Raw genomic sequence first — 136,505 nt, 5'->3', positions numbered from 1 at the left:
CCTGTTGATGGACACCTGGCTGCTTGCTTCCTTCCTCCCTCCGGCTGTGGTGAATATTCTGGTACAATTTTTTTTTGGTGAGCACAAGCTCTCATTTCTCTGGGGTAAATATCTATGAGCAGACTTGCTGGTCATGGGGTGAGCATATGTTACTTCTGTTAGAAGCTGTCAAGCAGTTATTCAAGTGACATTCTATGTTGCACCCCTTCTGGATTGTTTTAAAAAATGAATACAGGCCCAAACAGGACTATCAAAATGATGTATGTTATCAATGTTCCTTCTGAGCAGAGTGTCCCTGCTCAGAAGATTTTGGAGATAACATTAAAAATCTATCTGTATGAACTTCTTTGATTTTTTATCCCACTGCACAATAGATGATAATCTATGAGCTTATTTGATGCCAGCACTCACCTGTCATCATGAGACTTTTCAATATGGCAAAGTCTTAATAATTCTAGAATGTGATGATACCTATGCAATCTCTGCTGTGACATGTCTCAGGTGATTCTGACGCACACTCAAATTTGGGAGCCACTGTCATTGCCACAGTCCACTAGATTTGAGACATCTGGGGATTCATTATGCTATTTTTTCTACTTTTATGTACACTTGACAATTCTCACGACCAAAAAATTTTGCCTTCAATATGTGTCTTCTCTTTAGACAACAGTCACTGCTGTCTGGTACCTCCATTTGTTTCCCTGTAAATCAGGAATCCTTCCACCTAGGGGCTGCTGTGACAATGTGATAGACATGCAGGCATAATGTGATATTTCTGACTCTATACCCACAGGCATGAAGTTAGTATTGCATATTATTCCTCATGGAGATTTACATTTTCAGTCTCATAGTTGTCCAAGGCTTCAGAGCCCAGAATGGAGATGACAGGGATCTTTGTTGAAGTGAGGGTTTCAGGAAAGCAGAAAAACCAAGTGCTAGACAATTTCTCCTCTGAGGGGTCTTTATCCAATTCTCCAGCTTCTTATAACTCAGTGATTTTCAGTGTATGGTCCCCAGACCAGCAGCACCAGCAACACCTGAGAACTTGGAAGAAATGCACATTCTAGGGCCCCATGCTGACTTGCTGCATCAGAAACTCTGGAGGTGGGGCTCAGCGGTCTGTGTTTTGACAAGTCCTCCCAAACAAACCCTCACCCCTTCCCCCTAACCCTATCCTGTGATTCTGTGCATGTTCGAGTTTGAGAACCACTGTCAGTTTCTGAATCCACTCAGGAAATACTGCTGAGATCTTGCTGGGTTTTTCTGCCTGGTGTTGACTAATGTGCCACCCAACTCTGATAGGAAATAATCACTGGTGCTGGCTACTCTGTGTTGATCACTTTATCATGATCAATTAAGTGCTGAGAAAGGTGCTTAGCAGTGTAAGGGCCATTGCTGGCTTGAGGTACAAGAAAAGACTCCAGAGATCAGGCCTTGCTAAGTACCCTGAGATGTCTACACTGGTGTGCTGCCTGCTGGGTATGGATGGCTGCCCCTTAGAGGAACAAGGCCTAGGCAAAGGGCTTCATAGCTCACTTAAAAAATGTCACACTCTAAGAGGGAGCCAGACAGATGGGTGGCCTCTGAATAGCTGGTGAGAAGTTAAGAATTTCTAAGTTCTTCTTTCCACTACACTGAGGGGGTGCAGGTGACTATTGACAGTTCCAAGGCTTCAGTTAGAGTGTCACTGTCTGTCCACAACTCTTTTATACCAATGTGATTATGATGATACATCTGACCAGATAAAATGAAAAAAAGCAATAAAATGAGAGTTGATTCTGCATTAGTCACCGTGCTGTTGGTTGCAATGACAGAAACTAAACTCGAGCAAAAAGAATTCATTGGCTTGTGTAACTCTGCAGAGGTGTAGCCTGGGCAACAGAGTGAGACCCTGTCTCCAAAAACAAACAAAACAGAGACCAATTAGATCCTCTGTCTTAGGGAGTTTGAATGTGAAGCCTTGGGAATGGGTTAGCAGTGGGGAAGCGGAGGCAACAAAAGCCACAGGAGTTGGGACGTAGAGAGAAGGTAGAAGCTGTAGGGTTGGATGGGCCATGAGAGGATATAAGAAGGGACTGAACAGTATAGAGTGGCCGAGGCCCAGCAGATGGAGAGCAGTAGGTGCTCACCACTGAGGGGCCAACCAGGAAACCTGGTCTTTAGCAACAGGTGGGACTCTAAAACCTTTGTCTCTATGCTGCCTGGCAAGACTCTGGAACCAAACTGTCTGGGTTTGGCTCTTGGTTCCATCACTTGCTAGATGTGCAACCTTGGGCAAGTTATTACCCCTTTCTGAGGCTGTTATTACCCCATTTCTTCATCTGTAGAGAGTAACAGTAAAATTCACCCCTCAGTTAACTGTGAGGCATACATGGGAAAATACACATGGAAACTGCCTAGGAGAGTGTCTGGCTCATAGTAATAAATATTACCTATGTTATCATTATTCCTTAAGTCCTTATGTGTATTGAGCAATAAAGCTCCACTATCTGGGAGCTGAGGGATTCCAGTAGGTTGCTGTTTCCATAATCATAAGCACCAAAGACCATCTTTATGGGTGAAATAAAAAACTGTTTGGATTCAGGCAATCCAAGGAATTGAGAGCGCTTCCGGGGGAAAGTTTTACTGGGAGAGGAAGGAAGGAGAAGGAGGATTCACCTAGTTATTTGTCTGCTCACAATCCACATTCAGCAAACCTTTTTGAGAGCCTTCCACATGCCAAACTAAACACTTCCCAGGAGAGGAACTCCCTCCCCCAGGGAGAGGGTAACCTATAGCAATACAGGGAAATAAAATCAGGTAACAGAGGAAGCTGTGGTTGTCATCTCCATGGGGCAGAGTTGAGGTCTGGACTAGAAGGTTCCCTGTTTGTGTCCAGTGTTTAGCAGAGTGCTTGGCCCAAAGTAGTACTCAATACTTACTTGTGGGACTAATGCAGAGATACCGGGATGGCCAAGAACAGGGAGTAACCGGCTTGTCTTGAACAAGGAGGGAGTCTCACAGAAGAATTGGTGCTTGGGACTGGGTCTTGGATAGTGATTAAAAACTAATGGGGGAAACACTAGGACACTGGCCTAGGCAAAGATTTTATGGCTCAGAACTCAAAAGCACAGGCAACAAAAACAAAAATAGATAAATGAGACTATACTGAACTAAAAAGCTTCTGCATAGCAAGGGAAACCATCAACAGTAAAGAGACAACCTGTTGAATGGGAAAAAATATTTGCAAACTATTCATCAGACAAGGGACTAATACCCAGAATATATGAGGAATTCAAACAACTCAACAGTTAAAAACCAAATAATCCCATTAAAAAGTGAGCAAAGGATCTGAATAGATATTTCTCCAAAGAAGATATACAAGTGGCCAACAGGTATGTAAAAAAATCCTCAACATCATTTATCGTCAAGGAAATGCAAATCAAAACCACAATGAGATATCATCTTACCCCATTTAGAATGGCTATTATCAGAAAGGCAGAAAATAATAGATGCTGGCAAGGATATGGAGAAAAGAGAACTCTTATGTGCTGTTGGTGTGAATGTAAGTTAGTACAGCCATTATGGAAAACTATGGCGATTTCTCAAAAAACTAAAAATGGAACTACCATATGATCTAGCATCCCACTACTGGATATTTATCCAAGGGAAAGGAAATTGCTGTATCAAAGGGATACATGCACCCCTATCTTTATTGCAGCACTAATCACAACAGCAAAGATATGAAATCAGCCTACGTGTCCATCAGCTGATGAATGGATAAAGAAAATGTGGCTCACGCCTGTAATCCTAGCACTCTGGGAGGCCGAGGCGGGTGGATCGCTCAAGGTCAGGAGTTCGAGACCAGCTTGAGCAAGAGCGAGACCCCGTCTCTACTAAAAATAGAAAGAAATTATCTGGCCAACTAAAATATATATAGAAAAAATTAGCCGGGCATGGTGGTGCATGCCTGTAGTCCCAGCTACTCGGGAGGCTGAGGCAGGATGATGGCTTGAGCCCAGGAGTTTGAGGTTGCTGTGAGCTAGGCTGATGCCACGGCACTCACTCTAGCCTGGGCAACAAAGCGAGACTCTGTCTCAAAAAAAAAAAAAAAAAGAAAAAAGAAAATGTGGAATACACAATAGAATACTATTGAGCCATAAAAAGAATAAAATCACGTCATTTGCAGCAATACAGATGGAACTGGAGGTCATTATGTTAGGTGAAATAAGCCAGGCACAGAAAGACAAATATCACATGTTCTTGGCCGGGCGCGGTGGCTCACGCCTGTAATCCTAGCACTCTGGGAGGCTGAGGTGGGCGGATCGTTTGAGCTCAGGAGTTCGAGACCAGCCTGAGCAAGAGCGAGACCCCACCTCTACTAAAAATAGAAAGAAATTGTATGGACAGCTAAAAATATATATAGAAAAAATTAGCCGGGCATGGTGGCGCATGCCTGTAGTCCCAGCTACTCGGGAGGCTGAGACAGGAGGATCGCTTGAGCTCAGGAGTTTGAGGTTGCTGTGAGCTAGGCTGACGCCACGGCACTCACTCTAGCCTGGGCAACAGAGTGAGACTCTGTCTCAAAAAAATAAATAAATAAATAAACAAATATCACATGTTCTCACCCGTGTGTGGGAGCTAAAAATTGCTTAGCTGATGGAGGTAGAGAGTCGAATGATAGTTACCAGAGGCCAGGAAGGGTATGGGTGTTTTAGAGAGGATGAAGAGAGATTGGCTAATGGGTACAAACATACAGTTAGATAGAAGGAATAAGTTCTAATGTTCGATAGTAGAGTAGGGCGACTACAGTCAGCAATGTATTGTATATTTCCTTTTTCTTTTCTTTTCTTTCTTTTTTTTTTTTTTTTAAGGCTGGTCAAGTGGAGCAGTGGGAGTGGAGAAGGAACAAAGGAATCTGTAACAGGTTGTGATCAATTAGTTGTAAACACCACTGCACTCAGACCAACCTGTATATTCCAAATAGCTAGGAGAGAGGACTTGAAATATTCCCAGCACACAGAAATGATAAATGTTCAAGGTGACGGATATTCTAAATACCACGATGTGATTATTACATATTATTTTGCATGCAATGAAATATCACATGTACCCCATAAATATGTACATATATTATGTAACAATAAAAAACAAAAATTATTATTTTTGAAAAAACTCACAGGGTTGGCAAGAGAGGGAATGGTACATGTCAAAAAAGGAGGCATGAAACAGCACTGTGGATTCCAGGAATTGCCAGTGGTTTGGTGTGGCTGGAGTGGGGGACATAGGGAAGAGGGCTAGGGGTTTGGCTGGAGAGGGGGGCCTGTGGCACCTACTGCAGGACCAACCACGAATGCCAGCTTTAGGATCTGTGCTTTAGGTAGGCAATGGAAGCTGTGAGCATTGAAGGAGTTAAAATTTGTTGAATGCTGATGACTGTTGCTGAAGATGATGATGATGATAATGAGATATCTATGATCATGATGATGTCACCCTGGTTATAACTCCTTCCTTGACACATTCTTGTCTTGGTGTCTGTTATTCTTTGCACTGATTATTTTTCTTATCTTTCTCTACTCCATGCTGTGATATGCAAGTTAGAATCAAATGTCAAACATGGACCTGCTCGGGCTTAGCCTTGGGGATTCTGATTCAGGTGCTTGTGTAGGGCCTGGACATCCATGTTTGGAAAAAGTGCCGCAGGTGATTTTGATGCATTTATGACCTGGTTGAAAACTGCTGACCTAGCAAATGTCCACCAATTCAACAAAGTCCAGCTGAAATGTCACTGCCTCTAAAAAGCCTTCTTTGAGCAATGAGCAATCTCCCATGGCATCCATTCAACGAGTAGTTATTGAGCATGTACAAAGTGCCAGGCTCTGTGTCAAGCATGTTCTTTGCCCTCGGGAGCTTCCAGATAAGAAGGAAGCAGACTGATAAAACTGGCAATTTTAATACAGTATGGTGAAAACTAATGATAGGGTGAAGTGGGGTGCTGTGGGAGCCCATGGAGGACACATTACCCTGTCAGGGGAGTGGTGGGGAAGTCAGGGAAGGCTTCCTGAAGGAGAAGCCATCTTAATGATACACTGAACAACAAAGAGCTGTTAGCCAGCCACAGGCGGGTGGAAAAGAGAGTTCCAGATAAGTGCTCAGAGGCAGGACATATCAGAGGGCATGAGGTTCATCGGGTTTGAGCGTGGGGTCTAAAGGGGTGGGAGGAGCTAGACGAGGCTGGAGAGATGTCAAGACGCCATGGCAAACGTGGATGAGTCCCCTCACTCCAGTACGTACACCCCGCCCTGCATCCACACTGGAAGTGTACGACACATCTCGCTTTAGCCTTGGCTGTTTCTCTTCTCAGACTGGGAGTTCATAGAGCGAAGAACTTACATGTGAAAAGGCTGCGGTCAGGGTCATGCTGCTTTGGGTTTAAATCCTAAATCTGGGAGTTGGAGGGGGAGAGGAGAAGAGGAAAAAAAGTCCTAAATCTGCCACCTACCAGCTCTATGGAGTCAGAACATTTCTCATCCCATCTGGGACTCACTTTCCCATCTCTCAAATGGGGATGAAAACTCATACCTATGTTTCCTAATCCAATTACCTTCTACTGCATATTAAACCAACCCAAAGGTTTGTGGCTTAAAATGATTTAGTATCTCTCATGGCTCTTGTGATTTGACTGGGCTCAGCTGGGCAGGTCTCATGCTGTGGTAGTGAGATGGCAGCTGGGGCTAGAGTCATCCGGAGGCTCGGTTGGGTTGGACATCCAAGATGGGTCCTCGCATGGCTGGCTGTGGATGCTGGCGACTGGCTGGGAGCTCAGCTATGGCTGTCAACTGCAGTGCCTACATGTGGCCTCTCCACATGGCTTGGGCTTTCAGAGCATGGCAGCTGGGTTCTGAGAGGGAGCTTTGCAGAGTATTCCAGGAAGCAGGGAGAAGCTACCAGGACAGTTAAGGGCCACGCCTGGAAGTGGAACATCATTACTTCCTCTGTATTCTACTAGTCAAAGCATTTATAGGGCCTGCCCACATTCAAAGGAGTGCTGAAATAAATTCCACCATTGGATTAGGAAGGTGCATGGTGATACTGTTGTGATCATCTTTGGAAAATATAATCTGTCAAGCCTTCTGTGAGGATTAAATGAAGGCATGGAAAGCCCTCAGCACAGTGCCTGGCACATACTAAGTCTTAAAAGCATATGAGCTGATCTTGGCCTTCATCCTGACATGTTCAGTGCCAATCACAATGCCTGGTATACAATAGTGGATCTTTATAATTTTTAAATCTGATAGTGGGAAAATTATTTATCATTTATTTATGTTAAATTGCCATGCAGCCTAAGAATAATTCTGATTGTCATTACATAGGTCAGGTCAACTTCACTATTCTATTAAATTGTTATTATTTTTAGGGAACAGGGTCTTGCTCTCTTGCCTAGGCTGGAGTGCAATGGAATGATCATAGCTCACTGCAGCCTAGAATTCCTGGGCTCAAGTGATCCTTTCACCTTAGCCTCCCACGTAGCTGAGACTATAGGCCCACACCACCACTCCTGGCTAATTTTAAAATTTTTTGTAGAGATGGGATCTTACTATGTTGCCCAGGCTGGCCTCAAACTCCTGGCCTCAGGCAATCCTCCTGCCTTGGTCTCCCAAAGTGCTGAGATTACAATGTGAGCCACTGGGCCCAGCCATGTTCTACTAATATAAACTTTAGCCATGAATGCTCAGTCTGCATTATTTGTTGTGCATGCAGAATAATCTTCTACTCAAAAGTGGGGGACAAATTAGGGGAAACATATCTGAGGACCCAAGAAAAGAGTAGAGTGGAAAAAGCACTGGATTCAGAGTTAGAAGCCCTGGCTTGGACTCTAGGTGCCTCAGAGTTGCTCTGAGTATCAGTCTCTACATCTGTAAAGTGGAGATGACGTAGCTGACCTCACAGGGCTGTGTGAGGACTAAATGAAATTACACTTGTTCAGGCATTCAGTACACATTAGTGGAATCTGAAATGGACTGGGATGAAAGGTGGCTGGGCCTGGCTTTTGGGAGCATTGGCAGACAGGTGCAAACAGCATTTTGAACCAGAATCTAGCAAAAACTTCTCAGGGTTGCCCTAGTTTTAGCCCTGCCTTCTTTGCTCATAACCCTCGTTCAGCTTATGTGCATTGTCCAGGGTCCCCTGAGGTTCCCAAAGAGAGCTCTGTACACAATTGGGGGACAGGAAACATTGCTAACACTTGTTTTCCTGCTCAGGCCATTTGTACTTAGTTCCAGTCTGCAGATGATTCCTGAACTGCATGTGTGGTCCCCACACTACCTCCCCCTTTCTCCCAATGTGTCTCTAGGAAAACCACAATCAGGTGGATTTTCATCTAGCAGACTGGTACTGGCTGATGTCTGTCTGCTTCAATGTGATTGGCAAGGGGAGAAGGTTTGGTGTTGGCCAGTGAGGGCATGGTGACATGTGATGGGTCAGGCACTGACACTTGAGACAAGTTGCTCTCATTTTCTGATTATGTCCTGTGTGATTATTTGCTGTCTCCTCAAGTAGCATGTGGGCTCCTGTGGACACTCTGCTTCCTGAATGCTCTCCAGGGGCTGTAACTTGCAGATGGGTCCCCACGCTTTTGGCTGTACATGTAGAAGGGATGGGGCCAGGGGCGGACACCCTAATTCCTTAAGCAGTGAGAGGATCTGCATGAAGACTGGTTTTGCTTTGCCTCACTGTGGAATACGCAGGTGGGATTCTGGCTGCTGGTCTGCCTGCAGGTGAGATTGCCTGGACCTGAGTTCCATTTGTGAAATGGTGAAACGTACAAACAGAAATGTGTCTGAAAAGGCTGAGAAAGCTCATCAGGCGCCACACGAATGTAAGGCACCACCAGCCTGGTGCGCTAATGCTAATGCTTTTCACTAGAGTTGGTATTTCTGCTGTGAGGTTACCTGCAGAGAAAGAAGTGGAGAGACAGAGAGATGGTGAAAGAGAGAAATAAGAGATAGGCAGACAGAAAGATGGGCAGAGGTAAATATGTTTCTGGGGCCAAGAAAGCACTGCCATTTGTTAGGGGCTGAATTATGCCCCCACCAAATTCGTATGTTGAAGTCCTAACTTCTAGTCCCTCAGAATGGGACTGTATCTGGAGACTGGGCTTTTCAATAGGTACTTAAGTTAGAATGGGGGTGTTAAGGTGGGCCCGAAGTCAGTATGACTGGTGCTTTCTAAGAAGAGGAGATTAGGACACAGCGCAGAGAGAGGGACACTGTGAGGACGCAGAGAGAGGGGCACTACGTGAGGACGCAGAGAGAGGGGCCATCGACAAGCCAAGGAGAGAGGCCTCGGAAGGAACTCGCTCTGCGGACACCCTTGTTTTGCACTTCTAGTCCCAGAACTGTGAGAAAATAGTTTCTGCTGTTTAACCCACCCAGCCGGTGGCATTTTGTCACATCAGCCTTCGCAAATTAATACAACATTTACATTTGAATTCAGAACCAATCAAGAATTCTTTTCGAAAACAAATTTCTTGATCATTTTAAAAACAGCAATAGCATGACTTTTAAAATTAAAAATCTGTGTTTTCATCCTTAAAACGTGGGCATACCATTTGCGTTTTTTCTGAATACAAATACATTTATTGTAAAAATGTAAACATTACCGGAATAATAAAAAGGAAACAAGCAAGAAAAATAAAAACCTTTTACCTAAGGTTTAAACTTTTTTGTTTTTCCTGTCTAACTGAAACTTTGTACCCTTTGACCAACATTCCTTACTACCCCCACGGCCCCTAGCAACCGCCATTCTACTCTCCGCTTCTATGGTTCGACTTCTTTAGATTCCACACGAGATCCTGCGGTGTTTGTCTTCCTGTGCCTGACTTATTTCACTTAGCATGATGTCCCCCAGGTTCATCCATGTTGTCACAAATGACAGGATTTCCTTCCTTTTTAAGGCTGAGTAGTATTCCACTGTATAGCCACAGTTTCTTTCTTCATTAATCTGCTGATAGACATTTAACTTGCTTCTACCTCTTGGCTGCTATGAATGATGCTGCAATGAACATGGGAGTGCAAATCTCTCTTCAACATACTGATTTATTTTCCTTTGGCTATAAACCCAGAAGTGGGATTATTGGATCATGTGGTAGTTCTATTTTTAATTTTTCGAGGAACCTCCGCACTGTTTTCTGTAATGACTGTAGTAATTTACATTCCCACCGACAGTGTGCAGGGGTTCCCTTTTCTCCTTGTCCTAATACTTAACTTTTTTTTAAAATAATAGCCATTCTAATAGATGTGAGGTGATATCTCGTTTTGATTTGCATTTCTCTGATGATTAATGATGTTAAGCATTTTTTCATATATAATACCTATTGGCCATTTGTATGTTTTCTTTAGAGAAATGTCTATGTTGGTGCTTAGCCTATTTTAAAATTGGATTTTCTTCCTATTGAGTTCCCTATATATTTTATTATAGTTAGCCCCTTATTAGATGTGTGCTTTGCAAATATTTTCTCCTTAAACTAAAATTTTCGTTAAGGCCAAGTTCAAGTGCTCAAGCACTAAGGATTGTACATACACCTAACTTGCAGGAGAGGTTGTCCTTCAGATGCTGTTAATTTTATTTTATACACAGTTCCAACGAGTCTGGTGAAAATTAAAAACAATTAGGGTTTAGGCTACTGTGGAAGGGAGACGTACTATCCTAGAAGGGAGACTGTACTATTGGTCTAGACAGCGAGGGAAGCTTGTAAATCTATAAAAAGCAGACAAAAGAATTAAATGAGGCCATTTGGGACTTTGCTGGATTACAGCACTATTCATAGTGTTCACGATTCCTTATTTTAAAAAAGTTAAAGTCAGTCCAGGGTTCTCCACTTAAGAAACCAGAAAAGACTGTTACATGTTGTACAAAGATTTTCACCCAAAATGTCAAGCTTTTGTGGTTTGTAGAACCATTCTCTAAGTATGATGGAAGAATGTTCTAGAATTGTGTAAGGCAGTAGAATCCCATGAATACAAGAGCTTCTCTCCCTGTAGACTAGTGATACAGATGTAAATTCTCAATTTGTTTCCCATTACACGTAGGTATACAGATGCAAATTCTCACACTAATCTTTTTGTGAGTGGTTTGCAGGCAGGCAGGCATTTTGCACAGATTATGAGTCTTTCAAAGACCAAAACCCACCTCTCCTTTCACACTTAGCTCTCTCTCCTACTTTATCCATGAATCTCTCATACTTGAGGTACATAATGACCAAAGATGACTACGCTTCCTTCTGAAAAAAGACAAAGGTCTTCATGCAATTGCTCTGGCCACTCCTCCACCTTGATAAAGGGGCTTGAAGGTGTTAAATTTTTCCATGAATAGGATCCTGATTTTTTTCAACCTGCTGAGACTACTACTTTCTCTTGCCTTTTATTTAAATGTATTTGTTATTTCCTGATTATGAATGTATTTTATGCTTGTTGGTGAAAATTGAAGGAAACTCAGAAAAAAACAAAGAAAAATCACCCCATGATCCTACCAATGGTTACTACTTCATTTGCTTTGCCTTTTGTAAACTACAAGTTATACCAGAAACATTTCCTATTAAAAATTCCTCATAAACAGTTTTTAGTGGCATTGATTTTTTTTTGTGTGTACTGCTTATTTTTCTCCATTATATATTTTTAGAAAGACAGCACTTTAACACATTGATCTTCTGTTTAATAACCAATCTAGCAACCCAGTTTCACTGCTTGAGAAATGTGTCTGTTAAAAATACAAAGTGAAGCCATTAATAATGGTGCTCTAACTCTGATTCTGAATAAACTTGGGAGGGGATTGTTGGAAGTACATTGATTTCTAAAGGCTCAATGAATAGATTTAACAACTTATGTAAGCATTCTCCTACTGTTAAGGTTTTAGGCTGCCTTCAATTTTTTTCCTATTAGACATAATACTGACATTAACATCTTTGTTCATGAATCTTAGACTCCTAAGAGAGGCATCCCCAAGTCCAAGGAACGAACTTTTTTTTTTTTTTTTTGAGATTTGCAAATATTTTTTTGCCGCCCGTGCTAGAGTGCAGTGGCTTCATCATAGCTCACTGCAACTTCCAACTCCTGGGCTCAAGCAATCCTCCTGTCTTAGCCTCTGGAGTAGCTGGGACTATAGGTGTGTGCTACCATGCCTGGCTAATTTTTCTCATTTTATAATAGTAGAGACAGGGTCTCACTCTTGCTCAGGCTGGTCTGGAACTCCTGGCCTCAAGAGATCCTCCCACCTCGGCCTTTCAAAGTGCTAGGATTACAGGCGTGAGCCACTGCATCTGGCTGGGAACAATTTTAAGGCTTTTCATATATATTGCCAAATAGGTTTCTGGAAATGTTGTACTGCCTTATCTACACACCGTGCATAGTTTTCACCTGGTTCCTTTTCTCGTAGTCCGGATGTTTTCAGCAGATAAGGCTGCAGGAGCTGGGGACCAGGAGCTATTCTAATTCCCCGATCTGTAACCTTGGGTAAGTCACTGACCACTCAATGGAATCTCATTGTCCTTATAAATGGAGCTGTGGACACCTGCCTAATTTAAGGCAAAGATTTTTTTTTTTTTTTTTTTTTGAGACAGCGTCTCACTCTGTTGCCTGAGTTAGAGTGCCATGGCATCAGCCTCGCTCACAGCAACTTCAAACTCCTGGGCTCAAGCAATCCTTCTGCCTCAGCCTCCCGAGTAGCTGGGACTACAGGCATGCGCCACCATGCCCTGCTAATTTTTTCTGTATATATTTTTAGTTGTCCATATAATTTCTTTCTATTTTTAGTAGAGACGGGGTCTCACTCTTGCTCAGGCTGGTCTTGAACTCCTGAGCTCAAACGATCCACCCGCCTCGGCCTCCCAGAGTGCTAGGATTACAGGCGTGAGCCACCGCGCCCGGCCTGGCAAAGATTTTTTGAGGATCAACTGACATGATATGTAAAAGCAACTCACATATAAAGAAAGTTGTAGGTTGAATCATGCGAAATTGCCATTTTTGTAGGACAGAGAGTCTAATATTGGCAATTTCACATGGCTCAACCTAATTCCATCTCGTTAGACGGTTGGCAGTTATTAGGCTCTACAGCTCATAAACAAATAGTCATGTGTTTTAGAAACCTATCCGCTAGTTGTGTGTTTTCCCAAATACCCAGCTCATTAACCACATGGTAGATCTCATTTATTAAGCGCTTTTCTGACAATCTACTTCCGAGCACCACAAATGCATCCACAGATTCAGCTCTCCACTTCCAGGTCCCTGCTGGCCTGCTCAGGGCTGGGTCCCTCGTAATGCAGAGAGGCCTCCTGGCACAGGTCTAAGCTTGGCATCTCCTGGACGGTCTCCTATCCCCTTAGCACTGGTTTCACGAGCCTCCCTCAGGCCTGCCATCTATTGGTTTACCTCTGTTGCCTTCTAACCTGCTAATCCTGCCAGGTATCCCAGAACTCTTCACTAACTTCCTAGTCTCTTCCCTTCAGCAGATGTTTAACTGAACACATACCATGTTCCAGGCACTGTGCTGAGCTCCAGAGGAAATGGAGACGAAAACCCACCAACCCAACTCTCCAAAAGATCACTAAATAGTTGGGAGATAGAAGGTAATAAATAATTCCATAGTATGGCAGATGGGATAAGGGCTACGTAATGGACATTGTAACAATCTCACCTTTGTTTTCCTTTTAAAATCAAGTTTATCAAGGTATAATTTACATGAAAATGCACCCATTTTAAGTGAACAGTTTGTGAATTTTGACAAATGTATACTCCTATGCAACTCCTACCACAATCAAGATGTAGAATACTTTGGTCTCCTCAGAACATCTCCCTGTGCCCCTTTCTAGCCAATCCTTCCATCTCCATCCTCAGGCAACCACTGACCTGCTTCCCGTCATCACGATAGCTTTGTTTTGCATTTTCTAGACTTTCATGTAAATAGAATCAAACATAATATTTTTGGCCTGGCTTCTTTCATTCAACATAGCATTTTGGTGATTCATCTATTAATAATTGTCATGTGTATCCATAGTTTGTTCCTTTTTATTGTTGAGAGGTTATTTCATTGTATGAATATACAATTTGTCTACTCATTTACCATTTGATGGACATTTGGGTCATTTCCAGTTTGGGCAACTATGAATACAGCTGCTATGCATATATTCTTACAGAAATCTTTTTGTGGACACATTTCTCATGGGTAAATATCTAGGAATGGAATCGCTGGGTTGTAAGTGTTTAACTTTATAAATAATTATACTATTTTACGCTCCCACTAGCAATGTATGAGAATACAGATGCTCCAAAACTTTGCCAACACCTGGTATAGTCAGGTTTTTTAGTTTTAGTCATTCTAGAAGGTGTGAAGTAGCATCTCACTGTGGTTCTAATTTGAAAAAAATGCACCACTTTTGATCTCTGAGTTCTTTCCAGGAGTTTAGGCCTTGTCCTCATTCTTACAGAGTCAATGTTCTTTGGCCCTTAATGGCCAACTTACATACAGAGAAGGAAGCCACCTCTTAAGAATGACTATTTGTCTTTGAGATAGAAGGTAGAGTTCTCATACGTTAAAATGGTTGGAGGCCAGATTGTTCATGTTCCTCTTTCGCACTAAGCTTCCCTACTGCAATGACCAAAGACAGTCATGAGGTACTGCTGTGAGTGTGCATCTTCCCATGCAACTGCCATCTTAAACAGCACAGGACGAGGCTTGAGTCACTCTCAGATAGGCTCTCAGAATTTCCTTTTTTAACCCTTCCATTACTAAATAGTATTAGTGCTAACATTGACTTCTCCCATTATTACTGCCATCTACCTAGGCCCCTATGGGAACTTACTATCAGAAAGTAAATTAGAACCAAGATTTCACGCCTGTGCTTAAAAGCTATTTGCCAGGACGTCCTGTGTAATGGTTAGGATGCATGCTGTTGCAAGTTAACAGAGATCAGTTTAAGTGGGCAGAACTGCTCATGTAATTGCAAAGTCAGAGCTTAGTAGCATTCAGGGTTGAATGGATTCAATGGCTCAATGATGTCATCATTGACAAAGTTTTCTTTCCACCTTTTTGCCCTTCCTTTGTTACCATTATCCTATAACTAGCTCCCTCTTGCGGTTGCAAAATATTTGCAACCAACTTCCTGGCTACATATTTTCTCATCCAAGGAGAGGACTGTTGTTTCTAAGAGCCCTATTAAAAGAGTAAGCACAGGCTGGGCATGCTGGCTCACACCTGTAATCCTAGCCCTTTGGGAAGCCAAGGCAGGAGGATCACTTGAGGTCAGGAGTTCGAGACCAGCCTGAGCAAGAGTGAGACTCCGTCTCTACTAAAAATAGAAAAATTGGCTGGGTGTGGTTCCGTGCACCTATAGTCCCAGCCACTGAGTAGGCTGAAGCAGGAGGACTCCTTGAGCCCAAGAGTTTGAGGTTGCAGGGAGCTATGATGAGTCATTGCACTCTAGCCTGGGCGACAGAGTGAGACCCTGTCTAAAAAAAATAAATAAAAAAGAAGCACGTATTTAATCATTCCACAATGTATACATATATCAAAACATCACATTGCAACCCAAAATATACACAATTATCATTTATCAATTAAAAATTTAAAAACAGGGAAAGGAAAAACATTGAGCATCCAGTGTGTGCCAGGTGCTTTAAATACATTATTTACTATAATCCTCACGTTAACTTCAGCATGACCCCAGCAGTTAATATGCTTGCTCTCCACACTAGCTATACGACTTTTATCAGATTGCTTAACTTCTTTGTATCTCAGCTTCCTCATCTGTAAAATAAGAATAATCTAGTATCTACTTCATGGGGTTGCTCTGAGAGTTACATGGGATAAAAGATGGAAAGCCCTTAGCACAGTGCCTGCCATACAGTAAAGGTTCAATCTCATATATTAGGTGTGACCAAAAAAAAAAAAAAAAAAGAATGAGCATGCTTCTTTCCCAGAACGCCAAAGCAAGCCTGGGTCACATGACCATCCTTGAACCAATCACTATGGCCAGGGAGCGGTATTGTGCTGATTAGCTTATGCAGAGCCATAGAGAATATTTACATAAGGCCAACAAATGCTTCTTGGGTTGCCACCTTTGAGAGTGAGCACATGTATGTGTATGTGTGTGTGAGCATGCCAGCGTGCCTGTATCCTAGCACATGCCCAGATATTTTTTTGTGTGTGAAAATCCATCTTTTCACTTAAATTTCAATAAAACCTTGTTTTTCTTCCTTTGTGAAAACCCATCTTTTCAATCAAAAATAATAATTGTCTAGAGGACAAAAATGTGGACCTTAAATTGATTTTCTACCTAGAGCTGCATCTTCCGTTAGCACTTGTCTGTATTCTGCACAGAGATATTCCATGTATTTAAAATCTTTTGTGTGCTGATGTCCTGAAGGGATTTTCCTATGAAGGGAGCAACTTAAACATCAAAAATAAATTATCGATATTGAACATTCCTGTCTTCAGATTTTCTTGTAGTTTTCAAATATCGGCTAAATATTTATCTTTTGGGGGTATGAGATGGAAATAGCAATAAAGAGAGATTAATCGCCTAAAGAATTTTATTGACTTGCCACAAGTGGGTAAATACATCAAATTATAAACCCACTCAGCTCCATCAAAGAGGACCCATGAAGGTTTTGGAAGGGCTGAGAAGTGAATGCAGATGGTGAGCACAGATGGCAGAGCGGAGTTTAAGTACATTGTACACTATCCCTGTAACAATATTTTTCAACCCCCCAGAAACCTATTCTTCTTGTTATGTTGGCTGTATTGTGGGTGGCTTTGATTTTTTTTTCTTCCTTGAGAGAAAAAATTAAAGCAAACCCAATTCAAAACTTATAGCTTCATGGGCAACGTATGTAACCTGCAATTCTGTATCCCCCATAACAATAAGATGAAATAAAAAAAAAAAAAAGAAAGAAAAAAAAAACTTATAGCTTCATCTGAACAATGCAGAATATTTTGTTATCTAAAAACCCACACGTAAAACTTATTCAGGAACAAGCTCTCTCAGTACTCAAAAGAGGAAATAATAATTTCTTTTCAGTTAAAAATAAATGCTTTTTGTTATTGTTGTTGTTTTGGTAAACTCTCAGGGTAACACACAGGATCATGCTCTAGAAAAACTGCAAATGAAGACGAGACAGCAAGTGGCCTTGCGTGGACACAAACTGGGCATTGTTCCTTTGAAACAGATCTCTTTAGTGCTGCCAGTTCAAGAAAGACCTAAAATTATAGTCTATCTAGAGAACATCTCAAAGTGTGGTTTATGGCACATTTCACCCCAGAAGTTACTTCCTATAAATGTGGTCATGATTACAGAAATGACACACACACACACACTCACATGGAACATAAAAGCAGGCTTCTGTTCTGAGAAACAGACCTCTATAGGTTACTGTTTTTCTGCATTTTATGGAGCCTTGATTGCAATAAAAGTACTTTAAAAACCCACAGGGTATGTGGAAGGTGCATGTGCTTCTGTGAGTGTGAGAAGGCGCGATGAATGAATGGAGAGGCAGAGCACACAAACTCTGACTAGTTATTTCAGCTTTTCTGCAAAATCAGCAAGTGGGAGGCTGTCCCAGTGATGACTGGGAATTAGCTCCAAAAAGATCACAGCCCCAAATGCCTGCAGGTCTGCACGGTGAAAGCCCAACCTCCCATGGCTTGTTGACTGTTGGGCTGAGAGTGGCCTTGTGAGCTCTCCAACACCCACACATTCCCACATATCCATATCCTACACCTACCTCTCATTTTTGGAGCCCCCCTCCTCACTACCTCTTTGGGCCTAGTCTACAACCCAAGAACATTCTTCACTGGCACTTTCAAAGGTCTGGGGTGGGTATTACTAGCCCCTGGAGAAATCTGAACTCTTCCATATAGGGATCAACAGAGCTTGGATAAGGAATTAGAATCAGAAAAACAGGAGGACCAATATAAAAATGAACAACAGAAATAAACAACCTGCTGAACAGGTAAGAGACCAAGAGGTGGAGGCCATGGGAGTCATATCAACAGTGCACGGCTTCAACTCCCTTCTCTGTCATCAACTATACTAACGTTTCTGTGGTTTTTTGTTTTTCAAAAGAAGCTCATGTTGAAAAATTACCCAAGATATACTGCTGTACAAGCAACAACCGTCCTACCTAAAAACATTTCCTGTAAGTGCATATCTGCTTTGCCAATTTGAGTTTTTCTCACTATCTGATAATATCTAATAATGAAGTCATAATATATTTATTCACACTGGAGATTTGAGATATTGAGAACTTTTGGTCCCATAGTTTCCACAAAATATGGTACAACATGGCATTGTGGTCAGCAAGATGATTTTAAGGTACATTTAGACATGTATCCTTTTAATGGTTATATAGTTATTCTAATACGTATTAGAAAAAATATCAGGAGCACATCAGTCACAGCACTCAGTGGGCCAACTTGTTAGCATGTGAGAATCATGGACACAGATCAATGATCCCCAGACTTGGGGAGATGAATCTCTCCTGCCTCCCTGTCCTGGTGACTGTGGACCAGTGTCTCCTGGCGGCATCACAGCTGAGCAGCCCTGTGAGGAGGAAGACTTTCCCACAGTGCCCAGCCTCTGGCTTCAACAGTTGGAGGTCACCTTTCTCCAATCAGACACAACATTGGTGGGGATTTTGCAACATTTAATCAAAAAAGAATCTGGCATTAAAAAGTTAGGTTTCAAAACCTGACACATTCTTAATATTAGCAGTTTATCTATTTAAACGTTGTCTAAGAAAATAAGATCTATGAAAACATCAATAAGATACTTAAGAGTTCATTACAAGCTATAACACTATGCAAGTAAGTATCCAGTTTGATTGTAACAAACGATAATTTGCGAGCAAATTTAACTAAGTATATAAAAACATTAGTTAAATACAATTCTCTGGAAATATACATTATACCTACAGCTGTTTTTACAGTGAGATTCTTCCTTTTGTATTTTCCTTTTAATTATCAAAATGGTAAGTCATTGAATGGTCCTGGATCTCCATGCTATAAAACTGAAATATGTATTTCCAGCGTAGCAGATGGTAACCAGGAAGGCAAAGAACTGGAGAAAACAAAGCATAATAGAAAGGGGTTTAGGGCACATTCTAATTAGCAAAATTATCATTTCACCTCCATTGAATCATGTACTCAGGACATTCCCATGAATCCAGGCTTTCTCATCTAAAACTACTTTCCTCAATTACTTTCCTTCTCAAATGATTTCTGGCTATGCTGCTTTTATTTTTGGGAACATACCCGGAAAAGCCTGTGGTTCTGCTCAGATAACCTCAGGGAGTACACTTCAGAGTGAATATGGCGGTGGTGCGTCTGAGAAAAGCACGTCATTTCTAATTCAGTACAGGCGATCTAGGCCGGGGCTCAACCTCAGATTGCTACCGGGTCAGTTCACATAAATGAGTTGAGCAGCCAGAGCAAGCAACAAACCCACATGGCATGTGTCGCGTGTGTGGGGAACAGGAAAACACAAGCCCTTCTTAAGGGGGCAGCCCCTGCCCAATTCTAGCCCATTGTTGCTGTGTGTTAACTTGAGCCCAGTCTTGCCAAAGCTTGTCATTTTTAATGTCATGTGCACCCATGCTCTTTATCTTTAAATAGAGATTTTCAAATGTAAGTAGAATATAATGCACCCCAACATACCATCAGCCAGTTTTTTTTTTTTTTTTTTTTTTTTGAGACAGAGTCTCACTCTGTTGCCCAGGCTAGAGTGCCGTGGCGTCAGCCTAGCTCACAGCAACCTCAAACTCCTGGGCTCAAGCAATCCTTCTGCCTCAGCCTCCCGAGTTGCTGCAACTACAGGCATGCACCACATGCCCAGCTAATTTTTTTCTATATATATTTTTAGCTGTCCAAATCATTTCTTTCTATTTTTAGTAGAGACGGGGTCTCGCTTTTGCTCAGGCTGGTCTCAAACTCCTGACCTCAAGCGATCCTCCCACCTCAGCCTCCCAGAGTGCTAGGATTACAGGCGTGAGCCACCGTGCCTGGCCCATCAGCCAGCTTTAATGTTATCGTTTTGACATTGCTGTCTAACCACCTGTCCCCCTCCTCCCTCCAACAGGCTTCTTTTGGAGATGGGATATTTTAATGCCAATCTCAGAGAAATTCTTTTTTCTTTTTTTTTTGAGACAGGGTCTTGCTTTGTAGCCCAGGCTAGAGTGCAGTGGTATCATCATAGCTCACTATAACCTCAAACTCCTGGGCTCAAGCAACCCTTCTGCCTCAACCTCCCTAGTAGTTGGGACTACAGGTGCGCACCACCACATCTCTCCAATTTTTCTGTTTTTTATAGAGACAGAGTCTCGCTCTTTCCTCAGGCTGGCCTCAAACTCCTGGCCTCAAGTGATCCTCCCGCCTCAGCCTCCCGAGTGCTAGGATTACAGGCATGAGCCACCATGTCCGGCCCAGAGAAATTCTTAATACCAGTGTTTTAAATTAGAAAAATAATACGGACTTAGAGTTTAAAAATGCAAAGAGAAGTATATAAATTAAAAAGAGATTCCTCATTCCACTCCCCTCATTTCCCAATCCCAGTCTCTAGAAGGAACCTCTATTGTACTTATTTTTCTAGGCATTCTCAATGCACAAACAAACATTTCTACTTTTTTAAAAAAACTGATCATATTCTGTTCATTTTCTGTTACCTCCCCCACTTAATAAGGTGTTGGCAGCAAGATTATTCTTCGCATGTCTCAAATAGTTTTTCTCCTTCAATGACGTGCCATGCTCCGGCCGTTTGGCTTTCACTCAAGCACAGGCTTCCAGCCTCCTCCCACTTCAGGCCATCAGGAGGCCCCATCAATTTTTGATGTTTTCAAACCAATAAGCTGATTGCCAAATTGTCACTACTGCAAGTGGTGCTTTTTGCTGCAGATAACTTTGTCCTCCTGCCTGATTCTAAGTGAGCCTTGCAGAGGAGGAGGAGGGGGAGAGGGAGGACCATGGGGGATGAAGGGCTCACTCACCGACGAGGCCGCCCAGCTGTTGAAGTTGTGGCTGTCCCTCTCCGGGGAGACAGATGATGCATCCACGACGGCAGCAGACAGGTACAGGATGAAGGCGCTGCCATTAAAGTACAGGCCCTGGGAAGGACAGAGGGGCAGGGTGTTCAGGCAGCAAGGGAGGGTCTGGGTGTTTCTGGACCTCAGAAGGGGCCAGAACTGTGCCTTGGGTGTGGTAAGGGGCCCAAGTGGACACCTGTGGGAGGGCGGGGGGCAAGGCTGTGAGAAGGTAGCTGGCAGAGCCTTGGGGAGGTGGCAAGTTCCAGAAGGTTTTACACCAGCCCATATGCCAGATGCCGCCTCCTACCTCTACATTTGCTTTTTTTTCTTTTCTGAGGCAGGGTCTCGCTCTGTCTCCCAGGCTAGAGGTGCAGTGGTGTCATCACAGCTCACTGCAACCTCCAACTTCTGGGCTCAAGCGATTCTCCCACCCTGGCCTCGCAAAGTGCTACGATTACAGGTGTGAGCCACCACCCCCGGCCTTCCATTTGCTCTTTAAAAAAAAAAAAAAAAAATTATTTATTATTTTTGAGAATATTATGGGGATACAAACATTTTGGTTACATATATTGCCTTTGCACCGCCCATTTGCTCTTGATTCAGCCCTCAGCAGGTGTCCAGATGTAGAGCTGGGAGACAGCCTCCCCCAGAACAGGCCCAGCTGATCTAACCCGCAGCTCCAAGCAGGGAGGGACATCTAAGTGAGCTCCTCTGCCCTAAATGCAAGTTCTCAAAACTACAAAGGAGATTATAGATATTATTTTAGCCCTTTGGGAACTAAGCTCACCCTTGGCTTCATCTTATTTTTTCCTATTCTTAGAAAAGAGAGATATGTAAATCCAAGTAGGTATTTGGTTTCCAGTTATATTTAAACTCCAGGAAACCATACTCTGACATGTGCTTGGTCCTGTCTGAACACGGGGGAGGGGGAGGGGTGGAGCGAAACCAATGCAGAAACCGATGCAGGTGGGAAGAGGGCTGATCTCCAGGAATAGGCCCCCTGTGGTCCACCATCTTTCCCTCAGTAGTTCAGAGAGACAGACCAACCGGGTAGGGGGAAGGGGAGGAAGCAATTTTTTTTCCTTCTCTGAGAAAAAAAGGTACGTAGAATTTTCTAAATGCAGGCCCCAGCATTCCGAGATGGATTGTATATCTGTCACCACCCTTTGCTCACGCTGTCCCTGGATTAGAGCTTAGTCTTAATGACAAGGGCTTCATCAGGGTTAGACCCAGGGTTTGGCTGCCCGTGACATGCATGTGCCATTAAAAATGTGTCCCCAAAGCAGCCCTGGCTTCCCTGGGTGACTCACTGTGACTGTTGGCCATATTTAATGCACATCAGTGCATTAAAACAAAAACAACCTCCAACCTTACTAGGTTTTTTCCTCCCCCACATCACATGTTAGAATACAGAGTTAGGCACATTTGCTATTTGCCAAGTAAAAGACTCCCCACCTTTTGAAAAATGTAAAAGTAGTTAAATGCTGTTACCTCTGAGTAGTGAAAGACTTCAGTTTTCATTCTGTACCCTTTTACAGTGAGAGTTAAACTTATTCTTCTTTAATAAACTAAAAAAAATTTTTTTAAGGTAATACACGTTCATTACAATGAAACAAAATCCCATCTGGAAAGAATAATCTGGAGTAAAAAGGAGATGTCTCCCTCTCCACCTCAACCCCTTCTTCTGGAGCAGGGGCAGACACTTTTATACAAATGGAGCCATAGAGTTATTTAACTTGCTTTTATATTATTATTTAAAAAGATACCAAAGGCATCTTTTTTTTTTTTTTTTTTTTCTTGAGACAGAGTCTCGCTCTGTTGCCCAGGCTAGAGTGCCGTGGCATCAGCCTAGCTCACAGCAACCTCAAACTCCTGGGCTCAAGCAATCCTCCTGCCTCAGCCTCCTGAGTAGCTGGGACTACAGGCATGTGCCATCATGCCCGGCTAATTTTTTCTACATATGTTTTTAGTTGTCCAGCTAATTTCTTTCTGTTTTTAGTAGAGACGGGGTCTCACTCTTGCTCAGGCTGGTCTCGAACTCCCGAACTCCTTTTCCACGACTGCAAACACTACCACAATGAACATCTTGGAACATGCATTTTGAAGCACCTACACACGTCCAGTTCCCCATACAAGGAAGGATGGTAACAGAAATTCTAGCTGAGCACATGGCTAGAATGAAAATTCCTCGTTTCTTGGGAGGAGGCGTGTCATGTGACCAGTTAGGCTGATAGCGTGTGAGCAGGTGTAACGTATACGACTTCAACATCCTGCCTCACAGGGGAGAAGTGTGCCCTGTCCTCCCCCAACTAGAACATGGATGTGACGGCAGGTGCTGAAGCTGCCGCAGCCTGGGCCACAGGCCAGAAGCCAAGTGTTAAAGATGGCAGAGCCACAAGACAGGAGAACCTGGGGCTCTGGTTGATCTCACAGAATGGCTGACTTGCCTCTGGGCTATTTTAGGAGAGAGAAACGTTTTAAACCAACGCTGTTTTGAATCTTTTATAGGGATCACTCCTATAATCAAATTGATTATACTCTTAATTTATAAAATGGAAAAAACTATACAAGTCTCATCCATCTCAAAGGAGCCAATACTGTTAAAGAGCTGTGTAATCTGTAAAGTGCTGCACTTGCCTAATTACTTTTCTTACTCCTGTTTAATGACTGTATCAGTTAGAGGCAGTCATTGAACTTGATTGTGCCCTTCAGACGAAGGCACTTGGATTGGTTGGTTAATCAGAGACAGGAAGACGCAGTGGATCCCCGTCTTGGGCTGGTTGCAATAGGTGACAGCAGGGACCTATTTCTGCAGGTTCAGCTAGGCTGACCGGAGACAGAGCCGAGAGGAAGGTGCCCACTTTATGTCTTTCATCCCTTGCTAATAAGTCAAGTGCTCCGTTCTGGCACCATCCTCTGTGGAAGGGTCTTTTGGGAGATAACAAATAAGACTTTCAGAGCTGCTATGCTGAAAAGACTGCCAAGACGCAACACCCGGGCTGGCACGTGCTGCTCAGGATGGCACAGTGGAAACGGCCACTCCCAAGGGCTGGAGAACGTGAATACCTGTGTACACTGGGAGGCAGGCAGACTCCAGGATTGACAACTGTAGTTGGCATGAGGGGACCTACATCCTGCTCCTGGCTATCAAACATCCTCCCAGTGCCTCAGTTTCTTCATCTGCAAAATGGAAATAATCCGTTCCATCTTTGTGGAGTTATGAAGATTAAGTCAGATTATATAAAATATGAAGGACCCAGCGTGACAGCTGGCATCCAGTAGGTACTGAAGAAATGGTAGGAGGGGACAAACACCCCCTGCCCTGTGGAGCTCACAGGGTTTGCAGTGAGGTCAGCAGGGATGAGCTACTGAGGATGAATCCTCAGGAAATGCAGTTGTGGAGGGGTGCTTAGAGCTATGAAGAGGGAAAATTTTATTGCTTTGAACTTTTAGCTCAAATCTGATTTGTCAGAAGACACATTCAAGCCTCTCTGGGTAAATGGTATTGTAACAGTTGTAGCCCAGGAGCTTAGAGGTGTTAGCAAGAACCAGCTTTGAGTCCCGCTGCATATTAAAAATAGATACAGGTCACTGCACCTCCCCAGACACACTAAGGTAACGGCCTATTGTTAGGATAAGATTCCAATGCAAAGTTCATGCTTTATCAACCAGGAAACTACACGCAAGATTGGGAAACTCTGGTTTGTTTTGCAGTGTCCCGTGGGTGGTCTCCCAGCCAAGCTCCCGGGTTTACCAATCCCTTCCCTGCAATCTTAGTTTCCCTAAATGCTCTGAAAACCAAGAGTAAATTCAAAAGTCATTTGGCAACAAAAGCTGACTGAACTGACGGGGGCGGGGGGTGATGTGGTCTTTATTATCCCTCTTAGCAGGAAATTCCATGTGTTCTTGCAGAAATATTCATGTGTCTATTACAATGTTACCCCAGACTCAGGGGCATGTGTCCCATATTATAGTAAATGCACCAAATGACCTCATTATCTTCCTAAACTTTGGGGAAAAAAAAAAAAAAAAGCTTTAATTCACATCTTGCCCAAAGTGTTCCGTTCAGGGATTACAGACTTACAATTATTTCTAAATTAGTGCTTCTCACACTTTAGGTGCCTAAGAATTATCTGGAAAGCTTGTCATGAAAGATTCCTAAGCCCTCTATAGAGTTTCGGGTTCAATCAGAGTGGGGCCTGAGATTCTGGATTTCTTGCAAATTCCAAGTGCTGCTGGTGGTCCGGGGACCACAGTTTGAGTAGCAAGATGCTAGAAGCCCCAATCCAGCACCAGGAACCTGCCTCAGCACAGAGTCCTGGCCTGACACCCGCCCCACCCCTGATGCCCCGGGGCACAGCAGCCAGGGCAGCGTCTGAGCCCCCAGGCTGTTCTGTGAGAGATTCTGCTGGGAAACAGGCGATACAGAAGTCTAGTCAGAGCCTTTAGTTGGTAAATGGAAACTTTTTCCAGTCCTCACTCTGGAGATTCAGTTAACACTATTTACCCAACTCACAAATGCTTTGAGACATTACAGAGGTGTTTTTTAGTTGGAACAGTAAATAAAAACCCCAACCAGAGTCAGATGTTTGACCTGTAACGTCTGCTAGCAGCAACCGATATTTTAAAAATATGGCTGTAAACATTTTAAAATTGGGAGAGTTCACAAAACAGCCCAGTTTCTAGATCCTTTTAGGAAAACAAACAGAAGATTTAGCAATCCTGGGGGCACATTTCTAGCTTATTTCTTTGGGAAGTGAAGAATATTCTCAAGTTGCTTAAGATGCTAAGAAACTGTGTCTGGTGGCAAGAATTCAATACCAAGTTGAGTTTGCTCCCTTGCCTGATCCCGTCTGGTCCCTCACACGTGTGAGTGTGCAACCCCTGACCCCAGGCCGACAGCCTTGCTTAGGGAGATAAATTAATAAACCATTCTAGAGGGACTAAAAGTCCCAGTCTCCTGACGTCTGGCTGGGGTTCTTAACTACTGCTCAGGCAGACGAGGCCTGGAGCAGGAAGAGATCAGGAAAAAGATATGGACCCCTACTGTGTGTGACTCTGTGCAAAGTTAAGAGACTCCAAACCTCAGTTTCCTTATCTATAAAATGGGGACACACCTTAGGACGGTAAGTTGTCATAATGCAAATCAAAGTTATTTTAAAACTAGGATGTACCAGGAAGGGGCATGGTTCATATTTTTAAAAGTGCCATTAAAGACAATAGTTAACAGATTCCTTTGTTCCTTCTCCAATCCCACTGCTTCACTTGACCAGGAAAAAAAAAAAAAAAGACAAACAGTTTAAGAATTTTAATGTAACAAATCAATGAAGGAGTTTTAGGCTTAAGAAGAGAAAGACAGCATATGATCTAGACAAGAGTCAGCACACTGGCATGGTGGCCCAATCTGGCCTATTACTCGTTTTTGTACATAGAGTTTCACTAAGCACAGTCATGCTGCTCATTCATCTAGAAACTGCCTGTGGCTGCTCTCGTGCTGCAAGCAGAGTCCAGTGGCCGTGACAGGCGGAGCATGGCCCACAGGGGCTACTATACTTCCTGTCTGGTCCTTCACGGAGAAAAGTTTGCCAACCTCTGATCTAGACAACGTAATTAGAAATTGAGACTCAGGAAAAAGTGGAATTAAGACACTGTTCACCCCTGCATCCCAACAATTTACTGCCGTATATTACACTGTCCAAGTTCCTCTTCATCCAAGTTCACAGTCACTATCTTCAAGACCTCCTGTAGGACACACCTTTTCCCGAAATGGCATTCCTTAAGTTCCCCCAGTTCACTTTGATGATTCCCTCACTCTGCGTTCCCATAGTTACTATTACTGTAAGGTGCTAACTCTTTAGCTAACTTGGATTTTTTTTTTAATCCAACATTCAAATGTGTCTTTCTTTCCCGATGCCCACCCAGGGAAGCAGAACACTGATTCCAGCAGATTGCTTCGGCTGCCCTAGACAGGGCTATGTGCACCTCGTTTGGAATTACTTTTCAAACCTGCAACATTTTATTAAAAACCTTAATAAGAGAATCCTCACTTTTGGATTTGGGGAAACAGTCAAGAGTCAGTCAATTTGCTTTGTGAAATAAAATGAGACTTGTTTTCATGTGGGCTTAGCTCTAAAGGCAACTTAGAAAAAACAGAACCAGGTGCATTTTGAACAATGATAGCATTGTTTGAAAGCCTGCCAACTTCACTTCAGTCTACAATCCACAAACAGACTATATTTCAAATTTGGTTCGTAAGTCAGTTATCTGGAACTGGATATTTTCTAACATATTGGTTGTAAACAAACAAAAAATAGTATCACCTTAGAGCTCCGTTTTCCACACACACACATGTGGCACTACTTGGATTTTTTAAAAAATCATATGGCCACTTCAAATTCCCGAATAAGACTGCCAATGCTCGAAGGCAAAGGGAACCTCGTCTGCTATCTCTGTGAATTCACTTAGGACGTTTGTAGGTTTGATCTTCAGGATGAAGCTAAATGTCACGTCCTCTTTGAAGAATTCTCAGTTGTCCCAAGCGGAGGTGGCAAATTCCATCATACTTTGTACATATCCCCACTATGGCATGTGGCACGGGGTAGTGTATCTACACATTTTCTTATCTATTTCCCTCTAGACAGTGTGGTCAACTTCATTTTTCCTGCATCCAGCCTGGAGCCAGGACAGGAATCCAATCACCCCTGATAATTCTTGCTTCCAAATATGAGGATACCTATGTGTTCCAACAGCAGTATTCTTTTTTTGTTCTAACTCTTGGTGTACTGTGTGCTCTAACATCAAAGAGCTATGATGTACAAAGGGTTAAGGCTGTGGCCCCAGGAGAGGTTTGAAGGAAGGAAGATCTACAGAGGCTGGTGCCTTGACACACCTATTTCCAGGTGACATTATTTACAGGGAAATGATAAAACACGTCTGCATAAGAGAACCCAGCTTTTCTTGATTCAGTCTTCTGAGAATTGATTTGCGATTTTGCCTAAAAAGAATTCCTGGACCTTCTAATGTGCCCAGTTTCATACTCAGGTGCAAAACACTTGAGAAGTAATTAGATAATGTTGAAGTCATCTGCTGTGTTGGGTTCTCCATGCCATGGCCCACCCTTTGTGGGCAGAGAGACAATCTTGAGTTGACTAGTGGAGGACTAATGCCATCCTACCCAGTGGGCACTGGACAAGACCACCACCTATGGCTTCCTTACCACTGTTGTCCAGGGAACCTGGGGAATCCTGGTGTAGGTCATCGTTATGTAGATAATGAGGAAGAAGACGGTGAGGACCCAGTAAAATACAGCTACAAACATGACCCAGCCAAACGCAGGGACCCGGAAGTACTCAGTTCCAGCGATAAGTGTCCATACCAGCAGTCCCAGAACCTGCAAAATGGTAGAAACAGAAAGGAAAAGAAAAGGGAGGCAAAAGTAGAAAATAAAAAGGAAGTAGGGACAAAGAAAAAAATAATTATACAGAGTGTTAATTGCAACTTTCATGCATATACCGCACACACACACACAACTTAAAAATATGATAGGATTTGCAAACTCACATGCCTACAAACACCAGCAGGGTAACCATGGCAGACCAGGCAGGGACCCCAGCAAATAAGAAAACTCGGCCGGGCGCGGTGGCTCACGCCTGTAATCCTAGCACTCTGGGAGGCCGAGGCGGGTGGATCGCTCGAGGTCAGGAGTTCGAGACCAGCCTGAGCAAGAGTGAGACCCCGTCTCTACTAAAAATAGAAAGAAATTATATGGACAACTAAAATATATATATAGAAAAAATTAGCCGGGCATGGTGGCGCATGCCTGTAGTCCCAGCTACTCGGGAGGCTGAGGCAGTAGGATCGCTTAAGCCCAGGAGTTTGAGGTTGCTGTGAGCTAGGCTGACACCACGGCACTCACTGGCACTCACTCTAGCCTGGGTAACAGAGCGAGACTCTGTCTCAAAAAAAAAAAAAAAAAAAAAAGAAAACTCATGTTTTATTTTGGGAGGGAGGTGAGAGGAGTACTCTTAAAACTCAGCTCTAGCCAATTGTTGTGGGCTGGTTTCGGCAAGTCTTCCATTTTTTTATCCAGGAGAACACAGAAACTCAAGCTTGTACATGATAATTTGATTTTTAAATATCAGCACTAATTAAGAGTTTTAAAACACCACATGGAGCCAAACAACACCCGTGGCGGGAATTTGCTCACCTGCTGATACCTGTCAAGGAAACAAGACTGCAGGTCCACTCACAGGCGGTCCCTGGGACTGATCTGCTCTCAAGGGATGAACCTCTGGGCAGTCCCCACCTGCCACTGCTGCCCACCTTGCAGGTGAGAGCGCTTGCAGAAGGGAAAATGAGCAACGGCCAGTCCAGATGCAGACACGCAGTATTTTACTGCAAGTTGTGCATTTATCTCAGCAATAGTCATCCAACTCTTCACCACTGCTGATGAGTAAAACCAACCCTAAAGCCAAATTAGTGTCACTCATTGGCTAGAGGAGGACTTCATCAAGGAAAAAGAGACTGACCTAAACTGTAGGTGTCTTGAGTCCTGGACAAAGGAAGGTAGGAGCAAGATGCATGCTAACATTCCAGCACCTTCCAGGGACAAGGAGGACTTTATTCCTAAGTCATGAAAAAGTTAGTATCTGAATCACATTCTCAGGAGACAGCATCAGGAGTCCAGGGTGGGCTCTGGCTGCAAGTCCCGGCTTGCTGTGCCTCTCGGGACAAAGTTTCATTTCTGTTTTAGCCTTCTTTGTGGTATATGAAACAGAATACTAAAGTAATTCTAATCGCAAGTCTAGGAAGATAGATTTCACTCATCTGTTCAACACTTGAGCGCCTACAATATGCCAGGCTTCCTGCTGTCAGGCCCTGAGGACAGAGTGGGATACACATGGGACAGGTCCTGCTCACAGACAACCAAAGTCTAGTGGGGGAAATACCTAATCACTAATTATCTGACTAATGGTGGCAAATGCCATGAAGGAAAGTAAAGGGTATCATGAGGGTTTAAGGTAGGGGGCTATACCCTAGCTGGAAGGTAGAGGAAGTGTCACAGAAGGTCACGCCGATGAATAACCCGAAGACTGAGTAAGACCTAGTGAGACGGAGGCGGAAAACAACACGGCAGGTAAAGAGCAGCACAGGGGCAAAGGTCTGGGGGTGGGAAGGCCCTTGCTGCCTTCTAGAACCTGTGAGAAAGTGTAGTAAGTTAGGACGTTGGTGTAAAATGTTAGAGAGTGGGGAGGGGCAGATGCGTGGGCCCAGGAGGCCTAAGGATTTTGCGCTTTATTCTCAGGATGGTGGGAGGGTTTTAAGCAAGAGAATGATGAGATCAGGTTAAGTTTTTATGCGACCACTCTGGCTGCACATGGAGAACAAGCGTGTGGAGGGGAGGGGGGAAGGGTGGGGGGCAGGGGGCAAGTTCAGGGACTGTTGCAATGATCGAAGTAGGAGACAATGATGTCTTCAAGACCAGTATGGTGGCAGTGATATTGAGAAATGAGTGGATTCAGGACAAATGTCAGGAGTAGACAGGACTTTAATAGATTAGATATAGGAGGGAAAGGGGGAAGAGGAGGAGGGAAAGGATAAAGTGGAATGACCCTTGGCCTCTGGAAAGATTCTCGAAGTGGATTAGGGTTTCATTTGTTCAGCTGGAACAATGAAAGAGGAACAGGTTGAGAGGTTGTTGTTCGTGAGCTCAGTTCTCAATCTCCCCAGTCCGAGGTGGCCGGGACCTCCAGACAGGGATCAGAAGAAGCGGATGCTGAAGGGAGACGACTGCAGGCCCTTCTTTAAGGTCACTAAGCCCTCAGACAGGTTTCCCAGGGACATTGTAAACCGCTTGCTGAGAGCAGCCACACCCCGGTTACAGTCTGGATGCCTGCGCTGGAAATCGGGGAAGACTCTAAACGTTGCTGTTTCCTCTCTTCCACTCTTTAGAGTTGGATGTTGACGTTCTTTTATCTGCTTGACACTGTATACGAATACCAAAGAAAAGATCCTTAATGGAGATGTGTTTTTGTGCTTTTATCTGGTAACAAAATTTATCCAAAGTGAAGATGTACAAAATCTGAAGATACAATTCCAGAGAGCACTAAGCCTCACACTAACGGGGTTCGGGGGCCTGAATTCATGCTGACAGGTAACCAATCTGTATTTCTGACATTCCGTGGCATCAGTAAGACTGGTAACGACGGGCATGGCAGCGTCTGAAACATTTCGGGCTTCTTGATTTAAACCGAGAGGGTCAGAACAGCCCTTGGCTGATGATTCACACACAAAACACAACAGTGAGGAAGAGGCACCGCTAACGTGTTTACGGTATCCCTCCATGGGATCACAAGGGCTTAAGAGTTTCCAGCACAAGCCTGTGTCCTGCTAAACAGGCTCAACTAACAGCTCTTGGCTCTGAATGCAAAAATGGTTTTCATTATTAAAGCAAGCGAAGCGCACTGTCCGGGGCTGCATTGTGTAATTTGCTAGCACTGGTCATCTTTCACACAAAGGGACAATACTGTTAACTGAGCCAGCTCTCAAAGAGCAGGAATACTTGACCCGTGACCTCACCAGCAAACACAGTAAAAAGAATGCCCCTGTCAAGAAAACCAATTGTTCTACCCAAGCGAATTTCCTAGGTAACTGAAATATATCTAGAAGTAAACCTTTTATCTCCCATTATAACCAATACCAATAAAAAAATCACTCTTCAAAAACGGTATTCATCTCCTGCTTTGTGTGTGTGTGTTTTTAAGACAAATCCTAAATCTGTATCTGCTTAGAGTACAAAAGAACTGTTTATTTTTTTCCCTGATAAGCATTTTTTTTAGGCTAAGACTTTTTTGAATGGCAAAGCTAAGACTTTAAAAAAAAATTTCAAAAGTGATAAACAGGTAAAAAATCAACACAGAAGAATATAAAGAAATGACAACCCCCACCCCTATTCAGCTGTCATAAATTAAAAAAAAAAACCAACATTAGCAATTTTGTATTTACCCTTCTTGATCTCATTCCTTGCATTTATAACCACCACCTGCCCATCCTTTTCTTTCTCCCTTATAAATATGGATCACTCTCTACATGGTACCTGTAACTTGCTTCCTTCAGTCAGCGATGCCACGGAGGGCACCTTCCATGCTACTCCACACAGATCTATGCCAATTTTAACAGTTGCTCAGTTTTCCATAATTCATGTAACTAGTCCCCTATGGATGGAAATTTAGGTTGTTTTATGTTTCTACAAAAATGTCCAGGAAATATTTTTATAATATATATCCCTGCATACCTGAATTCCAGGATAGATTTCTAGAAGCGGAATTTCTAGGATAAGTATTTTAAGCTTTAGAAGTACTGCCAAATTGCTGTGCAAAACCTTGTACTTATTTACCTTCTCATCAGTTATGTGTGCTCTTCCCTTCCACCCTCACCAGACTAAATTCCCATGTTTTAAATGATTAAAAACCTGATTTTTTTAAAAAGATAACCCATGTTTTACCTTTCACTGCTTTATTGAAATACAGCATAAAGAAAAGTGTACAAATCCTGGGTGAACAGCCAGGCGACTTTTCACCGACTGCATAAACCCATATAACCAGCATCCAAATCAAGAAACAGGACATGACCAGCACCTAGAAACCCCACCCCCACTTCTAGTTACTCCTCTCCTCTAAGGGTAACATCTATCCTGATTTCTATCATCCTAGATTAGTTTTGCCAGTTTTTGGTCTTCATATAAACGGAATCCTATAGCATGTCATCTATGGCTGGCTTACTTTTGTTCAATGCAGTGAGAGTCATCCACTACGTTGAATGTAGTTCCGCCATTCTCCTGGCTGCACGGCAATGGCTCTCAAACTTGAGTAACCATCAGAATCACCCAGAAGGCTTGTTAAAACAGAAGGCTGGGCTGGGCACGGTGGCTCACGCCTATAATCCTAGCACTCTGGGAGGCCGAGGTGGGCGGATTGTTTGAGCTCAGGAGTTTGAGACCAGCCTGAGCAAGAGCGAGACCCCATCTCTACTAAAAATAGAAAGAAATTAGCTGGACAACTAAAAATATATATAAAAAATTAGCCAGGCTTGGTGGTCTGTGCCTGTAGTCCCAGCTACTCAGGAGGCTGAGGCAGGAGGATTGTTTGAGCCCAGGAGTTTGAGGTTGCTGTGAGCTAGGCTGACGCCATGACACTCTAACCTGGGCAACAGAGTGAGACTCTGTCTCAAAAAAAAAAAAAAAAAAAATCAGACTGCTGGATCCATTGTCAGAGTTTGTGATTCAGGTCTGGGATGGGATCTGAGAATTTTGTTAGAATTTTTTTTACTACTAAGTTCTCAGGTAATGCTGATGCTGTTGGTCCAGGGCCTACATATTAAGAACCACTGATGTACACAATATTCTTGTTTCTGTTTTAATTTGCATTTTCCTAAGCAGTGGTGAGAATGGTAGAACATTTCTTCAAATGTTTATTAGCTACTTATCGTTCTTCCTTTATTTATTGATAGGTTTTTAAAAATCACCTTCTGATTTGTAGAGATCTTTACATAAAAGGGACAGTAACCAACAACATAGGTGGCAAATATTTTCCCCATCCAGTTTAGTTTTTTTAAGCTCATGGAGTCTTCTGTCATATGGAAGTTTTAAATTTTTACAAAATTAATTGGTTGCTCTTTAACTCTTTCATTTCTACCTGCTTAAGGAGGTTTTCCTAAACGTAAGATTATAAAAATATTCTCCTACATATTTTTATGGTTTCATATGTACATTTACATTTTTAATACAACTAGAATTGAGTTTTATATATGGGGTAAGAAAAAGCTTTTTTTTTCTAGCAGATGGACAATTGATCCAATATCAGGTATTGGCGATTCCCATATATTGGGTCAGTTTCTGGAATCTTTATTCCTTTCCACTCATTTATGTTCACTGCTGTGCCAGTGCCAACTGCTGTAGCTTCAGCATGTATTTTGGGCTTCTGGATAAAGATGTCAGACTGAACACATGAATCTAATTTTGTTCCCTGCAAAACCCTTTTAAAATTTTCAAGAGGATGGGATGAATAGGAAAGGAGGCAAAAGTATTAATAATACATTTTTATTAATAAAAGCTTAGAACACGTAAGGACAAGGGATAACTGATTTAACCACCCTAAGAACAGAGTTCTAAGCTGGTTAACAAGAAAGTCAAGAACCAAACCAGTCTTGCTGTAAAGTCTGAAAAGACTCAGGTACCTCTAGGACTGGGAGCAATGATGGGGGCAGGATCGGAGTGGCTAAATGAGGAGGATTGGTTGAAAGCTGTTTGGAAGTGGCTTGGCCCTTACCTTCTGCTGTACCTCAAACTGCTGGGTGGCTGCCCCACCTCTGTCATTAGTCAGAAAGTTTATTCTTTAGATCAGGATTCCTCAACCTCAGTCCTACTGACTTTTTGGGCCAATAATTCTCTGTTGTGGAGGGCTGCCTGTGCATTGTAGGATGTTTACTGCAGTATCCCTGTCCTCGATCCACTTGGTGCCAGCAGCAAACCTCCATCTCTCCCCTCTTAATGGCAATCAAAAATGTCTCCAGACATTGTCCCCAGGAGGCAAATCACTTCTGATTGAGAAACATTCTAAAGAAGGTAAAACAAAATAGAGAGGCTCTGGATTGAGGGACACAGTTGAAGGTTTGAGCATTATACTGAAAACATGGGGTTTAGATGACAAAGTATGAAGACTTCCCCACTCTTCCAATCCCTAATCTTTCCCGCTACTTGGTTCTGAGAATACTGGCAGCCAGGTCTTTGCTCGCATAAGAGAAAAGAGATGGAGATATTGACTCTGGGGACTCCCTAACACAGCCTAGCCAGGGAGAATCTACAGTGAAGCCCAAAGTTCATAAGCCCCATCCACATGCTCAGAGACTCCGAACAGCTTTGCACTCTTAAAACATAGGCAGATAACCAAGCTTACCAGATCTACGAAGAATGCAAAGCCTGTATAACAGGGCAGAGAGCTGAGACCAAAAAACAAACTAGAAGAAAGTAATTTTGAAGAGGAAAAATAAAACATTTTAAAAAAATCATCAACAATCTAGAGAGAAAAGATATTACTATAGTGAAAAAGAAACAGGAGGTTACAAGGAGGACACAAATAATCCTTCAAAAACAAAAACAGTTTTTGAAATTAAAAATAGGATAGCGGAAATTTAAAACTCGATAGAAACATTACATGATAATATGGAGCAAACCTCCTAGAAAAGACAGCAAAAACCAACCAAACAAACAAAAAAATGAAAAAACAGGTGAGAGAAAGTAAATAAGTTAGAGGATGGGCTCAGGAATTCAAACATCTGATTAATAAGGTGCCTCAGAGACTGAAGAAAATGAAGGGAAAGAAATGAACTATGAAATAACTCAAGAAAACTCAAAATTTAAGGACATGAATTTCTCCATAAAAGGTCAGCACAGTGGATGAAAATAGACCCAAATCAAGGTATGTCGTGAAATTTCAGAACATTAGGTACACAGAGAAGATTCTTTAAACAACCAAAGAACAAACAGGTCACCTACAAAGGAGCAGAAACAAGAAAGTCTTTTAATCTTTTCTAAAAGCAAATAGAATGTTAGAAGACAATGGCCAATGCTTTAAAATTTCTGAAGAAAAATGATTTCTAACCTGTAGATTATCCAGCAAAATTATCAATGAAGAGCAAGAGGAGAATATATTTTCTTTTCCAGACATGGAAATGTCTAAAAAATTTACCTTCCATGCATTGTTTCTCATGTATCTACTGTAGGCTATGACCCATCAAAGTGAGGGCATAAACTTTAAAACAGGAAACGTGGACTAAATCAACAGGAGAACTACATAGAAGAGAGGTGAAGGTAACCCCCAGATGAAGGGAAATCCAAGTGCCAGGAGCTCCAGACACAGAAGGTAACCAGGCCAGATCGGAGCAGAGTGACTTAAAAGATAGCTGTGTTAAAGGCTCTTATCTATACCCCTCATGTCATTGTACCTTCTTTTTAATCTGTTGAAGCTATTTGGGGATTTGTTTCACCAAAATGTGGGAGGAAACCAAGAAAGAGGAAGATAAAGGAAACAAGAAATTCAACCGGATGGAAAGACAAAGCGAATTCCACAGATGACAGCAAAGGGAGGTCCCCAGGAGAAATACCTCCAAGATAAAAATTGGAACTCTGATTGTCTGATGTGATTGGCCTTGTGGGAAACTTTACTGAGAGGCGATTGGAAAAACATGAGACAAATTAGCTACAAACAACATTAAGCATATAGAAAAATTATACTATATTATTAACCTTAGTTAAAACCGAAAGAATTCAATGTTTACTACCCTCAACTCTAAATAATATTTGCATAAGAATAAATGCCGAATGTTGACTTAAATTATAAGCTAATTGTAACATGGAGAAAGAAAGCTTCATTCATGTAGATGGTGCTACAGACCAAATGGTGTTCCCACAAAATTCATATGTTGAACCCTAACCTCCAGTGTGATGGTATCAGGACGTGGGGCCTTTGGGAGGTAAACAGATGCAGATAAGGTCATGAGGGTGAGGCCCTCATGATGGGATTAGTGCCCTTATAAGAAGGGACACCAGGCAAGTGTGGTTGCTCACTCACGCCTGTAATCTCAGCACTCTAAGAGGCTGAGGTGGGAGGATTGCTTGAGCTCAGGAGTTCAAGACCAGCCTGAGCAAGAGTGACATCTCATTTTTACAAAAAATACAAAAATTAGCCTGGTGTGGTACATGTGCCTGTAGGCTACTTGGGAGGCTGAGGCAGGAGGATCAATTGAGGCCAGGAATTTTTTTTTTTTTTTTTTTTTTAAAGACAAAGTCTTGCTGTGCTGTCTGGGCTAGAGTGCTGTGGCATCAGCCTAGCTCACAGTAACCTCAAACTCCTGGGCTCAAGTGATCCTCCTGCCTCAGCCTCCCAAGTACCTGGGACTACAGGTATGTGCCACCATGCCCGGCTAATTTTTTCTATTGTTTTAGTTATCTGGCTAATTTCTTTCTATTTTTAGTAGAGATGGGGTCTTGCTCTTGCTGAGGCTGGTCTCGAACTGCTAAGCTCAAGTGATCCTCCCTCCTTGGTCTCCCAGAGTGCTAGGATTACAGGCGTGAGTCACCACACCTGGCTGAGCCCAGGAGTTTGACATTGCAATGAGCTATGATGATGCCACTGGACTCTAGGCTGGGATGACAGAGTGAGACTGTTTACAAAAGGAAAAAAAAAAAAAAAAAAAAAAAAAGAAGGGACACCAGGAGAGCTTCCTCTCTTATCTCCTAAACAACATGTACCATAGAAAGGTCATGTGAGGACACAGCAAGAAGGTGGCTGTCTACAGCCCAAGGAGAGAGCCCTTACCAGATACCCACACTTCAGACACCGTAATCCTGGACTTTGTCTACAGAACTATGAGAAATAAGTTCCTGCTGTTTAAGTCACCCAGTCTAAGGTATTTTCTTATGGCAGCCCAACCTGAGATAGAAGGTAATAGGAAGTGCCCAGTGAACATGTAGAATTGAATCAGAAGATAGCAGCTCACATATTACCTATAACTGAGACGGGTAAAGCCAGAGATATCTCAAGTAGCTGTCTCTGGGGAGACACATGGGGAGTTGTGAGAGTGAGAAATGCTGTTTGTTATAAATCTTTTAGTTCTACAGGTATTTGGCCACCTTGTTGATGTCAGTTGATTCCTTAGAATTTTCTGGCTAAGATATCTGTGATAATGGCAGCTTTGATGCTTTCCGTATTTATACTACTACTTTTTTTCCTTGTATTATTGCATTGGCTAGAATCTTCAGAACCATCTTCCAGAACATAAGTGACAGTGACCATCTTATTTTATGCTATCATTCACTTTAATGTTTTACTTTTTTTTTTTTTTTTTGAGACAGGGTCTCACTCTGTTGCCCAGCTAGAGCATCATAGCTCACTGCAACCTCAAACTCCTGGGCTCAAGCAATCCTTCTGCCTCAGTAACTGGGACTGTAAGTGCTCGCCACCATGCCCGGCTGATTTTTAAAACTTTTGGTAGAGATGGGGTCTCGCTATGTTGCCTAGGCTGGGCTCAATCTCCTAGCTTCACGTGATCCTCCTGTCTCAGTCTCCCAAAGTGCTAAGATTACAAGAATGAGCCACCATGCCTGGCCTAATGGTTTATATTTTTATATGTGTTATTGGTTTCACAGACTATGGATACCTTTGATCAAGCTAAAGATTTCTATTTTTTAGTGAACCAAGATTTCTTTTCCAACTTCTCCCCTGAACAATAAGTTAATGAGCTCAGTTGAATGCATTTTCTGAATCTCCCTTTTAAAATTAAATACAGCATTACTAATACAACTAAATCTTTTAATGACCCCAGCTCATAATGAGTATTAAATATTTCAATTACCGCCTGTGCTACAGAATGAGACTGCTTGACCCTATTCTGAATGGCACCAGATATTTGTGTTTTTCTATGGAGAAATTTTTTAAAATTGAAAATCATCAACTCATTTCTTGTGGCTCTCAGTGAGCCGATTTCAGCCGCTCTCCTCTGTCTTTTGTGTGTACACTCCACCCCCACATCATCTTTATTCTAGTATTCTGTGGACTAAGAAAATAAACCTTTTAGATTTTTAATATCATACAGAAAGACACAACAAGTCTGTCCCCAAGGACTCTCCTGTGGTGTCAAGTCTATGAGCTTTATGACAGTTATATCACTGCTCAGAGGAATTATCTGATAGCAGCATTAAAGGTTCTCATTTATTCAAATACCTACTGAGAACTGTGAGACAGGTTTTCTAGGCACGGCTGGTGGAGCAGGAAATGCTACACTGCCATAGCATACGGATTGGCCAATTTATTTTTGACTTTAGCCTTGACTGGCAGGAGCACCATTATTGCATCTGCACTTCAGTCTTGAAAACAGACAGGTGACTTCTGACAGTTAACCAGGCTACCCTAGGAGCGATGTACCAGCTGTCTGCAGCTGGCTTAGTGCAGAGGAACTGCATTTTTCTGATGTGAGCTCAGCACACCTCTGAAACACCTCACTGGACTCTAAATCATTTACCATATTAATTCCTTGCAATGAAGTGGCATTGGAAATTAGCTATTGTAGATTTACTCTTATGTGCCCTGCCACGAGAGAACCAAACAATATCACCACGCCTGGCTGCTCTTCTCCTGGTGTACGTTTAATGCAGCACATGTGGCAACACTCATTCATTCAAAAACCTCACTGAGATCTCACGGTGGTGCAATGATGAGGGAAAACAGACAAGGTCTCTGCTCCCAGAGAAGGTAATCGGTATTACATTAGTCTGTGGAAAGAAACGAGGCTGATACAAGAATGTAAGGCACAAGGATGATTGGAGGAAGTCAGGGATTATATAAACAGGTGAATAGGAGTTAGCCAGGCAAAATTTGGGTGGTGGAAGGAATGCCAAGACTCTGAGACAGACACCCCCGCTGGTGACATGGGTCTGGTGTAGGTCTCAACCTAACACATGAAGACCAGGTGGAAGTCCAGTTTCAGAGGAGGCTGACCCACGGCCTGCCATCAGATACCACTCTCCAAGGATGTCACCTGTCTTCAAGACAAGATTTATTCTACAGTGGTTTGAGGGCCAGAGAATGTTAGTGCTGGAATTGATTAACTCCTCATTTCACAGAAGAAGAGACATTTACAGATGAAGAGAAGTTCAGGAGGTGTTCAGAAGCAACCAGCCTAGAGTCACCGAGTTAGTTTAGTGTTCAAAACCGAACTAGTGTTCGGCTGCACCTTTTTTTTTTTTTGAGACAGAGTGTTGCTTTGTTGCCCGGGCTAGAGTGAGTGCCATGGCGTCAGCCTAGCTCACAGCAACCTCAAACTCCTGGGCTCAAGCAATTCTCCTGCCTCAGCCTCCCGAGTAGCTGGGACTACAGGCACGCACCACCATGCCCGGCTAATTTTTTCTATATATATTTTAGTTGGCCAGATCATTTCTTTCTATTTTTAGTAGAGACGAGGTCTCGCTCTTGCTCAGGCTGGTCTCGAACTCCTGACCTAGAGCGATCCACCCGCCTCGGCCTCCTAGAGTGCTAGGATTACAGGCGTGAGCCACCGCGCCCGACCCAGCTGCACTTTCCACTCTGGTGCTATTTTAATTTATACTATAGTCTTGATTGTTTCATTCCCATCCCTTCCTTCTCCTTCCTCCCTGGTCGGGGTGATACTTCCACTCACAGTCATGGCAGACTGAGAGGCAGAGTTTGCTGAGTGGGGAAAACCCTGTACTCTGGAGTCAGCCTACCCGAGTTCCATTCCTTGCCCTTGGGCACGTCACTAACTTGAGCTTCAGTCTTCCCCACCCATAAAATGGAGACACAGAAGTTTCCCTCCCAGGGTGTGGAAGGACAAAATGAGCAGCTCGTGCACGACAGTGTTCGGTACAATAGGGGCTCTGTCCACTAGTGCTGTTATGTTAGTAGGGCTTTACAGTGACTCTTACAAGTGCCTCTCCTCTTCCTTCCTCTGGTTAAAAGCTTACTTTTTTCTGTAACTGAATCTTTTTACACCTGTGTGGAGCCAAGGAGTCTTACCTATTTCCACCTTTAGATGTATGCGCTGAACTTGAGAGCTCTTTATGAGCAATAATGCCAATAAGATGTCAGGCTAAGTGAATGTTTGACCCTTAAGCTCTGTCCTCTCTGCCCAGTGAAGACACCCTGAAGGCCACAAGGTCCACCTCAATGACACCATGTCCTCTGTTCCTATTTGGTTACATGGTATAATGCCAAGGTCATCTGGCCTGGTAGATAGACTGAGGCTTTGAATTCTTACCATCTGTGTGACTAGGCAGGTAACTTTCATTTATTCAACCAATATTTATCAAGCACCTATGTGCTCAAGCCCCAGGCAATAGTATAACATCTTCCTACCAAGTTGGGAAGTGCTTTGCATGCTTTACCTCATTTGACCCCCACAGCCAGTCCCCTGAAATAACTGTCAGGACCATTTTATAGATGGGGAAACCAAGGCACAGTTAAATAACTGTGAGTTAAATAGCTTAGACCAACCTTTTAAAACTATGTCACATATCAATATCATGCCCCAAGTCATTTAACTTTCCTGTGCCACAGTTTCTTCATCAATATGTAAGGATAATATGTATTTTCTAAAAATCCATGAGACAATATGCTCTACAAACGATAGCTACTACTGTGATTAATAACTGAAGAAACAGAGCAGTCTGGCAGACCATACACCAGCTCGAGGAAGAGCTGTGTACAATGGTGCTTGACACAAAGCAGCTGGCTCCTGCTGTTTTCCTGCTGTGTTAGGGACGTGGCATTACCTAGAATGCCACCAGCCAGACCCTCCCATGTGCAAGCTTCTGGCTGTAAGGAGGTCCTGGTAAAGGTGGCAGGGGCCTCTGTGCAAACCCACATTCTACAAAACAAGATGCCCAGCAGCTGCCCACTGGCGATGGGCCACCAGGGCGTGCCATCTGCAGACTGAACAGGGCTGATCATTACTAGGCCTTTTTATCTGCCGGTCTCTCACGTGGCACCTTGGTTAAGGACAGGTAGGTAGAAAACAGGAGGGCAGCGAATCCTATTTGCTCTGATGGTTTAAGCATCCAATTCAGGGCACACGCTGCTCTCAATTCAATGACTTTCAAGGAATCCTGAAAGAAAGTTGATATATTACAGAGTTTGACAGAAGAGCCATTTCAGGTCAGTAAACACACTGTGAGCACCTGCTGTATGCCAGGCACAGTGCTGGGTGCTCAGGGCTCAAAGGTGAGTGAGGCATGGGTCTCTGCACCAGAGGAATTTAGCAGCTGGTATGGGAGACAAACACAATTCAGTTCTTTTTTCTTCACCAAGAGTTGGCAAAGTTTGGCCCATGGCCACCTGCAGCTCACTGCCTGCCTTGCATAGCCAAAGAGCACAGCCATGTGTATTCATTTATCTACGGCTGTCGTCGTGCTACAATGTCAGAGCACATGGCCTCTTGGCTACAAATCCTAAAATATTTACTATCTGGCCTTTTACACAGGAAGTTTGCCAATCCCTTACTACCATCACATATACTCTCTGTAGCAGGAAATATACATACGTGCATGTATATACATGTACTCATGTTTTTATTACCTTTTCCCCAATCAGGTTATTAATACATCCAAGCCAAAGACGATAGGACCAAAGTCTATACCCCTTCCCTGGACCAGCAAAGAGCCACATTATCCTTGAGCTGACCTCTCCCTACATTCGCTGAGTATTTTCTCTATAGAGTCAAGGGGGATCTTCGAGCCAGTCATCTCCACTCCCCTTCCAGGTCAGTAGCTCTTCTGTTCAGCAAGCCTGACAACCATCTTTACTCATCCACTAGAGGGTATCCAAACACCGCTTATGAGAGACCAAGGCGCTACAACCAGCCCCTGTTCAGTGGAGAGAGATCAGAGTTTACTATCTGTCTGGATGAGTTCCTGTACTTTAAACACATTGCACAGAGGTGGCAGGGCGTGGAAGAGTAAACCTGACTCTCACCCATTAGTACCAGACGTTGCCTGGAAACAGATCTGACAAGAAATGTAGTCAGCTGGCCAGGGATGAATTAATACAAAGACTTGGAAGGGCAAACTCAATCTACAAATCCACGGCTTCCTCCTTGTGCCCCTGCAGTTTCTACTGAAGGGTGTTTAATACTTTATAGGGGGAAGTGTGCAGAGCATCAGCCAGTGCAACCCAGGGCCTTCAGGCCTTGCTGCTTTCTCCAGCAAGGCTCTTTGGGCCTCTGCTTAAATCTGGGAAACGGGGAGGATGGGGTTAGAAAGGCAGTTCTTAAACGGGAGTGGGGGCCAGCCCCTAGGAGGAGCACATCTGAATCACCTGGAGGGATTTCAAACCACGTGGTCTTCTTCCTACTTTGAACATGCCATGAAGGTGGGTGTCCCCTTCTGGTCCTCTCTGACCTTTCCTCAAGTCCTACTGTAGGATTCCCTTGGGTGCTCCAGAGCAGAACAAAACTTGAGGCCTAGGTGCTGCTAGGAATTTGTGACTTGACTTGCTCTTCCTTGGGACTTAGTCTGACAGTCTGATCAATTAAAGACCAGCACTGTGGCAATACCACAGGACCCCAATATTCCCTGCAGGCAATGGAATGGAAATCACAGCACACTGGGCTGGTTTTAAAACATGTCCATACATTCTTTGATGCTCCTCTTAAATGCAGGCTGGACTTGGTGACTTGCTTCTGATGAACAGAGTGTGGCAGAAATGATGCCATGTGACTTGGGGGGATAGGTCATAAAAAAATATATACAGCACCCACCTCCACCCCCCAACCAGCTGTCTCACTCTTGGCTCACTTCCTCCAGAGAAGTTAGCAGCCATGTTGTGAGGACACTCACGTAGTCTTGTGGGGAGGTCCACATGGGAAGGAACTGAAGTCTCCCACGAATGGCCAGCACCAACTTGTCAGCCATGTGAGGGAAGTACCTTGGAAGTGGATCCTCCAGCCTCAATTAAGCTTTAAATGACTTCAGCCCTGGCTGATATCTGATGGCACCTCAGGAAAACACCTGAGCCAGAACTTCCCAGCCAAGTAGATTCTGAATTTCTGACCTACCAAAACCAAGGACAATAATAAATGTCTACTGCTCTTTTAAGTCATTAAATTTGAGGGTAATTTATTATATAACAATATACCAAGTATCATCCCATTTTGCCTTGAATACAAGAGGCAGTGTGGTAGGTAGAAAGCAAGAGAGATGTGCATTTGTCACTAATTTCCTGTGTGACCACAGGTAAGTTACTTCCCCTCTGAGCCTCAGTTGGCACCTCCATAAGATGGGTACAGCACCATCGAGGATGCTGCGGGGTTTTAAGGTGTTTTGTGATGCGCAAAGATAGAGGTAAACAGCAGTGATACTAGTTTCATGTTTTTTTCCTACTTCTAGGAAACATGGTTTAATGCTTAGCAGAGCTGGCATCTGGCAGTAAGGGTCCTAGAATGCTCAGCCAGGGAAAGAAAGGTGGGGTGAAGCAGGGGGTGTCTTGTGCCTGTAATTAGGACCACTGGGCTCAGGGTGCCAAGGAACCTCGAGCAGGGGTTGGCACACTTTTTGTGTAAAGGGCCAAATAATAAATATTTTTGGTTTTGTGGGGTCTCTGTCACAACTACTCAATTCTGCCATTGTAGCATGAGAGCAGCATAGACAGTATTTATATGACTGGGAGTAACTCTGTTCCACTAAAACTTTATTTACAAAAACAGGTGGCTGTTTGGGCTGGTGGGCTGTGATCTGCCCTATAGCCTTGCTTCCCCCATTATGTGTCTCAGACCAGCAGGATCAGCATCACCCAGGAGCTTGCAAGAAATTCAGACTCTCAGGCCCCACCTACACCTGCCGAATCAGCATCGCTGGGGAAGGGACCCAGCAATGTGTTGTCACAAGCTCCCAGGCAGCTCAGGTTTAAGCAGCCCTATCTTCCTTCCCTCTTCTCCACTGGCTGCTCCCTGCAGCAGGGACTTAAGAGGAATCTTAGATAGCAATGACCCAATCAAAGATCTTCTCAGCCTCACAAAGAACACAATCTTCCCACGAATCAATGAAAAACATTTGGTCCATGGTCCCGGGTCACCAATAAGCAAAGTAGCATCCAGGCCTAGACAAATAGCCTAGAGTCTTCAAAAACACAGAACAAACTGTGTGGTCACAACACTCTTAGAGTCAAGGGATTAGATTTGGTGAAATCCCCAGGCCACCTCTGTCTGTCAGGCCTGGATGGAGTCATTTGTGGTCAGACGCTAACCTGGCTCCCAGCTCTACTAGCTTCTTTCAACACTTTTCCACTTTGAATGTTGATTTCTGCTATGGGTTTGAACATGTCCCCCAAATTTCATGTGTTGGAAATTTGGTCCCAATGCAGCAGTGTTGAGAGGTGGGACCTTTGGGAGGTGACTGGATCGTGAGGGTTGTGCTGTCATAAACGGATTAATGGGTTACTGGGGGAGTGGGTCGGTTATCATGAGAGTGGGTCTGTTACAGAAGCCAGCCTGGCTGTCTCTCAGGCCCCCTTGCCACGTGATGCCCTGCACCACCTCCAAACTCTGCAGAGCCCCCACCAGCAAAAAGGCTCTCTCCAAAGGCGACCGAACCCTTGACCGGGGACTTCCCAGCGTCTAGAACCAGGAAAAATAAATTTGCTTTCTTTATAAATTACCCAGTCTCAGGTATTGAGTTATACAACAGAAACTAAGCCGTTTCCTTCTGTTTTGGTGAAGCACAGGGGTATGAAATACAAAGAGAAGGACAGACGCATGGTATCTTAAGGAACAGAAGATCGCTAAAGACTTATAGGAAAGAAGCAACAGGAAAGAGGATGAGAGAGAGGGGGGGAGACGAGAATCACTATAAAAACAGCTTCTTCTACTTCTACATGGGAGAGAGACACCTGATCCCATAACAACAAAAATCGTCTTGCCTCTAACCACCACCATTAGAATTTGTATAGGGTATTACCAGTTACGTCACCCACCTCTCATTTAGCCACAATCCCCATCTTAGAGAGGGGAATTAAAGCTCAGAGCAGGGAAGTTATGTCTGAAACCTTATGCTGCAAAGCTGGTGGAGTCCTGGCTCCAAGCCAGGTGGGAGGACTCGTTTCTGCTCCAGAGCCTCCCGGCACCGCCCACAGGCCCACAGCCCAGCCTGAGGTCAAGACAAAACCTCACATGTACAAGCCTTGATTTGTGCCGACGCCACTTCCTCACGTGCCCCCTGAAGGGACTGCTCAGAGGGGGTGAACCTGCTCCACCTGGGACAGCACCACCTCTGTCCTCCTGCCTTGAGGCACCAGGGAGGGAGGGAGATCATACAAAAAGGTTCAGACACCATGGTAAACAATGCCAGGTATCAAAAGTCACACAGCTACTCTTTAATGTCAATCTCAAAAGAAACGGAATAAAAATCAAACAAGGAGGATTGTGAAATGCTTCCCTCCACCAAAGACACCCACCCTCTGTCCCACCGTGGCTGGCGTGAGCAGACACGTCCCAACGCTGACAGTCCCCGCACAGGAGGCAGGAGCTCCCCTGCTCAGCCTGGGCTGCTGCGTGCTGGGCTCTGTCATTGCCCCGGTCCTCGCGCCCTCTGGATGTTTAACTACCTCCGAGCGCAGGAAATAAGACTGTGCCTCCTTTTCAAGTGAGAGTTCCGATCTCCCCTCTGCGGGTCTCCCTGCTTTTACAAAGCAGAAAGAGCCCTGGCAGACATAAATGCCTCTGAAGAACTATATTCCTTTGTCGTGTCCATTATTAATGCTGTCATTCCCAGGTTATTAGGTCTTTTTTTATTTCAAACAGAAGGAAATTTGGGAAGGCCATATATCATAATGATCAGTCCAGGAAACACCTGGGAACAGGCAGCCTTCAACACACCTGTTCTACCCAATTAGCCTTTGCCCCCGTGGCTGCCAGCTGCACCAGGCTCAGTAGGGTCCAATGGCCAAGGTCAGAGATGCCATGGCTATAGATATGGAGAAAGTAACCACCTGGCCCCTGGAAACAAGTTCAGGAACATCAAGCCCTCCATTAAGGTGAGCCTGACCTCGCACGTTTTCGTGCAGCCTTTTCCCCAGGTGAGCTGGTCTGCTGCCGATGTTCAGCTCACCAGAGTCCCACCACCTGTCTGCTAGTGCACCTGATCCCAACATGCCAGAATGGTCCTTCTTTGTCTACACCTGCCAGGAGATAAATCCAAACACGCTCAAGGCAGGAAGAATGACATGTACAGGAAGGTGCCACGCTTTCCCAGAAAAGGAGTGGTGTGGAGCTGGTCAGACTCCCCGGTATCCTTGGAGACCAAGCTAGACCCTTCCCTCTATCTCAGACAGAAAAGCCCTGGCAGATGGCATTCTTGCCCCTGGCTAGGTCACCACCCTCCCCACCTGGGCAGAGTGTGTGGCATAGGTGGGCACTTACTCAGGGAGCAGGCAGGAGCTGAGAGATGCACCCCCCAAGTGTGCCAGCAACTTCCCTTCCTTCCCTCCCACCTCAAGATGGCCAAGGGGCTGGGGGAGCAGGAGCCCAGGAGTCCCCTGACTTCACCTTCCAGAATGCAGGGGTTGGCCTTGGACTGTGGTCCTCCCACTGAGGCAGAGCAGGGCAGGCATGAGCGTGGGGAAGTGGGGGTAGCAACAATACATTCTCCTGAAGCTTCCACTGTACACACAAAAAATTTTTGTAATTGGGGAGGGGAGGTGAACTTTAAGTGGGAAGGAATTTAAAATCTGATGTTTACATCAAACCAAATGGACGCGGCAAATAAAAACTTGGATGTATCTTTAAAAGAAAACAAGAATCGGCTTCGAAAAGTTTAAATTGTGCTGAGTGGAAGTTTCTGGGACATGTTCCTTTGCCCTCATGGGTTTTGTTTTGTTTTTTGAATTAATAGACTTTATTATTTTTTTTAGCAGTTTTCAGTTTATAGAAAAATTGATCAGAAAGCACAGAGTTTCCACATAGCCTTTTCTCCTCTCTCCCAGTTCCCCTATAACTTATATCTTGTATTGGTGTGGCACATTTCCTACAATTGATAAGCCAATTATTGATACATTATTATTGACTGAAGTCCCTAGTTGACATTAGGGTTCACTCGTGGAGTTGTACATTCTATGGGTTTGGACAGATGTATCACGACATGTATCTATTATTATAGTGTCACACAGAGTAGCTGCACCACCCTAAACATCCTCTGTGCTCTGTCTATTCATATTTTCCCGGCATCATCCCTAAACCCCGGCAACCACTGATATTTCTAACGTCTCCACAGTTTTGCTTTTTCTTTTCTTTTTTTTTTTTTGGTGAATATGAAATACTACGCTGCAGTTACAAGCAATGAATTAGATATACATTTGGCAACATGGTTAGGCCTTTAAAACAGCTAAATGAGAAAGGAGAAACAGTGAGATGGCGCCCAATGCTTCCCGCACGTCAGCGTGCACACAGATCACCCGGGGAGCTTGTTAAAACGCAGGTGCTGATCCCGCAGGTCTGGGGCGGGGCCTGAGAGCTGTCATTTCTGACAAGCTTTCTGGTGATGCCAAGGCTGCTGGGCTACAGACCATACTGAGCAGCATGGAGTTAGATGAGGAATCATCCAATTACAACCCAGTGGCCAAGTTTGGCCACTACTTGCTTTTGTATGGTCCACAAGCTACAAGTGGTTTTATATTTTTTAAATAGTTGAAAAAAAAATCAAAGGAAGAATATTTTGTGACATATAAAAATTATATGACATCCCAATTTCAGTATCTATAACTTTTAGTAGAACACAGTCGTGCTCATTCATTTACATGTATCTTTGGCTGCTTTTGTGCTCCAGTGACACAGCTGAGTCGTTGAAACAGAGATCACATGGCCCATAAAGCCTAAAATATTTCCTATCTGGAGCTTTACAGAAAAAGTTTGCCAACCCCTGCTCTAGACTGCTACCATCTATGTAAATTAAAAACACACACATTCCAAGCCATCTTGTTTTATAAGAATACACATTAATGATGGTAGCCCAAGGGAGAAGGGGATGGCAGTAAGGAATGAAGATAAAAGGCAACAAATCAAACAAGGGGGGCCTTCTGAGGACCAACAAGGATACCCTGCCAGGAACCAGGTGGGGAAATTAACTCTCTTCCCCCAGGTCCAACAGAGTTTGAGAATCACTGACCAAGGTGGTCTCAGTGAGCATTTCTCCTCTCTCAGTGTGCACAGGACCCATTGAATGGGCTCTATTTTCAGAGACTGGCAGCTCTGTTATCCTCACCAACACTTAGTTTATGTTTATCCGACAGAGACCATCCTAACAGTGTGAGGGGATGTCTCGTTATGGTTTTAATTTGCATTTCCCCAATGGCTTTTTGGCCAATTGTATTTTTTTTTTGGGGGGGGGGATATCTATTTAAGTCTTTTGACCATTTTTTAATTGGATTTTTTTGTTGAGTTGTAGTTTCTTTATATATTCTGGATATAAATTCCTTATCAGATCTATGATTTGTAGATACTTTCTCTCATTCTGTAAGCTGCCTTTTCACTCTGTTGATTGATTTCTTTGCTGTGCAGAAGTTTTACGTTTGATGTAGTCCTATATATTTTCGCTTTTGTTGCTGGTGCTTTTAATGTCATATCCAAGAAATCATTGCCAAATCCAATGTCATAAAGCTTTTCCCCTATGTTTTCCTCTAGGAATTTTAGAGTTTCAGATCTTACACTTAGGTCTATGATCTATTTCAGTTAATTTTTGCATATGATATAAAGTAAGTATTCAACCTCAACTTCATTCTTTTGCATGGGGATGGATATATCCGGTTTTCCCAACACCGTTTGTTGAAGAGACTATCCTTTCCCATCGTGTAGCCTTGGCACCTTTGTCCCTTTTTCCATACATCATTTGGAAAATTATCTATTGTCCATAAAAGACATGATCATAAACTATCAATGTCTATAAATCATTTGACTATATATACAAGGGTTTATTTCTGGGCTCTCTATTCTGTTCCACTGATCTTTATGTCTGTCTTTATGCCAGTGCCATACTATTTTGATTACTGTAGCTTTGTAATATATATATTTTTAAAAGGAGACAGGGTCTCACTATCTTGCCCAGGTAGTAGTGCAGTGGTTATTCACCAGCACAATCATAGTGCCATATAGCCTTGAACTGCTGGGCTGAAGCAATCCACCTGCCTCAGCCTCCCAAGTAGCTGGGACTACAGGCATGTGCTACTGCACTCAGTCTGTGTTTTAAAAATCATGAAGTGTGAGGCCAACAGCTTTGTTTTTCTTTCTCAGGATTGTTTTGGCAATTTGCTGTGTATAATTGTTCATAGTAGTCACATACCTTTATAGCATACAGATATAGATACATATTTCCAGGTTCTAAAATTCACTGATTATAGTAAGTTCACCTATTTCCACAATAGAAAAGAATCTGCATGGAGAAGGCCAATTTAACATATTACTGAAGACTGTTCAGGCAGTCTCCCCTATCGACATAGTCCACACTTCAATCTTTGTGATCTGACACATAAAAAAGTGAAATTTCGACCTATCATAAGTACTAGAAGAGGCTGTAACACAGCTTATATATTAATAATTTGGCAGATGGGAATGGAACCTTCCAATTGTCCTCCAAAGCCCCTTGTGTGCTGAATCTGGTATTCTGCAACTAAGAAAAATGTAATTTTGCTTGCAAATATCAAATACAAACTACATCCTTGGAGGAGAAAAACCAAAATCTTCAGGCAATCAAGTAGGGCAATTCCTTAAAAGTAAAATCCTCCTTGGCAGATGATGAATTATTGAGTTGTAAGAGTATGTTTTCTGGTTGGGCGCAGTGGCTCACGCCTGTAATCGTAGCACTCTGGGAGGCCGAGGCGGGTGGATAGCTGGAGGTCAGGAGTTCGAGACCAGCCTGAGCAAGAGCGAGACCCCGTTTCTACTAAAAATAGAAAGAAATTATCTGGCCAACTAAAATATATATATAGAAAAAATTAGCTGGGCATGGTGGCGCATGCCTGTAGTCCCAGCTACCTGGGAGGCTGAGGCAGTAGGATCGCTTAAGCCCAGGAGTTTGAGGTTGCTGTGAACTAGGCTGACGCCACGGCACTCACTGTAGCCCAGGCAACAGAGCGAGACTCTGTCTCAAAAAAAAAAAAAAAAAAAAAAGAGTATGTTTTCTTTTTAAATGTAATAGCCATCAATATTTTCCTTCTAATATCTTTTAAAAATGCATCAACAACTATGTTTTTAAATCTAGGTGAGCTCTAACATTTTAAGAGCTTTTTTCTATAAGATGTTATCAAATTGCTATAAATCAAAATTTATTTTAAAAGCCTTTAGAAAAGTGCTTCACAAGAGGATGTGTAAAATCCTATCTGGGAGGATAATTGCTTTCTAATTTAGTCTCCATGTAAACTTGAGTTTTCCTGGATTGCATCTATTTATGGCACATTTGTGAAAAGCTCCATTTTTTTCATTCTTCCTGCAGCTGAATGAGTGTCACTAAGGTTACAGGACACCAGGACAAGCAAAGAGGCCTTGCACGAGGCCAGCGCATGCAAGAAAGATGACACAGCCCCTTCCCATGAAGAATACTCAGTGTGGCCAGGGAGATAAAACAAATAGAAAACTAACACTGCAATGAAGCCAATGGTGAGAGTCAAGGACGTGGAATCACGTCAAGACTTGCCGAGTCATTCAGGGGCACCAACAAACCACTCTGGGCGCTCAGAGAGGATTAACTGCCTCAGAAAGGCCAGGGGCTCAGTGTGAGGAGCTGTACTCCTGGCAGGAATGGGGCTGGGGTTTTGCACCTCCCTGCTTTGAGGATGGGGGAAGAAAGCCATGGGGCTGGCAGCACTTGGGATGGCATGTGAGATGTAGAGGGTGGCTGGGGTTACACCACACAGAACCTGGAAAGGGGGTTAAGGAGTTCAGATTTTATTCACTGAGCAGAAGGTGATGGAACCAGAGGTATTTTTGGAAACCTATTCTGGCATCAGTGTTTCAGAGCTGGCACATCTTCAAAATCTCCCTTGGCAATGGCTGTATGGGGAGAAGCAGTCATGTAATCGAGCGTGACTAGTCAGCGGGAGGTTTGTTTCCATATGATGTTGCCTGGAAGGCCAGTGGACGCATGGCACAGGGGAGGGGCCCTACAGGCTGGACTCTACCTTTCCTGGCTGCCTTTGCCTCATCTTGGGAGCAAAGACCTGCATTTTTGAGAGAAGGTTCCAAGCCTGTTGTCCTGAGCTGGATATCTCACAAGTCCTATTAAGCGCCCCCACCTGGTTGATGCCACTGACTACCACTACTCCTGGGAGAGTAACATCCCTCCCCTGGGTGGGTTCAACTGCTCACCCAGCATTTTACAGTCAGCTGCTGGCCCCCCGGGGCTTCCTTTGTGACTATCTAGTGAAGGGAAGGAATTTGTGCAGTGCACAGCTCATCTTGGAGGCCTGGCAGTGTCTGGAGTATGGGCCGATTTTATTCAAAGATTTGGGGGTGAGATACGGAAAAAGTTAAGTACTATCATAGAGAAATAAGTATCTTTTCATTGAAAATCAGCCAGGTATGGTGGTGCACACCTGTTGGCTACTCAGGAGGCTGAGGCAAGAGGATCACTTGAGCCCAGGAGTTTGGGGTTGCAATGAGCTATGATGATGCCACTGCACTCTAGCCCAGGCAACAGAGTAAGACTTCGTTTCAAAAAAAAAAAAAAAAAAGGAAAATGAAAATCAGAAATATTGTAGGGAAGAAGATAGCTCATAGAAATTTGAAAAAGAAGACATAAAACTTCAAACAAAAATTTAACCTGGGCAGCTACAGGCCTCACCGTTAGACCTCAGATAGAATAAGTTTACTCTCAGAGGTTTGGGATATTTTGGTTGAAAAACTTGATAAGCCCAGGCTTATACAAAGAATGCTTGTTAATTTAGACGCCTACTGTGACATTTCCATTCCATTAAGTCTTAAAAAAAGAGAAGTCCCCCTCCCCTACTCTGGAGCAAGCTGATAATTCATAGCTCAGCATGGCCTTTTATCTGAAGAACAATTGTGGAGGCTTTTTTAAGCATGCCAATAATAGGGCATCTCTATTATTGGAACTTTGTTGTTTTTTTTTTTTTTTTTTCTGTAACAGAGTTACACTGAAGCACCTCTTGCTCTATTTCACAATTTAAATAGGCGTTTAACGGCCCAATGGGGATGTCATAAATCAGTGCCCCCATTAAAACTGGAGTAAGATGCTGCTGCCAAGTGAGCAAGATTTTACACTGTGCACTGAAGGATGGCAGAATATGCTACCCCATATATGCCACTTTGGCATAAGGATTATTTTGAGCTACAGGCAATTGAAAAATAGCAGGTGCAAGAGGGTGCTCTGATTTTCCCCTTTTCTTCCTGAAAGCAGGAAATAAAACTCCCATGTAAAAGATGCCCTCCTCGAACCAGGAGGAAAGATATATCCTCATCACCAGAGATGGGGAGTTGAGGCCAAGAGAATTCTGTACAAACAGACCTTGCTAACGGTAACTCTTATCTTCCTTTGGTTTCCTCTTATACGTTAGTGACTTTTCCACAATTGCCTGTTTTTGTTCAACCTCTTTATCAGCATTTTAGGCTTTGCTATGTCTTTGGGTCTTTGTTTTCCAATGGGGCTCCTATGTAGAAATCTGTATGCTTTTCTCCTGTTAATCAACCTGATGTCAATTTAATTCTCAGGCCCAGCTGGATGAGGGTGGAGGGAGCAATTTTGCCTCCCCTATATCACCAAGCTCTTTCCTGGGCAAGATGATGCCAGGAGACCCCAGCCTCCCTTTTCCTTAGACAAGTCTAGCAGTAATAATTCCCTAAAGGAGGAAAATGAGACCATCTGCTACCATCTTCACCCTCTCAGCAAGGTATGGCATAGTTTTATGTAAGAAAAGCACATAGCCACAGCAAGCCAATAAACCTGAGATAATTACACTAAATCAGCAGCTTGCCTAAGGTGGACAAGAAAACTTCCTGCTCAAATTTTTAACAAACAGGTAGTGATAATATTTATAACAAGTCCATATTCTCTTTTGGAGAGAGAAGCCCATAGAACATTTTTTTCTCAGGGGATAATTTAAAAGCGTTTTTGGATAGAAGTGTGTTTTCAGAACTGGCTATCAGACTGGAAAAATGTTTTTACGTTCTAAGCAAACGGCTTGACAACCAGATTCCCTACTTTGGTTGTTCTTAAATAAATGGGGGTAATAGGTGATGTTGCAAACCACTGGCGAAGTTAACTGTGAAATATGTGGCAATGAAGGAAGGGGTCCACATGGAAGAATGAAGCTCGGCAGACTCGGTTAGCTATAGAAGCCCCGAGGGTTGGTATATCAAAGTTTACCAGCAATCTCCCAAATTCACTTCAGCAGTTTCAAAGCCATTCACTGCTTCTTCCACTCACATTTTCACAGGGCTGTTAGCAGCCAGCAGAACTGATCAGTCTTGGCCTTGGTCTGTATCATTTTGCAGAGGAGAAAAAGGGAAACAGCTAGAATTCTGTGAGTCCCCATCACGGGCTTCTTAGACCTCACCACCAATCTCTGTGACAACTTGATGATGTTGGTAATTTTAACCACATTTTCAAAGTGGAGAAACAGAGGCTATGTCAGCAACTTGCCCAACACTGGCAGCAGGTACAGGCAGGATCTCCAGAAGCTGCACTCATGTATAGGATCTTTGGCATCTCTTTTGAGTTATGCTTGAAATGCCAGAAAGCGATGTAACAGTTCAGACTCTGGGTCATAGACACCCTCTGGGCGAGGCTGAGCAGGAAAGGGGCTTTGTTACAAAGCTCTCGGGAGTCTCTTGAGCCCCGAGGAAAGTCTGTGATGACTCGGTCTCTAGTTCAAGAACAACATGGAACTATTTATGTGGAAGGATTACAATGGGTAAAAGTTACAGGGTTACATTATGGGAAAAAGTTACAATGTTTGCAAATCAAAGTGCAGCCATGCTGGCATTAACTTAAAAATATATTTTTTTATACATAGAGTAAAACAAGCTTGTTTTTGTAAACTATCTAAGATGGACACAGTCAGGGGAAAAGGTAGAAATAGTTGTTTCAATGTTGCTGTTCACTCCCAGAGACCTGTGAATACATCTCAAGGAAGTGAACTGAGGACAGGAAGCAGATGGGTGGCTAGTGGAAAGCTACCAGAACAGGCCCAGGACAGCTGCCCAGCTGTCCCATCTCTGCCCCCAGCCAGGCTGGCCTCAGGGGCTTGGAAGCTGCCAGATGTGCAGTTAGGAGGACTCATTCCCAGTCTTGGCACCAAAGCATCTGAATATCCTCTCCCTTTGGCTGTGGCATCTTTGGGTCCTTCAATAACTGCCAGGCTGGATCTCCCTGCCGGCTTGCTTGCACGGAAGGCCAGGCCTCAGGGCTGTCACCTGGGCCGAGGTCCATGGTGAGAGCCTGTGCAGCTCTCCATGAGGTCTAACCTCACCCAGCCCCTAAAAGGTCCACTTTGGAGAAGCAGGAACAAAGATCTACCAAGATGCTGTGGGGAGTGCAAGATGTCCCCCTCTGCTATCTCTGGATTTTTCTGTATTCCAGCCACATGGAAGAAAAAGGCCACCCATGATATAAATGTTAGCATTCTGATCATTTACAAGAGAGACTACAGCAACTCAGTCCCAAGTCTCATTCCCTGGGGAACACTATGATTGGCTGAACTTGGGTCAGACACCCACTCCTGGACCGACTGTAGCCATGGCTAGGGTAGAACGAGGGTGGGAGGATATCACAGTAAGTGATCCCACTGCCACCATATGTAGAGAGCACTGCCGATTCCCAGAAACATTGTGAGCAAAGAACTCAAAAGACATTCATAATCAGGGCAGCATTAAAAGTGGTGCAGCCAGGAAGCTACTCAGGGTATCAGTCCATGAGGAGGTTGACCCCACACGGAAACACACTAAACCTGGTGTCATGCAACTTCTTTCTTTAGAAGCAAAATGTAAATTAGTCTTATGCCTACTCCTCTCTGACTCCAAATGCTCCTATGAGTAATAAACACCACTAAGGAATATTTGAAAGACGATCAAATGATTGCCTTTCTGACTACTCCAGGGAGAAAAAAACAAAAGCAGGTTATCTGATGAATGCACAGCCAAAACACCATGTCAGAATAATGTGAATTAGACCGCATGCTTACTTGGGTTCCCGAACCCCTAGCTGTACAGCTCTGGGACCTGTGGTTTTCCTCTCACACACACTGCAGGCCCAAATTCCAAGCACCGTGAATGAAGGCCTCTTCCGAGACTCCCATGGAAAAGAAACTCCCTCATTTAGCACTGGCCAGCAAACTTTTTCTCAGCGCCAGAGAGTAAACAGCTTAGGTCTTGTAGGACAGACAGTGGCACTAACTCATCTCTGCTGCTGAAGGCTGAAAGTGGCCAATATGTAAACAAATGAGCATGGCTGTGTTTGAACAAAAATTTCCAAAAATAGGCAGCAGGCCAGAGCCGGTCCCCATGCTGTGATTTGCCGACTCCTGATTTAGCAGATTCCAGCCACAATTTCCCTTCATATCAAACACAGTTGAGGGGGTAATCCGGTGGGGGCTCCCCACACGAGAGGGCACTTTCCTGCCCGCCATAACATTTCACTGTACGAGTCAGGGTCTTCTTCCTCCTCACAAGGCTCCATGGCGTCGCCTCACACACGCTCAGCCCAGTGTCACGCACGCACACTCTGCAGCGGCGTCCTCCCACCCTCTTCCCACCACCATTTTCTACATTCAGCAGCTTCTCGAGTGAACAGGCTGGCTCATGACCTGAGCTTCATCTAGATCCCCAGCGTTGTTTAAACAGTGTCGCGTTTCCCCGGGAAACAACGCTGGTCCCACTGCTTCCCCAGTAGGAAAATCCACCACTGACTCGGGTGTTATTTTTAAACCCTGTCTGCTTGTTGGGGCGTATGAATAAAAGGGCCTGTCTTTAGCCGATACCAGCGCTGTTATTTGAAGACCAAAGCAATTTCCGACACAGGAAAACTCCACAAAAAGAAAACTCATTGACGGTCGCCCAAGAAGTACAAAGATGCTTTATAATAAGTTTGACGGGGTGGGTGGGGAAGGAAGGAAGCTATTACCTGCTAAAGAACGACAGTCATAACCCCAAATGAAGAACTGGAAGTAAAATAAGATCACAGGGGCAAACAAAGTCGCTACTGTTATGCAGGTGACTTTTTGGGGCGAGAAACTATGTTGACATTGAGTTTCAAAAGTGAAAGGAAGTTACCTCTCCTTCCTCCCTCATATCACCTAGTAGATCCCAAGTCCCCTGCTGCAAGAAAAAATAAATAAATAAATGCCCATGACAACATATGGGCACATCTTGAGGCATCCTATGCAAATCAAATCCTATTTTTAAAATAAGTTTTATTGAAATATAATACATGTACCATAAATTCAACCATTAAAGTGGATTGGATTTAGTTCAATGGATTTTAGTATATTCACAGAGTTGTGCCGCTATCACCACAATAAATTTTGTAATAGAACCTGTTTTCATCATCCTAAAGAAACCTCTTAGCCTTTAGCAGTCACTCCCCATTCTCTCCCACCTGGACCACCCTCAGGCCTAGGGGACCACGATCTACTGTTTCTATGGTTTGCCTATTCTAGGCATTTCATACAAATGGAATCATGCAATATGTGGCCCTTTTGTGCCTGGCTTCTTTCATTTAGCATGATGCTGTCAAGGTTCATGTTGTAGCATGTATCAGCCCTTCATTTTTTTAAACGACTGAACAATATTCCATTGTATGATATACCACATCTTGTTTATTGATTCGTCAGCTGATGAACATTTGGATTGTTTCCATTTTTGGCTATTGTGAACAATGCTGCTATAAACATTTGTGCACAGTTTTTGTGAGGGCGTATGTTTTCATTTCTCTTAAACATCAAATCCTATTTCAAATGCACAAGAAAAGCTTGCTAAGGAGCTGAGGGAGTAGCCCAGTTTGGGGTCAGTTTAAATTTTTAGATAACAGAATCCCTGGGTCTTCAGTAAGAAGGGGCGGAATTTTTTCCTGATGTTGCCTCTCCTACAAGCTGCTTAGAGCAGAGCATAACTACATGAGGAAATACACATAGGCCTCAACTTTCAAGTTCAATTTTTGCACGATACTGATTGCAACTCCCAAATGCCTTTCATGTGACACACCCTGACAGCAGCTGAAATTACTTCTACCAAGGGTTGTTTTCTCAAGGGCTGTTTTGACAGCTCTGCCATGCCTGCCTTCACAGCAGCACTAGTCTGTACAAATATCTGAATATTTTGTTGCTTTTTACCCTTATTAGCCTATTAAAGTTAGTGGAAAATGGAAACGTGGAACTGCTGATGCTAGTGATAATATCGTTAACTACATGTTCACAGGATGAAAGTCACCAGACTGTTTGATTAAGAAGCACAAACTTAACAGGTAGGAAATGCTGGAAGTAATCTCTGAAGAGCATCCAAGAAGCAAGGTGAAGTGATAGATGAAGTAGAGAAACCTTTAAAAGTATGGACTGAGATTCATATTTTAAAAAATAATCTAGCACGGTCAATTTTCAAGCATGATAGTATTGTGATCTGGGGTAGGCAGAGGGAAGGAGACAAAGATGTTAAATTTAATTCAAAAATGTATATTTTAAAATATAACATTTCCAAAACTATTAAAGGAAATTCCTATCTCTTAGGACTACATGCTAAAATATTTACAGATGAAGAGATATGTCATCTAGGATTTCCTTCAAAATCCTGCATAAGGAAGAAAGGGTAGGGACAGAGATAAAACAATACTGGCCATAAATTAACCATGACTAAAGCTGGGTGGCTGGTAGATGGGATTTTATTATGCTCAGTTTCAAATTTCTCACAATAAAATAAAAATAAAACCACCCATTCCTGAGACCTAAATGCAGAAAGAAACTCCCAGGGCCCCAGTACTGTTAACATGGCTACAGCTTGTGGCAGACACCTTTACCAAAGGAGGTAGGTTGGGGTTATTTTAATTCTTCAAATAGGTAACACATTGACGTGGTTCAAAAACGGAAAAGCATAAAAGTTAGAAGAGGAGAAGTCTCCTTGTCCCTGGGATCCCCCCATGGGATCTCCCTTGCCACGGCCTTCCCTGCCTGCTCCCCAGTGGCGAACACTGTTCTTAGTTTCTTGTGTGTATTTCCAAGATCATACCCCCCTTTTGTACCCCTTGCTTTCCTGACTTAACACATTTTAAAGATCTTCTCTAAGAATTTGCAAAGCATCCTTATTATTTATTTATTTTTTTGGAGACAGGTCTCACTCGTCACCTAAGCTACAGTGCAGTGGCATCATCATAGCAACCTCAAACTCCTGGCCTCAAGTGATCCTCTTGCCTCAGCTTCCCAAGTAGCTGGGACTACAGGCGTGCACCACCACACCAGGCTATTTTTTCTATTTTTTTTGTAGAGACAGGGTCTCACTGTTCAGGCTGTTTATTTCTTTTTGAACTGCAACATAGTATTCCTGAATGCGATGGCGTCTCCACTAGTTCCCATTTGTGGACATTTTTGGTTGTCCAGTCTCCTGCTGTTACAAACAGTGGTGCAAGGTATCACCTTGTACACATATCACTTTGTATGTGCTCCGGTTCACTTTGGGGTAAATTTACAAAGAAGTATAACTACTAGGTCAAAGCATACTGGCATTCGTCATTAGAACAGCTATTGTTAATCTGCCTTTCATAAAGGTTAGACTGATTCACTTTCCCACCAACAATATGTGAATTTAAAAACAAAACTCAGACAAAGTTATATGACCATCTCCTACCTCTTTCCCCTTAGCAGTGAGTCTTTCTTCCAACATTAACATTTATTTTCCTACTAAATGTCACTTCAAGTAAGATGGACCAAGGCAAACATAAAGAATTTACTTTAGAAAAGTAATCACAATTGTCCATACTTTTTGTTAAATCTATGCTTTAAGTACTTATATTTTAAAAAAACCAAACAAACAAAACTAACATTTACTGAGCAGTCCCTGTGGCCCAGCCAGCACTCCGAGCCCTTTCCATGTATCGACAAACTTAATCCTTGCTCAGCCTTGAGGTCAATCCTATTACCAACTGCGATTTCAGACGAGGAAAGAAGCACAGACGTGAGTCCCTGTCCCAGGTCCCACAGCTTGTGAGTGACAAGTGGATGTTAGATGCACTTCACCCTTTCCCTCTACTGCTTGTCTGTGCAGAACCCTCTGGAGGGTTAGAAAACTTAGAAATTTAGATCCCAAGGTATTTCCCAATATTCCATTCTCTTACAGTAATATGTAAGTCTAGTGTGCAATTTTCAAACACTGGCTTGTCTGGCATTTTTAGGAATAAATAATACACCAAAGCATCTTCCTGTCATAGGAAAATATCTACCATATTGGCAAACTGACTTTCAAATGTGCACTCACAAACAGTCAAGGATTTGATCTGAATGTTGGGTCCTGAAATGTTTATAAACGGAAAATGTTCCACCTAAAAAAATTCACAGCAGTTCATATATGCTATAATATAGGAAAAAATGAAGTGAAATTTAGTCAAGAGGGGTTCTCCTGCCCTGTAACTGGTCTAAAAACTTTACTGAAAAATTTAGCTTTCAACCTAAGTCAATCAATTCTCCTTCCTACCCTACCCCCAAACATCATTTACCTTGAATCAATCTTAAGCCTCAATCCCCCAAAGAATCCCCAAACAAGCAAGCAGGCACTTTTATGCTCAGCTTTCGTTTCATATTCTGGTAGCATAGAGCTGAACAATTGATTCAACATCTCTATAAGGCCCTATACATTTAGCCACAAACCTTTCGACAATAAAGGTCACATTCTTGTCATGCTTTCTGTCGATCTTCTAAGCTGCTCTGAAAAAGCTGCCCATCTGTCAAGGCTCAGACACATGTCAGCATTGGGCATCTGGAAAAGTCTTAGTTAATCTCAGAGGAATTTTTTTAAAAAGACAATGGCCAAAATTTCATCAAATCTGTTTAACTGGCTGGGCCCGGTAGCTCACACCTGTAATCCTAGGACTCTGGGAGGCAGAGGTAGAGGATCACTTGAGGTCAGGAGTTTGAGACCAGCCTGAGGGAGAGTGAGACCCGTCTCCACTAAAAATAGAAAAAATTAGCCAGGCGTGGTAGCATGTGCCTGCAGTCCCAGCTCCTCGAAAGGCTGCGGCAGGAGGATCGCTTGCTTGAGCCCAGGAGTTTGAGGTTGCTGTGAGCTAGGCTGATGTCACGGTACTCTAGCCCAGAAGACAGAGTGAGACTCTGTCTCGGAAAAAAACAAAACAAAACAAAAAATCTGTTTAACCAGTGGATGGACTTGAGCAGGTAAAAAGGCAGAATCACAGAAAGTACTGAATAAAATTTTAGATTTCAGCAATTTTCTTTTGTTACTTCCCAGAAGGTGTCTAGTTATTTCAGGGAATGTTAAGAGTTTCTCAAAATAGATCAAATTCCCCCCCCCCCAAAAAAAAGCATTTTGCTTTCTTAAAAGGAATAAAGGATGGGTTGTCAACTCCAGATAGTTTGGGAATTAGTATCTACCACAAGCCACCAAAGAATATGCTACCTGCTCCACATGTCACCTTTTTCAAAGCATGTTCTCAGAAATACTCAATGAAAACATGGCCATATTAGTTTGGAAAAGACTAGACTCTAGGCATCTTGGAAATTTGGCATATTAAACCCTCCGAAGAGTCTCACAGTAAGAAAACTGACCTTGTTTAACCCGGCCCCTTCAAAACTTACTCAGCCATGGAACCTCTTTCACTTTGCCATGACATCCCAGGGATCCCACTGTGGGAACCTCTCCGAGCACCGGGCCAGCGGTACCTCAACTCCGGCACTGGGTTCGCCCCGCCCTGTTTCATGGTTCAGTGTCCACGTCTCTTTCTTGAACTGAAAAGTCTTTGAAAACAGGGACTGTGTGGCTCAGTTACCTTTGTTTTCCCCACAGCACTTGGTTCACCTCTGAACAGACGACCAAAGGCTCATTGTGGCACTCAAAAGTCAGGAAGAAGGAACAGAAAAACAGGACAGCTGTGATGGGAATTCTCAGCGCTTACTGAAGTTTTCACCTATGTCACTAGAACATAAAATTTAAGATGTAAGAGGCTGTCAATATATCAGCAGTCCCTCAACTGGACCCCCCAAGCCTACCCTAAAAGATTCTCCCTCCTTAGCAATAACGGAAAGAAAGAAAACAGGCATATTAAGATAAAATTTATGACTTACTCTGCTTAGCCCATAAAAGGTGGTCTCACTAATAACCTATCTAGCAGAGAAAAATAAACTATCTAACAGAAAGTAAACTCACAGCACATAATGGCCCCTTTGAAGAAAAAACTTACAACTACCCTTTGTTTAATTAAAACACCTGTGGCCTAACTTGTTATCTCTAACAGTTTGGTTTTCATAGCCTTGAAGAGCCCTAAGCGGACAGTAAGGATGTGAGCTCTACTCTCTGTTCCAACTCTCTGCCTCAGTTCCTACCAAAAATAAAAAAAAGATTCCAAGGACTCAGATAAAATCAGCCTCACAGAAAAAAATAAAAACACCTGCCAGAAGTTTGCCACTGCTTCTGTTATTAGTTTGCTAAAACAAGAAGGAAAAGAAAAGCCATTTTTGCCCTTTCAAGCTGAGAGCGACTTCCCTCAACTGCTCAGCACTAACTACCCTCTGCTTTTCCTTCAGGGCTGTGGCACCCGCCCCACCCTCCCCCCCTCTTTCCCAGGAAAATAAATAACTTTTCGTTCTGTATATCCTAATCACTGGGTAAAAAATGTTTCTCAGCCCGAGTAAGAATTCCCACTGGAACACCCCAGCAGGACCTGCCCCACACCCCTGTCCCTGAAGGGCTGGCTCCAACTCTCTCCAACTTGCACAGAGCAGCGTGGAGCTCCTAGCACTCACCGCCCCCCCCCCCCCCCCCCCGCAGCCCTGATAGCCAGCGTTTGCTGCACCCCGCATAACCACAGAACAACACGGTTGTCCTTCTCTTAATTCATGCTGCTCCCTTTTCTCCAGAGGGACCCAGGCTGATGCAGAGCAAAGTATAGATGCTCTGCTGTTGCAGGGTGTGGCTGCTACTGCAGCTGTAGCAGCCTCTGAGAAATAAATCCTGTAGAACCTTCTCCAGGAGCTTACCTCAGCAGTGCCTCTGAGACTGAGTAGTCTTACTTTTAAAGCCCAATGCTTAGACTACTGGCATCCAAATCTCCTGGTGGGTTTGTTAAAAATGCAGATGCCAGGGCCCCATCCCAGAACTACTGCAGCAGAATCTCTGGGGGTTAGTGCTCAGCAATCTATGTGTAACTACAGCTCAGGAATCTATGTTTAATAAGCTACAGGTGACTGATGCACAGTACTTGGAGAAGCGCTGCTTTAAAAGATCAGGCAAAGAGAGAAAAGTGGGAGAAAGGATGACTTATTGTCGGCAGAACCATGGCCTCCCAAATGTCCATGTCCCAATCCTCAGAACCTGTGAATATGCTACCTTACATGGTATGATATTGGGATATAATAAGAAATATACATTTTGGTCTTCATCTTAGTTCCTGGCTCACAGTTCCTAATCAAGGTCCCTTATAATTTCCTAAGAGATCAGAGCCACAGGACTATCATTTGTTACAATATTCGGTCTTTTGTCCTTGGTTCCTGAAATAGCTGAAACAGGTCAAAGAAGCATCTTTGTTATTGATAACACGCTCCTCTCAACCACACCTGAGTTTATGTTAATGAGGTGATTTTTGAAAAGCCACTAGATAACCATAGGATGGGGGGCTGGTTGCCAGGGCACTAATCTGCGGTTAAAGAGTTAGAACCTTCAGCCCCACCCCCCAACCTCAACCTCTGGGTAGGGAAGAGGGGCTGAAGGTGGGGTTGATCACCAACGGCCAGTGATTTAATCTATCACGCCTCTGTAAGGAGGCCTCCATAAAAACCTCCAAGGACAGAGTTGGGAGAGCTTCCTGGTTGGTGAGCAAGAACACTTCCATGTGTCAGGAGGGTGGCATCCCCCAACTCCATGGTGACAGAAGCTCCTGCTCCGTGACCTTGCCCACATACCTTGTCTCACATACCGCTTCATTTGGTACACACAACACACAACATCTGTCTGTGTTGTGACAACCCTTATAATAAGCCGGTATAACAAACATGTTTCCCTGAGTTTTGCAAGCTGTGCTAGCAAATGCTTGAACCTGAGGAGAGGAGGGAGCCTCCAATTTGTAGCCAAGTCAGAAAGAAACTGTGGGTAACCTGGGGACTGAGAAAAGAAGCTTTTCTCTGAGGGATGCAAGCCCCCTTTAAATTATCGGGCGCAGAGAGGCACTGAAATGAGACAGCAGACCCCCCAACCCCAGCTACGTAATCATTTTGAGCTTCCTGTGTGGGCTACAGACTGACTGATGCCATACACTGGACACCATACTCATACCCTACAGTTCAACAATGTACAGCCAATCACTAATCAATGTTATTTCCGTAAACCAATAAAAATTGCTGAAAAACAACTTTAATAATCACCCCTCTCCTGATTGGTCCTTTTTTTCTTTCAAATCTCAAGCTTCTCCTTTGTCCTTTGGAGCACTTTCCAAGGCAACCTGGACGTGTATCCCAGGCTGCAGTCCTCAACCTTGGCCCAAATAAATTCTCTATGTTTAGTAATTTGCCTCAGTTTCTTCCTTTAGATTGATAGGACCCACTTACTACTTGTGACTCAAGTAGGGGGCAGTCTTGAGGCCTTAACCGGAGGGGCCTGTGCTAACTCCAGTCACTGTCACAGCTGAACTGAATTACAGGACACCCAGCTGGTGGGAGAATTGGTTGGTGTGGGGAGAAAGCAGCTTCTGGTTATAGAAGCGTGTGGACTGTGAATACCAGAGTACAGAGGAAATGGGAGTTTTCCTACTCACACAGCAAAGGGGACTTTGCAGATGTGATTAAGTTGAGGATCTTAAAATGAGAAATTATCTTGGATTACTGGATGGGTCTGATGTAATCACCAGGGTCCGTATAAGTGAAAAGTGGAGTCAGGAAAGTCAGAGTCAGATCTGAAGATGATTTGGAGGAAGGAGCCATGCCAAGGAATGTAGCTGGAAACGCAAGGGAACCCATTCTCCCAGGGAGCCTCCAGAAGGCGTGCAGCCTTGCCAGGCAGTGAATTTTAGGCTTTGCTGCCATACGGCCTCTGTCACAACCACTCAGCTCTGCCCTTGAAGCACAAAGGCAGCCACAGACAGTTCACAAATGAATGGCCGTGTTCCAGTAAAACTACTTGTAGACACTGAAATTTGAATTTCATGTAATTTTTACATATTGCAAAACAGTATTATTTTAATTTCTTTCCCTAACCACTAAAAAACATAAAAATCATTGTTAGCTTGCCGGCCACACCAAAACATGTAGTGGGCAGGATTTGGCCTGCAGGCTGTGGTGTGCTGACTCCTGATACAGTATATACTCTTTTGTGTCTGGCTTCTCTGATTTGATCTGCCTAAAATTTATAAGGGTTCTGTCCATTAGTAATTTCCATTTCCGTGCAGCATTCCATTGTGTGACTATGCCACAATTGTTCATTCATCTGTTGACAGGCCCAACTGTTTATATTTTATCATCATCTTTATTAATTGTTGAAATATTAAGCATATGCTCTAGAAATGTCCACAATGAAAAGCAACAATAAAACTCAAAAGCTGCCATAGAGAAAATGAGAAATTGTAGCCAAATGTACCTTTATTGACAAAATATTCATTACAAAAACTTATCCTTTGTATGGAGACTTTTGGGACACCCTATAGGTATACTAGCAAAGGTATTTTTAAAATTTTTTCCCAACTTTCTGTATCTCCAAATTTCTATATTTCCCCCTGACTTTCCATAATTCTTTATATTTGTATAACGTGAGAATGCAAAGCAATCCCATGAAACAAGTCGGAACATTTTCTAAATAGTTGGTTTAGGCATTCAGAGGCACACCTGGCACCATTCAAAGCCTGTGCCCACAGCTGAACAGAAGGATAACCCTGGCAGAGAAATCCTCAGGTTCCCAGGAGGAAACTGCACGCACAATTGCAGTGTTGCACCTAGCAGTATGATTTCTTCCTCACGTTGCAGAAAATAACCCTAGAAGAAAGGAGTGAACGGCTATTTTTAAGTCCAACCTATTTTCCTTGAACTCCTTTCTTCCCCTGGCACCCCTCGTTGGCAAGGACAAGGCCTCCCATTAAGATGTTATTTACCCGATGGGAGGTTTCTAAAGCGCCTCCAGACAGCGTATCTGCAGCTCAGGTGTATTTTTTTGTTTGGAGCAAAAACACAGCTGAATTGTAAATTCAGGCTGCAGCCTGACAGTGCCAATAGAACCCCTCTGCTCTCCCGCCGACACGCTAGGATCATGATGGGACTTTCCTTCCAACAAAGCAGGCTTCCCCCGCCACCATCCCCTGTGGCTGAGTACTAATTTCAAAGCCACATTTTAGCCTGGAGAAATTTATCAAAAAACCCCACAAAATTTACAAAATCACCTATAACCCCCACCACTCCTTTTTGCAGACAGGAAAATAGTGAAAATTGGAGTGAATGAATTTCCTTGTTTTCACTTAGTCTCCCCTTGAGATGTCCTTGATTTGATTCCTTTCTCTTCTAAAAACCGAGCCAAGAAAATAAAGACTGGCTCAGAGAATCTCAAATGATAGTGCAGGAAGCAGGGCTGACCATACAAGGTGGAAGGAGAATGAACACGGTCATGGGAGCCACTCCCTCCACAAACTCAAGACACCCACAGTATCTCCTTCCCTCTGGACTTCTGAGGGACCAAAGGCTCAGTTACAACAGCTGAGAACTGAAAGCAGGGCTGGGCTCTTGCAGGGCTGGCCTTTGAGGAAAAATGAGACACCTAGATGCTCTAATTCTGGAACAGTTTCTGGGCACATGAGTCCAGCATTGAGGCAAAAGAAGAAATTGGTATTAAGCTCAGGCATGCCTGAGCTCCTCTGAGTTTAAACCCAAATCAGCTGGTCTTGCCACAGCACCAGGATAAGCCCAGGAAGGCCCAGGCGATGCTTTGCACTGCCTGCCATTTCTGTGAACCGGCAGTGAGCGTGGGAAGGATGCTTGTCTAGAGATGAACAACTCAGTACATGTGCATACATGTGACCAAGATTCCAGCACTCCCCAGGACACCCCGCTATCTATGGTTCTATCTAAGAAACATCTGTTAGCCTTTCAAACCTCGAAATTCTCCCAGCCTTGTAATGCCATAACCTTGCAGGTGGTAGCTGTTCGCAGATGAGTGCCAGTCACCTCTAGCCACTGTTGATATACAGCTATCATGACAACTTCCCAGCAGTCAGCTCACGCAGGAAGGAGCACCTCTAATTGGTGGGGCTGCTGTGACCCCCAAACTGTAAGAGTTTTTTTTTTTTTTTTTTTAACCTTAGATTCCTAGAAGGAAGTGCTACCACCCTCTTTACACCAGGGGCTCTAACGAGTAATATACTAAATTTCACTAAGCTCCACTGTGTCTATCAACTCATATTAAAATACATTGATAGCAGGTTACATCTATTTTGAGCACTTACTACATACCTGGCAGTGTTCTAAGGGCTTAACACCTACTCCAATTTAATCCTCATTGGGATTCTGAGGCAGGTACCACAATCAGCCCCATTTTATAGTGGAGAAAACTGAGATACAGAGAGGTTAAGCCATGCCGAGGTCATGAACAAAGGTGGAGCCCAGATCTCCTCAGGCCATTGCCCTTTCCACTGCTCCACTAAATACCTAAGATTCTGGAGATGAACCCGAGGAGTAGAAACACCTAGGTGTGTGCTAAAGAACTCTCTGGCAAATCTGTTTTCTCTTTTCTTTTCAGCATACAAACACATAGATAGGGAAGGGGAGTTTATACACTTGCTTTCCCCTATAAGGAAAACTCAATATATTACTCTGCAGCTTTATTTTTTTTTTTCTTCACAATTTATCACTGACCTCCCCAACACTGTCGACGCAGATCTGTGTCCGCGCTTTCTGATGCTGTGGGAAGCAGGACCGTTTAGCCTGAATGGCACCTCCCTGTGCTAAGTTACAGACAAGCAGTGGGGCAGAGTCTGAAGGAGGCACGACTCTGTTAGCCTAAAAGGATGCTTAAGTCTCTTCTAATGACGGTTAAATGGTAAGGAGAACATCCTTGGCATCCTGTGGCCTCTGCTATTTTCCTTTTGAATTGAGCTTTTAAAAGAAATAGGCTTAACTGGGCATCTCAATTCTTTCTTAAAACACTATTCTCTTGTTTTCTAAGAGCCCACACTCTCTCAAATGCCTCTGCTGACTTATTTTCCTTTGTTCATCCTTGAACATGGTTCTCCAGGGCCTTCATCTATACTCTTGCCCTAAACTGGTTCTCAAAGTGTGGTCCCAGACCAGCAACATCCACAACACCTGGAAGCCTGTTAGAAATGCAAGTTTCTTTGCTCCATTCCAGACCTACTGAATCAGAAACCCTGGGAGTAGGGCCTAGCAATCTGGGATTTAACAACCCTGCAGGTGATTGCAATGCAGCTCAAGTTTGAGAACCACTGTTTTGGACAGACCCATTCCTAGCAATCACCTCCTCCCACTGTCTGGCAATTCCAACATCCTCATCTTTAACCTCAACTTCTTTTCAAGCTGCAAATCCACATGTGCAGGTGTGCTCTACAGACGTCTCTACCTTGCCACTCCACAGGCTCCTAAGCTCAACACTGCCCAAAAAAGACCTCTCTTCTCCTCCAGGATCTGTTCTTCCTCCCACATCCCCCAACAATTCCTGCCAATACCCTCTCCCCACCCACCCAAGACAGAAACCACTGAGTCACCCTGCACGCCTGCTTTTCCCTCACTTTCCTCACAAATCAGCTGCCAGGGTGGGTTGATGCTACCCCCTCTCTCCATTTCTATGACCTTAATTCAGGTACTTTTTTCTCAGCTGGCCTAAATCAGCTTCCAATGAGGAATCAAGAACTCAGCGTAGTATCTGGCCCTTCTAACCCTCCACACTGTTGCCAAGAGAAGCCTTCTAAAACAGGAATCTAAATGCATCAACTCTACCTAAAACCCAAGGTTGCCCACTACCCTCAGCACAAGGCTCGACTTCTCCACAAGGAAGTCTTGCTTTAGTCCTCAGTCTCATCTCCTGGGGCTGGAGCCATTCCAGACAGATGTCCACTTGCCCCATGTTGCTTCCCTCTTCAATGTCTCTGCCCAAGAACAAGCACATGGAGAGAGACTCCAAACTCAGTACTCAGAGAAATGTAAAGCAAATCATGACAATAAGATACCACTTTAGGCCGTGCACGGTGGGTCACATCTGTAATCCTAGCCCTCTGGGAGGCCGAGGTGGGAGGATTGCTTGAGCTCAGGAGTTTGAGACCAGCCTGAGCAAGAGTGAGACCCCCATTCTCTACCAAAAAGAAAAAGAAAAAAAAAAAAAAAACCAGCTGAGTGTTGCAGTGCGCACCTGTAGTCCCAGCTACCTGGAAGGCTGAGGCAGAAGCATCACTGAGAAGAGCCCAGGAGTTTGAGGTTGCTGTGAGCTATGATGATGCCACTGTACTCTACCCAGGATGACAGAGTGAGACTCCATCTCAACAATGACAACAAAAAAACTGAGCACCCCTTCACACAACCCCCCCACCCCTTCAAAAGAAAAAAAAAAACGGTATCACTTTATACCTATTAAACCAGCCAACATTAAAAAGCTTGGACAATGCTAAGAGTTGGCTTCAGAGTGGGAGTATAGGAACCCTCACACTGTTGGTGGAGTACAGACTACAGTAGGTATCTTGGAAAGTGCATTATGTAGTCAAACTAACTACAGGCATACCCTATGTTTCAGAAATCTTACTCCTAAGAATACAGCCCCCAAATTCTCAAAGAGCTCCATAAAGGGACACATACAAGGATATTTATCACAGCATCCAGAGTTGGAGCAACTTGGGCATCCACCACTGGGAGAATGAATAGGTAAAAGGCGGCAGACCCACTCTGACTAATCAATGGCCTCAATTAACCTCCCTATAACCACCCTTTGCAATGTGACTTTTCAGCTCCTCCGATCAAGAGGGAAAGTCTATTCCCCCACAATCTGAATCTGGATTGGACTTTTGCCTTGCTTTAGCCAACAGAATATGGGAGATATGACTGTGTCCAAGTTTTAAGTGTAGGCCTTGCACATTTCTCCTCTCTTGGACACTGCCCTGCCATCACGTAACCAAGCTCAGGCTAGCCTGATGGAAGATGACAACAATGTGCTGAAGCCCTATTAACTTGTTTTTTTGCAGGGGAGAAAGTGGGGGACAGGGTCTTGCTCTGACATCCAGGCTGGAGTACAGTGGTGTGATCATAACTCACTGCAGTAAACTTCTGGGCTCCAAGTACCAAACTCCTGGGCTCAAGCAATCCTGCTGCCTCAGCCTCCTGAGTAGTTGGGACTACAGGCATGCACCACTGCACCTGGATAATTTTCAAAAAAATTTTTTTGTAGAGACAATGTCTCTCTACATTGTCCAGGCTGGTCTCGAAATCCTGGCCTCAAGTGATCCTCCCACCTCGGCCTCCCAAAGTTCTGGGATATTACAGACGGGAGCCACTGCACCCAGCCATGCCCTCTTAAACTACCAGTCCCCAGCAGATCACAGGTGAATGAGCAATGCCAGCTGAGATCTGCAGACTCAGACACAAATCAGACAAAAATTCAACGTCCCCAAAGACTCATGAAAAATGAGTGACTGTGGTTTTAAGTCACTAAGTTTGGGATGGTTTATCACAAAGCATACTAACTGATACATACTCCAAGGAGCACCATGAAGCAATGAGAAGCAATGGAAGAGATGGGTCCATAACAGCATGAATTGATTTTAACAGCATAGGGCTAACCGAAAAAGAAACTGAACAAGATAATTTATGCAAATGTGCAAATGGATTATGTTATTTACACAGTCAATAATACACATTTTTTAAAAATATGCAAAAATCAAAGATTTACATTTACCCCATGAATATAGGTGCCAATGGCGTGGAAGGAAAGAAGGGATAAATGGGGAAAATGAGGCCTCTCATGGCCCAGTAATAATGCTGTATGAACTGTGACTTCTCGACTCTGCACACTTAGTAATGCCAATGCACGCAGTAAGCTCCAGCCCAATGAAGCTTCTATTTATAGCCTGCTGTACCATCTTCTCTCAGATGGTAAATGAAGGCTTGTAAAAGAATAAGAAAGTGCATGTACCATAGTTTTGTGAGTGTCTACAGTTCTGTTTTCCTAATGAGATGGTGAGCTTTGAAGGCAGGGTCCAGTACTTAATTTTCTTAGAACACCTAGTACCTTGTATACTGCAAACATTTGTCAATAAAGGAACTCTACCATCCCATAAAGCAGAGGTTTTCCAACCTTGGCATTAGTGACATTTTGTACCTGACCTCTACCCACTAGATGCCAATACCACCCTCTCAGTTGCGACAATCAAAAATGCCCCCAGACATTACCAAATGTTCCTTGGGAGACAAAATCGCACCCTGGTTGAAAAACACTGTCTTAAAGGATTGGGCTACACAAAGCCAGAATTCTAAGATGGCTTTGCAGAAACATTTTTTTTTAAACAATAATGTTTGGGATTACTAAATTGTATCATTCCATACCTAATACCGCTTAGAAGGATTTAGATTGCCAACATTTTTCCTTCTTAAAGAGATGGTTCTTATCCACTAGTCCAAAACTAATGTTTTAGCTCAATACCCTCTGAGGGAAAGATTCAATAGAAAATTCACTTGTGTTTTCACATCCACGCAGAAATATTTCTCCTCAGAAGCTTTAGTCAAACCTTTTGTTTACAAAGTTTAAACATGTCTCCTTCAGTTAATAGTATATGCTGCTGATTTTTCTCTTATACTGCAGAAGCTGTTTATCTAACTGCCAAAGAGACATTCTTACCCTGTCCTATTAACTGAAACATGAAAAACCAACACGTAACCAAGCTGAAAGAATTCTGCCTCATTTATCTTGTGTGTGCCACCAGGGCAAACACCAAGCATTTTAATAACCTCATCTAGACCTTCAATAATCATTGTAGGCTACTGACTCAGACAAATATTTGCCTTAGAGGTTTCTCTATGGAGAGACAGAAGTAAACTAAAGCTTCTTTTGTTCATATTGATTGAGCATAACAATCTAGAAAATACAGAGCACTCACATCATTCATTTCTTGCAACTGTACAAATAAAGGAGCAATGGAAATGGTTTTACAAAAATCTGATTGGATACATTTCCTTTATACTTTTCCCCCCGACCCCTACATCCACCAACAAATCACAATAAAGCTGAGAACATCAGAGGATGCTGCAATCACCAAGTGAGAGGCTGTTAGGGAAAAGTTCATTCACATGATCTCAAAATAGGACCCCCTCCCCACCACAGACTTAACAAGGGAAAAGGGTTTCTTTTACAAGATCAGGCAGATACTCCTACTACAAAGTGACCAAACTTAGCATCACCAAATTTGGAACAACCTGTTACCACGTGCTGCACGATGTGATCACAACCAGACACATACAGCACCACCTCGGCTGTATTTTTGCCCAAAATGGTTTAACCTAAACATCACAAGAAAACAGATAAACCAGGCTGTGGAGCATTCTAGAAGACAGTTGGCTTGGACTCTTCTAAAATGTCAATGTCATATGACAAGAAAAGGCTGGGAACTTTTCAAGATTAAAGGTAACTAAAGAGACATGGGGCCGGGCGCAGTGGCTCATGCCTGTAATCCTAGCACTCTGGGAGGCCGAGGTGGGCGGATCGTTTGAGCTCAGGAGTTCGAGACCAGCCTGAGCAAGAGCGAGACCCCATCTCTACTAAAAATAGAAAGAAATTATATAGACAGCTAAATATATATATATAGAAAAAATTAGCCGGGCATGGTGGCACATGCCTGTAGTCCCAGCTACTCGGGAGGCTGAGGCAGGAGGATTGCTTGAGCCCAGGAGTTTGAGGTTGCTGTGAGCTAGGCTGACGCCACGGCACTCATGCTAGCCTGGGCAACAGAGTGAGACTCTGTCTCAAAAAAAAAAAAAAGAGACATGGCAACCAAATGGAATTTATTGATCTTTGGTTCCTCAAACAAAAGGCTGGGGCAAAGGGCATTATTGGGACAATATGGGAAATTTGAATATGGAGCACACCATATATTATTGAATTGATGCTAAATTCCTTGAGTGTGATGAAAGGTGTTGCAATTACTTAAGGGAGTAGTTTCCTTCTTGGTAAATACGTACTGAAATACGTAAGGAATAAGTGTCTTATCTGCACTTCCCAATGGTTCAACAACAATAAAAATTAATTAAATAAAAATAACACACATGTTCACACAGGGAGGTAAAGCAAATATGGTAAAATATTAACTGGCAAATTTAAGTGAGAGAATCTGCAAAACTTAAGTGAGGAAGTCTGTGTTTTTCTTTCAGTTTTCCTATAGATTTCAAATTGTCCAAAATTACAGTTGGTGGAAAAAGAAAGCTAGGTAGAGATCTGTTGCCATCAATATGGAATTAAGCCAGAATGTTTCAGAAACGCAACACACACACAAAAAGTGTAAGAACCAAATAGTGTTTTTTGCCCCAAATCTGAAGATAAGTAAGTAACCTGAGTTACTCTAAGTGTTTGGAAGCATAAGATAAAACAAAAACAAAACAAAACACCTGAATCTAATCCAACATGTTTGACTCTGGCACATTAAGAATGAGCTATCATAAACATTCAATAGTTTGTTATCTAGAAAGGATAACAAATGTTGAACAAAATTCTTACAATGTCTGTATTGGGAAAGTTTCAGATGTAAATTAGACCTTTAAAAATTTGTTCATATTTTGTGTCACCTTTAGATTTTTTTTCCTGAAAAATAAGGCAAGGTGCAAATTTCAACACATTCTATTAAATATTATCTTACTGGACTTTAAAAGCATAATAATTTATTATGTATATATTAATTTAATAATGGATATATTGTTTTATAACATTTTAATTCTGATTTTTAAGTCAATTATCTATGCTTACATATTTTGCCTCAGGTCTAAACTTATCTAAGTGTGTAATCTTGTAATTTAAGAATTAAATATATTGTCTCTACTGAAAAAAAAAAAAAAAAAAAAAAAAAGAATGAGCTATAATCAGAAGTTTTGATGCATAAGAGCTCTCAAAAATCCTAGAAATTTTTCACTGATATGATAACAGACTTGAAGATTTATGCACATATTAAATGAATTCCAAGCACAGCAGTAAAGTAATCCTTGTAACTTGTTAACACAACTGCTCTCAAGAGAATATTGAGAAATCTTGCCGGGAAAGGCTCCCCGCTTCTCAGCAAGCAGTGACTATCAGCAACTTAGAAAAAGACGACAAAGATCTTTTTTTAAAAAAAATCTTACTTATTTGAAAGCTAATTTTATATTGGATCCTAGACTTGTGCAATTTGGACATTCATTTAGAGTTTACGTAATCGTGATCAAAAACAATTTGCTGAAAAAAGGAAGCAAGATTGGACATGCAATTGTGTGTCAGTTTGTAAGTGTAAGGGTTAAGGAGACAAAATTAGTTTAATAAAACTAAATAGGGCCACCTGGGTGTTCAAATGTGAGACCAGGTCCCTCTTCAAAGACAAGGTTCTACACTAAATGCCCTGGAGTTCCTTCATGCAAATTTAGAAGTCAATCTTTTTATGTCCAGGGTCTTAAAAGATCCTTGAGTTACAGACAACATTTGGTATATAGGTGAGGAAGTTTTAAGAGGAGGGGACCTTAGCTTTTTTCTGTTCTCAATAGATCCCTCACCTCTGAAGAAAGGTTAAGGACCAATGCCCGTGAGATTTGCTGTAATCTCTTCTCTGGGTCTGAAATACCCAGGGAATTTCAAGCACCCACAAGTGTACTTCTAAATTCAAAAGGACTTCTGATTCCTTATCGTCTATTTCCATCTGTCTCACCAATGTTCCCGGTTGTCAGGGTGCCAAGGGCCTTCTTGGGGCCTTACTTTATCTCATCCTCCCTTATCTAAGGAAATCTTTTCTCTCAGAGTTAAAACTAACCAAACAGGTGATCTTACGTTATAGGGAACAGCTACGAACTGAACAGCAAACAAAGGCAGACAATTCCATTTTGTACTTTTCTCCCAAGGTTATTTGTTCCAAATACAGAATTAACTCAAAAGTAGTTATTTCATCTTTTATATATCATTTTATTATACATGATCATTTTCCCTTTTACATATAAGAAGTCAAACCTGGAAATTCGGGGGGAGAGGACCATTAGATTCTGACCACAGACTATGCTACTCTTATTTAGAAAAAAAAAAAATCAGGTGTCAGCGACCACTCTTAATTCCACCAAAAGGAATTTGAGCCTATTTTCATTACAGAATTTTCAGCACCAAAAGGAATATTTAATGACTACAGAATTCAAGCTTTTCATTTTACATATGCAAAAACAAAAGCCCTGTGATTTAGCCATTGTCACATACAGTTGCTTAGTCACAGACTCAAAACTAGGAACCTCTTGACACTCAGTCTTGTGCTCTCTGGGATATCACCCAGCTTTCTGCATTAATGCCTTCTGAAAAACATTTTTCTTTCCTTCTTTTTTCAAAATAATATCAATGATAAGAATTGCTGGGTGAAAACCAAAATCATCTGTGGAAAATTGTATGAGATTTCAAGAATCCCCAGTGCAATGTCACCACTGATGCCTGGAGTGGCCACACTGCTGCTTGATGAGTCACGGGCACGGAGAGGCCCCGTCCAAGGGGGTGTCTTCCCTGCCCCTCCTCATCCACTTTCACTCTCCCTTGGCCACTGCCTGCACCACTGGCAGACAGAAAGGTAAGGTGTCACCTTTTTGCCCTTACGTTGAATGATTAAATTGCCCTGTTCTTCATTTTAAAAACAAATAGGCAGAAATTTACATATTATTACTTAAAATGTCTCATTGCTTTATATATATGGCTGTCAAAGTACAATTTTTGAAAAGTTAAGCACTTGACTTGTATAGAGTGTACATATGCCAAAGATTTCTTTAAATCACACGATGAGGAAATCAGCAGAAGGACAAAGCTGACTCAAAGGAGGATACAAAAGCCTAAGTAGGGCCAAAAATGTGTGGAAAAATGAATGTTGGAATAAGATTGGAAAATGGTTAATGTCCTGCAGGGCATAAAGCAGTAGCCCTGATGGTCCTTTTCTACTTGAGAAAATCATTTGCATCTTACCTGGATAAAAATCATTTCCAACTTATTAATCTCAGCCATCTGTTTTCCTGCAAGTGAGGAATGATTTTTATATTTTTAAATGGTTGAAAATAATATTTCATAACATGAAATGGAACATGAAAATGCTATAAAATGGATTTCAGTGTCTATAAAAAAAGTTCTGTTGGAACAGTGTTGGGGCTCAGAAAACAATACCCTGAAGTGAAGCCCTCAGAAGCAGCCTCAGAAACAAAGTTTCTCTCTGACCTTCTCCTGCCCTTCTGACTCTCACTCCTGATTCTCCCGCAAGCAAGTCCTAGAAAATGGAATCCCTCTTCCTCAAGGCAAGTCATAGAAACCAAACCCCCTATTCTCCAAAGCCAGCCATAAAACCTAAAAATCCTACTCTAACTTCCCTCCAATTTTCTGTGTGAAAACTGGCCGTAAAGAAATTCTCTGACCTACCTTGTTTGATTGTAGGTCATAAGACCCCCCCCATTCCAGGGTCCTGCTCCATACCTGGGAGGAAGGAATGCTACAGAGAGAGAGGCCAAGATGATCTGGACAGATAGGCCTTACTGAGTTTCCCCACTAGGCCTACTAGCACTAGATCATACCCTTTTGGTCTAACCACAGGTCGAAATGGTGGTTCATTCTTCATTGAAACTGAGCATAAAAATGGACAGCTTCCCCTGTTTGGGTCTTCAATCTGCAAGTTCCTGCCTTACATAAAACTATGATCACATAAATTTGCTATGCTTTTCTCTGTTAACCTGTCTTTTGTTATAGAGGTGTTGGCCATGACCTTTATTTTGGGAAGGAAAGGAATCACCCGTTTTCTGTTCCTACAACAGCAGCATGCATTCATTTATGTATTACCTATGACCACTTTCACACTACAATGGCAGAGTTAAGTAGCTATAGACAGTAAATATGTTAGCCTACAAAACCAAAAAATGTGCTATCTGGCACTCTGTGGAAAAAAATTGCTGCCTCTTCTCTAGAATATCAGAGGATCTTTAGTGGGTTTGTCAGACAATGTTCTAGTAGGATACTGAAAGGGCACTCAGTAATCTTCTTTTGCCTTATTTACAAGTTTTAGATAAATTTTTCTAAAAATGACTTTCTATGAGTTTATCATGTTTTCCTCTTGCATCAAGAACTCCTGTAAAAGAGAAGCTAATCTCTGATGTAGGGACAGCTGAGCTAGATAGAATCTTGGCATTCCTGTGGTTAAACCAAAGTACTCCAACATGCTTACAAAATACTGGGTAACCTAAGCTAATTATTTTCATTGGGATTCAAGCCAATGCTCCCTTTTTATTCTTCTCCAAAAAGAACGGGTAGAAGGAAGAAACATTTATATTTTGAAATGGTGCCTTGACACTCTCACAAAATACAGACTCTAGGCGCATAGATTATTCTCCATGAAAATACATCAGGACTCTTTGAGGTGTGCTCACAAGAGGGACTTAAAGCAGCAATCTGATAAGGGGCTGGATGACAGGTGAGCAAATGAAATACGAAGTCAGAATTGTTTTAATTTAATAGGCAGACACTGGATGTAAGGAAAATTTCTAGCCAGGGTTTCCATGGAAAGAGACTAAGAGTTCTCATTCTGAAAGTTTTTAAAGAGAATAAAAGATTTCAGAAAGGAAAAAAAAAATCTCAAATATTTATAAAAAAGTTTTTACTTAGGAGATTATAGAGCTTTTGTTGGAATTCTATGGGCAATGAAGGCTGCAGACGATGGAACCTACTGGAGAACACTAATCAGACCTTTCTACCTTTGCCCTTGAATCTCTCATCATCTCTGATTTTTAAAATGTTATTCTTATCCAGGGCTCCCTCAAACATTTTAAGTCCTTAAATTAGAACCCAAACTATTTTCTCAAATCCTTCCCACCCACAAACTTTATTTTTCCCACACATAAACCTTTATTTTAAACTGTCAAATCTCCCTAAGTTTAAGAACTTTATTTTTCCTTAACTACCACAGGCTGGTAATTAAATGTTCCGCCCGATGAGGCTGGTGAACAATAGAAGAAATTGTTATCTTTCACCATCAGTGTGTTGCACAAGATGCTGCGCTGGCACCGCTGGCATTTCAGCAAACAGGGCTGATACTAGCTACAGCATTCTCTGTGTGCGGCTACCCTCTTACTCCACAAGGTGAGCTTTAGTCACAAATGCTGGTTCATAGAAGGGAATGGCCTAGTCAAAAGACTAGGTACAGCGTTTACATTCAAGGTGAGGAAATGGTGTGATCTTTTTTTCAAATCTGGAGAACAATTTTCCTAAAATCATCTTTTTACACTAACACATCCTTAGGAGGATTTATTCTCTCTGTTCAGTGGCTAACCCTTCCAGAGAAACAACCATCTTTTGAGAGCAAACACAGGGAGTGAGTTGAAAAGGTAAACCCATTATTAGTGTGTGGACGTTATGGTGGACGGCTCTGCTGCCCTCTACTGGCCAGACCTAGCAGCAGCAGCAACACAGGTTTTGACCGCTCATCATCATCATCATCATCATCATCATCATCAACAACACAGGTCTCCCACCCCTCTTTCCCTTTGTGATTGAATTAGGCACTGCTCTTCCCAAGAAAAATCTGGGTGAGGAAGCCCCCGTCCATGCAATCTCAGATCTGGTAGGCACATCTATAGCCACACGGGCCCATCACACAGCCCTGAGGGGTGCCATTCTTGTGGAATACGTCAACAGAGTCCTCAGGGTTAAGCAATCCTGAAGCCTCAGTGGGTCATTTAATAAATGCCATAGAATGGCCAGAGACCTCTCCAGGGTCATCAGACCAATGATGGACCAGAAGCAAACACACATATCCATGGCCTAACTGCGCTTCGACTCTCCACCTGTCCATCCATCACTCATTGTCACAGGCACTCCCTGCAGACACACCACCACCTGAGATGCAGGTGAGGAGCTTCACAATTAGGGAGATTCAGACAAGTAAAGCAGCAATTACACAGAATGTCGTAGAAGCCTGACGAGAAGGAAGTCCTGATTGTTACTAAAGCACAGAGGGGGAATATGACCCAGACTGGGGGTGGGGAGATCGAGGATGGCTTCCTGAAGGAAGTGACATCCAAGAGAGACCAAAAGGATGTACAAATATTGGCCAGGTGAGGTAGGCATGGAAACTACTCCAGGTAAATGGAACAGCATGTGGAAAGAAGCAGAGATGAGAAAGCATGGAGCATTCTAGAACCTGGTGGTCTAGTGAGTGGAGCTGGAGTGTAGCGTGCAGGGGTGGGAAGATGGTCAGGCAGCAGACAAGGCTGGAGAGGAAAGCAGGCCCCAGAGCACACAGGGCCCTGCAGGCCACAGAGGGAGTCTGGACCATACCCTGAAGGCCATGAGGAGCTCCTTGGTGGTTTAAGCAGAAAAGAAACATTAATAGATTTGGGTTTGGATTTCCTCCATCATACTGGGGTCTGAAGAGGTTCTGCAAAGAGCAGTCATTCCTGCCCGCAAGGAACTTACAGTGTAACAAAGCAAAAATAATTCTTGAAATGATTAACAAAAATGACATAAAATATGTGGCTCTATACTTAATACTGTATCATTTACTTCTGTTCATCGTGTGTCACCCCAATTGAATGCAAGCTCCACAAAGGCAGGGATTTTTGTCTCTTTCCACTGCTAAATCCTTAGTTCTGAGATCAATGTCTGGAACAAAATAGGTGCTCAAATAATTGCTGAATAAATAAACATTCACTTCATCGAAACAGTTTTGTTTTTAAAAAATAGATATCATACCTTGATTTACTGTGTGCCAGGACATGAAACAGATGGATGTGCCCTCAAGGAGTGAGTATTCATTAGATGCCCATCCACTGCTGCATACTTTATATGGGTTCTCTAGGGAAGTATTATTCCCATTTTATAGATGAGAAAATCGAGGCCCTGAGAAATTAAGAAATCCAAGCAAGGATCTGCAGAGAGTAAGTAGCAAAGATGGAATTCAAAACCAGACCCTCATGACCCCAGACTCCCACCCGCCTGGGCAACAACTGTGGATGGGCAATAGCACAGAGGGATACGCCAGAGGGGACGCAGAGGAGGAGGAAAACGGGGTGTAAAGCAGAATCAGGGCAAGTTTCTCAGAGGAGACAGCATTTGGAAGCCACGAAGGATGGTGAAAGTTCTGAAGTAGAAGCACGGTCCTGGTGGAGGGCACAGCAAAACAAAGGCCTGGTGACACACCTGACCTGTGTGGGATACCGGCCACTCAGGGGAAAGCAGACTAGGCTGAGTTCACTTAGGTCCCTGTTCAAGATAAATAAGCCTCTTTTAAGTAAACATTGTGCTGGTTAGGAAACATGACGCATTCCTCATCTATGGGATTGGCAAGAATTCAAAGGTTTCATAACCCTGCTGGTGAGGCTGTGGGGAAACAGGCTGCTCACATGCCTGCTGACCAGAGTGCAAAAGGGCACGGCCTTCGGGGAGGACAAATCTGGGAGTAGCCACCAAAATGGGATGCATTTACCCTTGATCCAGCAACCCCAGTTCTGGGATCTATCCCACAGATACACCTGCACAAGGAAGAACGACACGTGAATGGGCTTACATACCAGCACAGTTTAATAGCAACAGAGTGGAAACAAGTACCCAACAATAGCGGGCTGGCTTCATTGACTGTAGCGCCTCCACACCACGGAATGCTACACAGCTGCCACACTGAGGACAAACTCCACTGATCCAGAGATCTCTAGGATATCTATACAGGTTAAATACATATATATACACACACATACATATATTCCTATGTGTGTATGTATACATATATCCTGTACATATATCAGGATATCTATATACATAACTCTCTCTATATATCTTTATCAGGATATCAATCTATCAGGATATAGAACTGTCTACCTATCAGGATATACATATCAGGAAGAGAAACTGGGTAGACTGCTGCTATTTATTCAAAGAAAGGGGTGGGAAATAAAAATACATGTTCACATTTGCCTCTATTTCCATAAAGCAGTGGTTCTCAACTGGGGGTGATTTTGTCCCCCACAGGGCATTTGGCAACATGGTGGAGACATTTTTGATTGTCATGACTCAGGTCAGGGGAAGGGGGGGTGTTACCGGCATCTAGTGGGTAGAGACCAGGAATGCTGCTAAGCATCCCACAACGCACACCACAGCCCCTGCAACAAACAATTATCCAGCCCAAAATGTCAATAGTTTCAAGGTTGAAAAACTCTGGCCTAAAGAAACAATAGAAGGATAAACAAGAAATCTAAAGCTGTCGTAAAAGGTAGGGTTAATGGCATGGGGGAGGGGCATAGCAAGATTTCCGTGCACAGCTTTCCATACTTTTGAACCACGTAGACATAGTACCTAGTCTATGCCTATTTGAAAACTGAGTTTAAGAAAAGGGAAACACAAAGTTGTAATGTATGGGAAACACGAGAGGCTTTAGATTGGGAGGCAGCTGGGTTTTCAAAATCTCACAATGTGTCCTTATCTCTTGGCCCATCTTCTTATCTGTAAGGCATCTATAGGAGCTGAGCTCAAGGTCCCTTTGAAATCTCCAATTTCAAAATCTCCTCCAATTTCAAGCTGCCCTGCACAATGGAGTGACAATCCAGGGTGATGTGGATTGAACGTGGGAGGCAGGCATTTCTACCACACACACACTCACGCTCATGAATGCTCAGATTCTTCGGAATATTTTCTCCACTAGAAAGACATGGAACAGTCTTTTATCCAGAGCAAGCTGTTAAAACTCAAACCACAAGGGAAGTCTAGACAAAAGATTATGAGAGCTATGGATCTGTTGGGGTTTAAGTAGATAGAATCTTACCTAACTTATTTTTTCAATTTCCAAGAAATGTTTAATCACCAGGTAATTAAAAACAACAGTACTACAGACTATGAAACTAGTTACCACTAGGTATACCTAGAGTGGCAGCAACGGCCAATAATAAATGCTAGGAACCAGGTTTAATGAGGCAGGGTTTGGGACCCAGGCCCTGTAGTACCCAGGTCACTGGCTTAACTCGCCACATACCAGGCAGGTGCTGGGTGTCTCAGGTTTTCTGGTGGGAAAAGCTCAATTCAAGAAATAAGGTTTCCAGATTCATTCCTTTCTCTGGATTCAGCGGTGACCATCCGGTGTGGCCACTACTCCTTCCTGTACGGTAGCGTGGGAGAACGCAATCTGAACTGACATGCTACCTGCTTCACTTTCCAGTTACGTGGCTTTAGATGAGTTACTTAACTTTTCTGAGCCTCAATTACCTCATCATATAATGGGGAAATTAACTCCTGGAATTGTTTTGAGGGAATTAATTGCTTAATGACTTGTCAACAGTTGGCCTTCAAAAAGTATTTTTCTCTACTCAAATTCATCTTTGCCTCTCACCTCCCATCTAGCCTACAAATTGCTAGTGACAGAACCTTGAAAACAAAATCCTCATCGTATCCCATCCCTATTCAAACTTCTGATGGCCCATTTTAGTGTTTCTCCATCTTGCACAGCGCATGGGCCTCGTTAAAAGTAAAAATAATTCTTAAAGCAACCCTCGGTGATGGCCAAGTTGTGTAACGTCTGTATGAATAGAAAAAAACCAAACCAAATTTGCAAATTAAATAGAATACAAAACCACAAACCCAGTGAAATCCAAATCAACAACACTAGCTATTTTTATGAAACTAGACTATTGTTTGCAACTTAAACAGAGTGCTGAGAGAAGCTGTGTAGGTTCTTTCGGGTTTACCAAGTCCATGCCCTCTGACATATCCTATGTGACCATAACACATCCCATGTAATTCTCCAACTACTTTAGCCTTGCTGGGCTGTGACATTACTTGGCCTCTACTTGGTCTAACCAGATACTTACATAATTGGTCTGCCTTATACCTTTGTCACTAACCCATGACAAATTATTACAACTCAGCACCAAGGTGACTACAAACACAAACACAAGCGTATGTCCAGAATCACCTGGCAGCCCTTGGGTAAATTTAAAATCCCAGAATTTGCTTATATCACTAAAATAACACAAAAAAATTATTTTTAAATCCCTGAAAATACAAACACTGGCCCTAGCCTGAGAAATGCCAGCATGTTGGATCAAGCCTAAACTCCATGCTCTGGCACCAAAGTCCTCCAAATTTGATCTTGAATTATCTGTTTCACATATAACACGTTTTAGAAGCAAATTAATATACATGCATATTATCCATACCCACACAAAATTGTTCTGAACTGTAATTATATTAAATGTGTTTATTTGGGAAAGAACTGACATCTTTATAATACTGATATTTCCCACTCATGAATATGTTATAGCTTTCCATTTATTTAGATCTTTATCTTTCAATGAAGTTTCATAGTTTTGCTCCATAAAGGTCACAGATATAAGTTTTAAAACTTATATTTGCAAACTGTTTACTACTTGTACACAGAAATGGAACTGACATTTGTATGATGATCTTATATTGAGCAATCTTGCTGAACACTGTAATTCTAGTCATTTGTAAACTTTCTTGGATTTTCTTTGAAGATAATATTGACTATGAATAATGACAGTTTGGTTTCTTTCTTTCCAATCGTTATATTTCTTATTCTCATCTTACTACACTGGTTAGGACCTCCAATACTATGATGAATATAAATGGTGATAGTGAACATCTTTATGTTCCTGATCGTAGGGAAAGCTCTAATGTTTCATCACTAAGTATGTCTTTGCTGGAGGTTTCGGTGGCTGGTCCTACATTTTCTATGCATCCATTTCAGTCAGACTGGCTTTCTTGTCTTCTTGTTAATATACCATTAACAGCATATTGGTTAGGACAAATTAGGATGAACAAGAAAAACAAAGAAAAAAAAATAAAAAACCCCCAGCATATTGGCATCATTGCTAGTATTATCATTTCAGATAATATTTTGAGTATTGGGATCAGTACTTACTATTCATTCTTTCTCCTCTCCTAGGCTGCAAGGACCTCTCCCTTCGTTTCTACTATTTATCCTTCAAGATCCCTTTCAGATTCCATTCCCTCCAGGAAGCCTTCTCTGGTGTCTCAGAGACACCATGGCTCTCTGAAGCCTCCTGACTTCATACTCATTTGGGGAAATGCCATCAGAGTTTGTCTGAAAGACCAGCACAGCTCAAACTTGAGGCCCAATGGACAATTCTGTTTAACACACATAGTGTTGGCTAATACAGTGTTTTGAGAATTTTAAAAAAGGTTAATCAGGAGATTTTAAATTAAATTTCAAATTTAGGGCTTCTCTGAAAAATCAGAAGATTTGCTATCATTGGGCCCGTCATTTCTCCGTGGGCACAATTAGCTGTAGCCAAGTACCAGTGCCCTCTTCAGGTAGAAATTGCAATCTCTGGTTCACCACTAACCCACTGCTCCTTATTGCCTGCTTTGCTCATTTATGCTGCCTGCCTGGCCCCCATATGCAGGTGATTTTGTGACTTCTGGTATAAAAGAAACTGTGGGCAGGTATGGTGACTTATGCCTGTAATCCTAGCACGTTGGGAGGTCGAGGTGGGAGAGTCACTTGAGCCCAGGAGTTCAAGGCTGTAGTGAGCTATGATGGTGCCATGGCACTCTAGCCTGGGTAACAGGGCAAAACTCTGTCCAGAAAAGAATGAAAAGAAAAGAAAACAAAAGAAATTGCAAGACACAAAGTATCAGGACTCTGGTTTTGTCACTTGCTGGTATGATCTTATCTTAGGTAAGTCACTAATTCTTTGAGCCGTGGTTTCCTCACCATGAAAATGAGCTAATGACTGGACCTCGGCTAATTCATAGTTGTAGGAAATTCAAATGAGATAGCCTACTGGAAACCAAAAAGTGCTTTAGAAATGACAGCTGTATTTTTGTCTAATTCAGATGTATGAAAGTCAGTTCCTCAACTAAATTGTAAGCTCCCTGACAGCAAGACCTGTCATCTAAAACTCTGTGTTTGCAGAGTCTTGAACACGGAGAGAAAAAGGTGTTGTGAAAAGACCATGGATGGTAGTGACGGGCCAACCGTGTTCAGATTCCAGCTCTAGCCATGTGGTATCTGGCAAGTGACTTAATCTTCCAGAACCTTAGTTTTACGATCCATAATAACACATGTCAAGTAAAAAGAATATACCATGTGAATTAAGATTTTGCAAATACTTTTTTTAAAAAAGCTACAAATGGATCACCTATCTCTTTCTTGCCAAACTTCAAATACGCAATGTTGCTTTGTGGGGGTCAGTTGGCATATGAATTTCCAGATTCTTTAGTGGTTTTCTCTATAATCCTACCAATAGCCTCCAGTTAATTTTCTTATCTCCTTCACTCACAACAAAAGTCTGAATCAAAATCTCTTCTGCCATCCTTTTTGATTTGAGCATCTCTCTAAGGTTGAGGTAATACATAAAAGTAAGTGATATACATAAAATAATGTGTAATTTTATTCAAAGAATAGTTTTCTAAAATATTTATTCTGATTCTACCTATCTAATCAACCTCAAAAAGTATTTATGTGTTGTACTAAAGCTTTATCTCCCCAACTTTAATTTAACCTTACTTTGAATTAACACCCTCTTGTAACTCCTATCATAAAGACAAAACATTAAACATTACTATATTTTGCCCAATTTATACTAAAATTTATTTGAACACTACAAAAATAATTCACCCAGTAATCATTTAATAGTATTAACACCTGAAGTGTTTCAAGATTTTAAGAGTAAGGGCAGGCCGGGCGCGGTGGCTCACGCCTGTAATCCTAGCACTCTGGGAGGCCGAGGTGGGTGGATCGCTCGAGGTCAGGAGTTTGAGACCAGCCTGAGCAAGAGCGAGACCCCGTCTCTACTAAAAATAGAAAGAAATTATATGGACAACTAAAATATATATACAAAAAATTAGCCGGGCAGGGTGGTGCATGCCTGTAGTCCCAGCTACTCGGGAGGCTGAGGCAGTAGGATCGCTTAAGCCCAGGAGTTTGAGGTTGCTGTGAGCTAGGCTAACGCCATGGCACTCACTCTAGCCCGGGCAACAGAGTGAGACTCTGTCTCAAAAAAAAAAAAAAAAAAAAAAAAGAGTAAGGGCAATATCACATTGGTCCCCAACCTGTTTAGGAACAAAATATCTGGGGGTTTTAGGTAAAACTTTGAAAAAAAAATTATTTGTGACTTTGTGTCATGTTAATTCTGATAAAGACAAAAAACTGAAGAAAAACTTCAAATTGAGAGGAGTGGCTCTGTGTATTTGTGTGTGTGTCTGAAAGAATGGAGACGATCCTACCTCATCTAGATTCAAACATTATAGAAGGTACCCAATCAAAATGGTGGCTAAGTGCCAGGTACCTTAATATATTGTTTCGTTTTAGTCCTCAAAGCAACCTTTTAATGCATTAGGTCAGTATAACTACCTCAGGCAGAAAAAGGAATTTAATGGCTATTAGCTAATCCAAAATAAAAGCAGCAAGGCAGCCACGAACATGACCCCACTGCACATCACCATCACACTTTATTTTTTTATTTTCATTTTTTCCAGAGGCGCTATCTGGAGAACCATTACACTTTTACAGCAGAGGAAACTGAGTTTCAGAGGGCCTGAGGGACCTGTTCAAGCTCAGAGCTGAGAGGCTGTACAGGCAGGGTGTGAGCCCATCTGAACTTTCCAGCAGACAAGGGCACCTGGAGAACACTCTGCAGCCTAGAGCCAGGAACACGTCTGCTGCATTTCCATATGGGAAACGTGCCGAGCCTACAAAGCTTCCCGAGGAAAATCGAGGCTGGGTTTACTTAGGCTACAGGAGCAGCTGCCTTCCCCACCCATTGCACAGATCCACTGTTGTGGAGAACATTAACTTTGCCACCAAAGTATCTAGTTTCCACAGCTTCTGTGTGTGCCTGTGGCCGGCAGCCTGGAGAGCGGGCTTGCCCAAAATGGCAGTGCTTACCGTGGTGAACACACTGCGGCCTGCTGCCTATTTTTGTACGGCCCACAAACTGAGTGGTTTTTATATATTTAAGTGGTTAAAAAAAAGAGAATATTTTGTGACATGAAAACTATATGAAATTGAAATTTCGGTGTTTGTACAAACTTTTTTTAAAGACTTAAAATTTTTAATTTTAAATTTCATATTTAAATGTGCCACATGCATTCATTTACATAGTGTCTTGGCTGCATTTGTGCCACAGTAGCAGAGGCGAATAGCTGCGACAGAGACTTCGGGCCTGCGAAGCTGAAACGTTACTATCTGGCCCTTGACAGGAAAAGTTTGCCGCCCCTGGAGTTGGGAGTTTGATCTCCAGCAGGCCCTGAGCTTTACCTACATTGCGTGTATTTAATTCTCCCAGTGTCCTGAGGAGGAGGTATGGTCCTCACTGCAGCACCGACAGGACAGCCTCAGAGAGTTTAATGCCCATAATTATTCTTTCATCCAAACATTTGAATATAAAAAATGGGTGCCAGGCACTGTGCTGGGCGCTGGGGAATTTAGCAGTGAACATAACAGACATGACTTTTGCTTTCGAGGAGTTTCTGTTCCCATGGGGGAGAAAGGCAAAAATGCAAATATGTAGCTAACAATCACATTAAGTGCCAAGAGAAAAAGGCACCACTCAGCAGGGATAACGTGGGATTGAATCCAGCTGTTGCTAATGCCCTGCTTTTTAAGAACTTTTAATTCTAAATTATAGACTCATAAGAAGTTGCAAAAACAGTACAGAGTGATCTTATATAGCCATCACCCAACTTCTCCAATAGTGGCATCTTACACAGCTATAGTACTTTATCAAAACCAGGAAAGTGACATGGACACAACACACTTAACTAGTCTATACTGTGTTTACATAGATCTCACCCATTTTTGCATGTACGTATTACTTTTGTGTGTGGTCTATCTTTGTGTATAATTATATGGAAGGCCCCTGCTTCTCACTACTGTATTACATAACCTCAAATCAAACCACCTCCAGCATATACACAATGCTGCCCTAAAAGCAGTAATATTTAGGGACTGTTCTCTACCTTCTCTAAGGGATCTCTGTCCTTGGATCAGGTCAGATGACCAGAAGGTATGTTCTGTGATCGCCTTAGCTGGGGCCTCTGAGACTCTCCATCAAACTGTCCTTCAAAGTCAGGACCTCAACTTTCCCCTTTATGAGGAAAGGCCACATGAATCTGGTGTCTGCATTTCTCCTAAGTTTTCTTGAGAACAAGACCCAGGACGTTGCTCAAAACTCCTAATGTAACTGCCCACATGACAGAACTCCCAAAATAGAGCCAGGAAAAAACAAAAACAAAAACCTCTCCCTCAAACAACTGACAGGCTTCTTCCTTTCCAGTAAGGAGAACTGTAATACCATTCATTTGTTCAGTGAAATATTTATTGCGTTCCTGCTGGCTTCCAGGTATGGGAGTACAAAGATGAATAGACACAGTTCATGCCCTCTGTGAGCTGTGATCCCAGCTAGGCAGGTGGTAGGGACAGACACGAATCATCTAGAATGTCTACTAAAAGTCCTATGTCCACTCTTAAAATGATGCTATATAATCAGTTACTTGGATTTTTCAACAAAAAACACAACCAGTTGCGGTGGCTCACACCTGTAATCCTAGCACTTTGGGAGGCCAAGGCAGGAGGATCACTTGAAGCAAGGAGTCTGGAATCAGCCTGGGCAATAGCAAGACTCGTCTCTACTAAAATAAAAATAAAAAAATTAGCCAGGCATGGTGTTGTGCACCTTCAGTCACAGCTACCCAGGATGCTGAGGCAGAAGGATCACCTGAGTCTAGGAGTTGGAGGCTGCAGTGAGCTGTGATGAGGCCACTACACTCCTGCCTGAGTGACAGAGCAAGATCTCATCTCAAAAAAACAAAAAGCCATAACATGATGACTAAAGGGAAAAAAATTATGGGCGATAATGCAAACGCTAGTAACAGGTGAAGACAGGTGAAGTGCTGGGTGGGGAGGAGCACCCGCGCCCTGATCCCCCAGGCACCCGGTTTGCAGAAAGCATCGGGCTGCGTGCGATTCTCCATCACTGTCCCGGGCTGAACTCCCAGGGCTCACCTACTGCTTCCTCCGGTTCTTTCAGGTCCTATTTTTTTTTTCACTTCTGTTTTGTTAATCTAAGTGTATATTTGTGTGAGGGTCTATGTATACTCATAAAGCTCCTTCAAATCCTTTTTGGAAAGAAGTAGGCTATAAATATTTACAAATGGACTTTCAGAAAAGACACGAAAGACACCTGAACATACGGAGAGCGCTGTTTTCTGGCCATGAACTAACAGCATATTTGAGTGCCTGCCTGGACTGCCTCACTTCTGCATTATTCCCCGTCACGGCCTCCCTGACACCTCAGTTCTCAGAGTATATGGGGGAGGGGGCTGTGCGTGTGCATGTATGAAACAGGCTGAAGATGTGTTTAGTGTCAAGATAAATCCTTGGAGCCAGAGATCGTGAACATCCTGCTGGGTGAGGGGGACACATACAACCACCCACTGCCCAGCCTGAAATGCCAACAAGCGCCATCATCTGTTCTGTGTGCGGGGCAGGAAGCTAACTCCCCTATCATGTGCTGGTCACTTTGCATATGCCCCCTACAGGTGGGAGCCTTGTCTACAGGGCAAGCCCGCCAACGCCTACTGTAGTTCCCCACCGCGACTACAGAACAGAAACCACAGCAAGAGCTCAAGAGACGGTGGCTCATGGGTGGGGAGGAGTCCATTGGCCCCGCAGTGGGGTCCAGTGCCACTCTTTGCCTTTAAAAAAAAAAAAAAGATACTGGCTCAGTCTGAAAAGAAGAAACTCAAATGGCCTTTCTCCCAATTAGAGCCCATTTGCAAAGTTTTGCTGTACCACATGTAGATATTATAGAGAAAACACAGACTGTCCCAAGGTGTGCAAAGAAAGAGGTAAATACCGTAACAACAGTAACAGCGAACACTAGCTGACCATGTGCTTCCCTAGGGCTTGGGCTAAGGCAGGTTTCTCAACCTTTTTTTCCATTTTTCATTCCCCAATCCCCCAGGAACCTTTCTAAAAATTTCTTCTCCTCTCATGAAATTTTTTTTTTCTTTCAGCAAATATTTAGCACCCATTATGTACAAGGAGCTATTTTAAGCCCTGGGGTACAGCAATGAAAAATACAGTTTCTACTCTCATACAGCTCGTGTTCTAGTGGGAGTATCAGACCAAAAAAATAAAATAACATAACACAACATAAAATAAAATAAAATAAAAAGCACATATGTAAGATGGTGATAAATATCTAGGGGAAAATGAGGCAGGCTAAGGGAATAAGGGTTTACTTAGTGTTCGGGGAAAGGAGGTACTGCAACAAGACACACAGGTATCTGGGGAAGGTTGGGTCTAGGCAGGGGGAAGAGAAAATGCAGATGCTTAAAACTGGAGCACAAACCTCTGTGTCACAAAAGGAGCAAGAGGCCAGAGCCTTGACCCAGGAGGGAACCAGGATATGAGATGAGAGAGGTAAGGGAGGGTCCTGGGGGGTCTTGTAAATTGAACAGACTTTGGCTCTTACTCCAGATGCGATGGGAAGTGGAATAACATGACACATCTTACCGGGATCTCTCTGGCTGCTGTGCTGAGAGCAGACTGGGGGTGGGGCGTAGAAGCAGGGAGATCCGTTAAGAAGAAATTATAAAAATAAGACAAGAGAGGATGTTAGTTTGGCTGAGGGTGATAATACTGCAAGTGGTGAGAACTAGAAACATTCTTGGTAGATTTTTTTGAATTTTTTTCTAATGTAGCCAAATCATCATTCTCATAGCTAAAAATAATGAGCAATAATTATTTACTATCAAATACCTAGTCAACATTCAAATGCCCCTGATCATCTCGTAATTATTTTGTTGTGTTTTGTGTCAATATCCAAAAAAGGTACATATGTTGTAACCGATTGACATTTGTCTCTTAAGTCTCTCTTAATCTATAGTTGTCTCTCTCCTCCATTACTTTCTTTTTCTTTAAAATTTGTTTTTTGAAACAACTGCATCATTTGTCCTGTAGACAGTCTGGATTTTGCTGACTGCATCCTCACGGGTTCTTTCATATGTTTCTCTGTCCTCCGTATTTCCCAAATTATTGGTACTTGGCGTTTGTTGCCTGTGAGACCTACCAGAAAAGATGGTAAGTAGGTGTATACAAATCTGGAATTTAGGGGAGAGGTCTAGGCTGGAGATAGAAACTGGGAGTCACAGACCTGCAGAGAGAGTTTAAAGCCATGGTTCTGGAGGAGATTCCAGGGAGGGAATGAGTGTAGACAGACAAGGTTCTCAGACCAGAGCCCTGGCATTTCCGTGTTTAGAGTTAAGGAGATGAGGAGGTACCCGGAAAGGAAATGAGGTGCACATCCAGTGAGATAAGAGGCCAAATTGAGGACAGTTACCCCTGAAGCCAAGAAAAGAAGGCATTTAAAGAAGGAGGGAGTTGTCAACTGTATCAATATGGTCCACAGGCTCAGTAAGAGGACTGAAAGTTGACCACTGGGTTTGGCAAAGTAGAAGTCACTGGTATCCTTGGTAGGAGTCAATTGAACGAAGTAGTGACAAGACTCAACCCACTTGGAGTGGGTTCAAGAATGGATGCAATGAGAGGAATTAGGAAGTAAAGACAACCCTTTTAAGAAGCTTTGTTGCAAAGGGGACAGAGAAAAAAAGTGACAGGAGGCAAATGAGACCTGGAGGGGAAATCTGTTATTGTTTTCAAGACGGCATCCACCACAGCAAATTCTCCCCAGGAAACTGTAACATCACAGATAAACTGGGTATCTATTTTGGTACTACATGTATATATGCACTTTATCATAAAAAAAGATATCTCTCCCCAACCCCAAGAACCAGCTTTCATTGCCTTGCAAGCAACACTGCCCCTGTTGAGAACATATGTGCTAAATTAAGCAAAATGTTCCAAGAGAAGACAAGACTCCAGCTGCCTGACTTCCTACTTTCCTTAATGTAAAACAAGAGTTCTTTCACTGGCTAAGAGAAATGTTTTCAGGCACAGTATGGCCAATAGAGATGTCCAGGGAAAACAGAGGTTATAGCTAAACTTGTGCTTCTCCGCAAAATCCTGCCATGGTGGGGCTAAAGATACCTTCATATTCTAATTGCCACACACAGGAGCGTCAAACCTGAGGGTTGTCCCTATGCCGAGATGGGGTGGCTGGGTTGGGTCCCGCAATAACTCCCTCTAGAAACAGTTGAGTGCAGTGAATTAAGAGCCTACCATTTGGAGTTGGAAAGACCTGGTTTGAATCCCATTTCTGCCACTTCCTGGTTGTGACCTTAGGTCACCATAAACCCTTTCAGACCCAGTAGCTTTACCTGTAACATGGGATAAGGGTAGTTCCAAATGTAGTTGGCACACGTCTTTGCCTGTTGCATCTCTCCTTGGAGACTCCCTTTCCTGCAATGTAATTTGAGTAGGGCTGACTCCACCTGCTGGTCTCAGAAGTAGACAGACCACCCAGGGTGGCCAGAGTACTTACCCCCTGGCCACACTGACTGGACCAGGAATGGCCATGTGACCCAAGCTGGTCAGTCAGGGATTTCCTCTCCGATTGGTTGCCACTATGAAGTGCTTGGTTACCACTATAAAGAAATAGATTTGTGTTCTTTTCTTCCAGAATCAATAACTTTAAGGAACATGTAAAACTGTGGGTGGCATCTTTGTCATCATGCAGAGAAAGCCTTTCTGAGAATGATGTCTGTACAGAGGGAAGCATGGCCAAGAGATGGAGAGAGACTGAGTCCTGCTATCATCTGAGCTGATTCCAACCACAGCTGAAGCGTGACCCATAGCTCAACTTGCCAGACATGTGAAGCTACAAGTAATCCTCCTTTTTGTTGTCACTGAAGCCAGTTTTGCCAAGTTTCCACAATCTGTACTGCAAAGGCCATGACTAATATACTATTTCACTGTAGGGTACTAAAAATAATGTTTATAAAAGTTCTAGGAAGTGTCTTTCTCTGAATGAGCACTCAGTAAATGGTACTGATCGTTAGTGTATTATATGTTTGCGGTCCCCAATCCCTGGGCTGCAGACTGGTTAGGAACCGGGCCATACAGCAGGAGCTAAGCAGCGGCAGCAAGCGAGAGAGCAAAGCTTCGTCTGTATTTACAGCCGCTCCCCATCGCTCCCATCACCGCCTGAGCTCCACCTGTTGTCAGATCAGCGGCAGCATTAGATTCTCACAGGAGCACGAACCCTACTGTAAACTGGACATGCAAGGGGTCTAGGTTGCATGTTCCTTAGGAGAATCTAATGCCTGATGATCTGAGGTGGAGCTGAGGCAATGATGCTAATGCTGGGGACCAGCTGCAAATACAGATTATCATTAGCAAAGAGGTTTGACTGCACAGAGACTGTAATAAATCACTGTCTCCCATTACCCCCAGATGGGACCGTCTAGTTGCAGGAAAACAAGTTCAGGGCTCCCACTGATTCTGCATTATGATCAGTTGTATAATTATTCATTATATATTACAATGTAATAATAATAGAAATAAAGTGTGCAATAAATGTGCTTGAATCATCCTGAAACCACCCCCCTCACTCCCTCTCACCCCCTGGTCCGTGGAAAAACTGTCTTCCATGAAACTGGTCCCTGGTGCCAGAAAGGTTGGACACCACTGTATATACCAAGTGCTGTGCTAGGCAGCAAGTATATAAAGGCAAGTAAACTAAAAGGTGCTATGTAAAATTAGCAATTTATACATAAGGATGTGACAACAGAGAGAGAACTCAATTTGGGATAGGAAGCAGGGGGCTGAGTAATCCTGAGAAGGAGTTTGCCAAGCCTGAAGGGGGAGAAGGCAATTCAAAACAGAGGCAACCACAAGTATAAAAGCATAAAGGAGCTTTGAAAGAGATTATCAAGGTATAGGTGATAATGCAACCTCAAATGTCTACAGGGACCGAGCAGGTAACATAAATGAGTGAAATACATCATGTATAAGGCAATCAGTGGCAATGACTCTTGGTGTCAGTCACGGGAAGACTGGAGAGAGCCGGAGACTGCAGCAAACAGGAGTGTGCAAGGCCCACCGCAGCACAGAACAGAGTTGTCCATACTATCCACGCTCACCTTTAGTAATAAGCAAGTTTTAGCTATTCTCATGACCACATGGATAAAGTCCACATTTCCCCAGGCTCATCCCCAGCCAGATGTGGCCATGCTTGTATGTCCTGACCAATAGGATGTGAGAGGAAATGATACATGCAACTTCCAGGTTGGGTCTTTTTTTTTTTTTTTTTTTTTTTTTTTGAGACAGAGTCTCACTCTGTTGCCCAGGGTAAGCGGTATCATCATAGCTCACTACAACCTCAAACTCCTGGGGTCAAGGGATACTCCTGCTTCAGTCTCCTGAGTAGCTGGGACAATAGGTGCAGCCACCATGCCCTGCAAATTTCTTTTTCTATTTTTAGTAGAGACAGGGTCTTGCTCTTGCTCAGGCTGGTCTCAAAATTCCTCAGCTCAAGCAGTCTTCTCGCCTCGGCCTCCCAGGATACTACAATTATAGGCATGAGCCACCTCGCCAGTCCCAGGTGGGGTCTTGAAAGAATGTACCTTCCACTTTCCCTTCCTACCGTAGGCCAGAAACAGGATGGTGGGAAACACAGTAGCATGCGGGACCAGAAGAGGGAATCCACAATAGAGGACAGAGAGAAAACAAGATAGAAGTAGTCTGGGTCTCTGACACTACGGAGTCATCCTATCTGCCCTGGGCAATTAGTGCTTTGACTGTCACATGAGAGAAAAACAAATTTTTACCTTGTTTAAGCCGCTTATTTTGGTTTTTGTTACAAGAGTCAAATATGCATCTTGACTAACACTCTTACATGCAGAGGGCAGCCACTTTTTGGCTCCAAAGGATTATTGTCATGAAGGATTGTGGGCTCAGTATTATGCATTTGTCTAATTTTCTAACATGGAAATCTAGATTTTCTTGTAATATCTGGCTTTTACATTTTGGCAACTTATTTTGATTTTTGACACTCTACAGGCCAACACAACTGATCTGGTGGCCAGTGTCATTTCTATTTCACGGTCTTCTCTGAAACAAAGACTTTCATTAGAATAACATAATTTAGGGTGCTAACATAATATAGGTGATAGAATCTTTTAAGTTTGGGCAACACAAGATAGTTCCCACCAACTTTCATCACGCTCCCGTGCGGCCCCACTCCCTGGAGAATGGACTGACCAAGCCCGTAAGCAGCAGCACCAACCATGCATCCTCAGCCGCCCACAGAGCCACCACGGGGGGCCTCCCTAGACGGCATCAGCTTTTGCCAAGATGAACACTGTTCCTTTCTCTCTGTTCCTTCTCCTCTCCTTTTCAAGATCAGAGAATTTCTCAGGAGAAAGGGCTGGATAATAATATCATGGAAATGTCACCCATTTATGCAAAAAACAGCAGATGAAGAAGGCATCTTTCATTTCATGCAGAAGTTCTGGCAGCCTCACCAAACAAGTTCATCCAGACAAACAGCTCCTTGGAGGAGGAGTGGGAGGTGGCATAAAGGATGATACAGAAGGTACACTATCCAGTGCTCATTTTGTAGGACCCACTGACAACATGGGTTATAAGAAAACAACCAAAGTGGCATCAGCAGAGCCCCAGCTAATGCTCACTTCTGAAAACCCAAGACTTTGTGTGACGCAACTTCAGCTGAGCCTAGTTTTCTCCTCCAGATTCAGGTAAAACACGTATGCCAAGGTCCACGGTTAGCCACAGGCAATTACTCTAATAGTTAGCCAGGCAGTGCCTCCATCAAGGTATTGCTCACACAGGTTCACACCACTTGCTATCCTCTCAAACCGATACAAAGATAAGGGAAATACCATGGCATTACTGTTGCACAAACAGCACAATGAACAGAATAAAAACAATCATGTGAGAAAAAGAGGTTCCTGTTTACAAGGCCCTCAGCCCTCTAGGGAACTGCTTCCTGGGTGGGTGAGGAGTCTTGGTTCCATGGTGCTCTCAGCGGATTAAGATACACAGTTTGGAGGTAGGAGTTGGAGAGGGTTTCCCTACCTAACAGAGGGAGGAGGATTTGGAGATGAGAAGGATGAGTAATCCAGAAGGGAAGGGTGATAAAACAAGAGGAGGAGGAGAATGGAGTGGGAGGTAGGTCTGCATTCTCCAAGAGCTTCTGCCTGTCATCGGTCAACACCTAAAACCAACCTGCCACTGGGAGTCAGTGGGCTTCTTATGGGCACCACAAATGTGCAACAGCAAAGGGTAAAGGAGGCAGTGAAAGGCAGAAAAGGCCAAGAGAACACTGGCCATTGGGAATTAACAGAAGTACGTACATAGGAGGCCTTTGGGTTCCTCACACAGAGATTCTGAGATTGTGAGCAATTTCAGATACTCTTGAGGGACAGGGAGGTCCCCAAGCCATTTGGTTAATATCACCTCCTCCAAAACAAGAGTTATGAGTTCTTGCTATGTGTCAGGCACTGTGCTAAACAATTTACATGAATTTGTAGTCAATTCTTTCAATAACTCCAAGACATATGTATTATAGAAATATATATCGTTAGCCATATTTTAGAGATGGCTTTAAAATGTTAAATATTTTGCTTAATTTAAGATCATAGAGCTAATAGTAGCAGGGCCAAGACTCAAAGTCAAGTCTGTTATAGCTCCAAATTCTGTGTCATTTCTGTTCAGAAAAAGGTCACATTCAGTTTTCAGGAAAGTGATTCTGGTTAGATTCACCAATCATGAGACACGCTGCCATTCCGTGCCTCCTGAAGTGCGGCACTAGGAAGGACACAACATCACTTCGGTGGGATTCCTGCCAGCGTTACATAGCCTGAATCTACTCATGAGGACACATCACACAAGCCCAGTCGGTGGAGCATTCCACAAAATAGCTCACTTGGATTCCTCAAATTGCCAAGGTCAGGAAAGACATGGAAAGACTGAGGAACTGCTCCAGATTAAAGGACACTACAGAGACATGACAATGTATGATCTTGGGCTGTTATCTTGGACAGGGAAAAAGAATATAAAGAATATTATTTGTACAATTTGGTAAAATTTGAGTGTGGACTGTATTTAGTAACAAGGGTAAATTTGCTGAACTTGATAGTTATACTTTGCTTATGTAGGAGAATATTCTTGTCCTTTGGAAACGCATGCTAAAATATCTGGAGTATTTAGGGCCACGATGGATGTCTGCAACCTACTCTCAAATGATTCCACAATAATATTAAGGAGAAAGACAGACAAGGAAGGAGGGAGGATGAAGCACGATATTTACCTTTGAGAAATCACAGTGAACTTAGGAGGCAGTTCATTATACTGTCCTTAAAATTTTACTTAGCAATTTAAACTTTTTTAAAATTAAAAATTTAAAAAGACTCTGACTTCAATTTCTGGTTGTATAACAGACTGGGTATCTTCCCAAATGAAGCAGGTATGGATAAAATATAAAACATTTTAAAACATGTTGCTGAGCTGGCATGAAAGGAAAGAATCCAAAGAAGCCAAAAATAAATAAATTTATCAAATTTGTCTATTTAAATTTATTTATTAAAAAAAAATAGTTATCCTGGGGAGTTATCCAACGTCAAAGTCAACTTCCACACAAAGTTTATTAAACCTTGGGGGCCCCTGAGCTTCCACCTTTTTTTCCTAAACAGCTTGAGCTATAATTCATACTTTTTTTTTTTTTTTTTTTTTTTGAGACAGTCTAACTGTGTTGCTGGGGCTAGAGTGCAGTGGCGTCATCACGGCTCACTGCAACCTCAAACTCCTGGGTTAGGTGATCCTCCTGCCTCAGCCACTAGAGCAGCTGGGACTACAGGCATGTGCTCAGCTAATTTTTCTTTTTCTGATAGAGACAGTCTTGTTATGTTGCTCAGGCTGGTCTTGAACTACTGGCCTCAAGCGATCCTCCTGCCTCGGCCTCCCAAAGTGCTAGGATTACAGGTGTGAACCACTGTGCCAGGCCAAGAAATAATTCATACATCATAAATTTCACCTTTAAAAAGTGTACAATTCAGTAATTATTAGTATATTCACAGAGCTGTGCAGCCATCACAACTATCTCATTGTCCCTCCCAAAAAAACCCATACCTATTAGCAGTCACTCTCCATTCCTCCCTCTCCTCCAGCCTCTGGCAAGCACCGATCTACTTTCTGTTTCTATGGAGTTGCCTATTCTGGACATTTCATATAAATGGAATCCTATAATATTTGGCCTTTTATGTCTGACTTCTTTCACTTAGCATAATGTTTTCAAGGGTTATCCATGCTTTAGCATGTTTTGGTACTTTATTTTTTTTCTTGCCAAACAATATTCCATTGTGCAGATATTTTGTTTATCCATTCATCAGTTAATGGGCATGTGAGTTGTTTCCACCTCTTGGCTATTATGAATAATGCTGCTATAAACATTCATGTAGGCAAGGCACAGTGGCTCAGGCCTATAATCCAAGCACTTCGGAAGGCAGAGGCAGGAGGATCACTTGCAGGAGCTGCTAAATTATATTCCAACGTGGCTGTAACATTTTGCAATCCCAACAGCAATATACATATGAGAGTTCCAGTTTCTCTACCTCCTTGTCAGTATTTGTCATTGTCTCTCTTTTTAATTACAGACATCTTAGTATGAGTGAAGTAGTATCTCATTGTGGTTTTGGTTTGTATTTTCCTAAAGACTAATGGTAATGAGCATCTTTTCTTGTGCTTATTTGGCCATTTGTGTATCTTCTCCGTAGAAGAAATTTGTGTATTCAAATCCTTTGTCAACCTAGATTGTGGGAGACAAATAAAGCCCAGGGCCCACCCAAGGTGAAAAATCAAACAGGGAAACCACCCATATAAAGCTAGGATCTTAAAAAACCATACCTTCAACAGGAGGGTGGACAAGAAGTTAAGTTACTGTCCAGAGGGAGCAGCAAGATAACTTAGGTATCTCAATCTTGGCAATGAGTAGAAAGTGAAAAGATCTCCCTTGCAATTTACAGCCACACTCAATCTCTCAGTTGGGTTGGGTCTGTGTCTATAAAGGCTATAAAGAACATAGTAGATCAGAAAAAGTTAAAGAATTTCTGGAAATATAAGAGAACTGAAATTAAAAATTCAATGAATGGATTAAATAGTTAAAGAAATAATTATTAAAATTAAACATACATAAGTAATAATAACTAAAATGCAGCCCAGGTACCCTGAGTTGGAAATTATCAGTTTAAAAAGACATAGAATATAGAGTCTAAGGATCTAACATACTTTTTTTTTTTTTTTTTTTGAGACAGAGTCTTGCTCTGTCACCCGGGCTAGAGTGCCGTGGTGTCAGCCTAGCTCACAGCAACCTCAAACTCCTGGGCTCAAGCAATCCTCCTGCTTCAGCCTCCCGAGTAGCTGGGACTACAGGCATGTGCCACCATGCCCGGCTAATTTTTTTTCTAGATATATTTTTAGTTGTCCATGTAATTTCTTTCTATTTTTAGTAGAGGCGGGGTCTTGCTCTTGCTCAGGCTGGTCTCAAACTCCTGAGCTCAAGTGATCCACCCGCCTCGGCCTCCCAGAGTGCTAGGATTACAGGCGTGAGCCACCGCGCCCAGCCCTAACATATATTTAATTAAAATTTCAGAAGTAGATGAAATAAAATGGAAATGACAATATTCCCAATATTTCAAGAGATAATGGCTGAGAATTTTCCAATATTGCTGGAAGATCAGTAAGAAGCGATCCTCCTGCCTCAGTCTCCCAAAGTTTCAATGTTTCAAGATAACCCTTGAAAACATTATGCTAAGTGAAAGAAGTCTGACATAAAAGGCCAAATATTGTAGGATTCCATTTATATCACATATCCAGAATAGGCAACTCCACAGAAATAGAAAGTAGATTGGTACTTGCCAGGGGCTAGAGGAGAGGGAGGAATGGAAAGTGACTACTTTGGATCTAAGAATCCCAACCAAATCCCAGGATAAATAAAAAGAAATCCTCAGCTAGGCATATCATAATGAGGTTGCTGTACACAAAGAAAATTTTAAAAACAAAAGTAGCTAAATTAAAAAGGAATGGCAACTTGCAATTTGACTGCCAACTTCAATAGCAACCATGGAAACCAAAAAGACAGAAGAATGACACCTTCAGTGCACTGGGACAAAAATAACTGTCAACTTAGAATTCTATAACCTGTATAATTTATCTTTCAAGAGTGAGGAAGAAAAAGATTCTCCGAAAAACAAAAACAGATGGGAGGTTTGAGATGTAAGAAGGAACAATGAGCAAAGATATCAGACAACTCTGTAGGCTGTGGGTAAAGCTAAACTGTGGACTGTGTAAAACGATTATAATGCCTCACTTGTAGGTGGAAAAGTAGCTAGAACTAAACAACTAGAATATATCATAAATTTTGAAGGATGTCATCTGAGTTAGAGTTCTGAGGTCTTTGTATTTGTTTAGGAGCAGGGTAAAAATACTAATTTTAGCTTGTACGATAGACTAAGTATGCATGTTAAGATAGCTAGAGAATCTACTAAAAGGACAGAGCGTAACTTCCAAACAAAAGGAAAGAAAGGGAATAAGAAATACTGAAGTAAAAAGTAATCAGTCCAACAGACAGCAATCTAGGAGACCATCAACATAGAAGGGATAAATTATAGAGTACATTCACAAAATGAAATACAACTTTAAAAGTTAAGGAACAACAGCTACATATATCAACATGAAAAACACTCAATGATGAATTGAAGAAGCAAGTCACAGAAGAAAACACCATATGATTCAATATTCTGTGAAGTACAAAACTAGCCAAAACTAAACAATACTTAGGTTTGTATTTCCCTAAGGACTAAGGATACGGGGCATCCATCCTTTCATGTGCATATTGGCCATTTGTGTACCTTCTTTGCAAAGAAATTTGTCAGTTCAAATCTTTTGTCATTTTTGAACCTCATGAAATACAGAAAATGTATATATATATACATATATATATCTCCTTAAAGAAAAAAAAAAAACAGAACAGTGGTTACCTCCGCAGAAGAGGGCAGAGCCTACAAAAGGGCCTCTAAAATACAGTAATGTTCTACTTCTTAGCTCAGTGGTTGGCGTACAGTTACTTGTTTATTATGATTTAAATTGCATATGTGCTTTGGTACTGTATGATATTTCACACAAAAAAGTTTTAGTGAAAAAAAGAAGGAATCTTATTAATAGTTCTAGGAGTATGCAGAAGACACCTCCCCACTTCTCAATTACACAAGTCAGCAGCTGGACCCTTGTGGTCTGACCTTTCCTAGTACCTTAGCAGACTGGAAATGTAAGTGTCAACTCCCATCTGAACTCTCAAAGCCACTCTGGTATTAACCAGTGACCTAGTTAACTGAGCCTTGGTGTTCCACCTTTCATAAAAATCAACCTAATCACATAAAGGGAAGTAAAAAGAGATCCAACATTAGCTTCCCAGGACAGTATGAACAACAGCTCATGATTTGAAACGTGAATGAAAAGGAAAACTGCTCAAGATTCATGTCACAGTTAAAGGAATCTTAGACATAATTTCCAGAGCATAAGCTAGTAGAATATTAAATACAGCTAGTATAGATCTCCTCAAACAACTCTATCTCTAAGGAAATTCTGGGCCTGTGAAACTAGAAGAAGATCAGAGCCTCAAAGCACACAGACTTTTTTTTTCCCCCTAAAGTAAACCTAAAGTTGAAGGGAGATTAGCTCACAAGTCCTCAATATTTTTTCCTCCTGACTGCTGAGCCCCAGTGTCAGGCAACACAACTGCTTGCTGTCTCTAAAGTGACTTATGCGAGAATGCCCCCTCAAGCCTGCTCAAGCTCTGGTGCTTCAGATCAAGTGCTTCTTTTTCTAAAGTAATCTTTGATGCTTTTCAATCCTTGGTGGATGTAGATGTCTTGTTGCATCCCTTAAAAGCTCATTTTAAAGATTTCTGTCCTGTCTCAAGCCCTTTCTGGAAACAAGGCAGTTTATAAACAAACAATAAAGATGTCTTTCTCCCCTGAATTCTTTCTCCCCCAGAAAGTGTTATAATTAGATTTTGGATAGATGAAGGAGAGGGCAAGGCAAGATAAGCAACGAGGTCGGAGCTTTCCATGTTTACCCACACAGGTCATTAAACTCAAGCCCCTGGAAAACTAACCACCCTTTGGTTTTTGAAGCCTGCTTTGAATACAGTCTACAGGAACATAAATCAATGGAATCTTCCCACTGTACCTACAAAGCTGGCATCACTCATGACGTGGCTAGATCATTCCATTAATCTTTCACAAAGTCTAAACGAACTCTTCACGTTAAAAGTTAAAATAAGCAGGCCGGGCGCTGTGGCTCACGCCTGTAGTCCTAGCTTCCTGGGAGGCCGAGGCGGGAAGATAGCTGCAGCTCAGGGGTTCGACACCAGCCTGAGCACAGTGAGACCAGCCTCTATTTAAAAAAAAAATAAAAATAAAAAAGAGTTAAAATAAGCAGATCTCTGTGGTTCTTAATGCAGCTTTTAAGCTTTCTTTAATTAAAGGTATAATTCTCATCCTAACCCCAGTATATACCAGAGGGGATAAATTCTACGCTTACACTCATTGCTGGAAGTGTGAAAACTCACTAGAGGCTGAGACATGGCCACTCATTCCAAATACAGCCCGGTCCAAGCAGAATTAATCTACAAAGTCTAGACCCACTGAGGGAAGAAATAAACCTACATTTACCCAAGAAACAAACTAATATTTACCTCCGGGATGGGACTTTTGTGTATTTTAGTTCACTTTATCTTCTGCTAACATGTGACATCATCATTACCTTTCTCATTATTATAGATGGAAGTTTAGCAAATATTAGGTTAGTTGTGCAGGGTCACACAGCTAGAAAATCAAATATGTGTCTTAACTGAAAAAAGGCAAGCCCTTAGAATGCTTTAGAAGCACAACAAATCTCGTGCAGCTTTCACCTCCAGCAGTGACCCAGCCAGAATTCAGTGAAAGTGGACGTAGTAACCACTCCGTGTGGATCCACTCAGCTCTCCTCTAGTCCCCTTGCAGTGTGCCCTCATGCTCACTGGAAAGCCAGACGACGGCTCAGGTTCTACACATGAGGATGTAGCTTCAGCAGACACACCCATCCTACGTTTAGAGGGCAAAAGATGACATCATGGCCCACAGCACGTGCTTTGGCTGCGCCTGCGTTCCCACCAGCAGACACAGCCAAGGAGGACTGGCTTTTCTGTGGCAGCTGTAACTAAAACCCCAGTGTCCCATTCCTAGCTTCACAGTGTTGAGAGGCAAGTCAGGGGGCAGTCATTTGGTCCCATGAGTCACAATGGACACAACGGAAGTCCAGGACCCAGCAGATGTGAGAGTGGATCCCACTTCCTCACCCTCCTGCTGCTGACAGGCCAGTTCTGTGGCATGATTCTGTGAGGTGCTTCTGGGCGCTGAGAGCCTGCTCCTCCAACCCTACCCAAAATTTAGGGAGCCATCTAATGATGGATAATACAGCCCTTGCCACTTCCAACTAGGCAGACTGGATTGTCATTAACTGAACCCTGACCAAGACAATAGATATCCTACTTTCCCATGGAAAGGAGATGCTACTGGGCTGGCACCATGGATCTCATGGTTGGGTATGGAAGAAGGAAAAGAATTAGAGAGGCTTTGTTTAATCCTGCACTTCACAAGGGTGTGGCTGACTCATTCATGTGTGATTTAGGAACTGTTTCCTCAAGTCATGGCTCAACTAGAAACGGAAATGAAAGAAAGGAGGGACTCCCTACCACCTGGGGCTGGTTTATTATCAAGTGAGATAATAAACGTGAAAATCCTTTAAATGGTACAATGTTTGTCTAAAGGAAAGTACTGCAACCTTCCTGGAAATAGCACCAGTCATAAATCTTAGCCCAAAAAGAAACAAATTGTATTTTGCATCTGTTAAATTTTAGTTTGAACTCTGTGAGGTAAATAAAGGACCAAAGCCCTACGAGGAATAAATGCCTCTTGAGTTTCAGCTCAAATTTGAAAACCTGAGCTCTTTTCCTACTATGATTTAATATCTTCCTAAGCATATTTTTCTTTTCATGTCTTACAGCCTATCGTTGATCATTGGTTTAAATAAAAATAGAAAGATGCTATTTACCACTGCATGCTAAGGGCTAGATAGAGTCTGGCACACAGCAAATATTCAACACATTTTTGATGATGGAATCAACAAGCTATGCATTATTAATTTACACTGTAAAACTCATAGTTTTAGACGGGGAGAGACCTAAATCCTAAAACATAACCTGAGACAGAGGAATAGCTGAGTTTCCCTCTCAGGAACTGCGTAGTATGAATCCCTTTTCCCAAAATTAATCTAAGTGTTACATAAAAATCCAATATAATTTGACAAAGGAAAGGAGGCACAACAGTGAATGACTTAAAAAAAATTCTAAAGGTCAACTTGAAGGATAAACATGTGAAAACAGGGAAAAAAAAACTTTTTAAAACTCACAGCTGGGGTGGATTACCCTATCACGTGTTAAATGTATTCTAGAAATACAGATACTAAAACATGGGAACATGGAATAGACTAGAAAGTGTAGTGTTGAACCCAAGCAGATACAAGAATTAAGTAAACGAAAAAAGGGAAGCAATCCAGGTAAGTGAATGGAGAATGGATTTATCTATATAAAGTGTTGGGACTACATTGAAAACAAGGTTAGAGCCCAAATTTATGCTTTTTAAAAAATAAATTTCAATATTAAAGTTAAATATTTTAAAGTACCATGAGAAAAATACAGGTAAATATTAATGTATAATTATATTTAGCTTTGTTACTGAGATAGTACTCTCTAAGCATGACACCCAACGTGAGGAAAAAATATGACTGACAGATTTGAAGATAAACTTTAGATCTCGTAAGTAAAATCACTATAAATAAAACAAAGGGATGACAAGTTGGAAAAATATTTGCAACACAGAAAAGTCAATATTCTTTATATACATTAAAAATATCTGTAAGTAACAAAACAACTGAACATCTTTGTAGCTAACTAGACCTGTATGTTGACCTCTTTATCCTCCCTAAATCCCACTGAAATATCCCCGCCTAAAAAAAATTTAAAAATACCTAGTAATGCTGAAAAGCTAGAAAGAGTTGCAACAGCAGTGTGGGGCAGCCAGGGACTCCCGAGAGGCACTTGGGAACGAACTAATGAGAAGCAAGGGGGTTTCCAGTCTTCAATTCTGAAGAAGAAAATAGAGGACATATCAGAAAGGCAAGTTTTCAAGCAGACCCTCGGTTAAGTCTAACATTAGGGGCAACGACAGAGGTGGAGAAGGAATGAGCAAGTGTAATCAGCTAAGGAGTAAATGTAAAGGTTTAGAAGCTGCCAAGTTAATAATTCTCCCCGCCCCATCCCCTCCAGCAGTTACTTCTGGAAACAGCCCCCAGGATAAGCTATTTACACTTGTCACAGCAAAGCCCATGCAGCTCCCCTACCCCAATTCCCCGCCCTTCCCCATTAATATTTCCCTTCCTCTGAAAACCACCAGATGCAGGTCGTGTGACAAACACCTGTATTCACTGCCCGGCACAGGGATTCTCATTTAAGCTGAGCAAACAGGCTCCAGCCATCTTATCTACAATTACAAAGGCACAACCATGAATCACCAAATGATTGAGGAAAACAGTGCATGAGATGCAGACACAACATGCAGAACTAGTGGTCTCTCAATAAACAAAGAAAATAGGCGAAAGATCCTCAAAAGGATTTAATAAAAAAGAGATCAGACTACGAAGTAAAAATTTTAGAATGATAAGTTTTGGGAATTAAAACTATCAAAGCCAAAATTAAAACTCAATAAATGAGTTGAAAGCAGAGCAACTGAAAATCTGAATTTGAGCTGAAAGAAAGTGTAATTTCCCTAAAAAATTACACTTTGTACAAAGAACAAAGAGAAGTATGAAAGAAAAATCAGGAGATATTGATGATAATTTAATCTCTCCTGAAGCTCCTGGATTGAATAAAGATTCCTTTAAAGGAGAAAATATAAGGAACTGATAGAGGAAATATGAAAAATTCCCCTGTGCTGAAGCTAGATTTCAACATTAATTATAAAGAGCCCAAAATGTGGGAGGAACACAAAGAATGCCCTTCTAGTCAGGTCGTGGTATCTAGGGAGATACAGAGATATCTTTATATCTCCATAGAGATAGGAAGAAAATTCCAAAAGCTTCTAGGGAGGAAAAAAGAAAAAGACCATTTAGTTACTTAAAAGGAAAAGAGAGACTGATTTCTACAGGGGAGGGGATTTGAAGCCCAGTGAAAACAAGCCCTCTAACTTAAATATTATAGAAGTTATAGTTATATACTACAATAGATGCAAAGGACATATGCCTAGCAGGTAACACCAGGCTACAGCTGTCCTGAGAGGAGCTTGCCATCTCCCTAATTCCTCCCAGATGGAGAAGGACATTCTGCTTGCCCAGGGAGAGATCCCAGGAGGACGAAGGAAACTCCAGGTGAGGCCTTAACAATCTTCTTTTACTCCCAACCACATCAACCTGAAGAAACTTCAGTATAATTACCTTATACCATTGCAAAACTGCCCTTCATAAGTCATTTCACCTCTATATCACCGCTCCACCTACAATTTCTTGCTACATGACCAGTGCCCTCTTTCTACATTCTCATGGGTAATATAGTACAAGGCATCATTCACACCAGGTTGTGCTGCAACTAAGTCTGCGGGAATGTACACTCACGTATGAGGCCTGGGAGTTGCTGAGCCTAACTGGCCTGTCTAGGGACTACCAGACCACCAGGTCTCTTACTAACAACACTGGATGCTACAAGACAATGGAGCAATATCTTCAAAGAATTAATGAAAATAAATTTTAAGACCTACAGTTTTATACCAATCAAATTATTATTCAAGTATAAAGGTAAAAGAAAGATGTTACTGGATATGCAAGGACTCAAAAAAGTTTACCACTTTCAAACACTTTCTAAAAGAATAACGCAAGGAGTTACCTCCACGAAAATGAAAAATAAATCAAGAAAGTAAATGACAAAAAATAACATGAATAAAATACTGTGAAAAAATTTAAGCTTTAGTTAAGTAGTCTAAATAGTTGTTCAGTGATATAGGTGGGAAACTTAAATGCCAAGATATGATTCCTAAGAAATCATTTTTCAAAAAGTATCCAGGGATTGCAGAATGGCACATCCACTTTGGGAAATAGTCTGGCAGTTCCTCAAACAGTCAAATGGAAAGTTACCATATCATGACAGCAATTTCACTTCAAGAGAAATCCAAAAGAAATAAAAATATATGTCCACATAAAACCTAGTACATAAATGTTCTTAACAGTATTATTAATAATAGCCAAAAGGTAGAAACAACCCAAATGTCCATCAACTGGTAAATGGATAAATAAAATGTAGTATATCCACATGACAGAATATTATTTGGCCAAAAAAAAGAAAGAAAGAAAGAAGTACTGATATATGCAACAACATGGAGAAATCTTGAAAACACTACGCTAAATGAAAGAAGCCACACAAAGAAGTCACAGAAGACCATATATCATAGGATTCCATTTATATGAAATGTCCAAAATAGGCAAATTTATAGAGATAGATTAGTAGTTGCCTTGGGCTAGTAGGGAGAGGAACTGGGGTGAAATGAGGAATGAGTATAGGATTTCTTTTTGGGGTTGATGAAAAAATGTTTTAAAGTTGATTGCAGTGATGGTTGTACAATTCTGTGAATATCCTAAAAGCCACTGAGTTGTACACTTTGGATAAGTCAACTGTATAGTACACTAATTATACCAATAATGCTGTTATTTTTTTTTTTAAATCCAGAAAAAACTGGCTAATACAAGGTACATAGAGCTAGGAATAGGTAAGGAGGAGAGTGTTGTCATTTGAATGGAATTATGTTATTACATATCTCAATTAATCCTCTGGGTATTTAGGAAAAATGTAAGTTTAAATATTTTGGGTAAAAATTTAAAAGTAACTCCAAATAAAATAGAATTTATAACTTTCAATCACTAGAGGAAAAAGAAGGAAAACTAAGAATTCTAAATAAGTTATCACAATAAATATAAATGTGTTAAATTCCCATATTAAAAGACAAGTTTTCAGACTGGATATAGAAATAAAATCTGGCCAAGTACAATGGCTCATGCCTGTAATGCCAGTGCTTTGGCAGGCTAAGGTGGAAGGATCACTTGAGGTCAGGAGTTTGAGACCAGCCTAGGCAACATAGCATGACCTCATCTCTACAAAAAATAAAAAAAAATAGCACTCCAGCCTGGGCAACAGAGCAAGACCCTGTCAAAAAAGAAAAGAATGAAAAGAACAGAAAGGAAGAAAGGAGAAAAGAAAAGAAAAGAAAGAAAAAGAAGGAAGGAAAGAGAGAGAAAGGGAGGGAGGGAGGGAGCAAGGGAGGAAGAATCTAGCTATATGATGGATACAGATGATGTACTTATAAGAAGATGACAAGGAAAGGTAAAAAATAAAAAAGTGTCTCCTTTGAGGGAAAATGAAATGTTTTGGAAGTAGACAGAAGTGGTGATTGTACAACATTGTAAATGTAGTGTATGCCACTCAATTGTTCATTTTAAACTTGTTAATTTTATGTTACGTGACTAAATTTAAAAATAAAGAGACAAGCTGAGTATGTTGGCATGTACCTGTAGTCCCAGCTCCTTGGGAGGATGAGGCTGGAAGATTGCTTAAGCCCAGGAGTTAGAGGCTGCAGTGAGCTATGATCACGTCTATGAATAGCCACTGCACTCCAGCCTGGGCAACATAGCAAGACCCTGTCTCTAGAAATAAATAAATAAATATTTTTAAAAATCTGATCAGCTTGGGGAAAAGAAATTACCACATTGAGTTTTTAAAAAAATAAAAGAACAAAAACATAGATACATGCTATAAAAAAGCTGGCATGGCAGTATTAAAATCAGGCAAAACAGAACATAGCAAAGGAAACAAAAAGTCTGGCCTTACCTATGAGCATAGAATAAAATCCCCAAATATAATATTAATAAATCAGACCCAAGAGGAAATGGCCTTAAAACGCAATGGTTTATTAAAAGAATACATTATAACTATGTAGAGATTATCCCAAGAGAGCATGAATAATTCAACATTAGATTTCCTAATACAATTTACTCCATTAGCAATCTGAGGTAAAATGAAAACCCATATGATCACACCTCAATAAAAAGCCCCTTAAGAAAATCCTATCTCCTATTTCCATTCCTATTCACACTCCTCAAATCATTCCTGATTAAAATGGATACACAGTTAAACTTCTTTTCCTTAACTCAATAAAGAATCATATTCTACAGTTAAAACCACACTATCATTACAACATTGGAAATATCCAGTTAAAGTTATGAGCCAGCCAAGGATACCGTATCATACCAATTAGTCAATATTATACTGGCAGACTTAAGCTACTCCATAATGAAGAAAAGTATAAAAAGGAAATGAAAACCACCCATATTCACAGATACTACTATAGTTTACTTATAAAATAAAAATTATGAGAATAACTCAAGATGGCTACACATAAAGCCAAAGTTAGAAAATTAACAGCTTTCTTATAAATCACAAATAATCAAAAATTGATAAATTCTTTCTTGACAAATCCATTTATCAAAAATTAAAAATAGGCTGGGTAAGGTGACTTACACCTGTAATCCTAGCACTCTGGGAGGCCAAGGCAGGAGGATTGCTTGAGGTCAGGAGTTTGAGACCAGCCTGAGCAAGAGTGAGACCCTGTCTCTACTAAAAATAGAAAAAAATTAGCCAGGCATGGTGGCAATGTCTGTAGTCCCAGCTACTCGGGAGGCTGAAGCAGGAGGATGGCTTGAACCCAGGAATTTGAGGTTGCTGTGAGCTAGGCTGACACCATGGCACTCTAGCCTGGGCAACAGAGTGAAACTATCTCAAAAAAAAATAAATAAAAAAATTGAAAATATTTAAATCAAGTAAAAAGCGTATAACAGTCATCTGGAAAAAACTCAGAACTTTTAAGAACATAATATAATCTGAATAAATGGAGAGATACAATATTTCTAGATGGTAAGATTCAATATCATCAAGACAGCTCCTCAAATTAGTTTATAAATTTAATGCAATCATAATCCAAGTTGTAATGGGATTTAAGGAACATTGATTCTAAAAATCACCTGTGGTAGTGTAAGTATACAAGAATAGCAAAGAAATAGAAAACTTTGTATTTCTTACTGTATTAAAGTGCATGATAAAACTATAATAATTAAAAAGGTCTGGAATTGACTCAGGAATAGAACAGAATAGAATCAAAAAATTGTTATGCATGTATGGAAATAAAATATGATTAATGGTGAGACAATTGGATAAAGCCACGTGGGGAAAAAAAGTAAAATTCTTACCTTTTACACACAAAAAGAACTTTTTACAATTTAAGGAGGTAAATATTCTTAACACACAAAAAATTCTCCTATATTTTCTTCAAATATTTGTATTATCTTGGGGGTGGGGAAGCCCTATTTAAAGCCCAGAAAGCTAAAGAAAGGTAAGAGTTTAGATTTCTTACAAATTAGAAACTTTTTTTGATGAAAATATGGCATGAATGATATTAATAAAAAGTGGCAGATGAGAAAATTAATAACTATAATATACAGGCAAATTATACATCAACAGAAAAGGAATATGGAAAAAAGTGATCAAGACAGTAAATGACAAAAATTGCAGAATATATATAATATGTTCATTCACATATGTATGCATCTTATACTATATATCTATATATATATTCATACTATGTCTTATCTATGTTCACATATTAACATGTACAGAGAAAGGTCTGGAAGAAATGCAAATTGTAGTTACATCAGGGCAGGAGAGAAAGGGAGGAAGGAGAGATGTTAGTGGAGACATTCAGTTTTAATTCTATATATAAATGATTTGAAATTTATTTTTACAATGAACACTTTTTACCTTACTGTATACTTCTTTAATTACATTCATATAAAAATGTATCCTCATTATTTAAAAAATTAAACCATAAAATAAGATGAAGAGTTAAAAAACAAACATCTCCATTCAAACACACTCCCCAAACCAATCTTCTCTCCTGGGAGGTAATTTCCATTAAAGCTTTCTCTCCTTTTTTTATCTTTAAAATATTCTTTAAAGAAAAAGTAGTCCATTTTTTTATATAAATAGAAGGAAAAAACAGGTAGTTACCAAAATAAGAAATAAATCGCTAATAAGTATATTTAAAATGTTCAACTTTAATACACAGAAATGCAAATAAAAACAATTTGCTATTTTTCACATGTCCAGGGCACTTACGAATAACTGTTTATAGCTGGTGTTCTGACTGGTGGGTGCCCATGCCAAATTGGTTTTTGTTATTTTGAATATCTCCTATGCCAAACAAATCAGTAAGTACCAAAATTAAGTGTATTTGCAGAAACAAATCCTGTTACATAAGTGAAACACCACTAGAGGGAATGCAAATTGATACAAACTTTTCTGTGCAACTTGGCAGTAATATCAGAAGCTGTAAAAATTGTATGTAAAACCACAAAAAATTATTAGAACTAATAAATGAGGTCAACAAAGTTGCAGAATACAAGATCAAGGATATGGAACTCAATTGGATTCCTATAACCTAGCACTGAACAATGCAAAAATGAAATTAAGAAAATAATTCCACTTGCAATAGCACCAAAGAGAACAAAATACTTAGAAATAAATTTTTAAAAAAGGGCCGGGCGCGGTGGCTCACGCCTGTAATCCTAGCACTCTGGGAGGCCGAGGTGGGCGGATCGTTTGAGCTCAGGAGTTCGAGACCAGCCTGAGCAAGAGTGAGACCCCATCTCTACTAAAAATAGAAAGAAATTATATGGACAGCTAAAAATATATATAGAAAAAATTAGCCGGGCATGGTGGTGCATGCCTGTAGTCCCAGCTACTCGGGAGGCTGAGGCAGTAGGATCGCTTGAGCCCAGGAGTTTGAGGTTGCTGTGAGCTAGGCTGACGCCATGGCACTCACTCTAGCCCGGGCAACAGAGTGAGACTCTGTCTCAAAAAAAAAAAAAAAAAAAAAAGAAGTGCAAGACATGTATGCTGAAAAGAAAACAATATTGAAAGAAATTAGAGAAGATTTAAATAAATTGAAAGACACCCCATTCACGAATTGGAAGACATATTTTTGTTACAATGGTCATACTCCCCAATTTGATCTACAGATTCAATACAATCCAGACTGAAATCCCAGCTGCCTTTTTTTCCTGACAGTAAATGACAAGCTAATCCTAAAATTCATATGGAAATGCAAGGAGCCCAGAATAGCCAAAACAATCTTGAAAAAGAACAAAGCTGGAGAACTCCATTTCAGACTTCAAAACTTACTACAAAGCTACAGTAATCAATACAGTGTGATACTGGCAGAAAGACACACATTTACATCAACCAAATAGAAATGAGAATACACATATGCACCCTTCTATTTATGGTCATTTGATTTTCGACACGGGTGCCAAGATAATTCAATGGGAGAAAACTGGTCTTTTTAACAAATGGTTCTGGAACAATTAGATATCCATATGTAAAAGATTGACGTCAGACCCCTACCTCACATCATATACAAAAATGAACTCAAAATGAATCATAGACTTAAATGTAAGACCTAAAATTCTTTGAAGAAAATATAGGAGTAGGCCGGGCGCGGTGGCTCACGCCTGTAATCCTAGCACTCTGGGAGGCCGAGGCAGGTGGATCGCTCAAGGTCAGGAGTTCGAGACCAGCCTGAGCAAGAGCGAGACCCCATTTCCACTAAAAATAGAAAGAAATTATATGGACAACTAAAAATATATATAGAAAAAATTAGCCGGGCATGGTGGCGCATGCCTGTAGTCCCAGCTACTTGGGAGGCTGAGGCAGTAGGATCGCTTAAGCCCAGGAGTTTGAGGTTGCTGTGAGCTAGGCTGACGCCACGGCACTCACTCTAGCCCGGGCAACAGAGCGAGACTCTGTCTCAAAAAAAAAAAAAAAAAAAGAAAATATAGGAGTAAATCTTCACAACCTTGGATGAAGCAAAGCCTTCTCAGATATGACATCAAAAGCACAAACGACAAAAGAAAAAATAACTAAAATGGACTTTTTCAAAATTAAGAACTTTTGCACTTCAAAGAACACCATCAAGAAAAGTGAAAAGACAGAACAGGAGAAAAATATTTTCAAATCATATATCTGATAAGGGATTTGTACCAGAATACATAAAGAACTCTTACAACTCAACAATAAAAGACAAATTGATCTAATTTTTAAATTGGCAAAAGATTTTAATAGACATCTTTCTCAAGAAAATGTACAAATGACCAATAAGCACATGAATTTGTTCAATTTCATTAGTTCTTATGGAAAGGCAAACCAAAACCACAAAGTGATACCACTTCACACTCACTAGGATGGCTACAATCAAACACAGACAATAATTAAGTCTTGGTGAGGATGAAGAAAAATCAGAACCCTCATGTTGCTGGTGGGACTGTAAAGTGGTACAGCCACTTTGGAAACAGTCAAGCAGTGCCTCAAAATAGTATACGCAGAGTCACCACATGAGCTAGTAATTCCATTCCTTGCCAAATGCCCAAGAGAACTGAAAACACAAAAGCAGTTCACAGCAGCAGTATTTGTAATAGTCAAAATGTGGAAACCACTCAAGTGTCCATCAGCTGATGAGTGGATAAACAAAACAACCTATGCACAATGAAATATTGTTTGACAATAAAAGGAATGAAGTACTGATACATACTGCAGCATGGATGACCCTTAAAAACATGATGCTAAGTGAAAGAAACTAGACTGAAAGGGCCACATAGGACTTCATTTATGTGAAATGTCCAGAATAGGCAAATTCATAGAGACAGAAAGTATTAATAGGTTAGTGATTACCAAAGGTTGAGGGAAGGGAGGAATGGGGAGTGACTACTAATAGGTATGGGTTCTTTTTGAAGTGATGAAAATGTTTTAAAATTAGATAGTGGTGATAGCTATACAACTCTGTAAATATACTGAAAATCCTTGCATGGTAGACTTTAAAAGGTCAATTTTACATGTGAATTATATCTCTGTAAAGCTATTTTTTAAAAAACACATACGCTCCCAGGTGCAGTGGCTCATGTCTGTAATCCCAGCACTTTGGAAAGCTGAGGAGGATCTCTTGAGGCCAGGAGTTCAAGACCAGCCTGGGCAGCATAGTGATACCCCATCTCTACAAAAAAATAAAAAAATAAAAATCAGCCAGGAGTGGTGGTGCACACCTGTAGCCCCAGCTATTCTGGAGGCTAAGCCAGGAGGATCGCTTAAGCCCAAGAGTTGGAGGCTGCAGTGAGCTATGATTACGCCACTGCACCCCAGTCTGGGTGACAGAGTGAGACCTCTCCAGGAAAAAAAAAAACAAAAAACTAAATATAATAAAAAACACATGTGCCAAAGCTCACAGAACGCTACACTAAAAGGGTGAGTTTTACTATATACCTTAATAAACTTAGCTTTAAAGATTCATCTACCCTTTTATCAATTTTAAGTACTCATCCTCAGAAAACACTAAAGAACATCGAGAAATTTAGCTTAAAGGATGTTTGTTACAGTACTGTTAAAAGAAGGAAATATATGTTAAACAGTAGGAGCCTGGATATTTATGCAATATTATATCGTCATTAAGAATGCCATAAGAAATTAATCATTGATGAAAAAAGGTAATAATATATCAGGCCTCAGCAGGAAACCGGGCACGTTTGGATTGGGTAATCTGAGCAGAGTTTAATAAAGGTGTTATTTATAAAGCAGGATGCAGCAAAATCACAAGTGATAGTGCAGTGCCCAGCCGGGGGGAGTGAAAAGTTATCAGACCCAGCGTGGAGGAGGCGGCTGCCAGACAGCCTGCCTTCCCTGGGAGGGACACAGCAAACCTGCTGAGACCCGGCCAGGAGCAATCCTGGGGAGTGAATATCCAGAACCTGCTCTCAGCTGATCCTACAGCCTCCTGCTGGTGCCACCAGTGGATGAAGCCAGCAGGACACCAGAGGGCAGGGGAGCCCTTGGGATAGTCTATGCAGGAGCAGGGTGGAAAGTGAATCTGAGGGACAGATGGAAGATACCCAGCATAGATGGTCATCGCAAGAAACAAAAGGAGTAGTTTACAAGGGACTACATTTTTTTAAAAATTACAGATAAACAATACATAACCACTTAAGAAATTCTGGAACAATTTACTCCAAGGGGTAAAAAGAATGGTTCACCCAGAGTTCCTAATAGTGACACAATTGGCAGTTGGTGAAGCCATTCGTTGTTGGGGACTATCTCGTGCATTTTAGGCCATTAGCATCCCTGGCCGCAGGGCACTAAACACCAAGAGGAACCTTAGGCATTGCAATAGCCGCAACAACTGAAAAACCTTAGCTACTTCCAGACATGGGATGGTACCACACCTTTGGTTTTGGTTTTTTTTTTCTTACCTGCATTTTAAAAATTTTTCGGCAAAGACTAGGTCTTGCTCTTGTGAAATGGAAAAGTTTTTTATTTTTATTTTTTTTTATTTACCTCTGAGAAGTCTTAATGGATGGAAAAGTTTTTTAAAGGAACTCAACAGGATAGTATAATAATTTAGATTCCAGCTCTCAGTAAATCCTATTTGTCCTTCTCCAACTAAGTTTGCTCATGACAGTAAGTAAATAAAAGGTGGCCTAACATTATTACATGGATACTATAATTCATTTTGAAATCATCAATATCAGGAAGGGCGCAATTAACTCAGCTTACTACAAATCACTTTTATTCTTCAAGTACTTGTAATATGTACTTGTAATATGAGATCACGGCATCCTCCAATTCACAGGTCAAGTACTGGATTGCTTCTAGCTGGTTATAAAATTTTAAAACGAAGGAAGTTACCACGACTTGGTTTCAACATGATGTTACATTGGCATAGCTTGAGTATCGTAGCAGGTAGAGCTACAACCACCCACGCGTGGGAAAGCCAGTGCTGGCGATTTTGATAAGTGATTTGAGTTTTATTTTGTTCTCTGTATTATTTCATTTCCTCAGGTTCAGGCAGGAAGTCGGGTTCTTAGTAATTCTTTTTGTTTCAGTATTTGGTTTTTACAAGGCAGAAAGTAGCATTTTTCTGGGGGCAGGTATATCTTAATCTCAGGAATGGGACAGTAATAATTTGCAACACATACACTCCTCTATCCCCAGATAAAGAATCAGTGGTTCCATATTTCAAAACATCCAAGAAACCATTCATAAGCTGTATCCTGATTCGGATATTAAAACATGAACAAAAAAGTATCTTAGAATCAATAAACACGGTACATCATTTCAAGTGATCCTTGGCATTTTAAATTTAAGAGTTTCTCTAATTAAAAAACATATTTTTAGATTAATAGGCTCATACTACTGATGAAAGTTTAAACCAGTAGACCTTTGGGGGAAGATAAATTCACAATACATCACAAAACTCTTAAATTTGTATGCCCTTTAACCCAATACTTTTACTTTAAGGAATTTTTCATCAAGAAAAGCACTGGAAAAATGTGGAAAGATGGACAAAGAAGGAAGATTGCTACAGCACTGGTTGTACTAGTACAACCTAGAAACACGTTAGTCTTCAAATAGCAGATTGAGGAAACCACGTATCATACTTCCTTATGATAGAAAACACTAATAACGTGAGAGATCTGGGACCGTGAAAAATGTTCATCTCATCGTAAATGCAAATGTTCATCTCATAGTACGTGCAAACAGCAGGTCGCACAACAGTAAGAAAAATCACACACACACACACACACACACACAAAATGCAAAGAAAAAAGTATAAAAGGAGTTTTAGAAAGAACTGAAGAAAATGGAAAGAGAAAAATCAAATTAAAAAAAAAAACCCTCAAACTTACAGGAGTTTTCCTTATTTGAGAGAACACACCAGGTCCCCACGTGTGTAATAATGGAAGAAAACACACTTATATAAAGGCACATCGTTGTGATAGTTCAGCTCTCTGGGAGGAAAGAAGATTCTACAAGTTTCCAGAAAGGTGGGGGAGGATTAACAACTGAAATAATAAAAAACAAAACAAAACAACAACAACAGAAAAACAGAATAGCTAGAGGACAATAGAGAAATAACTTTAAAACTCTGAAGAAAAACAATGTCCGATCTAACATTTTTTACCTAGTCAAACTATGAAGTACAGTTTAAAAGATGCAAGTCTCAATTTCCACATGCGAGAGGCTGTGTGTCCCCCGCAGTGGGAATAAGGCAAGACAAAAAAGGACACTCGACGTGGGAAACCAGGGATCCAACCCAGGAGAGACGGGAAGGGAATCTTCAGGGCAGTGGCACGGGATACCCCGCTCAGCTGTGCACAGGCCACCAGGCCTGGTGGGAACAGGTCAGAGGCCCCCAGAGAGACTGGCCATGAGGATGACTGAGAGCATACCCAATGTCTCTCAGCTTCCTGGCAGATTTAGACAACTAGGGTTAAATTAGTGACTAAGTACCTGGAGAACTAAGAAACTGAAAAAGAAAATTTACCGGCCCGAGCTGTTGGTCTGGAGCCGAGATACTTCAAAGCATTATTAAAATTGTGTGGGTCCCCATGAAACCCTACTATACCCAAGTTTACCAGGAGATCTGGATGGGAATGGGCTTGATGGGCTTCATTGTTTATAAAATCAGGAGCGCAGATAAAAGAAGTAAAGCTTTGAAAGCTCCCGCACCTGCTCGTGGTCATCACTAACCAGCCTCACTTGGAGTGCACAAGAGGGGGAACGTCAGTCTGCCTGTAGATCTCAGCAAGCTGTGTTAGATGGGAACGTGGAACATCCCGTACACTTGTATAAGTGCCGTCTACTTTGGCATGAATAAATGTGTCTGTGAGATGTACCACACCTGGGACTGCTTCAGTGTGTCGCCGCTCAGCTCCCTCCTGTGTGCCAGGCTTACTCGAATAGATCACTTGTAATGCAGGTGAATTTCAGATGAAATCAGAATCTTACTGAGCCGTTTATGGTTAGAAGCCCAAGGAACTGAAGGGTAAATATCTCAATTGTCACCAGAGTTGGTGATCAGGATCTAGAAACTCACGTTCTGATGCTCAATAAATGTTTGTTAAGCGTGAAAAAAAAAAAAAGAAAAGAAAAGAAAATTTACCAATACCAGGGAAAACAAGAAATTGGGCAGGAAAGGAAAAGCGTTCACAGCGGCTCAGCTGTGAGCAGTGTTTACGGTGTCTTAGGTCAACATTGGCTGTTGATCTAACTCAAATCATCTGATGACTATACAGATGCTCCTTGACTTACACTGGGGTTACATCTCAATAAACCCATCATAGGTTGGAAATATCAGAGGTCGAAAATGCATTTAATACACCCAGCCTACAAACATCATGGCCTAGGCTAGCCTACCTTAAACATGCTCAAAACGCTTACGTCAGTCTACAGTTGGGCAAAATCATCTGACACCACAGTACATGCAGAGCATCAGTTGTTCACCCTGGTGATGGTGTGGCTGACTGGGAGCTGCGGTTCGCTGCCACTGCCCATTATCAAATGAGAGTATCGCACCGCACATCATTAGCCTTAGGGAAAAAAAAAATCAAAATTCGAAGTATAGTTTCTACTGAATGCATATTGCTTTCCTACCATCTGTAAAGTTGAAAAATCCTAAGTCAAACCGTCATAAATCGGGACCTTCTGTACGGAGACACAGGAAGGATATGTGTATAATTGGAGGTGGGAAAGAGGTGGCCCAAAAGAGCTAAAGTCTCATCTTTAAGAGTAAGAAGGCGATGGATAATGCTACAATTGCGGTGGGGGAACCCCCATAATAGCATTATAAACATGTTTAGAGCTCTAAGAGATGAAGGTGGTGGAGAAAACTTGTATTTCTGCCTATAGGACAGAATCTTCAAAATATATAATTAGCTCCATCAAAAATAAAAACTCAACTAAAGTACTAATAAGGGTGAGTTTGCTTACATGTTTTTCCATCTTTTTCAAACAACTTAATGAAATCTAAAAAGATACGTGCCAACATGTCAACAGTGGTTATTCCTAGTGATGGGATTGTGGGCCATTTACATTTCTTCCTTCACTTTTATATTTCTGGAAAAGTATGCAACATAGAGCATATTGGTGCAAAATTTGAAAACAATAGGCATTTTCCTTCACGCCTGGTCCAAACCAGCCCCCCACCCCCCCATCCCCCATCCCCCATCCCCGGGGTAGAAGCACCATCTCTGTCATTTTAGCTTCTGTTTGCCCTGCTGAGGCAGGGGAGCCTGCCAACTCCTTCATTCACACAGCAAATATTTGTTGAATGCCTAAGAGCCAGGCCCTGCAAGGTGATTCCAATATCTTTAGCTTTTTAATGGGCCTCCTGAAGTCCTCAGTACCAGCTGAGGGAATTGGATGAAGAGTGGGCTAAGCCAACACTTCACAAACTTTATGTGCACAAGAGCCACCAGGGGATGGATTCAGTAGGTCTGGGGAGGGACCTGAGACTCTCGGGAGGGAAGCAAGCTACTTGATGTACAGGTTTTGCTGAAGGTTTCTCAAAGCAGCTGCCCAAGTCTCCAGACCCTTGTACTCCATGATGGTCTCTTATTCTCTAGCTCCCGCAGAGTTAGATTTCAATCCCACAAGTGTTTAAACCAAAGTCTGTGAGATACAGTAGAAGGGACACTGCTTAGGTGGCTGGAAGCTGTCTGACTGCCGGCAGTTAAAAGCAGGGCCCTGGAGAAACGCAGGCCTGGGTCTGAATCCCAGCCCCACCATCCACAGGTGTGATTTACTTCCCCACTCTAGGCCTCAGTTTCTTCACATATAAAATGGGGATGATAACTGAAGCCACTTCCACAGAGTAGGGTTGTTGTGTGGGCTACATGAGGATATGAAGGCATCTAAAGGGCTTGACAAGCCCCTTACATATGACGAAGACTCAGTGCCCACTACTGTTAACAGGGATCCAGTCCTTTCTCAGCCGTCAGGACTGGCTGGGACTTCTGGGGGAGATTCCTTGATTTTAGTCTAAGCCTCCACGCCTTCCAACGCAGAGGAGGACGCACATGCCCTGCCCCCTTTCTAGGAATGTTCTCTGCCTAAACCAGGATATGTGCAGAGCACCAGGCAGAAAACCCCTTTTGTCCTCAAACAGGTTGAGGCCCTCAGATTTTATTCAGTGAATTTTTCCTGATTCACCTTAATCTTACTACTGGGGAGATAATTAGGAAGATAAAGAAGCCCTTCCCTCTCTCCCTGATGTTAGGAAAGCTGTGCTTTCAGGGAGGAGGCCATCCACGTGGAGATCAGGTGAGGGGAACACCAGGTGTCCCTGCCGCTCAACCCAAACTCAATGCCTACCAAGCATCCTGCTCCCAGGACACGCCATCCAGGGGCCCAGCAAGCTGGATTTCTTCCCCTACAGACATACTGAGAATTACGACCCTCTCTTCCCCAGGAGCCCGAGTTGATTAGACCTCGTTTGGAGAGGTGTCTGAGTTTTGCACTTTGGGAAGAAAGCGAGGCTGAGCAAAAAGGGTTCCCCTAAGCTCGCAGGAGCATCTGAGCAGGCTCCATCCCGAGAAGCACGGCGAGTGCACGCGCGCGGGGTCCCTCTGCGCGCCCCCCGCCCCCAACGCCTGCCCCGGCCCGTTCGCACTCACGATCTCGGCCACGATGAGGAGCCCAGGCAGGGTGCGGAGGAACTCCCGGTCGTAGGCGAAGCTGCTGCTGCTGGTGGAGAAGTTCTCGGCGAAGGAGCTGGTGGTGGTGGTGACGGTGTGCGAACGGGCGCGCTGCGGGTCCTCCATCGTTGCGCCCCAGCCGGGCTGGCCAGTCCCCGGGGACCCCCAGCGCGTCCGGGGCTGGACGCGCGGCCCTGCGCCCCGGGGACACCGGCGAGGGGGAGGGGAGCGTGCCGAGGGCCGTCCAGGCGCGGCGCGTGTACCTCGAGTGCGTGGCGCCCCTGGCTCCTCGGTGCGCGGGCTCTGGGGCTGCGCGGGGGCCCAAGAGGAAGAGGAGAGCGAGCGAGGGGAGGCCGCCGGGCGGCCGAGCAGACGGCGGAGGCCGGGAGCAGAGGAGGGGGCGTGGAGAGGGGCGGGCGGGAGGCGGGCAGGAGAGGGACCGCCCCGCGGAGGCGCCGCGAGCTCGCGGCCTCGTCACCTGCTGCAGGACACCAGGCGGCCGAGAGGGCGCCGGGTCGCGCCCAGGGTCGCTGGGTGGGCAGCCCGGCGGGCGGCGAGGAGGAGAGAGCGCAGGGGTCCTCCTGGCCGCCTGCCGCACCCGCGCTCCGGGCCCTTGCCTCCGTCAGGCTCCGCCTCACTGGGGCCCGCAGCCGCCGACCTGTTTCCACCTGGCCTGGGCGGGGGCCGCGGGCACTGGGGGTGGGGGGCGGTCCCTTAAGGAAACCCAGGCCTCCACGGGTTCCGTGGCTCCAAGACTCTGCCGCGGGGGACTGAGCGACGACCGAGGCAGAGGGTGGACAGAGCGGCTGGAATTACGACCCGGCCGGACCTTAGACCCGAGATCGATGAGAGGCCGCCAGGAGTGTCCGGGAGACGGCTGGAGCTTCTCGCCCTCCCGCTGCGGCCGTCTCCAAAGCCTGGCGTTATTTCCTGCCGGCCCTGTCGGGAACGATTTGAGGAACCAACGAATAGCTGGGCTTTGAGGACGAGACGCTTCCAGGGTTTGCCTGCGGCTCCGTCGCGGGAACCCGTGGAGCCTGGGCGACTGCGCCTGGGCCGGAGGCAGAGCGGGGAGGTGTTTGGGGGTCTCTAGTCAAGATGAATCAGCGTGACCGTCCCATCACCCCTGGAAAAAAACGTTTCAAGAAAGCGTGGAAGGTGTGGTTTGTGCAAAGTGAAGTTTATGTCAAACAGGCTGTGCTTTCATGAGATGGTGGAGAGGACGAGGGCACCACATTTAGCGGGGCAAGTTATTACAGGGTCAGGTCAGACCTGAGCGCAAACACGGGCACTTGCGTTTACAAACTGTCTGATCGTGAGGAAATGGCTCTACTTTTCTGGGTCTCAGTGGTGCCATCTGTAAAATGCAGGCTTTGATAGATGGACCTCTGACCAAAAAGATTGTCTTCGTTGTGGTCCCTCCTATTTTGTGAAAGGGTGGCAAGAAACATTTTATCCAGAAACCACCAAGGGAAAAGGAAATAATCTTTGGCCACAAATAGAGGGTAGCTTTCGGTTCACAGTGAAGGCATTCCGGCTGATCTGTTCCAAGATAGGGTGGAAAAAAGGTCAGAAGGGACATTTTATTCGCGATGTCTTATCAGCTGTGTTGAGAAGAAAGCAAAAACTACATTCTAATAAAACAAGGAAATTAGTTTCTATGAAGTGTAGGGCCTAGCCAGGAGGACCTCAGGGAGTAAAAGTTAAGGCTTCAAAAGGGTGGCAAAGATGAAGATTTGGAGAAATTCCATCCATGTGCGTGTTTGGTAAGTACCTTGGGCTGGTGGATAAATACAACAAAAAATTTAAATATGGCACTTTCCCCCTAGAGCAATAGTTTCTCAAAGTGGTCCCAGGACTAGCACTGGGAATTTGTCAGAAATGCACATTCTCAAGCCCCACCCAGACCCACTTAATCAGAAACTCTGAGGGTGGAGCATCGAAGCTGTGTTTTAACAAGCTCTCCAACAGACACTGATGCATGCTGAAGTTTGAGAGCTGCTGGTTTAGAGAAAACTGCTAGTGAAGATGAGGAATAAGAGATACACACGTGAAATGGCTGGAAGAGCCTAAGGCATCATGCATGACATTTAGTGAACGTGTAAGACAGAAAGGAAGTCTAGACAGCTCTATTTCCATAATACAAAGGACAGTCCTTTCTTGAAACTCTTGGGTTCAGGTAGACTTCCGAATTCAGATTTTTTTAAATTTAGAAAGGTAAAATGTACATGTATAGTATATTACATAACAGCCTCAGTGAACACTGTTATGTAATTAGTTACACTAATTTTCTGCAATGAAAATATATGAGTGACATAGTGTATGCTTGGGTTATCTTTTGCAATGTAACAAATGTTTCCCAAACATTAGTGATCTAAAATAACCATTTTATTTGCCCAAGAATTTGTGGGCCAGGAATTTGGGCAGGGCTTGGCTGGCAGGTTCTTCTGCTCTGTGTGGTATTGATTGGAATCATTCACTGAGGGTGGGTGAGCAGCTGAAAAGTGGCTAGAAGATCCAAAAAGGCTTCATTTGCTTTCCAGCACTTCAATGCCCTTTCAACTAGACTCTCTCTCCATGAAGCTTGAGCTTTCTCATAGCATGGTGGGCTCAGAGTAGTTGGACTTCTACATGGCAGCTGGTTAGTAGAAGGGACTTTCTAGGGGAGGCAAACACAAAAGCAGATGTCTTAAGGCCCAGCCCTGAAAGCTACACAGCATCATTTCTGCCACATTCCATTGGTCAAAGCCAATGAATAACAAGGCCAGCCAGATTCGAACGGAAGTGAAACAGCTACCACATCTGGACAGGAGGAGCAGCACAGAATTGTGGCCCTCTTTTAATCCACTGAGATTTAAAAAGACAATAAATAGCTTCACATAAGTTTAAGTTAGGGTTTTCTACCAAATACATTTTCTGCAAACTTAAGAAGAAACTTTTAGTTTTCAGTTTTTGGGATTTCTGGATTGCACAGAAACATTTGCATACTGGTTGCTTGCAAAGTGGCTTGCCTCTTTCCAACTGCTGCTTAAATTCAGATGCTCATCTTCTACCTGGAACCCTCCTTAGAGCCCATTCCTCCAATAACAACCTTATCCAGTTCACCTCTCATCTTCCTGCAAGAATTATTGTCTTGAAACCGCAGGCTAAGGTATCACTGTGCACAGTGTAAGGGCTTTTATAAGGTAGTTCAAACTATCTCCTCCAATCCCTTTTCCCATTCTAGAATGCATCCCATTTCAGCCCCAAATGCATCTTTCACATCTCTGTAAGTGTGACCACTTTATGCCCATAACCAGCTTTTCTCTCAGCCTAGAAATCCTCCTACCTTTATGCACAGCTCAAAATCTTCATTCTTCACAGCCCATTTAAAATACCACCTTTTCTGTGATTTCTCTGGATTTCTATGAGCTTTGTTCTTTTTTGTTTTAGAATTCATTAATTTTATGTACTTTCCACTCCTTTTCGAGCAACATGAATTATCTTTGACACCCTCCTGCCACAGGAGATATTGAATGAATGCTAAGGCCCAAACTTTATTCTTAAATGCAGAAAAATGTCAAAGGAAAAGGTAAACGCTGTCCTTCCATAAAGACTTCATGCAGGCCGGGCGCGGTGGCTCACGCCTGTAATCCTAGCACTCTGGGAGGCCGAGGCGGGTGGATCGCTCAAGGTCAGGAGTTCAAGACCAGCCTGAGCAATGAGCGAGACCTCGTCTCTACTAAAAATAGAAAGAAATTATCTGGCCAACTAAAATATATATAGAAAAAAAAAAATTAGCTGGGCATGGTGGCGCATGCCTGTAGTCCCAGCTACTCGGGAGGCTGAGGCAGTAGGATTGCTTAAGCCCAGGCGTTTGAGGTTGCTGTGAGCTAGGCTGACGCCACGGCACTCACTCTAGCCTGGGCAACAAAGCAACACTCTGTCTCAAAAAAAAAAAAAAAAAAGACTTCATGCAGAGCAGAGCTTTGAGTTGAGACTTGTGGGAAGCATCCAATTTGTAAAAATGGAGAAGAAAGTGGAAAGCTGGAACATCACCCCAGCCTACAGGTACAGCCTAAGTGACACCACATGTGCCAAGATGAGCAGGTCCTGTGCAAACAGGCATGGAGGAGTCTAAGGAGACCTGTTTGCGTGGGGTGTAGGGTTGAGGGTGTGTGCAGAGTCTGAAATACGGTTGCCACAAGGCCATACTACCCAACAGGCAAAAGTTATGAGAGACAGCACTCTCAAAGGCCCACAGAGCCTAGGCCACTCCGTGGGGCCCAGGATTCATCAGTAATTTAAATAAATAAATGGGCAGGTTATGACTTCCATGTGCCCTCTGAGGACGAGAGGACCAAGGGTCATTCTCATTTAAAAGGTACATCTCATAGGTTGATCTATGTTTCTCTGCATTGTTATTCTAGTTTAATTATGGTTGTTTCAGTCAAGAATCATCAATGGATGCTAAAGTTAGTGGGTGACAGTGTGATGCAAAAAAGGATATTTACATGACCTCAAAGTCTCTCCCTGGAAGATACTATTTTCCTTTGAAATTTGTAACTTTACAGTAGAGAAACCTTTGGGACACCACCAGACAGCATGTACCTTCTGATTTGATACATTGAGAAGGGTCCAACTTGATTTCCATGGTATTCTTGCCAAAATGCATAACCTGAATGTAATCAGGAGGAGGAAAAGAACAGACAGACCAAAATTGAGGGACATTTTATCGTTAAGTTCATGAAAGACATGAACTCTTCCACACTAAAAGAGACTAAGGAGACCTGACAGTGAAATGCAATGTAAAATCTTAGAGTCTTGGCCAAAAAAAGAACATCAATGGGACAACTGGTAAAATAAATTTTGTAGATCAGATAATAGCTTTGTATCTATGTTAATGTCATGATTTTGATTCTTGTAGCCTAGTTAACTTGAGATGTTAACATTTAGGGAATCTAGGTAAAAGTTTACAGAAAATCTTTTTACTATTTTTGCAGATTATGAGTCTGGAAGGATTTTAAAAAGTTAAGAAAATAAGAATAATTATTTATGGTTGATTAAAAATAGAGTTCTCTAATCCCAACTGTAGTTCACATTCTCCAAGCACATTAGATTCTGTGATTTATCCATCCCAGAATTTCCTGCCTTCCCTCATCTTGCTATTAGTGTATGGCTGGTAGGGAAACCAGGAGCTTGGGTGAGATGTGAGAATGTTCTTCCCACTCTAGTCCCAAAAGCCACCAGTTAGTCTAGTCTGTCTTCAATTTGAAAACAGGCAGAGATGGGGCCCAAATCCGTTTGCCAATGAACTTCTGGGTCAGGGGTTTGTTTGGGTTCCAAGAGGCTCTATCAATTTGACCAGAGGTCTTAAGCTCAAGTGACCATAGGGTTAGGCAGATAAGGTTAGATAATAAGTGAATCAGGCCACGTTGTTTTCAGAATAGCCTCTTGAATTGTATTCTTCTGAACCAGACACATTTTGGCTGAAGTATTAACTTTGTGGAAAGTTCTTCACTTACACAAAAAGTATATTCACTTCATTTTTCTTGAAACATGACCTCCTAGGTCTCACTTTTGTTTTTCTGCTTTAGTTTGAGACACAGGGAGAGGAAATATTTTACTTTCCTCTTTCCATAAGGAAAGCAACAAACATTTGGAGAATCTGGGAATGTCATGAAATCAGTCCCCAACATTTGAACCCAGCTGGGGCAGGAATAGGGAGTGGTGGGGTCTGTGGGGAACAGGAGCACAAGGCCTTTAAAGGGACCACCTCAGTTTCTGCTCCACCTCATTGTTGCCATGTAAGAATTTGGACCTAGTGTTGCCAGAAATCCTGATGTTTACATATTGGCAGCTAATATCCATTGTTTTAAAACCCTATATGCTGACTTTGTGGGCCAAAGAAATATATCTGAGAACCATCAGTTAACACTCTCTGATTTAGGCAAACAAAGAAAACTTTCTTCTCCTGCCCCAGCTTCCCCAACCTCCCCTGCAACGCCCTCCAGAGACCTCAGAGAATACAAAATTTAGGTCAAGAAGGTGATTCTTAAGCGCAGAGTAGCTGGAGGAAATGTTGAGGAGAGTGGTGAATAAAATGTCATACAAATGGGACGGTGCTAAGGGTAGAAAAGGGTTTTCTGAAGCCAAGGAAGGTTAATATTGGGAGAATATGGAGGCTAAGTATCAACTTATTTAGGTTGGACGTGGCGGCTCACACCTGTAATCCTAACACTTTGGGAGGCAGAGGCAAGAGGATCACTTAAGCCCTGAGTTCAAGGCTGCAGTGAGCTATGATTGCACCACTGTACTCCAGCCTGGGCATTAGAGCAAGAAAACAAAAAAAAAAATTAATAAAAAGAATCAATTTATTTAGAAGTAGGGATTCTTAGAACATAAAAGAATAATAATGGATTTTTTGTTGGTGTATTTTGTGTCACACACTGTCTTAATTTTAAATAATTTTATTAAGTCCCAGATCTTTTTAAAAATTTGGGGCATCAAGGCCGGGCGCGGTGGCTCACGCCTGTAATCCTAGCACTCTGGGAGGCCGAGGTGGGCGGATCATTTGAGCTCAGGAGTTCGAGACCAGCCTGAGCAAGAGCGAGACCCCATCTCTACTAAAAAGTAGAAAGACATTATATGGACAACTAAAAAATATATATAGAAAAAATTAGCCGGGCATGGTGGCGCATGCCTGTAGTCCCAGCTACTCGGGAGGCTGAGACAGGAGGATCGCCTGAGCTCAGGAGTTTGAGGTTGCTGTGAGCTAGGCTGACGCCACGGCACTCACTCTAGCCTGGGCAACAGAGTGAGACTCTGTCTCAAAAAAAAAAAAAAAAAAAAAAAAAAAATTTGGGGCATCTTGATCTCAATGAGAAAGATGGACTCCTCAAAGTTCTTAACTGTGTTCATTGGCTCCACAAATTTATTTTCCTATGATGTGCCACTCACTATTGCAATACACAGCTCAGTAAGACACTGTCCCTCTCCTTAATACATCATCAGGGAAGTGAGAGAGAGACCAGTACATCAGGATGGGTGGGACCCCTACCAGGTCACACGTGGGCCCAGGGTCAGTCTGGAGCTCAGGCACAGTTTGCTCAAGGAGCAGACATTTACACTGTTTTCAAGGGCCATTCAACTTTTGCTAAGCAAAGAATAAGGAGATAGAGGAGGAAATTCCAGGAGGAGGGACACGACCCCTCCCAGCAGGAAGCACTGGTGTTTGCTGAGAAATGCTGCTGGCTAGAGGGAATTTCAATCCTTTCCCTCTCCAGCCAGGAAACAATGGGCCCTCCCTGCTTCTTCTCTGTTCCTTCAACAAACATTCACTAACTGTTCCTCCAAGGTGACGATTTGGAGAAATTCCATCAATGAGCATTTATGAAGCTTGAGGTCATACCATACTCTTGTTCGAGACAGGGAAAGGGCACAGGGGTATGCATTAATATGTGTGTATATATGTATAAAATCTTAGAGGGGTGAAACACTTGGGTATTTCTTAGTCTGCAGGCGTTTTACTTTTTTGGCCACTAGTGTGCCAAACCGGTAGAAAATTAAATTGAATATATATATATATATATATATAAATGTTTCCACAAAACAAGGATCAGTAAGAGAACATGGGATGGGTGGGTACATGGTTAACTTTGCCCTCTAGGGTGGCTTGGTTGACCCCACACCAGATTGCAGAGCAGAAAATAACTGAGGTTTGTTGAAGGAAGGGCAAGTTTTCCTGATACACGTCTTGCAGGGGCCGTTTATCACATTCAAACAAGGAAACAGACGGCATAAATCACCGCCAGGCGGAAACCCATGAGTGGACTGTTGTCTGAGGATGAGGCCCAAGTGAGACGAACATTGGTTTCAGATCAGCTGAGTTTGGAGGGGCCGCCCTGGAAGTTCCAAGGAATGGCGGGAAATCGGAAGGCAGCTGCTGCTAAAAATACCCTGTGCTTGTTAGTAGCACCTTGTGAAAGTTCCATGGGCCAAAACGTAAAGGCTTTATTTGTAGGACTGAAAAAAAATTCTAGGATCTTTTAAAAGAACTTGAAACAGGTGAATTTGAAGGTCCCAATGCCAATACCTTTCATTCATTGGCGTTAAGTAGGCACCCAGGTGCAAATTCGTCTGCCCAAGGAGCTGCAGGATCGGGGGCCTGTCCTTCCAAAGCTGACCACACCTAAAGAAGTGCCGGGATACTTCCAAAATGAAATCAGAAACGCATCAAAAAAATTGGGCAGCAGAGATGAAAAGCAGAATAATTATACCCATAATGTGCCTCACCAGAAGACTCTCCGAAAGGAGCACATTAAGCAAGCAATTTAGGGGGTGGTTATTTGCTTACCAAGTACTTTTGCTTTAGAAAGAATTAATTGGAGGGTTCTTCTGACCCCGAAAGGGCCAACAAACATTTGTGTGTTTATAGACAGTTAACCATTTGACTGAGGAGTGATGGTGGAGCCGAGAAATTTAAAGGTGGCTAGAGTCTTTGTCTAAAAAGTCATCACCAAGAAATATCAATAAAACACCGAATTTGTACAAAAAGGTATATTTAATTATGCTTCTTGAAGAATTGCTGGCAGATAAAAGGTACAATGTATTATGGGGTTCTAGAAATTCTATCGCCTATCTGTTTATAATGCTAAGAATCACTCCCTCCTTTGTTTTTTAATTCCCATGTTCAAGTCCACTTTGCAGGAAGGTAAGTAACTGTTCCTTAGGTCCCAGCATGTGCTCATTTGGGGGTTATGGAGGAGGCCATGGGCCAGGGTAGCAAGGCCTTGTTGCATGAGCTAAAGTAATATTAGCTTCAGGCTTATTACTGGGTGACAAACTGTTCTCCCCTCCCTTGACCTGGTGAATCTGTAACCAGAAAACCCAGTTAGATCTCCTGGCACACTCAGAGGCTGGGGGCTGATGGAGCAGGGGAAGGGACACCTCCGTGGGATCTACCCTTCCAGAGTGGGGGAGCCTGGTGCCTTGCCTGCGAGGGCCCCCAAACGTATCATAAACTTGAGAGAATGATGGCGCTGCCAGAGAGAATGGAATTCGCTGTGGACACCTAGCCTGGTGCCTGGCAGATGGTAAACATTCAACAAGATGTGAGGAGAGAATGGGGTAAAAAGTGGTACTTTGCCTAAAACCAGAGTATTGTGGGGCCTCTAAACAGGTCACTGTGGACAGCTGAGCCAGCTTGGCAGAGAGCCTCACACTTCATTATTCTCTCCGCCTCTAGGAATGGTGCACGTTCAGTTCAGCACACCAGGAGGAGCTTACGTGGGTTTTTTAAGGCCCAGATTCGAGATTGCAATCACTTCTCTTTGGTAGTCTTCTCAGTTACTTTAGCCACCTGCACACAGCAGAAACTCTAGTTGTCTCTGAATGTCCACTGTCCCCTCCTTCAAGGGTAGAATTTTAAGGCTTTAGCTGGACACACAGCCATGTGGTTAAGGACATTTCCCAGCCTCCCTCACAGGTGTGGCCAGGTAGCTAAACAAATAAAAATAATAATAGCTTACACTCTTATATGTGCCAGGTAACTATCCTAAGTGCTTTAGATCTACTAACCCATTTAATTTTCACAATAGCTTCATGAAGTATTAGGAAACAGAGGCACAAAGACATTATGTGACTTGGCCGAGGCCAGACAGATAGCAGGCAGTAGAGCTGGGATTTCATCTCAAAACGTGGGGCCGCTGAGCTTGCATCCTGGCTCACAGCCCCATGGACGTGAGGAGAACTTCCGGCCACGCCCTCAAAGGGAAGGGGATTGCCCTCCACCGCCCTTCTCTCCTTCCTCCTAGCTGGACGTCACCATTCTGAACTACAAGACGGAAGCCAAGCATTGAGGATGGCAGGACAACAAGATAGAGAAAGGCTGGGTGCCCAGTGCAGCAGAACTATCCTACCAGCCTGGATTCCTTGTGTTCACATTGTTACACGAGAAAGAAAGAAACCTTTATCTGATTTTAGCCATTGCTATTTGGGGAGGAGCCATACTGTAACTAAGAATATATCCCAACCTACCTCATATAAAGAGTGACATTATGGAGGGACGGGAAACGTTTTTGAGCACCTACTGTATTCCAGTGTCTGCACATATTGTTTCACTCAATTCCCACAGCAGTTCTGCAGAGTAGGCCTTGTTAGTATGAGCAATGACGAATCTGAGGCTCAGAGAGGTTAAGTAATTTGCCTAAGATTACATAATTGGATAGTTGGATAGGCTGGGATTTCAACAAATCTTCGCCAAAGGCCTCTTTTTCACTATAGCAATGCCTCCTGGAGATGGTGACTCATTCATAAGGGGTATTTCTACAACATCTGTATCATGATTCATAATCCTTTTATTAGTTACTCTTCAAAGCAATCTGATCAGATTGGAACTCTTAGTTCCATTTTATAGATGAGAAAACAGGCAAGACAAGCAATTATACCCCCAAAGTCAACAGAGGGCCTAGATTTAGAAGTCACAGCTGCAGAAATTCAAGACTGACGATTCTTCTCCAAATAGAACCGGTATGAGACCCCAAAAGCCTTTATTCTTGAAACTTGAAAAACAGTCTCATTTTTCATGAATTTTAGAGGTGGAGAATAGAAGGGGAAGCGTGTCAGTTGCTGATGACACAGAAGTGCTATGTTTACATTGATTTTTAGAGATTTTTCCTAAAAGGTTTGACTATTCCAGGTTTGTTGGTCACATTGACCTTCCAGGTTGCAGGGACAGTTGCAGAAAGCCCTGCCCCAGCCCGGAAACTAGCCCTCTTCTAGAGACAAAGGTGGTGGTCATGAAGGTTCTTGTTCACTCTGCCATGCATAGCCTCAAGGTGGGAGAGACTTGGAGACCCCCACGTCCCAAGACCGGCTGTGCTTCCTCTCTGGCTTGCTCCAGGAGACCAGCTTTCTCTGTTCCTGATCCATCTGGTGGGAAGTGGTGGCCAGCAGTTCCCCACTACATATTTCCTGGGTTCACAAGGATAGCCAGACCGTGCTAGAAGGTGCCTCTCCCACCAAATTTCCCAGGGAAGGGGCCCAATGGTAGAGCATAAGCCCACTGCCTGCCCCCGCATCCAATCAACAATGGTTGGTGTGCTGTAACCATGTGGATTTGGGGAGAAGGCCTTTCTCATAGAAACGGTAGGAGCCAGGTGACTTAGGACAGGGGCCCTCAACCCTAGCTTCACATTAGCACCACCTGAGGATCTTAAAAAAACTACCAAAGCTCAACCCCCACCCCAGAGACTATGAGTTTTTGGTGTTTTGTAAAATGTTGCCCAAGCAGTGATTTGCAGGCCATGGTAAGGTGTTTGCAATGTGTCTTAACAGCACAGAGGAACCCTTTTAGAAAGGTTGCAAGCAGGGAGCTGTGTGTTCTGAAAAGCTTTTTGCTTTGTTCTGTGACTTTTCAGTAGCTCCATCCTCTTCAAATGTTAAAGAAACATTGGAAGATCTGCTATCTGAGGAGTGGTCCACGGACCAGTGGCATGTCATCACCTGGGAGCTTTGTTGAAATGCCGACCCTCGGGCCCCGTGCCACGCCTCCTGAACTAGAATCTGAATTTTAACAAGATCCCCAGGTGTTTCATGTGCACATTAGAATTTGAGAAGCACTGGCTTCAGACCCTCATTCTCAAAAGCAGGTCTCATGTTGGAGTCACCTGGGGAGTTTTTTAAAATCCTGAGGCCAGGTCCCACCTCCAGGGATTCTGATTTAATTGGCCTGAAGTGTAGTTTGGGTATTGAGCTTTTAAAGAGCTTCCCTAGGTGGCCGTAATGGGAGCAAAATTTGAGAACCGTGGCCATAGGGTCTTCCCTCCCATACTCCCCACTTCATTTCTCCACCTGCTACTCCCTAATTAACTAGGAAAGTCAGTACTGAAAATCCCATTTCTGTTAGTATAAGAAATCCCAAAAAAGCAGTTTTCCTATTGTGTTATTTGATTTAGGCCTAAAGTAAATAGATAGCCCCAGGCAAAAATACAGCCCTAAAGATTTGACTCGAATCTTTACAAGAATTGATCGGGAAACTTTATACCTATTTCTCTACCCCTTCTCTGTCCAGAACCACACCCCTAGGTGTCAGCCTCTTCTCTGTCTTTTTCAAGCCACTCTTTGAAGACAGGGAAAGCAGTAAATAAATATTAGGCTCCCTGATGCTCACCTTGGCGTCCACAGCAAAGAATGCAATTTGTTATTGATTTGATGTCTCAACCTGGGGAATTTTTCCATTTTGTTTAAGGTCTCAGCCTTCTGGGCTGCTCGATTTAGGCTTTGCCCCTGCTGTGAGCAGCTAGACTGAAAAGCACTCCAGAACTCATCCTGCAGGCTCATGTTTTCTTTCGCCAGATAGCATCAGAGGGAAGTAATTGAAAGCTACTGTGGAACAATCGTCCTTTCATGGCAAGGCAGCCTTCACTGGGGGAGGGGACGCCTTTGCTTTATCATCCTCAAAGCTAGCCTCACAGGAGAGGGTTTGTGCTCTCCCCTAAATGTCCATCATCGCCCCAGTTCTGGGCTTTTCAACATCACCTCTCAATCTCCCCCACTCCCTCCCTTTTCTTTTCTTGGGAAAGAATCACGTTTCCTAAAATGGGTTGAGGCAGATGTTGAAACTCAAAACCAGAAAATCTAAATCTGTAGGAGGTAGGAAGCCTCTAGCAAGCAGTGACTGGTGAAATATGGCAGAATCAGAGACAGAAGATTGAACAAACCAGGACCTTGGTGGTCTCTCCAAATCTGGCTCAAATGAACAGCCACCTGTAATTACAAAATATGCCACAGTTCCTCAGACCTTCCTAAGCCACGTCTTGAAGTTGAAGGATGAGTTCACGTATGAAAGGATGGATTTGGTAGACATTGAGATTTCCTCTCCAATGTCTATCATACCTTTCCACCACGGGGCCAATCGTCAGAGAATGAGTTGACCCCACCCCAGCTCACAGCTGGACCCTGATTGGTCAAGGCAATGGGGAAAGGAAATTCTCCCTTAGCCATCCTGATTGGTATGAAGGGAAGCTGGTCTGAGAACCAAGTCTACACATCTTGGAAGACTGAGCTGAAAAAATAGAGTGGCAGCCATCAACAATAACTCTCCACTCTCAGGAGTCAGCATATACATACCTCAGCTTCCCCACACTGGCGTGTAGGATAGAGACGACGATGGTAGCTGGTGGTCGCAGAGGAGGAGGTAAGAAGTGGTTAGATTCTGGATACCTTATTGAGATAGAGCCAACAGGATTTGCTGATGGATTGGATGGGGGTGTGAAAGAAAGGGTTGACAATGACTCCAAAGTTTTTGGTCTGAACATCAGGAAGGATGAAATTGCTATCATCTGAGATAGGAAGTCAGTCTGTGGGAAGGCAATGAAGGGGACTTTAATCACTGCCCCAGAGAGACATCACTGCTGGTGACAATAAGCCTCTCACTCTGCCTAGCTGCTTCCTGTCCTTTGGGAAAACCTAGGAAGGTATAACAAATAGTTTTCTCTGAGATCTTTCTGAAGCTGAAGCTGAAGGTGGTGGCTGCTAGAGTAGCCCTAGAATTTTGGGGAGAGGTATTTGTTTTCCTAACTAATAATCTTGGAACCAGCCTGGCCCAGGCAAAAGTGTGAGGGAGATAATGCTTTTCCTTAGCATTCTGGAGACTTTTCATCCGGGTCCTCTTGCACCCTGCAGAAGTGGCATGCACCAGTGGAAAGAGCAGAGATCACTCCGTCAGAAAATTCTGGGTTATAGCCCTAGCTATTAACCAGGCAGTGCCAGGCAAGTTATTTAACTTCTCCTCCCCTGGTTTCCTAATCTGGAAATAATAGTAATGGTTGTCATGATGATTACAGGAAACAAAGGCGTGTGTTCCATTACTATTGCTGCATAATAAACTACCCCAACATGTAGTGACTTAAAACAACCACCATGTTACTACATCTCACAGATTCAGTGGGTCAGGAGTTCGCGCAGGACTTGGCGGGGTGATTTATCCCATCCTTGTGGTGTCAGCTGAGGTTGCTCAGCTGGCCTGGGGGCTCCAAAATGGCGTCGCTCCTGTCTGGCATCTTGGTGGAGACGGCTGGAAGGCCAGGTGCTGCTGGAACTGTTGAGTGGGACACTTGCATGCGGCCTATCCAGCATGGCAGTCTTAGGGTAGCTGGACTCCTTATGTGGCAGCTGGCTTATCCCAGAGCGAGTGTCCCAAGAGATCCAAGTAGAAGCCGTATGGCCTTTTCTGACCTAGCCTGGGAAGTCACATGGTATCATTTTCTTCACATTCTCTTGGTTGCCAGTGAGTCATAACATTAACCCAGATTCAGGAGGAGGGGAATTGGGCCCCAGCTCTTGATGGAAGAGTGACAATGTCAGATTGTAGATGAGTGGGAGAGGGATGGGGCAAGGGGGGATGCAGAGGCACCAGGCCGGGTGGCACAGGCCTCTAATCTCGACTACTCAGGAAGCTGAGGCGGGAGGATTGCTTGAGTCCAGGAGCTCTAGGCCAGCCTGGGCAACGTAACAAGACCCCGTCTCAATAAATAAATAAGAAAGAAGAGCATGTGGGATGGGACATAATGTTGTGGTGTCTTTAGAAGCATTAAATGAAACAAGGGAAGTAAAGCACCTGGCATGGCAGCAGGCTCATAGCAGGTCTTTCAGTGACTTTTCCTTTCTGTTGACCTTTTTTCCTCACCACTTAAGCCCCTTCTGCTTCCCAGCAGGGCTTTGCAGTCAGTCGTGCTCTGTGGAGGGGACAGGTAACTGTTCATGCTCACCTTATGCTGTTTGCACTTCTATAGGGGATCCTGCCACAATCAATTTACTATCAATCACGCACAGGACCAAAAGCCTCCCAAACCCAAGGGAATCATATTTCAATTTAGGAAAGCTGTTTTGAAAAGTGGTTGGAATGGAGCCCCTGGATCGCAGCCCAGGCTACTTGCTGTGGGCAAGGCCGGCGTTCACTGGAGAGCGCCCCAAGCTTGTGTCCAGGAGAGTAATTACTAACTCTGTGACTTTGGGCAAGTTACTTAAGTCTCTGAGCTGACTTAGTCCCCTTAGCTGTACAACAGGGATAGAAATGTCTGCCTAATCTTCACAAGTGAGGCAATTGATTTGTAAAGTGTAAAGAACTGTACAAATCTCAGGTGCTGGATTAGTGGTTAAACTAAAGCATTGACTAGAGTCAAATCTGTGTTTCACTCTGGTTGTGGTTCTAAAACATGGCTGCAAATTCTTTGACACCCCTCCCAGCAAGATGTGAGGTCTAACCTGAGCACATAGCAAGACCCCATCTCTACCAAAAATAGAAAAATTAGGTGGGTGTGGTGGCATGCACCTATAGTCCCAGCTACTCAGGAGGCTGAGGCAGGAGGATCACTTGAACCCCTGTTTGAGGTTGCAATGAGCTCTGATGATGCCACTGCACTCTTGCCCGGGCGACAGAGCAAGACCCTGTCTGGAAAAAAAAAAAAGATGTGAGGTCTATGTCCCCTCATGTAGGTTGGACCCTTGAATGTGGATGGCAGTGTGGTACCATCTGACTTCTGAAGATAGCTCATAAAAGGAGATGCCACTTTTGCCTTATTCATTGGGATACTTGCTCTTGAAGCCCTGAGCTGCCATGTAGGAAGCCTGACTATCCTGAGGCCTCCATGCTGTGAGGAAGCCCACGCCACACGAGGAGGCTATGTGCAGACACTCCAGTTGGCTATCCTAGTGAAGCCCAGGGGTCAAGTTATCTTAGGCCAAGTGCTAAATATGTGAATGAGAATGCCTTCATATGACTCTAGTCCCCAGCTACTCAAGTCTTCCCAGCTGATATCCAGATATTACAGAGCAAAATCAAGCCAGCTCCATGGTATCCT

At 42.7% G+C, this 136,505-nt stretch overlaps 1 protein-coding gene and 1 pseudogene across 2 annotated transcripts; one reads left to right on the top strand and one right to left on the bottom strand.

The window, feature by feature from the left end:
- Nucleotides 1-18,629: 18,629 nt before the first annotated feature.
- On the bottom strand, nucleotides 18,630-121,036 carry CMTM8 (CKLF like MARVEL transmembrane domain containing 8). Of its 2 annotated transcripts, XM_069473352.1 has the most exons (4): nucleotides 120,643-121,036; nucleotides 28,261-28,434; nucleotides 21,009-21,125; nucleotides 18,643-19,087 (listed from the first exon to the last, which is right to left on the bottom strand). In XM_069473352.1, exons 1-4 carry the CDS (start codon nucleotides 120,787-120,789, stop codon nucleotides 19,004-19,006), a joined length of 522 nt encoding a protein of 173 aa, XP_069329453.1. In that variant the 5' UTR covers nucleotides 120,790-121,036; the 3' UTR covers nucleotides 18,643-19,003. The 2 variants fall into 2 exon arrangements, with proteins under 2 accessions (XP_069329454.1, XP_069329453.1); XM_069473353.1 differs by lacking the exon at nucleotides 28,261-28,434 and having other exon boundaries at nucleotides 18,630-19,087.
- Nucleotides 78,966-118,088, top strand: LOC138387763 (ATP synthase subunit ATP5MJ, mitochondrial pseudogene; annotated as a pseudogene).
- Nucleotides 121,037-136,505: the final 15,469 nt, after the last annotated feature.

Source organism: Eulemur rufifrons, chromosome 7, assembly GCF_041146395.1.
Source record: "Eulemur rufifrons isolate Redbay chromosome 7, OSU_ERuf_1, whole genome shotgun sequence".
In the NCBI taxonomy this organism is placed as follows: Eukaryota; Metazoa; Chordata; class Mammalia; order Primates; family Lemuridae; genus Eulemur; species Eulemur rufifrons.
Note: the sequence above shows the minus strand (reverse complement) of the source record. Positions and strands in the feature narration are given on the sequence as shown.

Coding starts and splice junctions, on each gene's coding strand:
- CMTM8 (XM_069473352.1), bottom strand. CDS start 120,789: ATGGAGGACCCGCAGCGCGCCCGTTCGCACACCGTCACCACCACCACC. Junction 28,435..120,642: donor TCCTCATCGTGGCCGAGATC/GTGAGTGCGAAC, acceptor ACCATTTTGCAG/GTTCTGGGACTGCTGGTATG. Junction 19,088..21,008: donor ACAGCTGGGCGGCCTCGTCG/GTGAGTGAGCCC, acceptor TGTTTTCTCCAG/TTCTTTGCCTTCCTGGTTAC.